The sequence below is a fragment of the Rhinolophus sinicus genome, linkage group LG07, assembly GCF_036562045.2.
Source record: "Rhinolophus sinicus isolate RSC01 linkage group LG07, ASM3656204v1, whole genome shotgun sequence".
NCBI lineage: Eukaryota > Metazoa > Chordata > Mammalia > Chiroptera > Rhinolophidae > Rhinolophus > Rhinolophus sinicus.
In genome coordinates this window covers 38,577,118-38,699,013 of record NC_133757.1, presented here as the reverse complement: position 1 = coordinate 38,699,013, position 121,896 = coordinate 38,577,118, and the positions used below count along the sequence as shown (strand labels likewise).

The window sequence follows — 121,896 nt, the reverse complement described above, 5'->3', positions numbered from 1 at the left end:
TATACTAAAAGAAATGATAAGAATGCTTACCTGTTGCTTTTGTGAATTTTAAATTATGTTTGCCTATGTTACATATGTATTTTGTCATGGTTTTTCCTTTTAACCCATAAAATTCAAAAACATGTCTTTAAAAACAACTACTTGATTTGAAGCTGATGGGTCCTGGAAAAACACACTTAAATAAAAGTTTTAAAAAAAATGTTAACTACTCCTGTCTTAATTCTTTTATTGCCCGTACTTATTTACAGTTTTCACATTTCTTTTCTGAATCAGTAATGAATGGAATGTTTCTGATCTGAGTCTTTGAAGAATATGACATAAACAAACATGTGTCTTCAAATTTCTGCTTTGAAGAAAAAGATCATACAAATTTAAAAGAGGATGTAACTCTTATTTTTCTCTCCAAAAGAGTTTTACTAGAATAACTCATGTTCCTAATTATCAAGAGTGGGAAATAAAAATGTTCTCATACCTTTGATCTCGTCTTGTGACTACTATTTGTGTCACGGATGTGTGTGGCTTTGCGTTCGAGAGACTCGACACTGTGTTCCCATTCCTTCAGTGTCCCCAGTTTGAGTGCCTGCCACTCCTTGGGCTAGAATTCTGGAACACTGTATTTTAAGACATCCTTTATGACTACTTTAAATCTATTATCACTGTGATCTAAATTTCCACTATTGGTTACTTTAATGGATCAATTAAATATCTACGAAGATAGAATGCAAAGACGTTACCGCCCCTTTATTATTGCCCTGGCCCACTTAAAAATAGGCAGAATAACATTCAAAATTCATAGATTGAAAACTGAGAAAACACAGAAGCCATATTTTCTCATTGTCATTACCACTGTCAAGAAGAAAATCAAGGTCATAAGATTTTCCTAGATTGTATTAAGAGATTAATGTAGCTTAATCACACCCATTTCTCTTTCTAGGTCAACTAAGCAATAAAAGTTGATAATTTTTCTTGAAAGTTACAAGTACAATCTGCATATACGTGATTTTAAGAATAATTTAATACGTTAACTTCAACATACAACTATATTCATAAAGTAATTATATTGAATGTAAAGAAATGGATCCTTACAAGACCAAAATAACCCACAGGCCATGAAGTTGGTTTCATGTTTTCCTTTTTTTTTTTGTTTAAACAAATGGTTCAACTTTGGCAAATGCCATAAATACGAAAACTGCAGTTTGCAATATATCACATCTAGAACCCAGAGAAGGTGAATTAGATAGAAGTGGTAGTCATTCTAATTAAACAACCAGGTAACATCATGACAAGTTGGTTTGCAGCATTAAAACTGTCCATTTAAGTTTCTTTTCTCTTAATGATCAGAGGTCCCACGTTGTCTCCAGTTTCTTCGTTGTGTTTTGTGTGAGCTCCATCACAGAACGGGAACTAGGAAGAGAAAAAGAGAATGTGAAATGTCCAATCGCAAAATCAGTATTACGTTTAGCAGAGTGCAGGTGAAGTTCAATTCACATATGTAATTCTTAATATAAAATTGCATTTCCATTTGTCACATTTGATTATGGATGTTGAAAACCTTTACCGTGTTTATGCACTAGTTACATTTCCTTTCTATTGAAACAGTCCACTGTCTATTTATTTGTAAGCTAATATGTTTAAAATAAATTTGTACATTATCCCGCTGTTGATCATCTTTGTAGCAATTTTTCCCCCAAACCTTTTTATTTTGCTTATTTTTTCATACCCTTAATTTTTCCACTTTCATACAAATAGGCCAACATTTCCCTTCTTAACATCTTTCATGGAGACCTATTCCTAGAAATGTGGTAGATTTCCATTCCTCTTCATGATTTCACATTTTAGATATAATTGACATTGTGGTGTCCAGTGGGGGTAAAGGGACAAAACTAAAATTTTAGCAGTGATTCCCAGAGTGTTCTCCAAAGAAGTGCAGCAATATATTCTGATATGGTTTCATTCTGTGTTTAAAAAACATACATAGCTGTTTTGAGTCACAACATACATTATTATTTTAAAAAGGTCCTACTATAAAAAACATTATTTTAACCTTAAACCTTCCAAGCTGACTGGACTATGGACACCTTTAACATTAATATCCATTATCACGGTGTTCTATAGAGCACACTTTGCAAAATGCTATTCTAGATCTTGTTACTTCAATATTATCAAAGGCTGTTGCTTTTTAAATTGTTACACCTTTCTTCATAATTTTATCAAAATAAATTCTACATATAAAAATACCTCTTTGTAAGTTCTACAAGTATGTTATCATATTCATCAGCCTACGCCACCGAGATAATAACTGTTTAAAATATGCCTAAAATTGGGCTAGTTTTCCTCCATATTCTTCTTCTTTATTAAATCTTTACTATTTATTCTTTATCTAACTTTATTAAACTTTACCTATTTATTCTTTCAGATAAACATGAGAATTTTTTTGCCAAGTCCCATTTTATTTCTCTTATAGTTTTCAACCTCAGGTCTCAAAAATATTCTGACAGGATTATTTCTGTGTTGTATGTTATACGGTTGTTATAATTAGGTATATTTTCATACCCAACCCCCTCCCTCCATCTACATCATTGGTTTTTGCAAGTATATCCTTCCTACTGTTAAATGATAAAAATAAGAATTCAATAATGTTTTAGGTGTCTCCTCAGGATTTTACACTTCGAAGTTCCAATTATCAGTACATTATTTTGTTTCCTTCTATATTTACAGCTTTTATTTCTATTTCATGTCAAACGATGATAGCTAGCATCTTTGTTATATTTTTTATATCTGGAATGTACCCACACTCTAGAATTTAGTTTCATGTTTAGTATAAGGGACAATGTTGCATTTGAGGAGCCTATTTAGAAGAGTAAAGTAACAAGAGTCTTGGCCTTAACAGTAAAATCGCTTTATTACTTTACAGTGAAGTATATAATTCAGATACTTGGAACTAGTCGATAATAGTATATAAGACTAAATAAAATAATATTAGGTTAATGTTTGAGAAATTCAATTTTAATTTTACTATCTGTATATATTCTAAGAGGCAGTAAATTAGTTAAAAATTACAGAAAAACTGAAGGTATCAGCTTATCTTATATTTCTGAGTATAAATTCTATCTTGGGATAGATGGCAGTACAAATGCAATGTATATAAAACTTACGTATTTCTTCTTTTTTAGGTCAGTAAGATGTGATGTTCAGTTTATTCATATTAAAAATAAATCCTTGCAGCAAAAATATGAACCGAAGCTTTCAGGGATTTTTTTTTTTTTTGGCAAAAAATAATTAAACTAAAACATATCCTACAGCAAAGTACAGCATTTCAAAGTGACATATGTTTAATAAACAAACAGATGATTTTACAGTGAGAATAAAAGTTTACATTGTAAAAGGCTCCATTTTTATAAATAGCTCACACAAAACATGTCACTGTAAAGTTTTATGCACACAGGTTATAAACAATATTTCTGGAAAATGAAATCTCTGTAAATTACAAAACCTCAAATATAACTTACTGATGTAGCATGTTTAACTTTTATTTCTTTTTAAATCTCATGTTAAAAATACTAGAAAGCTACCACTTTCTTCTTTTCCTCTATATATAGAATGAATAACAGAGAGAAATCTATACAGAAATAAAGAAAATCATAAAAGATTAAGAAAGCCATACATCAAAAATGAGCATATACTTTTTAAAATCTGGTTCTGCCTAAAAATTGAAATTTACATGTTTCATCATGTTTTTAAAAGTAAACAAGTAAAAAACAAACATTTCTTTAAAAAGTGGTGAGCAGTAGATCCTGGCTATTTGCTAACAGACTTTCATGCTTTCAAAGTATATAAACTTTTATGCCTTTAAAATGTAAACTAGATATTAAAAATCATTTGTTCAGAGACACAGATATCTTTTAAAAGTACTTTCTATTATCACTTAACCATAGGAATTATTGACTTAAATCGGAATCATACCCCAAACTTCATGTGAAGATTAAGTATTCTCATTATATTTATGAATTAGGAATTTCTCACTTTAAGTTATGAAACGACTAAATATTTTATTTTCGACTAAAAGCCAGAATGAGTTATTTCAAGATAAGATTAAAAATTTCTTAGAAATACTTTGTACATGTCAATGAAATATATTTATTGAAATTACTTCATGATTCTTAACACAGTATAAATGAATGAATGGTAATTACTTGGCACTAAAATTCAAATAGTAAATTACATAACGTTTTTCAGAAAGTGTCTTATTTATTTTTAATCTTTATATGCAGGAGAAAGAAAATAAGTGAAAGATACATGCTTTCTAACATAATCTACAGAGGATGCCAAAAAATGTATACACAGTTTAAGAAAGGAAAAAAATTAAAATTACGCTGATGGTAACCCCTTTGAGCACCTCTTGTAATTGCAGAGGTCAAATGTAACTTGTATTCATCTTTTGTTATCGGTATACATTATTACAACTTTAATACAGTTTTTGCCTTTCATAAAATGTGTATACATTTTTTTGGCACCCTTTGTAGTTAGTATAGTTTTTGTATTAAATAATGTAATGAAAACATAAAAATGTTATTAACCCTCTTTCACTTAAAAAAATTGAAATTTGTTAAATTTGTCAAGCCACGAGCTGAAATTAGAAAACAAGGGGCATATTTAATTCAGGTCATGTAGTACTGATACTTAAAACTAAAAACTAAAACAAGGGGCAGGTGGCTCAGGCGGTTGGAGCTACGTGCTCCTAACTCCGAAGGCTGCCGGTTCGATTCCCACATGGACCAGTGGGCTCTCAATCACAAGGTTGCCAGTTCAACTCCTTGAGTCCCCGCAAGGGATGGTGGGCTGCACCCCCTGCAACTAGCAACAGCAACTGGACCTGGAGCTGAGCTGCGCCCTCCACAACTAAGACTGAAAGGACAACAACTTGACTTGGAAAAAAGGCCTGGAAGTACACACTGTTCCCCAATAAAGTCCTGTTACCCTTCCCAAATAAAATTAAAAAAAAAAAAAAAAAAGTAATTGAGTTTAAAAAAAAGAAAAAAAACTAAAACAATGAAATAATTGATGAAAAAAAGTTTAGCTTAGAGTTGAGTATAAAATTTGTTCTAAGATGCCAATCTTTGTTTATTAACACATCCTGGAGAAAAGTTTGTGAATTGAATTGGCTGAATTTACTGTATGTATAAAAAATATCCTATTACGTTTGTTAACCCAATTAAAAAACTATGAATCTCAAATATTTTTAAAACTAGGGAAGAAAGGATTATGGAGAAAAGATCGGAATAAATGTTTAGGAGGGAAAAAAATCACCAGGATCCTTGTTCCACTTGGAAAACTAGCAACATTGTCAGGGTCTTCATAAAAAACACAAGGTCTGTTTCTTTTTAATGGCCCCATATCTCAAGTTATGATGTTTCTGTATTCAAGGGAGAAATAAATACAAGCTCCTTATTGACTTAATATCTTCTATCTACAACAACTGAAAAACATTTTTTATCTTTCTTCTCCAAACTTTGTATTTTTAATGAGAGTTTGGATTGTATTTCCCAAGGAAGTTGCTTGGGGCCATTCTGGCTCATTACCATAAACAGCTCTGAGACACATGATTGCTTTGGTTGAGAAAGAAAAAAGCCATGAGATCTCTGAGACTTCCTGAGGGGATATGGCATTTTATACCATTCTTACGTACTTAACTTTAGCAACATGTAAGAAGATAGCAGATACAATAGGAAAACATACAAGCAGAAATTAAGATTTTACAACTGTCCTTATGTGGATGGATTGATCAACATGCAGAGTATTGTTTCTCTGAAAAAATGGACTTGGTGCAACCCACTCCCAAACCATTAATAGGATGGAGACTTTCTATAACACACACACACACACACACACACACACACACACACACCATTAACAAAAAAAACGGACTCCATTTCTGAAGTTGTAAATGAAAGAAAATAATTCTATATAGTATGTCCAGTTGCATTTCATTGCAATTTTAGCTGAGCTCCTGATGTTAGCTGGCATGCCTTTCCTCTATTTCTTGTTTATTTCTTAGTCTGCATTCTTCTGGAGTCCTTGTTCAAATTCTCTCCTGCCTCCTAGATAGCTACCACACAACTCAGCAAATGATGTAACACCTCACTTAAGTGGGAGTCGGGTGGGGTGGGAATCTAGGAAGACTATGTTGCATACTCTTCCCTCTTAAAGCAGCAATGTTCCCTCATCTTTTTGTTTCCAAAGTAAGACTCTCTTTCTTCCTTTTATGGCTGTTTCACATCTGTGCTCTTAGCCTCATTTCCTTCCACCCTCTTTCAAGATACCCGTCTCAAATAGTACCTTTCCCTGTAGTCACTTTAATCATTTCCTCTCTATTGGCTCTTTTCCTTCTCACTTCACATGTGGATACTTTGAAATACAGAGGATGCCAAAAAATGTATACATATTTTAAGAAAGGAAAACTGTATTAAAATTGTAATAATATCTACTGATAACAAAAGATGAAGACAAGTCCATTTGACTTCTGCAATTACAAGAGGTGCTCAAAGTGGTTACCATCAGTGTCCAGACACTTCTGATTACCGCGAACTACTGCTTGAGCAACGTGGACCAAAGTGTCCACTTGTGTACAATTGTTTGGCACCTTTGGTATTATGAAACAGGCAAGTTTCTGAAACAGCAGAGGACTTACCAATGCTGGGAGGAAGGCAGAAGGAATGAGATGTGTTAAAAATGTAATTTCTGCACCTTACTAAGAGATCTGGTTCATTAGGTCTGAGAAAATTGCTCTTTAAATGCACACAACAAACTAGTGACTGTACTGAGATGAGAAAGTCAGAGGGAGTCAGGGACGGGACCGCGGTGGAGGACATCAAGGCCAAAGAAACAGTTTCAAAGTAGCTGACAGGAAAATGTGGAGAAGGGAACTGGGCGGGAGGGGCTACCACATCAAACTGCAGAGTCAGCCAAGGCACCAGCCCAGGTACCGGGCAGCCGATGAGCTTCTGGTAAACAACTTAAAGATTGCAGACTCAAGGACACATAGTCCCCGGTGCTGCTTAGCCTATGGGGCATTCCATTTTCGGATCCCCCCTCTCTCTGGAGAGCTTTTCTCTTGCGTTTTACAACAAAATTGTGTGCTGCTTAAATTTGCCTCAGATCCGCGTTTCCATTGCTCGGCGACTGCGAGATCACGATCCAGGAAACACCCCAGGTTACCTATATCACTGGGGGGCTTACCCAGGAGATAAGCAGAGGTAAGTATTATCCTTGCCTTTCTACTTGCCCACGTACGGGCCGTCATCATTTTTGTCCTTTTCTCCTATCACACAAAAATTGGGCCTCCGTCGGCGATTTAAAGGCAATAGTAGCACGGCTGCCAATCGCTAAGACTCGGAGAACAGGCCTTCCGCGATCCAAGGCAGCTGATCCCCCGTTTGCATCGGGAATGCTGGCCGCCTGCCGCTAGGCTTCTCTTTCTCTGCACCGAGGGGAATGTCCTCGGCGTGCGACCGGCGAACGGACCTAGGATGACAACTGCATGACCCTGGCCCTAGCGCCACTACGGTGGATCCTAAAGGTCTCCGCGGTCCCACGCCAGTCCGACCGCCCGAATGGGTGCCTGGGACCGCCCCCTCCCATACTGTCGCTCTCTTTGCAGCCTCTCCTATTATTGACGTTTTGTAAGACGTTGGCCCTTTCCCGTTAGACCTCCTCACCCATCTGACACATTATTCCCCGTGACATCTAAGTTAAGAAAATGGACCTTTGCCTCTACCACACTTTCTTAGTCACCGGGACGTTTTTTCTTCAAACACCTCGTGGAATTCCTCCTCGAGTCCCACTGGGATCTCCTCTGGGCCCTCAGCCTGGTGTTGCCCTGAGGTTCCCACCCAGCATCTCTGTTGTTTCTGCTCCCTGGCCCACTCTTGCTGCTTCAGTAGCTCTTGCCTGGCAGCCGATATTCACTTGGGCCTCCCTCCATGGGGGCCCGAATATCTCGCCACCTTTCTCTTACCTGTTTTTGCCACCCCTCTGGCAGAGTCACCAAAGTTACCTCCCATATACTCGATTCCCTCTATGTTAAGGAATCCTCTTTCTTTGAGGCCTTTTGGGGCTTTCACAACATTTTTCTTAGCTCCTATCAGGACTGGGATTCCTTAGAGCTCCTTTCCCTTAGAGACGTCCCCTCCCTCCAGGTCTGAGCCATTTATACCCTCATCTCTGTTCTCTTCAAATGGAGTGGCTTTTACATCGCCTGGCCATCAATTTCTAGGATGCCCAGAGCCGGGGCCTCCATCCATCCACCCTAAGACAGCCCATCGTCAGCCATGCATTTTATAGGTCTCCTATCATAGGGGTAAGCAAGCATTCGTGTGGGGTCTGGGTCAGGCAGCCCAGGTGAGCATGACTAATCCTGGCAACCTGCGACCTCTCACAGACTGTCCCCAGAGACTGGGGGCAACAAGGAGACCACCCCGACCATGCCTCCTCTGTGGAGGAGACCACTAGAAATCGGAATGTCCTCGGAGGCCTCAACCCTGGGGGCCAGCCGCGTCCAGCCAGGCCCCACACGAGACTGAGGGGGTCCCGGGCTCTTAATAATGGCTCCCATGTTCCAGTTCCCCATAGGGACCCCTGAGCCCTAGATACCTAGGGTACTCCTAGAAATAGAGGGCAAGCCTGTTAACTTCCTCCCTGAAGATACAGGAGCTACTCTCTATATCCTCCTCTCTAACCCTCTCTTTCAAATTGCCGTGTTACCATCTGTGGGGTAACAGGAAAGCCAGTCACCAAATATTTCTCACAACCCCTACGGTGTTTGTAGGGTGTTTTCTCATTCCTTCTTGGGCATGCTGGAAAGTCCTACTCCACTGCTGGGAAGAGATCTCATGACAAAACTAGGGACCACAGTCCTCCAGACCCCTGGACAAATCCCCAGCTGTCTCCCAGGAATAGAAGCAGACATTGACCCTGAAGTTTGGGATGCGCCTGGAATAGTTGGCCACGCCCTAACTGCTACGCCAATCCGTATCCATCTCAAGGATCCCTATATATTCCCTTGTCGAAGGCAGTATGCTTTAAAACCCGAGACACAACAAGGATTAATCCCAATTATCAACAACCTTAAGAAAACAGGGCTACTCAGGACGTGTAACAGACTTTACAACACCCCCATACTGGGGATCCGAAAACCCAGTGGAGACTGACGATTGATGCAGGACCTCCGGGCCATATACCCTATAGTTCCAAACCCTTACACACTTTTAGCCCAAATACCTAAAGAAACCAAATGGTTTACTGCCTTAGACTTGAAAGATGCCTTCTTCTACATATCCTTAGACCCTGATTCACAATACCTTTTTGCCTTTGAGGACCCCAAAAACCAGACCTCGCAGCTCACTGGGATGGTCTTTCCCCAGGGGTTTAGAGACAACCCACATTTATTTGAACAGACCCTCTCGAAGGACCTGTCCGAATTGTCCTCTGACCAGTGCACCCTGTTACAATATGTAGAATAGATGGTCTCTTGTTGTGCGCTCCCTCTGAGAACCTTATAAGTCAAGGAACAACTGCCCTCCTAAATTTCCTGGCTATAAGGCGTTACAAAATTTCTAAAGCCAAAGTCCAGATGTGCCAGACCACAGTCAAATATTTCGGCTTAACACTTTGGGAGGGACAGAGAGCCCTAGAGCCAGAAAGGGTCCAACCCATTTTCACGTATTCCCCTCCCCAGGACTCTCAGGCAACCTACGGGTTTTCCGGGCATTAGGATATTGCCGTCTATGGATTCCTAGCTATGGAGAGATAGCCAGACCTCTGTACCAAATAATGAAAGACACACAAGAAGCCAAGTCGCACCTGGTGCTCGGGAATCCTGAGGGAAAGCAGGCCTTTAACCTCTTGCAACAGGCTTTACTAACTGCCCCAGCTTTGAGCCTTCCGACCAGGTGGCCCTACGACTCACATATCACAGAGAGGAAAGGAATGGCACTGGTGGTCTTGACCCAACAAAAAGGGCCGGCCCAACAACCGATAGGGTATTTAAGCAAGGAGCTGGACTTAGTAGCTCGTGGGTGGCCGGCCTGCCTGCCTCCGGATGTTTGCAGCAACTGCCCTCCAATACCAGAGGCCCTGAAACTCACCCTGGGGCAAGACCTCACAGTACACACCCCACACCACATTCAGGGATTACTAAACACTGAAAATAGCCACTGGCTCACAGATGTTCATCTCCTAAAATACCAGGCCCTGCTGCTAGAAGGCCTGAGAACACAGATCAGGACATGCTCTACCTTAAACCCTGCCACCTTCCTCCCTGAGGATGACACGGGACTGACACATGACTCTCAACAGGTGTTAGCACAGACCTATGCGGCCAGGTGGGACTTACAAGATATGCCCCTAGACAACCCAGAGTGGATGCTCTTCACTGATGGGAGCTCTTTTATAGAAAACGGGACCGCCAAGCTGACTATGCCGTAGTCACTTTGCATGCGACCGTAGAAGGAAAGGCCCTGCCCCCTGGGACTAGCACTCAGCTAGCTGAACTTACTGCCCTCATCCAAGCCTTGGAACTGAGCAAAGACAAAAGGGCTAATATATTTACTGACTCAAAATATGCCTTCTTAGTTTTACATCCGCATAAAACCATATGGAAAGAAAGAAATTTCTTAACAGTCACTGGGTCTCCCATCAAATATCATCAGGAGATCAATCAGTTACTCCAATCAGTACACCTCTCCCTCCAAAAATAGCAGTCATACATTGCAAGAGACACCAAAAGGGAAACGAGGTTTCTGAAGGTAACCATCTAGCAGATCAGGCAGCCAACAACGCCGCTAAACTAGCTCCCACAATAGCTCCCCTAGTCTGGGATGGGTTGGCAACACATAGCAGGCCCCCGTACACACAGGAAGAACAACAGTGGACAAAGGAGATGGGCTACACTTATATGCCTATAAGATGGCTACAAAGTGAAGATGGCCGACTGCACCTCCCAGAAGCGAATCAGTGGAAGGTCCTCAAAACCCTACACCAGGCTTCCATTTTGGGGGGGACATAAACCCTACAGATGGCTCAACGGATATTCACAGGCAAAGACATTTGCAAAACTATAGAAAACATCCTTACCTCCTGTGAGGTCTGCCATAGAAACAACCCCTTAACGCATCCTCAGACACCTATGGGAGGGTAAATATCCAGGGAGGACTGGCAATTAGATTTTACCCACATGCCCAAAGCAAAAGGATACAAATATCTCCTAGTATGGGTAGACACCTTCACACATTGGGTTGAGGCCTTACCCTGCAGGACTGAAAAAGTTATAGAGGTAGTTAAAGCTCTAATCACAGACAACGTACCCAGGTTTGATCTCCCCAGGTCCTTCCAAAGCAACAATAGACCCTCTTTCAAATCCTCAGTCACTGAAGGAGTCTCTAAAGCCTTGGGAATAAACTACCATCTCCACTGTGCGTGGCGACCCAGTCCTCTGACCAGGTAAGAAAGACCAATGATATTATTAAAAGACATCTTTGAAAGCTATCTCAAGAAGCCAAAGCTGGACCACCTTGCTCTCTACAGGTCTCTTTGGTATTCAAAACACCCCTAACAAACAGGGTCTAAGCCCTTTTAAGATGCTCTATGGCAGGCCCTTCCTAACAAATGACCTATTAGTAGACCGTGAAACCACAGAATTGACCCAGCATGTTACCTCTCTAGCCCAATTCCAACAGGCCATCCAACAGATATCGGGATCACAACCCAGAGAAAAAGGCAGCCCTCTGCTTTCTCCAGGGAATGAAGTTCTTATTAAAACCCTCCCTCTTTGTCTCCAAGTCTAGACCTGGTCTGGAAAGGGCCCTACACGGTAATCCTCTCTACTCCCACAGCAATTAAGGTGCCAGAATTCGATTCCTGGATCCACCGCTCTTGGGTCAAGCCCTGGACACCCGAAGATCCCAGCCCTGAATACTCCAGCCATCCCCAGGGAGATCTGAAATTAATCCTGCGCTGTTCAGATAAGTGCCCGGATGGTGGGACTTAACCCCCAGAGAGACAATAGTGGGGGGTTACATTCTTCTAATACTTGCCTTTTTCCTTTCTCACTGTCACCCTCATCCGTGGTGCCCTAGACCTAACACCCCTTCCCTGCCACGGTCTCTCATGAGCAGGCTTGAGTTTAGGACTAATTTGTATTGTATTCTTAGGACTCACTCTATTGGCCCTACGAAACCTTCCTGTCCGTCCGGGATGACCGTGGGACTCATCTCCCGTGTTCTCCTTCTGGCTGCCACCTACGCCCTCAGGCAGAATGAATCTTAGAATGGGTCCAGCTGATGGTAACCACCTTTAATCTAACCGATTGCTGGATCTGTGGAAGGGAATCCCTGGGGACCGTCATTCTTGCCCCTATTTTCACCTGGCTATGAGCTAAGTATACTGTCACCCCCCTCCATTTTTTACAATAGTCCTTTCCCCAACAAGGCCATTGAGGGACTGTTTCTGATCACCTAGAGGGAGGGCATGGAGAGCAAGCGACAACAGAGTCCCTGGTCCAGTGTAGCCCAGATTCTCGCCTGGCTAGACAGGCTAAGCCTTAATACTTCTACCACCTTTCCACCTTGCTTTGAAAATGCTACCCAAGCTGTATGCCCAGAATTATTCCTTGGGGAACTTCTCTCCTCCCCAATGTAAATTCACTTTTAAGGTCACCACCGGTTCTGGGGAAGAACATTGGAATTCCTCAAAATATAACACCCTGCAGGCATATAAAAATCCCACCAAATATCACGTTCTTTAGGACCCCACTACCCCCCTAACCCCCAAGAAGGGCATTCTTTACAGGCACCACAAACCTATCTTGTTCCGCAGGATGGTCTCATGTAGTCTGCAACACATCTCAGCTCACCTTGGCCTCAGGACTGCTCCTCTCCACTCACTGGTTCTCCCTAAAAGCTTACCCCTCAAGTGCTTCAGCATCCACAGTCTCTGATAGACTCAACACAGATTTAACTTTAATCTGGCAAAAACTGAGTGGAACGTCCTCTGGTCCGCCAAACCCCAAACCCTTTATACATGTGGGTTTAATCTTAATTTAATACCTGAGGAAGGTCTCTTTTTCTTCTGGGGCACCAGAGCCTACATCACCCTACCCCCTGGTTGGATGGGTTGCTGTAGCCTTGCTTTCCTAGCTCCCATGGCAGACTATGCTCCTGGCACCAGCTATATGCCACATGTTTTGAAATAACTGTAGCCCAGAGTACAGATGGTCGCAGTAATACTGGTTCTAGTAATCCCGCTTCTAACCAGGATTTTAGGAGTATCCGTTACCTCCTTAGGAGGAAGCTCCATCCATCTATCAGTCCCACTAGCAAAAGCTCTAAAAGAAATCACTACTGGAATACAGAAGCTCACCCAACAGGTAGATTCACTAGCAGGGGTCGCTCTTCAGAAAAGATGGGACCTAGACTTATTAACTTCCTATGCGGGGGGAATATGTGTGTACCTAAAAGAGGAATGCTGTTTCTACATACATCATACTGGGTCCATGGTCACCCATTCAGACATTGCAAATGAACTCATAACTTCCATTGAAAATTCTCAGACTGGTGAGCATCCATGAGAGCTCAACTCTTATGATGGCTATGGCCCCTCCTGGCCCCTCTACTAGTCCTCCTCTTTCTGCTCTCATTTGGACCCTGCATCCTCAATCTGCTCATTTGGCTTATCTCTTCTCACCTAGAAACCGTAAAGCTACAAATGGTACTCAACATGAAGGTGCACATAGACCTCCAACACCCACCCATCTACCGCGGACCACCAGACCGCCCTCTGACTGACTAGCCCACTGCTGGCCCATACTTCGCCCCTTCTCAGCAGGAAGCAGCCGAAGTGGTCTTTGTCCCTCCCCCTAACAGCAGATAGGGTTATGTCATCAGAGGGCATTGAGATAAGAAAGTCATAGGCAGTCAGGGACGGGACCGCAGTGGAGGACATCAAGGCCAAAGAAAACAGTTTCAAAGTAACTGACAGAAAAATGTGGAGAAGGGAACTGGGCAGGAGGGGCTCCCACATCAAACTGCAGAGTCAGCCAAGGCACTAGTCCAGGTACGGGGGGCCAATCAGCTTCTGCTAAACAACTTAAAGATTGCAGACTCAAGGACACATAGTTCCCGGTGCAGCTTAGCGTATGGGGCATTCCATTTTCGTATCCCCCCTCTCTCTGGAGAGCTTTTCTCTTGCGTTTTACAATAAAACTGTGTGCTGCTTATATTTGCATCATATCCGTGTTTCCATTCCTCGGCGATTGTGATATCACGAACCAGGAAATACACCAGAATACCTATATCAGTACCTTAAGAATGAATTAGGATGAAACTAAAGTTTATGTTGCATATAGCTTTTTTTTTTTGAAATAGGTAAAAGAGGCATTTAAGTTTTATTATAAACACAACTGGTTTGTGTAAGGAAAAAAATTACTGAATGTAAACTCAATACGGGTATCTAATCAAAGGTATTAATTACGAGTCTTCTGTGCACTGATACGTAAGTGTGTCACCTGGCACCTATGTGATAACCTTAGGAACCCCAGAATGTGGGGAGCTTCCAACATGCCTGAAGAATCAGAACATCCATTAACTTGAATATTCATAGTAAACTCTTAACTTGATTCATGAGGGAATAAGAAGTACCCAAGATTCAGTGAAAATTCAGAACTGACAAATCCTATATGCAAAGAGGATCACTAATGGCAGCAAAGATAAACCAATAAAAAGACATTGAGAAAATTGAAAATAAAATGAATGGTTGGACCTTCCTTTCCTTATGGGAAATGGCAATCCCTAGTTCAACCATCTGGAAACTCTAAATTGTATGATGCAAGAATCCTGGAATGTTTTGTTGAACTATAAAATCTAATAAACATTTAAATTACTAGCTTCTGTCCATTTGTGATTCTTTCTGAAATACTTGAGATCTTAGACCATGAAAGTACGTATTTACTTTACTGACCTTTACCCTATGGGAAAACTCAAAGTAAACACCCTTTTCTTGACCTCAAAGCTAAGCTTTAGAGTTCACTAAAGCTGTTACCTTCTTTCTTTTTCTTTCCATTTACTGTCACATTTACCAAAATTTTGCCATAAACTCAGAATTCCAGGCTTTATTAGTAATTCACACTTTAACCTATTTGGACACAGCTCCTATTCTAACTACTCTGTTGAAATAACACCAAAAGGTCAATTGTTTAATCCCTAAATCTTACTATAATAGTCTATTCACCTAAATGACTTTGCACAAACTGATGTTTACAACCAAATCTTTGAAACTTCCCCCCTTTCCACTGTGAAGCCATGATACTCTTAATTTTCTTCTAACTCAGACCCATTTCATCTCCTTTTTGGGCTCTTATTCCTCTTTCCAAAATGCAGAAAATTCTCTAAGAGTTCATACTTAGCCCTTGATTTTTATCTGTACCAAGGATCTGCTGTTTGCATTCCTGTGCTTGACTCATCCTTTTTGCTGATCTCTATCTCTAACCCTGTCCTCTCACCACATTTCAGATTGTCTGCTGTACATTTCCATTTAAATGTCACCTTTAATTCACTTTGAAATTGAACTCCTTATCACTGTCCTAGGAAATCAGCTTTTCACCCTGAATTCCTTATTTCTGTTCATGGTAATCCTACAGGTTTAGCTATTTCAGTGAGCTTTAGTTTTTCTCCCCCAGTCTTCCACACAAATAGATCCTTGCATTTGACTAATCCTTCCCTCAACTTGTTTCATGTATCTGTTTATTGTTCTCCATTCCCACAGCTAGCACCCTGGTGTCAACATCAGAACTTTATGCCTGAGATCCCTGACAAGGAGCTCCCCCATGTCTGGAGGAACAAATGCCTCACACTGGTATACTCAAGACTCGCCTCATTTTGGATTTATTCCTGGGGGGAGGGGGATGCAACAACCAGACTAGAGTCTTCATTGAGCCCATCTCTGCTCACATGAATCCTTTCCAACAGATTTTAAGAAAGAGTCCCCAGTGTTTGCTGGTTCTTTCAAACGCCACCAATCTTTCCAGCAAAATTTAACTCCCATGTATATCACTATGTCTTCCCAGGAAATTCTAGCCCACAGTGTAAGCTTTCTTTTATTTAAAGCACTTGTACGGCATCTGCTATAGACATCTATGATACCTGCTGTTTTACTATTTAACTTTTCTCATGCATGTATATATAGTAGACACTCAATGAACCATTTAAAATCACTGACTAAAGAACTATTACAACTCTGACTTAGAAATTCCTCATTTCTAAAGCTATTACTTTCTATATTTTGGTGAGCAACAAGAGAATGAAACCTATTATACGCATAATTTTTAAAAACAAACCAGGCTTAGTCTATAGAATATTAATGAGAATTACTTTCCAGCAACCCCTCTAGTACTTATGAACAATCCCACATTCCAAATGAACAGTATTCTTAAGGTACAACTTGTAATGGCACTATTAATTTTTGGCTCATATTCCATATGTTCTTCAAGCATTTTTCAGATACAATGACGTTATGTAAGCATGATATTGCTGGGTTATACATCATCAATGCACTGGGAGAAGCGCGTTAGTACAATATGCTTTCCAGTATCTACTATGTGACTTCTTCCTTATTTTCGATATATAATTTGGGAGGACTGTCTGCCACAGGAAGAGGTCCCTGACATAAGGTGCTTTTAGAAACAGATACATCATTTTTATTGTCTGTTTTCTTAGGTCTTATAGTGTCATCTTTAGCGAAATCCATTTTATTTAAATGCTACTAGTGGCAGTACATACAGTATTTTCACCATATTTCTTACAATACACCAAAATTCTGAAGTCATTCAATGCACGAAGCTTTTTGAGATGACCTTAGGAGAGCACTTCACCATCTTTAGATCACTAGCTGTCATCACTAAAAAACAGCTGCAGGTATCACAGTTGGCATTTCCAAATGGAACCTGATGAAATACAATTCTCATCAAAGAAAATTAAAAATGAAAAAATCCTATGTTAGATACTTAACCATAGGAACAGCAGCTTAAAACATAGGAAACAGAGTCGATATGCTTGCCAGATAAGAAATTTTCAAGGCTAATTATCCAAAAAACTTTCTCTTGAAGTTTCTAAAACTTGTCCCAAATCCAGGAGCTTGAAAGCTCAAGAAAAGAATTTACTTCTTCTGTTTCTCTATGTGTTTAGGCTGCATACTCCCTTTCCTGGGCTAGTGGAGGCTAAGATCCACTTGGGGAGGAAATCCTAAGAGCAAATACAGGGATTTTTCTCTCTTGTTTGGTGAAGAATATGGTTACAGTCTCATGAACTCAATGAGAGTATGATTTCATTTTACTGCAGTGCTTATACATTTTTGTAAATACCTTCCCGAAGAGCACATGGAAAACAGAAAACAGGATACATTAAAAAAAAAAAAAAAAAAGAAAGAAAGAAAGAAAGAAAAAGGGATATCTTAAAAACTATCTAGTGACAACAAGTTCAATAGAATAGGTTAAGCAGCAATGTTACTTTAAAGATGGTATTTCAATAAATGGCTTGTTTTCCTCACCTTTTTGGACCTCCAGCAACGGCAGTACACAGCTTTATCTCCCAAATCCTCCATGTCAAAAGCATGTACAACCTTGGGGTTGTCTTTCTGGATGTGAGGGTTCACCATAGATTTGTTGCGGTGATCTTTCGCATAAAATCTTTTGTAAGCTAGATAACCAATTGCGGCTGTCCCAGCGGCAACGGTAACTGCTGCAATCCATTCAACTACAGCAGGGAAGGAAAACAGGAATAATGATCAAAACCAAAATATACGCTAATAATCTAACATGACTGTTCAGGAGATCAAGTGTGTAGAGTATTAAGCATCCCAACAGGCAAAGACATTTAATGTTAACAGAATGATTAGAATACACTGGTGCAATAGTCCTTTAATTAAGATTTTCCCCAGCCCTTACTTAGGCAATTGTGTATTTTCTATTGACTAATGATAGCTACATTGAGATACAAGACTGGAAACTTAAGAATTATTTTATAGATGGAGAAGAAAAAAAGGCTTTGTAATTTTTTAAAGTGTTCATAAAAAGATTTATAATAAGGTGAGCCTGCAGGTATCTATTTCTTTAAAAAAATGATACATTAAAAAATTCAGCTTACAGGCCAGCCCAGTGGCTCAGGCAGTTGGAGCTCTGTGCTCCTAACTCCGAAGGCTGCCGGTTCGATTCCCACATGGGCCAGTGGGCTCTCAACCACAAGGTTGCCAGTTTGATTTCCCGCATGGGATGGTGGGCAGTGCCCCCTGCAACTAATGATTGAACACGGCACCTTGAGCTGAGCTGCCACTGAGCTCCTGGATGGCTCAGTTGGTTGAACTGTGTCCTCTCAACCACAAGGTTGATGGTTGGACTCCCGCAAGGGATGGTGGGCTGTGCCCCCTGCAACTAGCAATGGCAACTGGACCTGGAGTTGAGCTGTGCCCTCCACAAATAAGACTGAAAGGACAACAACTTGAATCTGACACCCTCCACAATAAGATGGAAAGGACAACAACTTGGAGAAAATCCTGGAAAAATACACACTGTTCCCCAATAAAGTCCTGTTCCCCTTCCCCCCCCCCAAAAAAAAATTCAGATTACAAACAAGACCCCACCCTGCCAAAATCAGGAGGTGATTAGGTTAACAAAATGACTCATCAGAGTTCATTTACAGTGGTTTGAAAATGCATAACCAGAAACAGAATTTGTATCCAAAGAAAAAACAAAAAAAGGACAAATAAAACAAAACCACCTGTAATATTAAACATTCAAAGGAATATATCCATCAGGATTCTGGGCTTCAAAGTCGCACAAAAGTTTTTTTTAATTTCAAAGTGCTTTCTCATTAAAATGAAAATCAGAATGTACTAATTTCATATTTCATAGAAGACATGATGAATATAATTATAGTGATATTCTCATGTAATAAATTCTAAATTTCCATTATCCATCAGTGGATGATTATTTGAATTCCCTACAAACTTCATTTTAAATGTAATGACATTTTTCTACTCATTATTTACTTGATTAACAAGCCATCTATTCTTTTCAAGGAGCCCTTAGAAACTCAAGCACTTAACAACTACCCCAGTTCCAGAGAATGTTGGAGAGAAGATAGTTCTGCATAGTCTGGTTAGCCTCAGCCTCAGAGGAGAGTTGTCTATTCCCAGCATGGAGTGGACTGCAGGAAGAAGGTGAACAGGGGTCAGGATAAACACACTGGACTGCTTCCCAGTACTTCCTGAGTCAGATCTTCACAGTGTTTGAAATAAGTTCCCAGACTATCAAATAAAGCCCTAGAGAGATAAGTACAAAAAACACATTCCAACGCCAAATAAAAACATATAATGAATAATTACCTGTCAGGCTTATTTGCACCAGTGAGTCAAATTTCTGATCGCACTAATATGATTAATCACCTACCTAATAGCACATAAAATTGGAGCTCACTCTTACAAACCTCTAAGGGAAAGGAACAACCATGCTCCTTTTATCTTGTCCTTCTAGCTTATTTAATAATTTAGTTTTTATCAAATGTTTCTAATTAGCTTGTTCCTTGGATTCTATTTTCAACCACAGGATTTTTCTCTACAAAGTAATTTAGTTTGTTTTCCTTCCCACAATATTTCCATTCCTTCTTGCTAGAATCCCCTAAAATAAACATTAACATTATGCCCTTCCCAGGTACTGCTCCACTGAGAAAAGATAGCAAGTCATTTGACAGCTTCAAACGTTTGGCCTCTTTAAGGATGCTTTTGAACTGCACATTTTGTGTAGATTCATCTTGACTTTTAGTGCTGCTTCATGATTATTACCCTGTGGCAATTCCAAGCCGGGCTGAAACTTTGCTCTGATTTCTAGCTTGATTCATGATCTTTCTTGATGCATTATTTACCATGGAACTCCCTTGAAAAAACATTCTCTGTTAGGAGCTACAGCAATCTACTTCATCGCTAATGGAAAACCACTCTGAATAGTTAATGCACCTATCACAAAAACGGGCTAAAATATTGCTTTGCATAGTGTATGTTCAAATATGTTTGCTGAATGTTATCTTTAGAATAAACTAAAAAGGGGGAATATCCCAAACTACTAAAAGAATACAATTCCCTAAATACTGTTGATCTTAGTTACACCTTAATTTTTAGATGAATTATGAGCCCATTTCTAACAGATTTGTTTTAATATGCCTACATATTACAAAAAAGCCTGCGATCCAAAGAAAACAAAGAAAAACTCCAATTGCCAAGTATTAATTTGACTAAAGAGAATCCAGTTGTAATTTCTACCTGAAACTCATAATAGGCCAAAAGAATCTCTCTTAGCCATTAAAACATTCTTCTATTCTCTGTTCTCATAGGAATCCATATGTGGACTTTTTTTTGGTAAACATTTACCTCCCCTGGATTTTTTGACAGTGCAAGAAATGATAGAATAACTGACAAAGAAAAGAGGCAACTGCAAATGAAAGAAATGGGAACTGACTCTAGATATCACCCAAGAGTGGCTTCCTCACAGGGAATCAAAATATGCACTCTGTGACTCTGCCGCCTAACAAAGGTCACTTATGACCCTACATAAAGGTCACATACACACACGTGGGCTTAGAAAATGGCTTTGTATTTGCTCTAGTGAGTTTTTTAGAATCCCAGACTTAGAGAAGATCTTAAGAATTTCCATTTCTTGTTTTTACACCTTCCTAATTTTGAATTCTCTAATCTCATTCTCTAATGTAAAAGTTTTACAAATGTAAAAGTTCCCAGACTAAGAAAAATGTTGCTGTTACCATTTCATTAACAGCAGATTGGCCAAAAAGCTGTGGATAGTACTGACAACTCTAGGGAAAAGAAAGAAAAGGAAACTATATGAAGATAGACAAGAATGATGATGGATTAAAAAGTCAACAAATAGAAAAAAAAAAAAGAATTGAAAGCCTGAGATAGTAAACAAAAACAATAAAATCCAGATAACATTTAGCCCTTGGTAGTGTATATGTCTATTAAGAATACACAATGTCCGAGGCAACAAGGGACTTTACCAAGACCCAGTTTTAAAAACTATTTCAGTTGATACCTTTTAGACACTCTAAACTGGGGTCCAGAAAAATCCTGATCATTATTTCTGCCTTTTCTGGTTTATGCTCACTCCCCTTTTCTATAGCCATCTCTTGAGGTACAGTATTCCTACAGCTAGAGCAAACCCCACCTTATCCAACCTTGTTTAACAATGCTTTATATCTACACAAATACCAAGAATAAGCCAATATAAAGAACAAAATACAGAAAATACATTCCTCAATAATCCTTCCCTTTCTTACTCTTCCCTTGGCCTACTACTGTATAATCTTTGGTTTTTAAACCTTAGTATTATTCAGATACAGCGAAACTGAACTTGTTCCCAAATCCTACACCCTTGTTTATATTCCATTCCTCTGCTTTTCTCTAGTGTGGGGATTAGTTTGCTTTATTTTACACAGAAATCTTACCCTGCTTCTTTTCCTTTAGCCCCTTTTCTGCCCCAAACTGTCCTTTCCTGCCCAGTGTCAACTGCCACAGAATCAGAATGTTCCTTTCATCTCAGGAGAGGTAGAGGGGAGCTGTGTTTAAATCTGTCCCTCCCTTAGGTCTCCCCCAGATTGGCAGGCTGTGCCTGCTAATGCTTTTTCTCAAGGCCTGGCATACAGGTGACGTTCAATATAAAATTGAGTAAAAAGAAGTAACGGATTTACTAGCTTGAATTTGCAGATCCATCTGTCCATCCTACCATCACGTTGCTCTTACACCAAATGCCTTATCTTTGGCCTCAAAGTGTGGAATTTAAATAGTGTCTGAGATTAAAAATAAAACTTTATTATGAAACATTTCAGACATACACAGAAAATACTATAATGAACTCCCATTTTCCCAGCAACAAGAAGTACCAACTCACCACCAATCTTGTTTCATCTATATCCCCCAATTCCCCTCCATTATTTATTTTTGTTTATAACACATTGGAGCTATCTCCTTTATTCTGTTCAATCTGCACATTCCTTCTCAAGAAAACCAAACCCTTAAACAGTTACTTTAAATGACTCAGTGCACTTACTGAACCCAAACAGTAGTTTCATATGTTGAGGTTAAATGAATTGGAAAATTATAACTTAGCTTCAATAAAACAGACAAGGATATAAAAGTCAGAAAATAAGAACTCATGAAATTTTGTTTTGGTTATTGCAGTGTTCAGAGTTGGCAACGGACAATAAAGTGCAAGGTATAAATGAAAACCTATTTTGTAACCTAAGGGTAAAGCCAACTATGAAAAAAAAGTGATTTGAGGAGATAGCACGTTAAGAGGCTGTTTTAAATATGTGGTTAAGTTGGCTTTTTTAAAAATATGAGGGTGAATTATGAGTGACTTTGGGTATCTAAAAAGAAAACCCCGGTGAGGGAGAGGACTGAGGAAGCAGGAGAAAAAGACATCTGCAGGCTGTGGAGAATGGTCTCAATTAATCTCTTCTTTGCAAACAGAAGGAAAGGGATTAAGGATGAGAGCAGATTCAATGAGTTTTGGGGGTGTCAAGGAGCAAAATGTTTAGTAAACTTCCTGAAGGTCTTCTATTGGGTATGAGGAGTCATTAGAGACTGCAAACTCCATAGTAGTAAAAGACACTTAATGTTCGAAACTATAATGAATTATAGTAAAATATTTGGTAGCAAATAAATAAATTTGGTATACGTATGTCAATTATATCTCAATAAGGAAGAAAGAGATATATCATAGACCAAATGGGTATCAAGAGCCATGTCACTGACCGGGATCTTTGGATTTCAATTCCAATCACTCGTCCTCACTGCTTCTCCAGATTGAGGTCCTGACCTGATCCACATTAACTTTATTTGCTATATTTTATATATGTTTTATATCTATTTAATATATAAAATATATATTTTATATAATAACCCATCTATTATTTTTCTTCTGAATATAAACAAGAATTCTGCATGCATACATACACCTTTTATTTTTTTAATCGAACATATACTTACATAGTGCTCACCGTTGACAAATATCATTCCAAGCCCTTTATAATTATTAACTATTTAACTAAGAAGAGACATAGCCATCTTCCCCCCAAATCAAACTGATTTTCAATCTCTAGAAACTAATAGGTTTGGTTCAAAAATTGAGAGTAGAACAATTTGAGATCTAAACATTACAAATCACATGAATTCCCAAGACATTCTCTGTCCCTACCGTGCCATACCACTATATTTGAGAAAGATGGTGCTGGGAGAAAAGATTTACAAAGGCTTTGGTCCTCACAACAAACTTTATGCTTTTAGATGAAATAAAAAGTTGCTACTTCTCATACCAAAGTTGAGTTCTTCAAGTTTAGGTTAATGATAATCTTCACCAAGCAATCTCTTACCCCTCAGAAAATGGCAAACTAATAGGAAAGTCACCTTTGGATTCCCCTATGGTTAGATTGAAAAAACAAAACAAAACAAATCTGTCTTGATTGCAAGAAAGATTAGCCTGCAGGCAGCATTAAGAAGTCCTAGGGTTCACCTATTTCACATTTCAATAGTATGCTACCTAGAGTTTCGTGCCCATTTACACAAGACTCCACAGTTTAAAGACACATTGTGGAAGTTTTCCACCCATATCACACTAGTGCAAACTGCCTTCCTATAAAATTACCAGTGGCTCAAGTCACATGAATATTTTATTTACACAACAGTCTTATTCCTGAGAAAATATAGGTTTGGTTTTTCTGAAAACAAAAACACAAAAATCACTCCCTATTTTAAGTGCACCGAGGAGCCTCTATTTAAAGGAGCTTCAAGAAGGGTATCCTATCCTTTGCAATCATTTTTGCAAATAATCACCTCCTATATATCTCATTAGTAACTTTAAAATGTCCTGGGTTATCACCCTCACTCTGTCAGGTAACTTTTGGCAACAGAAGTGGAATTCTCCAATTTATAGAATCTATTACAAAATTAGGGCTCAAGTTAGTAGGGACCTTCTACAGAATATGGCACTCTAGATGCTTAGTATTTACTAAATGAATCAATGGGGCTATTTTTAATTAATTTCTGGACAATTTCTTTACCTTTACTTAACTACTGTTACAGGTAACCAAACCTTAAGGTGTGGTGTTTTATACTGGGCAGAGATCACATGTATTACATAGCTGGTGCACAGTATTTTATTAATAATTATATCACCACTAACAATTGTTATTATGTGAAGCTCCACATTAACTGACTTCTAGAAAGTCTCTTAATTTTAATTGGATCTTCTGTGAAGTAACGTTTCCAAAAGCTATGGTACTAGCACCGGAAGCAAGGCTGAAAAAACTGAAAGCTCAAAGAGCTCGGTTTTCAATCTTCTCTCCTGGACTACAGCCACCCAGCGCCAGATGCCAGACGCATAATAAAAACCTGGAAAAAATGAAGATCTCGGATTGAGTTTCTTCCTTTTAAAAAAAATGTGCAAGACTAAGATGTGATTAGTCATGCATCTCTTCAGGGTCGCAGGAAATCCACTTTCTCACTCCACGGTGATTTAAACGGAAGAAGGTGGAACAGGTTTTTTTGTTATTTTTCCTTTCCACTTTTCCAAGCCCTGTGACTTAAGAACACAGAAGCGTCTCAAGGGAGAACAAGAAAAGCTAGCAGCGGGATCATTAGGTTTTAGGGTTTGGCTAGTAGGGGGAAACGTGATCCAGACCTGGGTAGATGCCAGCATGGCCCCCACGCCAATTATGTCCGGGATACCACCAATCCACACCACTTTCCCTGTCCGGCCCAGACAGCCCGCAGGCCGGCCAAGAGCTTGCCCTTCTGCATCTCAAGGTTACAAGACCCACAGGCGCGCAGAGCAGCGGTAACAGCCCAGAGAGGAGCTGACGAAGCTGCTGCGCAGGCCGAGTCTCACCCGCTCCCCGGCCCCACTTCACCTCGTACGTTGGAAGTCAGACTCATGGCGCCGTCGCTTGCAGGGCGTGTGCACAGGACACTGAACACAAACGGGCTAGCGCGGACAGACGGAATCAAAGTGCGAAAAACGACCTAAGTGCACCGACTCCAGGCTTTTACGGCGCAGGCGCCGCGGCAGTCCGCAAGCACGTGTGTATTATCCGCCCTGATGCGGAGCATGCGCAGAGCGGCGTCCTGGGACTTAGGGAAGTCTACTGTCCGGATTTTGACAGCTGCAGGAGGTGGGAGGAGGAAGAGACCCAGAGAGGTAGCAACTGAGTTTGCGCAATCTTGAGGGGCGGGGTCCTGGCGTTCAGGGGCGGGGCCTTGGGAATAGGGAATCCAGGCCTGATTTTACGTCTCTCCCAGGTGTGTGGTTCTCTTAAGGCGGTGGACAGGTGTTGTTAGGACACTTGCCATAATCAGGTATCTAAAATCTTAAAAAATATCTTGTTCAGTCCGGCACCTGCAAGGCTAGGTTCAGCTTTCATATAAAATGCCAGTGGCAGACAAAATAATGAACTGTCGAGTCCCGTTCCAGAACCTCTCCTTGCTCCCGGTGTACACCCGTTTCTTCTGCCTTTGACCCAGTTAGTCATCTGTCGAGGATCTTAAAGCCTGCACTAAGGGTCGAGTGGGAGAAAAAAACTGGCTCTTTTCTTCAAAAAAGGTGCTCACTTAAAAACAACGATTATCTCCTACATTCTCAAATCAGTGTGAGTTCCAAAAAATTTTATAAGCCACTTAGGGGCACCAATTTGGGGAGAGAGGTTAAGATTAATTTGAAAGGTGTTTTGAAGATGCGTCTTCTAAGAAGCTGCCTGTTTTTATTCCTACCTTTTCTGTGTGGGATGGGAGTTGGAGGGAGCTGACTGCAGTTAAAGGGTAGCCTCCCAATCCACCCTTGGCATTGCTGCTGCCTCCTAACTCTCCTAACACAGGACTGACCGCTCGTCACAACTGGAAGCCCCTGGCGCCTTTGAGCCGACGCCAGGAAGTGCCGAAACGCGCACTGAATGAATGAAGGTACCACAGCACTGGTGGTCTCGTAACGCTGGCCCGGGGATGGGGGTGTAAAGGACCACGAGTGTGCTCGCCCTATCCAGGTCGCGGTCGGCTTTCCCTGGCCTCTTCTCGCCCCCGCTTCGGAGGCGGGGAGGGGGGGAGGTGGTCCCGTCGGGCGGCCTCTGGGCATGCTCAGTAGCGGCCGCGGCCGCGGGTCGCGCAGTCGGAAGCTCGCGGCAGCGGCGGCAGTGCAGGCGGCGCTGACGCGCGCGCGGCAGCTGAAGGGACTGGAGGAGGGCGGAAGGGGGCGGGGGCGCGGGAGGTGGGGCTGCCGTCGCCGTCAAGGCCCCAGGGAGCGCGGGGCGCCGCCGCCGCCACTCCTCGGCTGGGTTTAGTCTCTAGGACTGCGCCGGGGCCGGCAGCCGCGGCTGCAGAGCAGCAGAAGCCCGGAGCCACGCTCCGCTACGAGTTGGGCAGGGCAGCGCCCGCGCCTCTGCGGCGTCATGGGCCCCCTCCCCGGGCCTCAGCGGACAACAGCCGCGGGAACCCCCGGGCCTCCTCGCGGCCGAGCCTGAGCTACCCCCAGTTTCTCCGGCGCCCTCTCCCTTCGCCCTCTTTTTTTCCTGCCCTCGCCGCCGCTACCGCTTCAGCTCTCCGTTATGGCAACGGAGCCACCATCCCCCCTCCGGCTTGAGGCGTCCGGCCCCCCAGAAATGAGGACCCCACCGGAGAGCGAGGCCGTCTCTGAGAGCACCCCGAAGCTGGCGAGCGGCAGGCTCCGCTTCCTCAACGGCTGCGTGCCCCTCTCGCATCAGGTGGCCGGGCACATGTACGGAAAGGACAAAGTGGGTAAGTGGGGGTGGCGCGGGGCTTGCGGCTTTCTTTACGTCTCTGGGAGCCCCCGGCCGGCCGAGGCAGCCCAGAGGCTGGGCTGGACGCCCCTCTGTATCTGCACGCCGCGTCCCCGGCCTCTTCCGCTCTCCCCTGGAGCCTCGCGACCCGGACAGCAGGGTCTCGAAAAGTGGGGCGATTTCTAGGGTGTAGGGCGTCAAGCTTGCAGCAGGAGGTGGCGGAGAGAGGAGTGTCTGGTCTCCTCCCCAGGGAGGGTAGGTGTTGATTGGAGACGGCGTTGTTAATGAAAATAAGGAACTTCATTTTTACTGGACGGGGAAGTAAATTCTCCCTTGAGCACAAGGTTTGTTTATTATAAGCGGGTAGCTATTGCAAAAGAAAAGGAATGAAATGCAGATGATGCTAATCTAGTGCTTTTCAGTGCATAGCTTGAGGGGAGGAAAAAACAGGTCCCTTTTTTTTTTTTTTTTTTTTTTTTGAGAGCTTGTCTAAGCTTATCCAGGATCTCTCCCCCCTTGAGAGATTTTTCTGATGTCTCGTGGATTTCTCCTGGAGACGTGGTTCCAGTAGTGCAGACACTGGGATTCTTGGTCGGAGGTAACACCCTCCTGTTATACTACAATGGTACACAGATCGGGCATTTAGTTATTGATCATCTTTATAAGACTGTATTATGGCCTGTGTAATACATTTGTTGAGCTGACAACGTTTAAAGTACAATACAGGGCCTATCTCAAGTTTATTATCTTGGTGATGTGAAAGTTCATATTAGGAACTAACTCACCTAGCTTACTCACTGGTTCCCTGGGCCATGACTACTTGGGGAATCTGATGGATGAATATGTGCGTAATTCGACTCTTCGACCTGGAAGTCACTAGAGACGGTTTGGGTTTATGCTGGTAAGATAATATTGACATTTTTAGACGAAGTAGCTGGGGCCAAGTCTGGTTAAGTGACAAGCCTAAAGTCACACAGTTAGAATCTGGAAACCAGGGGTCCTGCGTCAGAGCACTGTTTTTCCACCGTGTATTGTGCTTGCAGATACACAAGGATTTTTGAAAATGGATGAGTGCTCGTTTGAATGTGTGTTATTTCTTGAAGAGCAACATTTCCCACTACTTTTATCTTTACCTACGTTTTTCTTGTTGAAAAATAGGCGTTAATGATGTTGTCATGTAGATTGTGTGCCTTTCTCCCCACTAAACTGAGTTCCTTGAAGTTAAGAGGCCAAATCTGTTTATCCCCAATAGCCTTGTACACTGGGCTCAGTTAAACTCCAGAAATAGTGAAGGAGTGAAAATTGATTGTTCCTTTTAGTACACCACGTAAAGAAACAAATATCATTCTCAAGGTGCTTAGCAGATCTGTAAGGAAACAACCTTCTCAAGATATTTAGCATAGACTTATTCACTAGTGTGTCATCACTTCTGGTAATGAGAGTTTGAGAGTACTTACAGAATTACTGTCAATAGATTTCTATACATACCTATTGCTTTTTATTAATGAATTGTAATGATAATATTTATAGTAATATTAATTCAAAAGTAATTGTCCCTAGAGATCGACTTACTTATGTACAAAGGAGAATAAACAAACAAAAAAAATCTCAACATAAACACAGTCTCGATGATTGTCACGAGTGTAACCACTGCTTATTGAAGTATGTAATAGCCTATTCAGAGGTGTCTCAGAGTCATTACAAATGTACTCTGAATGTGACTTAAACTACATTGCTATTCTAATAACTGTAACTACGTACAGTGTCAGATGGGTAATAGACTGATTGGGGTTATTTGTGAGATATGTAAATGTCTAATGACTATGTTGTTTTGTACACTTGAAATTAAAAACAAAAACAAACTGCATTGCAAGCAGTGACTGAAAGAATTTGTCACCCAAATTACCTAATTAAGGGAGTAGTTTAGATTTTAGAAGGAGGAGTCCTTAATTTTGTTATTGCATGCAAGTTCACGTAAACTTTTTTTTTTTCAATTTTGTAAGGTTCTCTTGACTAAGGGACTGACTGTCTTTGTATCGCCAGTGCCCAATGCCTCAAACATATTGTGCTAGCACCCTAATAAATATTTGATGAATTTAATTCTGTTATTTACCCTGTCTTGCTTATATTGTTAGTGAAAAGACACCTGAATGCTGATAATATTACCTGTTCATAAAATGGATAACAAGATGGTCAGTAATTCAGAGTTCAAGAATTTATATGTCTTTCCACTAGCATAAATTGTTTATTGTTGTAAAGTACATCATGTAGATCAGACTTGGGTTTGGCTGTCAACTGAAATTCTCAGAAAAATCTTTCTTAAAGACACTGTGTGGGTGTTTGTTTATGTTTTGTTTTTTAAATGTTTATTACTGTCATTAAGTAACCAGGGTTTTTCCATTTAGGATTGATATCTTACCTATTTCCAAAAAGAAGTTGTTAGTGTGGATGAGAAAGGGTTTCTATGGAAAATAACCTCACAGGGTGATCCGATCATAAATTCCTAACTGGGCAGATCGTGGTAGGTCGTCATACCCTAGGCATATAATTTCTTTAGTAAAAGATTTATTTTTGCCTTAACTAAGCCCTGTCCATGTTTTTGTGCATCTAGGATTAACACACCTTTGAAATAATCACCTTCAAGAAAGCACGTAATCTTGTTAACTTTCTTGTAATCTAATCCCCCCCCCCCCATGTCATCTTCCTTAATTTCCAAAGCATAAAAGAAACTGCAAACTGCCATTCTGCAGAGCATTTGAGCTCTTGCTTCCTGGTGATTGTTGTCAGTTTTGGCTCAAGTTCTTATAAAAATTCTCTACAGGTTTGGACATTTCTTACATTGACATTGACTTTGTTAAATTAAAAATTAAAAACATGGAACCAATAGCTTAAAGGTACTTGAACAGAAAAATAGATTTTGTTATAGTTAAGTGACAGGAATGTTCTGATATTAGTTATATTTTATGTTCTTCACTGAAATCATATTTCATCACACTATATTGAAATCTTTTTCTTTAATTGTAAAAGTAGTACATGATCTTTTATGTAAAAAATTGCATAATTTTTAAACAGTAAAACGGTATAGTAATGCTCTTCCCCCTACTCTCCCTTTCCCAGGGGCAATAGCTGGTAACTAACTATTTTGGGTGTATCCTTTCGGACCTTTGTTTCTGGGCACATACATAAACACAACACAATTCTAATTTTTCATATAAACAGGTATATCAGCAACTTTTTGTTTCATTATATATGTAATATGTATTTTTGTACTTATGCTATACTTCATTTTTTTTAAAAATTGTATTCTGTAGTGTGGATGTATCAAAATTTATTCCTCTAGTGGTGGATTTTTAGATTTTCACCACTTTTTTGCTATTATAAGTTATGTATTAAACATGCGTGTACATTGTACCTTGCACATTGTGTAACTTTTTCTATAGGAAAGTTTCACAAAAGTGTAATTGCTATCAATTTAAATTCCCAAAGCTTGCCAAAGTTAGCATAAAATCCTTTTTCTGTTTTAATACTAAACAAATACCATTAATTTTTTTCAAAAGACCTTGATGTTTTAAAGAAATCGTTGAAATCCAGTATTTGTATCCTGATCTGATTTAGGATACAGAATGAGGTAGTCTGTAGAGAAAAGAGGGATTTAAACTCATATTGTTTTGGGGGAAAAGGTCACAACTATTTTGGTTTTCTGGTCTATTTTATTAGATAGCTTCTGAAACTAATTGACTTAAAATAATTTCAAAATTACAGAAAAGTTGCAAGAACAATACAGAGAACTTAACATTTTGCTGATTTTTTTTCTCTATGCATTTATTTTTTTTCCAGAACTATTTGAGAACACGTTGCAAACTTCATGCCTCTTTATACATTAATACTCAGGGTGTATTTCTGTAACCACAGTACATTTGTCAAATATGGGAAATTTAACAGTGATACAATGCTTTTATCTAATCTGTAGTCCATATTCTAATTTCGTCAGCTATTCTAATATCTTTTATCATATTTGTTTTTCTCAGTATAGGATCTAGTCCTGGATCGTTTATTGCATTTAGTTTTCACATCTCTTAGAATCCTCTAATTTGTATCAGTTCTTCAGGCTTTCTTTGTCTTTTATGACAATGTTGTTTTTGAAGAATACAGGCTAGTGATTTTATGAAATATTCTTTAATTTGGATTTCTGATGGGTTCTTATGATGAGATTCAGGTGATGCCTTTCTGACTGGGGCATTATACAGGTGTGTCCATGAGGTATCACATCTGGAGGCTCACAATGTCCATCTGGCCATTATTAATTCTGATCATCTGGCCCAAGTGTGGTCTTGCTTCTCCAGTATATAGTTAATATTTTCCCCCCTGCAACTAATAAGCATCTGTTAGGAGACATTTTAAGATCATGCAGATTTCCTCATCATACTTCATCACTAGATTTGGCATCTGTTCTTGATTCTTGCCTGAAGCAGTCTTTACTCTGATAGTGGGAAAATTGTGATTCACCCCCCCCCCCCCCCCGCAATTCTACCACTACCTTCTATTTTAACAGCATTTTGTTATAAGAAATAACTCTCCCTTTATTTACTCCTATGTATGTATGTCCTTATTTGTGATCGGTTTGGACTCCTGGATTCTTTATAAAGTATTTTAACCTATTATAAAATTTACGTATTTTACTGTTCAAATTGTTCCAGATGTTGTCAGTGGCACTGCCTTCCGTTCTGTCACCAGTTATTTTAGACTCATACGTTCCCTTGCCAGCTCTAGATCCAGCCAATTCTCCAAGGATGCCTGGTTCATTTTTCGTGGGAAATGGTATTTAGAAATCAAGATTTGGATGCTAGGTGTGCTTATTGCTATTGGAGTGTCATTGCTTCTAGGCCTTTTCAATGGCCATAACTAAAAAGTATGTATAAATATTTTAGATGTAATTTCATCCTGATACTTTCAATTTCATTCCAACTCAACAGCATTCTTTCCTGATTTTAAATTTGTATTTTCCATCTATCTCAATGAGAATCCTGGCTCCCAAATATATATATGCATACGTAGATGACTATGGTATATTTGCTCAATTCTGTAATTTTTTAGAATGTCCACACCCATACTACTGCAGAAAACAAACAAGAATAAGGAATTCAAGATGAGAGTCCCTTATACTGAGGGTATGTGGTTGGAAACTTAAAAAGCTATTTGGATTTGGTTTTTTGGGTGGGTTATTTTTACCCCCTCTTCTATGGTAATATTCTTTTGAAGTACAGTGGATTCATTTGTTTCTGTTTAAAATGAGCTCCCTTTCTTCATTTTTGTTTATTTAGCTAGATATTTTTGAATGCCTATAAAATTAACATGCTTCCAAAAGTCAAAACTTTGCAGAAAATGATATCAGAAATGTCATACCATTCTCTATCACTGTACCCCATTCCTCAGCATCCCTTGTAGGTAGTAATCAAGTTTATTGCTTTTGATTTTTCATTTCTGTGTTTCTTGGTGCAAAAATAAGCAGATCTACGAATATATGTTTTCTCATTTCCCTTTCTGACACAAAAAGTAGTGTGCTATATATACTGTTTTGTAATTTGCTTTTTAAACTTAAGAATAGGCCCTAGAAGTCAGTAGTGTCAGTTCATAGAGTACTTCATCTTTTTGTTCAGCTTAATTGTACCCCATTGTGCATATACACCCTATTTTTCAGTCAGTTCTCTGGATTTGTTTTTGGGCTTTTATTTTCACTGATTTATTTGTTCTTCCTAGTGAGAATACCTCACTGACTTAATTCAAGTTACTTTATAATATGTCTCGATGTTAGGAAGAGTAAGCAGCCCGCTTTGTTTTTCAAGGTTGTCTTGACTTTTTCTGGCCCTTTGCATTTCCATGTAGATTTTCAATCAACATGTAATTTTCCCCAAGAAAATGTTAAGATTTTATATCTACTTTGAATCTATAGATTGCTTTGGTGAGAATTGATTTCTTCATAATATTCAGTCTTTGAATCCTTGAACATGGTATATCTCCATTTATTTAGGTTTAATTTTTCTTAGTGAATCATAGTTTTCAGTGTAGAGGTCTAATACAGAATTCACTGGATTTTCCCTAAGGATTTGATGCTACTGAAAATTGTACTTCCTTTTTAAAGACTTTTTTTTGGAAAAATTTCAAACTTATAGAAAAGTTGCAAGAATAGTACAATGAACTGATATATACTATTCATCTGGATTTACATATTATTAATATTTTGCCACATTTGCTTTATCATTCTCTGTAGTATATGATGATTTTATAGAGCCATTTAAGACTAAATTGTAGGCATCATGATTCCTTTTCTCCAAATAATTAAGTGTGTATCTTCTAACAATGAGAATGTTTTTTAATCACAGTAAAATGATCAAATTCAGAGTATTTAACATTTGGCTTTAGCCATTATTCCTATAATGTGCTTTATGTCCATTATTCCTATAATGTCCTCCTCCCTCCCTCCCTCTTTCCCTTCTTTCCTTCCCTCCCTCTCTCCTACCCTCCCTCCATCCTATCCTCCCTCTCTCCCTCCTTAATGGATTTTTCAAACTTCAGTGGATGGACCTTAGCCATCATTGTTGCTGATTATTTTGATGCTCATATTGTCCCAGATTTGTGCAATGAGAGCTATTTCAAGTTGGCTTCTGTGTCTTTTAAACATTTCCCATTTTTTCTTTTAAAGCATTTTTCACTTTCTGCCATAAAAAGATGTTTGATGTTCATGTTGTACTTTCCCTGCTCCATCCCTGAAATGATCCATTTTTTTCTTCAAGAACCTGGTCCTTTTAGGGGTAAATGGTGTTTAAAAACCAAGTTCAGGGCACTAGGTATACTCATTGCTCCTTGGGTGTGGTTGCTATTTGTCCTTCAAGCATATTGGACTAAAAAATACATAATTTTATGTTCTTAAAAATTTGAGTTTATACTTATACCTACAATTTAAATTTGAGTTTATACTTATACCTACAATTTAATACGACAGAGTTCTTTGCTTTTCCTAGTCTATATTTGTATCTCCTTTCTCATTGAGAATCCTGTCTCCCAAAACATCAATGTTTACGCATTTTGAAATATTTAAATGAATCTTGCATTCCTAGAATAAAGTTGACATGGTTGTGATAAATTATCCACTATATATTATTGGATTAGGTTTACTAATGTTTCACTAAAGATTTTTGTGACTGTTAATTTGAGATAATTATCTGTAATTTTCTTTTAAAACTTTGTTGGGGTTTTTGAAAATCAAGAATATCCTGGGTTTCAATAAATGTGTGGGGAAATGTTTCCTACTTTTCTGGTCATATTTGGTAAGACTGGTATTATTTTTTCCTGTAAATTTTTGATGGAATTTACTAATGAAGCTATTTCAGCCTATAGTTGTCTCAGGATATTTAAAATTATGAATTCAATATTTTTCATAGACATAGGACAACCCAGATTTTGTTTCTTCTTGTGTCGGCTTTAATAATTAGTGTCTAAAGGAATTTATTTATTTCATGAAAGTTGTTCAGTTGGTTGATATGAAGTTCATAATTTTCTTATGCTTTTAATGTTTGTAGGATTTGTAGTGATATCTCATCTTTCATTTATTCCTAATAATGGTAATTTTTCCTTCTTTCCTTTTTTCCTTCCTTCCTTGTTTGGTTAGTCTCGATGTGTCTTGTTCTTTATATCCTTAGTTAATAATAGGGTTTCTGTTCAGCTAGTCTTCAGAAGATTCTTGAGGTTGATTGTTTTACAATTTATTTGTAATTTTGGTGTGATCTTCAGATACAGTAGGCATAGCATTTATCTAATCCGCCATCTTGGACCTCTTTTTCTTTTCTTGATCTGTCTAGCTAGAGGTTTATCAGAGAACTATTTCGTTTTATTCATATTTCTCCATTGTCCATTCTTCGATTTTTTTTTCTTTTGCTGCTATCTTTCCACATATTTGGGGCTAGATTGTTCTTTTTCTAGAACCTTCCTTTTTTCTAATACAAGCATTTAAAACTACACGTTTTCCTTTAAGCACTAGTGTTCTTTAGCTACATTCCACAAATTTTGATGTGTTGAGTTTTCATTATCATTTAGCTAAAAATATTTTCTAATTTCACTTGTGAATTTTGACCCATGGGTTAATTAAAAGTGTTTACTTTCCATTTATTTGGTATTTTCCCAAATATCTTCTTCTTATTTCCATTATGGTCAGAGAATGTCCTCTGTGTGATTTTAATCTTTTTAGATTTTAGACTTGTTTTTTGTAGTCCAGCACATGGTCAGTCTTGGTAAATGTTCCACTTGTACAGGAAAAAACATAATCTGTTAGATATAGCATTCTGTAAGTGTCAGTGTGGTAAAGTGTTTGATACTGTTGTTTAAGTTTTATATATCATTACTGATGTTCTATATAGTTTTATCAATTATTGAGAGAATAATTGTAGGCTTGCCTATCTTCTCAGTTCTTACAGTTTTTGTTTCATGTATTTTGAATCTGTTATTTAGGTACACACATTTAAGATTGTTTTGTCTTAATGAATTGACCTTATCATTATGAAATGTTCCTCTTTATGATAATTCTAACATCAATGTATGCTTATTACAGAATTTTCTGGGGAAAAGTTGCAACAAAGAAGTAAAAGTTACCTAGACTATTCCATCCACAGATAGGAATTTTAACATGCATTAATTTTTTTATAGTTGTAATCTTACTGAATACACAATTTTTTTTATTGTGGCAAAAAAACAACATAAAATTTACCGTCTTAAGTATTTTTAAGTGTGCAGTACAGTAGTGTTAACTATATGCACATTTTTGTGCAACATATCTCTAGAACTTTTTCATCTTATAAAACTGAAACTCTAATCATTGAATAGCAAAACCCCCTTTCCCCATTCCCCCAGTCCCTGGAAACCAGCATTGTAATTGCTGTTTCTATGAGTTTGACTAACTTAGATACCTCATGTAAATAGACTCATGCAGTATTTGTACTTCTGTGACTGGCTTATTTCATTTAGGTGTGCCCTCAAGTTTCATCCATGTAACATATAAAGTAATTTCCTTTCTTTAATGCTGAATCATATACCATTATATGTATATACCACATTTTAAAAAAAATTTATTCATCTGTTGATGGACATTTAGGTGCTTCTACCTCTTGGTGATTGTGAATAATGGCTGCAAAGAACATGAGTGTACCATTTTTTTTTTTTTCTGGGGTTCTAATGATAGTTACCTCAGACTGTTTGATATTCCATAGATCTTGGATGCTTTGTTTTGTTTTTTTCCACTCTTTTTTTCTTTCTCTTTGTGTTTGGATTTGGGTAATTTCTGTTGACCTGTCATCAGATTCACTGCTTCCTTCCTCTGCTATTTTATGTCTACTGATGAGCCCACAGAAAACATTTTTTTTTGTCTCTGTTACCACATTTTTTATTTCTAACTTTCCATTTGACTTTCAATATTTCTCTCTGCTGAAATTTCCTATCTTTTCATGCATGTTGTTTACCTTTTCTGTTGTACCTTTTAACATAGTATGGTTATTTTAAGCTCCTTTGATAATTCTAACATCAGTGTGATTTTAAACTGTTCTGTCTGTTGCATTATCTCTCTCTCTCTCTCTCTCTTTTTTTTTTAAATTGGGGAATATTGGTGAACAGTGTGTTTTTCCAGGACCCATCAGCTCCATGTCAAGTCATTGTTTTCAGTCTAGTTGTGGAGGGTGCAGCTCACTGGCCCATGTGGGAATCGAATTGGCGACCTTGGTGTTGTGAGCATTGTGCTCTAACCACTGAGCCAACTGGCCACCCTTGCATTATCTCTTGATAGTGCTTTTCCCTTGCTTTTTCATATGTCTTGTAATTTTTTATTAAATTGTGGACATCACGTGTAGGACTGCAGCAACTTAGGCAAACAGTATTTATGCCTTAAATTAATACGCCTCTTCAGCTATACTATTTAATGTTGGTGATTCAGCCAGTCTAATCAGTAGAAGCAAGTTTGGGTTTTGTTGTTATGGTTACTTTCTGTTATGGACTGAATATTGTGTCCCCCCCAAATTAATATGTTGAGAAACCAACCCCCAATAGTATGATTATACTTGGAGATAGGGCCTTTGTGGAGGTAATTAAGGTTAATGAGGCCACAGGGGTGGGGGCATGATCCAATAGGATTAGTGTTCTTATAAAAAGAGACATGAGTATTCTCTCTCTCTCTCTCCCCCTCTCTCTCCCCCCTCCCCCCTTTCCTTTCTCCCCTACCGCCTTTCACTCCAACCCACACACATAATGTAAGGACAAAGTGAGAAGGCTACAATACAAGCTAGGAAGACAACTCTCTGGCATCTTGATCTGGGACTTCTAGAACTGTTAGAAAATAAATGTTTGCTGTTTAAGCCACACAGTCTGTGCTATTTTGTTATGGAAGCCTGAGCTAATAACTGAAGATGAGTAACCTTCAGTATACCATGGCCTTGAAATTCCTCTGTTGTAATTTTATGTTTAGAATGGGGTTGATTTGCCAAGGAGTTTTTTTTTTTTTTTTCAATATTCCTATTTAATCCTCTGCTTTAGGTCTTTTTTAGAATTTGTTTTTCTCCTAAAATACCTCTTCTGTTCAACATTTAAATCCATTTTTTCCTACAATTTCTTTAACGTATTTATAATTGTTGTTTTAACATTTTTGTTTGCTAATGACAATTATTTGGCATCTATTTGCCAGCTTGTATAGACTATGTTTTCTCTTGATTATGCATCACATTTTGTTGATTTTTTTATATGTATTATAATTTTCTTATTGGATTTTGCACATATTATTTAAAAAACTGGGAAATGAAGTGTACTGTTTTTTGTTTTGTTTTACTCCACATAGAGTATAAGCCCTTTCCTGTGTTAGAGTAAGAGTCTGATAAGTCATATTCCTCATAGAATTTAATTGAGCTGGTGCTAGCTACAGTCGTAGATTCAGTGTATCTGTCATTGGCTCAGTCTGCCAACATGCTTCTTTTTTTATCCTGATACAGCTTTTCAGCGGGGAGGAATTTGGCTGCAGTTTAAGATACCGTTGGTTTACTTTTGGATCCTGGAATTCATTCGCAGGGAGAATGCTGGGGATTATTATCTTCTTTTTCATGGCTACTTTTTCTGAAAACCCAGAGGGGAGTGAGTAGTAGTTTGGGAGAGTTGCTGGACAAAGCAGTCTCTTTTTATGTTAAAACTGTTGTCTCTAATCCCTCCAGCTACCCCACACTGTTGTCTACAATCAAACTGATTTTTGCTTGCCTGCTAAAATGTGTTTGTCTAATGGCAGGTTCACCTGTATCTAGACTAGGTGCCTGCCCCAAGCTAGAAAAGCTGCCATGGTTCTCTACTCAATTGTGTTCCCCGCCTTCTGGAATTCAGTTCATCAAGGCTTTGTTGTATCTACCACTCTTCATTAGCCCATAGAAAATTTCTCTAACCATGGGAGTGAAGGCCTTTGTCATTCTACATTCCAACCTTCAGGAATACAATTTCTCTTCACTAATTTTTAGTTATATTAGACAACTTCTTAAATTCTCAACATCTTTTGACTGCTTACCAACCAATCTTATCCATATGGATTACTATTTACCTATTTTATACCTAGGTCTTTAATAACTTGATTACTGTACTTCTTAAATTGAGACTTTCTGCTTCTGTTGATTAAATTCTGCATTTTTATCATATTAAAAATCCTAACAATTGCCAAAGGAAATAAAAAATTAAGTGGCATATTTTATCAAGGTTGTAAATAGATTTATTTGAATCCTATTGTGTTCTAACTAGCATGATCTTGTGAAAACTCAATAAATGAAATTTTAAGATTTTTAACATAAATTTGGGAATGAGTCTTCATGGTCTAGTGATAGGGCCAGTGCTAGTACATACATAATACTTTAGAAGAAGGCTCCTTCTTTGAGAGGGCAGATTAAAAAGGTTCCCCTTCCTGCTCCAGGATTGCTGCCTCCACTTTTCCCACTGGCTACGTGCCCTCATTCTATATCTACAGCTGTACACAATGCATCTGAATCAGGAAAAAAAAATTTAGTTGCTTTCTTAAAACAGATGAAAGAAACTTTTAAAAAATTACAAAGAAATTAATACAGGACCACAGTTAACATGTTTTTCTCTCTTTATAAAAAAGGGATCAATTTTTGCTGCTTTTAACCTGCTTCTTGTTTCAATTAACATCTCCTGGAAAGTCTGTTACTGAAGAATTTCTATAAAAATTGACACATGTGTTCTATTTATTAGAAAGCCTAGGCTGTAACGGAAATAGAAGTTGGAGACAGTAAAACCAAACTATTTAGAATTTGTATTCTGGTGCTTTGCATATAACAAGCACCGAAACATGTTGGTTGAATGCTAAAATTTCTGAACTAAGTAAAAGAAAACCCTTAAATTTATGAAATAGTTTATCTGTAACTTCAGGAACAAATCTAAATCTATCCTAGGATACAAGATACACTATTATTAAAGCATTACAAAAATATGGGATTTTTGTTCTATAGGTATATTGCAACATCCAGATGGCACAGTTTTGAAACAGTTACAGCCACCCCCAAGGGGTCCAAGAGAGCTAGAATTCTATAATATGGTAAGTGAGGTAAGATTTGTTTTCTTACATTTACAGTGTTTTTCAGTTTTCTAGTGGTAACTCAGAAATACATTTGATGTATAATGAATGTATGTGACTGAAACAAAAGCTTTATGAAATACAGTGCTTATTTTTACTGATGTAACCTAGTATTTTATTTTCTGTTCTGATCCACTAAATTCATTTTAATTAATGGGCTGTGACCTACATTTTGAAAAACACCTAACTGAAACACTATTTGTATTTTGCAGAAATGCTGAGTTTAAATAAGTGTTTTTACTACAGGATTTCTTCGAGCGTAGTGCTGAGGTGCATTGTGACTCTCCAAAGCAGGGGGGAAAGGGTCAGACTTAACATCTAATTAACCATATGACTAGGAACATTTTTCATTATGTTCACAGTGTTTTGTAACCAACACCTCTATCTAGTTACAATCATTTTTATCTCCCCAAAAGAAAACCCTGCAACCCTATGGCATGATCCCTGGCAGCCACCAACCTGCTCATTTTAATGCTTTTGGTTTCCTTTTGATTTTAGGTCCCTGTGAATTTCTTTTTTTTTCCTTGGGAGCTCAGCTATGCACTTAAAAAAATATATATTTGTTGTGTTTTATCCTGCATTTCTAGGTAGAAAGGTTTTTAAGTTATCTTTTCTGGCATGTTTAGTAAATGCCAGTTCTACTTTTAAAAAATACTTAAAAAGAAGAGAAAGTTTACCTCTCTGCTCTTCTAGTTCTTTTATCTTTTTCACTTAAAAGTGTATCATGAACTATTTTAGGTCAGTACGTAGAGATATATCCTTGGTTCCTCCATCTTGTTACATGAACTATGCCTATCATCTTGTCACTATGAACACTGCCCTCACTGTCACTGTGCCAGGTACACCCTGCTCTTAATTCCCGTGGCCTGGAAGTGACTATCACTTCTGCTCACATTTCAACAGGGAAGGCTGCGAAATACAATGTATCTCATGTATATTTGGTGAGTGTCTGCCACACTTGAGTGTATTCTGTAGAATTGCGTTGTACTTAATATGGCTTCACATATATAATAAGAATTCTAATACTAAGATTTCATAAGCAGTTTATACCAGTGAACTTTAATGGTTTCGGATAACTAGGTAGACCATATTTGAAAAAGTTAATTAAATGAAATGTCTTACAAGTTGTTTTTAAAATATTTTCTTTCTCTCTTCTTTGAGGAAAATAAGTAAGAATCTTAGTTCCAGGATATCTGAACATTTCTAGTATTTTCTAGAATTATTACTGGTTATAAATGAAGGAATTAAATGGGCAATAATTAGACTGAAAATGAACTAAAGGATAATTTTTTTTAAAAAAAGGTAAATCACAACTCCCTTACAGATTTAAAATAAGCATGTGTTAAAGATTTTGTTAAACTCATTTAATGAGGGAACCAGGCAGATGTTAAATCTGGTTCAAAAGAGAAGTGGCAGAAGCACAAATTTAAATGGAATGAAATGAAACAAATAAATGAAACACATGGACACTAAACTCCCCCCTTCCATGGGGGTGGAGGGAAATCAGTTGAATCTTCTCTGGCCAGAACCTATTGGCATGTATATGGACAAGATTTCTTTTGTATTTGCTAAAAGTTATCTATTGCTCACTTAGTTGTAAAATAGTTCAAGGACAGTGAAAGACTAGACTAGATAATCAAGAAGAACATGCTGTAAACAGCACATAGTTTTTCATTGGAGGCACACAGTACCCTTTTTTTTTACTTATTCCAAATTTACTTCCAGTTAAAGCTCTTACCAGATAAATTATGATTCAACGGTATTGTTTTATTTGAGAAATATGTAGGGCAATTATAAAGCATTATAAGAAACTAACATGCAAGTGTTATATTTCTCTGTTTTAGGTTTATGCTGCTGATTGTACTGATGGTGTTCTTACAGAGCTACGAAAGTATTTGCCAAAATATTATGGCATCTGGTCACCTCCCACTGCACCAAATGGTAATCTTTTCCCCAAAATCCATCTTTTATTCTTAGTTCAGGAGAGTGACTTTTTAAAAGGCTTTATATAAAAGTGAGCCTAGTATTACAAAAACAGCATATATGTGTATTTCTTTCCTAATCTTTCTCTACTTCATTAAAGAAAACTTATTAATACACTTGTTTTTCATTACCAGTTTCTTAAATGGTATATACAAATGAATGACCAATCTGTTACAATTGAATGAAAATATTTATACTGGTACTTAATACTGTATTGATGTACAGGTGTTCTCTTTTCATAATTTACTGGGCTATTTATTTATTTGAATTTTGCGTAGGAAAAAACATCAGGAAGTATATTTTCTTTGCATAACTTTCTCCCTGTCTCCTATTCCACTCCTTCTTCCCCCATCTTTGGGCTTTAAATTGAAGTGTTTTTAAAAACACCAGTAAGTTTACAGGAGAAACTGATCTGTGTTAAGGGCATAGCATTTCTCCTTCATAATATTAGTTAATACTTGAAGCAGTATTTACCACTTCCAGGGACTTTGACTGAGTAGACAGAATTTAATTGAACAAACAGCTTGTGTAACGATTGAAGAAGGTTCATGAATAGGGTAGGAGTTTGAAGCTTGACTGGGTTTAAGAATAACCCATAGGGTTGTTAAAATGCACATTAATAGGCTCAACTCCCAGACATTTTGATTATACAGATTTAAGTTGGAGTTCAGTGGTATGCTTCTTAAATAAAACTACAAACTTTTGGTGTAGATAGTGCTTGAATCACATTTTGAGAACAGGAAAGCAGGAGGCTTGATTTTCAGCTTGTTCTTTTCCTTAGTTCTTGATCTTCCTTTGACTCATTGACTGTGAGTCAAGTTTCATTAATAGGGGCTCATGTTATCTCCCTGTGAGTATCCTCAGGTAATACTAAATCAGTGGTTCCCTTGGGTGTTTAGGTTTCTCCTATACTTCAATTGCATGGAAAAAAAATAATGAGTGGAGACTCTTTTCTCTCCCTCTCCCTTTCCTTGTCTCCTCTCTCCTCTCCTCTTCCTTTTCTTCCCCCCTTCATCTCTGCTGCTTCCTTCCTTTCTTGTTTTTTAGTTCCGTGTGTGTGTGCTTGATTCACATCAACATGTTGCTTAAATTATTTCACAAATCATTACGATCACTTTTGATTTGTACATATTTCCATTGTGTAATTTAAGATAGCTAGGTTCCAATTAACTGCTACTGATTGCTGTTTAATTTAGAGCAGATCATTATGTCTCAATAAAATGACATTGAAAGATTAACAAAAGTTGCTGAGGATGGTGTTAGATATTAGATATCTAGATAATTAAATGCTCAGTTTTAAAAGACTTTAGAAAGGGTAGACTAACTGAACAAACACCATCATTATTTTGAAAAGTAGAGTATATACAAAAATTTGGATAAGAGAAGAAATAATTAAAAGTAACATTTTATAGTTTGGATTACTAGCACATGATTTAAGAATCAAGGATTTGCTAGCAATGAAGAACCTTTTTGGTCTTCTATACTAAATAACATTAAGGGACATCTATGCTAATATAGAAAGCAATAACTTTGAAATCAAAAGTGTTAGCTTCTACCTTTGTTATTTTCAAATTTTGTGAACATGCCTAACTCATTAACCTTTTGAGTTCTACTTTTTCTTCTATAAATTGAAAATAATACCGCCACAGAGTTGTGAAGACGCAGGTTATGTGAGAATGCTTTGCAAATTCTAATACTCTTATTTGAATATAACTGTAAATATTGGTGCTACCGAGATGAGAAGACAAGGTGAGGAAAATAAGAGGAGAAAATGGAAATAGAAGGGGGAAAAAAAGACTGGGAATAAAAAACATATACGTGTGTAGAGTGGTTCAGTAATACCTAGAGTTGCCTCAGAGGATTTCCTATTCTTTTCCTGTTTTGTTAGCTCTGGAAGAAGTTGGACAAAAGTGTTGCACCATGCAGATTGTTTAGCTTTGATTTTGCTAGAGAGTTCATGCAGTCATCTTTCTGTTTTTATCCTTTTGATTATAAGTGATACAAATATAGGATGGGAAACTTTTATTCATGTTTATTCCACAAGATCATAAAAACAAATACAGTTGACCCTTGAACAACTGGGGATTAAGGGTGCTGACCATCCCCCCTGCTCCCACACAGTCAAAATTCTGTGTATAGCATTTGACTGTCCAAGAACTTTACTAATAGTCTTCAATTAACCAGAACCTGACTGATAACATGAACAGTAGATTAACACATATTTTGTATGTTATATGTATTATATACTGTATTCTTACAATAAAGTAAACTAGAGAAAAGAAAATGTTATTAAGAAAATCATAAGGAACAGGAAATATATTTATAGTGTTTATTGAAAAAAATCCACATATAGGTGGACTGACCCAGACAGTTCAAACCCCTGTTGTTCAAAGCTCAACTATACTCAAATTTTAGAATACTGTGGTATGTATTACTGTCTTTTACATAGTATTAAATTAATGATTATTTACTGTTTTTTTTTCCCTTTTTATTTGGGCATTTTATGTGCTCATGGTAGTTTCATAAAACTTGATAGAGTTCTTATTATCAAAAGTAGTAAAATGTAAAAGGTCTACCTACCAATTTGCTGAGCAAATTATTGTAACTTGAGAGACAAAAGAATGTACTGATTAACACTTTTTTTAAAATTTTTATCACAGTTTTACTGAAATATAATTCATACACCACAAAGCTCACTCATTTAAATTGTATAATTCAGTAGTTTTTAGTATATTTATAGTTGTACAATTATCACTACTGCTAATTTTAGAACATGACCAATGGAATTTTTTTTTTTAAGACAAATCAATTGTTGGCAATTATCTTTGAAGATTTTGGCCTAGTTATATATATTAAATCTCATTTGTACCTGTGTATAAACTCAGATTCCTAGCACATGTACCATCAAAAGACTTTTGTTGATAGTTATTTGGAGGAATAGAAAAGTATATGTTCACAAAAGAACAAGACAAACAAATGAGAAACAGAAACTCATAGACACAGACAATAGTTTAGTGGTTACCAGAGGGTAAGGGGGGTCGGGGGTGGGAGATGAGGGTAAGGGGGATCAAATATATGGTGATGGAAGGAGAACTGACTCTGGGTGGTGAACACACAATGGGATTTATAGATGATGTAATACAGAATTGTACACCTGAAATCTATGTAATGTTGCTAACAATTGTCACCCCAATAAATTAAAAAAAAATTAGTTACTGTATGATTATTATTCCCTTAAAAAAAGAAAAAAGAAAAGTATATGTTCAATTAGGTTTGAGCAAATTGAGAGTTCTCAAATATAATCTCCAGCCTAATTGATCAATAGGTTTCTGGGTCTAGTTACTAGTCACGTTTCAGGAAGCATGAACTGAAATAAACTGGCATACATGTTTAATCCCTCCCTCCCCTTTTACCCCAAGTTTGGAGGCTAAAAGCTCTCTACTTAAATTCTTTCTACTTTTGGTGTCTGTTGATCCCAGAAATGGCTGATGATTGATGTGGAAAGCAGCAGAGAGAAGCAAGGCCTTATGTTTTTCCATCTGGCTTCATAGCTCGGCAGGGGTTCCCCACCTGGCCTTTTCTTCTTTTTGGGAGGTTCAGAAATGAAGATAATAGCTAATGACAAGTAGACTTTCTAGATATGGTAGTGTTTCCCCCAAAATAAGACCTAGCCGGACAATCAGCTCATGGTAAGAAGAGCTTGATGAATTTGGAACACATGTTCTCATAATTTATACAAGCAATAATACTGATTAAGGAGATCTAAATAAGTCTTTCTTCTACTCCCTAAATACCCTCTCCCTTGTCTTTTCTTTAAAGAAACTAGTTATATTTACTGTTTACCATGTTTCCCCGAAAATAAGACCTAACTGGAAAATAAGCCCTAGCATGATTTTTCAGGATGACATGCCCTAAACGTAAGCCCTAATGAGTCTTTTGGAGCAAACCTTAGTATAAGACCCGGTCTTATTTCCAGGGAAATATGGCAGTTATTTGTAGGTCTTTATTTTTCCACAGTATTCAAATGTTTACATTTTTTTCTCCCAGCCTGGGAACTTTTCTGCCTCTCAGAGTGTCAGGACTATATTCCAGCAGTAGAAAATTTGCTGTAGGAGTTTTTTATGCTTAATATTATCATACAATATAAGTACTGTATTTAATTTATATTTAAGATAATTATATTTAATTATACATATTTAAATAGGAAATATGTTTAAAATAGATAAGCTTCCTTCATTTTTTTTATTACGTTTATTGGGATGACATTGGTTACTAGCAGTATGTAAGTTCCCAGTTTACAGCTCTGTAACACATCTTCTACATACTGTATTGTGTGCTTACCACTCAAAGTCTAGTCTCCCTCTATCACCATAAATTTGCCCTTTACCCTCTTCATCCTCCCCTCACCCCCTTCCCCTCTGGTAACCATCTTACTGTTGTCAGTGTTGATGAGTTTGTTTTGTTTGTTCGTTTGTTGCTTTCTGTTTTATATCCCACATATGAGTGAAATCATTTGGTTCTTGACTTATTTTGCTTAGCATGATACTCTAAACATCTGCCCATGTTGTCGCAAATGGCAGTATTTCATATTTTCTTATGGCTGAGTAGTATTCCATTGTATATATGTCATCCATCAAAGGACACTTAGGTTGTTTCTGTGTCTTGGCTATTGTGAATAATGCTGCAATGAACATAGGAACAAATGTTTTCAAATTTTTCGGGTAGATAGCCATAAGAGGGATTGCAGAGTCGTATGGTAGTTCTTTTCTTAATTTTTTGAGAAATCTCCATACTGTTTTCCAAAGAGGCTGTACCAATTTACATTCCCAGCAGCAGTGTATGAGAGGTTTCCTTTTTCTCTACAGCCTCTCCAACAGTTGTTATTTCTTGTCTTATTGGTAATAGCCATTTAAAGAGGTATGAGGTGGTATCTCATTGTGGTTTTGATTTGCATTTCCCTATTAGCTAGTGAAGTTGAACATTTTTTCATATATCTGTTTGCCATTTGTGTGTATTCTTGGGAAAAGTGTCTGTTCAAGTCCTCTGCCCATTTTTTAATTGTTTTTTGTTGTTGTTGTTGGATTGTATGAGTTCTTTATATATTTTGAATATTAGCCCTTTATCAGAGGTATTATTTGCAATATCTTCTCCTATTCAGTTGGCTGCTGTTTTGTTTTATTAATGGTTTCTTTTGCTATACAGAAGCTTTTTAGTTTGATATAGTTCCATTCATTTAATTTTGCTTTTACTTCCCTTGCCTTTGGGATCAAATTCTTAAAATCCTCTCTATGACCAAGGTCTGTAAGTTTAGTACCTATCTATGTTTTCTTCTATGTATTTTATTGTTTCACACCTTATATTTAGGGTGTTTTTTTAATCCATATCGAGTTGAAGAGTTGAATTTTATGTATGGGGCAAACAGCAGTCTAGTTTCATTCTTTTGCATGTGGCTTTCCAGTTTTCACAACAGAGGCTTTTGAAGAAACTTTCTTTTCTCCATTGTATGTTTTTGGCTCCTTTGTCAAAACTAGTTCCCCATATACATGTGGGTTTATTTCTGAGCTCTTAATTCTGTTCCATTGGTCTGTTTTTCTGCCAGTGCCATGCTGTTTTGATTATTGTAGATTTGTAGTATAATTTGAAGTCAGGGAGTGTGATACCTCTGGCTTTGTTCTTTTTTCTCAGGATTGTTTTGGCTATTCAGGGTCTTTTATGGTTCCATACAAATTTGATGATTTTTTTGTTCTATTTCTTTGAAAAATGACATTGGGATTTTGATGGGGATTGCATTAAATCTGTATATTGCTTTAGGTAATATGGCCATTTTAACTATGTTGATTCTTCTAATCCATCAACACTGAATATCTTTCCATTTCCTTGTGTCTTCAGTTTCTTTCAGTTCTCTTGTAGATTTCAGTGTGTAGATCCTTCATATCCTTTGTTTATTCCTAGGTCTTTTATTCTTTTTGTTGCAATTGCAAATGGAATTCTTTTTTATTTGTCTGATATTTCATTGTTAGTATATAGGAACACAATGTATTTTTGTATATTGGTTTTGTATCCTGCAACTTTACTGTATTTGTTTACTGTTTCTAATAGTTTTTTGGTAGTTTCTTTAGGATTTTCTATATAAAGAATCATGTTGTCTGCAAAAAGTGACAATTTTACTTCTTCATTCCCAGTTTGGAAGCCTTTTATTTCTTTCTCTTTCCTGATTGCTCTGGCTAGGACTTCTAGTACTATTTTGAATAACGGTGAGAGGAGATATCCTTGCCTTGTTCCTGATCTTAGAGGAAAAGCTTTCAGTTTTTTCACCATTGAGTATGTTAGCTGGGGGTTCGTTATATATGGCTTTTGTTATGTTGAGGTACTTCTATACCTATTTTATAAAGGTTTTTAATCATAAGTGCATGTTGTAGCTTGTGAAATGCTTTTTTTTTACATCTATTAATATGATCATGATTTTTATCCTCTACTTTGTTAGTGTGGCATATACTTTGTTACTGTGGTTATCACATGGATCAGTTTGCATATGTTGAACCATGCTTGCACTCCTGGAATGAACCCTACTTGATTGTGATCTTTTAATGTATTACCATGTTTGATTTGCTAGTATTTTGTTGGGATTTTTACCTCTATATTTGTCGCAGATATTGTCTCTAATTTTTTTTTTAAGTGCTTCCTTCATTCTTAATAATGCGTAATCTTACACTTGTGTAATCTTATACTATCATCAACAGTATAAAGTATGTAAATACTTTGAGCATGGTAACCATGGCATTGGTAAAGCCACTGCAAAATCTTACTTAATAGTCTGCTTATAACAGCATGAAGTGGTTTATTTTGCAATAACTGGTAGTTATTTTTACCTTAAAAAATTAAGGAATTATGGAAATTCTATATATACTTTCCATAAATTAACAGATAAGTAATAGATTTATCTCAGCCATACACTATTAAACTTAACTATATTTCTAGTCAGTGTAACCTTGTAATGAACTGCGTTTATGAAAAGTAGATGTCCTTTTATTTATTATACAAATAACCAAGACTAAACCTTGCAGAATATTAGATCTGAGGTTCACAAATGCTAGTCCTTGGCTCGCTGACAGACTGGTTTCATCAGAATCTGTTGTCCTAGAGCTTTCCAGAATTTAGAAGAGTAAATCTAGTTATTATGCTAGCTATCTTTATGATTTATGTACATACAAATACACATGCGTATATATGTAAAAATCAGCTCTCTTCATTTTTTTAATATTCAAAATTCTATCTTATAAGTTACATGATAGCAAATAATCATAATTAATTTCCAAGATATTTTCCATATATCATATTAATGCAGTTTAATTTATTTCTGTGACCTTGGTCAGAATGAACTTAATAACAGGGAAGCCGCGCTTACAAAGCAATACCACACACTGGGTAACAAGGGACGATTTTTCAGCTAGGCCTCTCTGGGTATATGTTGAAGAAGCATTTTTAAATTTGTAGGTAAAAAGGAAATAAGTTCTAAAACTCATCCAAAAAGCCTGACAGACTAAGATAGATCTTCTATCTGGAGTAGTTTAAATGCCTTTGATCATTTAAGTTGCTGAATCTCAAGACTGTCCTGCTTTAAGCTCTGTTCTAGTGAAATAATTTGTTAAAAGCATTTTTCCGAGAGTTAATATTCAGATTTATTTCTAGTGATGTTGACCTGTAGAAAAATCAGTAAAGCTCTCGAGGCTCAGATCATGTCCCATTTTTCTATTTACCTGTTTTATTTAAAGTACTTGTGGCAAGCTGCTAGATATATAACATCGTACTCATTCTTAAAACCTTTGCAACTCTAAAGCAGGTTTTGGTGTTTATAACTTAGAGGCAATGATAGAAATGAAAATCTCAGATTTTTACTTTTCACTTAAAAAAAAATTGAGGCCAGAGAGCTAAAAGAAAACACTAAACCAACTCTCAGAAAGCCTTCACCTAAAAACTGTTAACTTAAGGCTAATAATAATTTAGCAGTTATTTGGTAATTCCAATTATATAAAAAATGAAAGTAAGGTAAAGAAAAACACATTTGGCTAGTCAGAATAGTCAAATGAAACTCGTAATACTCAGGCTTATCTACTGAAGGAATGACAGTTTATCATGGTATGAGGAAAGCCAAGCCCAAAGTCCACTGGTCAATAGGAATGAGAAGGGCAGGTATCATCCATTCAGCAAACATTTATTATATCCCTACTATTTATAGAGTTTGCATTTGCATTTTCCTCCTTCCCAAGAGGAAAAGGAAGAAATAGGGATTTTATATTCAGATTTGCTCTTCTCTACTGTAGCGTCTGTCATTTATATCTTATTATAGAAACGTTTATTGTTTGTTTTTAATCACTACCAAATTGGCAAGTAGAAAACAATAACCCTGCAGTGGGATATAGATGCTGTGATAGTCAGCTAGGTTCACTCACTGTCTTTATACTCCCACGCACAGCCTCACCTCGGTAATACTTTTAGGGTCTCTTGATTTATGGAAATTAATGATGATAAATTTGTGAATGCCAGTGATGTAGTGTATTAGGATGTAATTAGTCTTTCCTGATATTTGAAATGAAGGCCGTGTTACTGAAATTTTTACACAGCTATAGAGAAAGGATGAATGGTTTTCCTTCCCTTTTGCTCAAGTTAATTGGAGATGGGAGGAGAGAGTCTGAAGGGAAATGTCCTGTGCTGCAGTTTTTCCCATCTTCTCATCCCATCTGTGATTATCTTTTCAAGTGCAGAAGCTGGATGGGGGTGGGAGGGGCTCCATTTTCTTGATCAGGATATTTCCATTTGTCCCATTACCTTTCACTGTTAGCGGTTTCATGTCTGTATCCAGACTTTTTGTTTTCTCTTATCCTGTTCAAGATGTCTGAGATCCTTTTTAAAAAAATGTGAAGGGGTCCTTCTTGTATGCCAGTGTTGTTCTCTTAGGCTGCAGTTCTTTTTTGTCATACTTGGGCTTGACTTCCCCAAGTTCTGTACAGTCATAACCCTCTCCCCACCATATTCCTTTGACTATAGAATACAATCTATCTCTTTATTTCGTATCCTTAAATCTATTTCTTAAATCTAAGGGGCTTAAAGCTTTCTCAAGCCTTACCAGGGTTGTTCTCACTTTTGGTTTGGCACTGACTTCTTTCTTGCAATTTAATAACTGTACTAGTCTTGGTGTGACAAGGAAAAAGAAAAGACATTAGAGGATCAGTCTTTTTTCCCCTGGTAGTTTTTTAGTTAATTCATAGAAAACATACACCTTCTCTAACTTTATTACTTTGATATAAGCAGACATAATCTTAACTGTGTTTGAGGAAAAACGCTTCTTAGTATATTCATAACTTAAAATTATAGTACAGTCCAGCACTCTGGGAAAATTCTTTCACCGAGGAAAGGGGGGAAGAATTTCTTGCCTTACTTCCTTCCCTCAGTTCAGTTGGACCCTTACTTTCAAGCTAAAACTGTAAATAGTTCAGCTAGTGTGATAACTGGGGCTTTTATAAGTTTTTACTTGAATCTCCATTTATAATAGTTTTCTTTAGGAGATGTATGCAGGTTGCCAGAGTGATTTATAAATGAACTTAAGAGGAATGCTTGTGTTCTAAAAGGCAAGGTGTTTGTTTTTCCTTTGAGACTAGTAAGACTAGAATGTATATTTGGCAGTGACCATCATTTGAATTGATTTGCCTTTCTTAACCTTTACTTCTGTTATGTACTCTGGGAAGGATTTATTTATTACTAATTTTAAATGAAGAATAAGTTTTTTAAAAATTAAAATACTAAGAGATCTGCTGAGGCATAGATGACATAAACTGTATTAAAAGGGGAATGCATTCTGGAACAGTTTCTGAAGTAATCTCATTGCCTTTTTAATGTATGTCCTTGAAAACCTTTATCTACTTCATACCTTCTGCTTATGGTTGAATATTATTTAATCCACCTCCTACAAGAGATTCTTTGTGATATGTATATTTGTTATAATTCTTTTTCAGGTAGATTTATTATAATTGTTGATTCTGGATTTATTTTAACTTTTTTCTCAGTTTTAAGTTTTCCTCATTTTGTTTCCCCTGGAAGTTACTTGAGAGGTTATGTTTACCAATTACTAATTAGAGTATTTCTTTAATAACAGATTTGTACCTGAAACTGGAAGATGTGACCCATAAATTTAATAAGCCCTGTATAATGGATGTAAAGATAGGGCGAAAAAGCTATGATCCTTTTGCTTCAGCTGAGAAGATTCAGCAACAGGTCAGCAAGTACCCATTAATGGAAGAGATTGGGTTCTTGGTGCTTGGCATGAGGGTAAGAGTGATTATTAATTAGTATAATATGCACATTTCTCATTAGATGTTCTTCCCTTGAAAATTATAGATGTCATTATAATACTAATATATCAGAAAGTAATATTTTTTGGAATTAGGTTGTCTATAACTCCCCAACGTGGGCAGAGATTTTTATCTCTTTTGTTCACTGATATTTGGTCAGTGTCAAATGATTCTGACACATAGTATGTGATTAATAAATGAATGAATGGCTGAACCTCAAGATTCTTACTATGGTAATTTTGTTTTAAAGAAGCTTTAAGTGTAGGTGTAAAATAAATGTGATAAGTAAATATTTTATTATTTATGATTTTCCCATGAGTAAAGTGCTACGTTTATATATTCAGTAATTTTTTCTATATTTTTAAAATAGAAAGAGAAGCTAAAATTAGGCCAATGTTGCAGACTGTAATTTAAAACAGTTTTTTCATTTCCTTATGGTTCTGTGGGTTGGCAATTTGAGCTGGGCTTAGGTAGATAATACTGCGGATCTCTCCTAGGGTCCCTTATGTGGCTGCACTCATCTGATGGCTCGACTGGGGCTAGATGGTCTAAAATTACCTCACTGTTATGTCTGGGAGTTTGTACTAACTTTTGGATGGGCCTTTTTCCATGTGGTCTTTCATCCTCCAGGAGGCTAGCTGGAGCTTCGTCATGTACCACATTCCAAGAAGGCAAGAATGGGAGCCACAAGGGCTCTTGAAATCTAGGTTAGGAAGTGTTGTTACTTCTCTGGAATTCTATAGGTCAGAGTATACACACAGGGTCAGCCCATATTATGGATAGGGAGGAGAAATAGATTCCACTTCTCATGGTGGAAATTGGGAAATCACAATACAAAGGGCAGTGTGTTCATGGATGAGAAGGATCGTTGAGGCCATCTTTGTAAACAATGGGTCACAGTCAAGTAATATGGAGTAAAATTCTCTAAACAAATGGTATGTCTTCTAGACGTGAAGGTAAAATTTATAGATGTGATAAATGATTGTGTACCTATATAAGCATAATGGATAGTTTTAAAATTCATCATATAAGATATATGGATCTTCCTTTTGAGTTTTAAACAAGGGAATTAATAGTAAGTATTATAGTTGAATTGTTAATGTGATGGTTATAACAGCACAGTTGAATTTGATACTCTGATTTTAATAAGACCAAAGAAATTGTTGATACAATTATTTCATTTAGAAAACTATAATTAAATGTGAGTATACAGTAAAACGAAAAAGGGTAATGGAATAATGTTAAAACAAATAAGAAATAAACATCCCACAGGAATCTAACTGAGCAACTGTTTAAACCTTCACTGTTTTCAAATTTCACCCTCCCCCTTTCCTTCTCACTTATAGCAGGGACATTGCCTTCTTTCAGAAAAAATGAAGCTATCAGACAGGATTTCTTTTAATTTCCTGCTAATGGATGTACACACCTAACCTGCAGGTGCTTTCATTCCTTCTTTATTCCTTCCTGTGACATTGAAGAATTTTCCATCCTCTGTGTAAGGAAATGCCCTTTGGATCTCATTCCTTCCCACCTCTTCAGGAACCTAATACTATTGATGCTCTCTTGTCTTATATCTTCAACTTATCTCTCTTCTCTTTACTGACTCTTTCCCTTTTGTTTTATATATGTTCAAATCACTCTCAATTTAAAAAAAAACCGAAACATCAAAACCCACCTTTACCTTGCTCTGCTCTCCAGCGGTGGGTTTAACTTGCCTCCCCTTCGCAACCACACTAGTTATTCCCATTGTCGTCCTTCCCACTCAGTAGTTTTCAACCTTCAGTCTGGCTTTTGCTCCATCATGCTACAAATTGGCTCCTCACCAAAGTCCCAAATGACATCTCCATGTCACTAAATCCAGATGGCATTTTTCATTACTCACCTCACTTCACTTTAAAAAGCAGCCTTCAAGGCTGACTGGGTCTTCTTTGAAACATTCCTCTTTGTGTCCATGACACTACACCCTCTTCTGTTTTTCCCCAAAGTCCACTTTGGAGTTTTCTTTGCCGGCTCTTTTCTTTTTTCTGTTTATTCTTTAAATGTTGAGACATTCTGTTCTGTTCCATGTTACTGCCTCCCTCTCTTTTCTGTTTTTGTTTTTTTTCTATGCAATGTCCTTTTTTGTTATTGGTTCATTTTCACTCACACTGATAACTCCCAAATGCATATCTTCAGCCTCTTCTTTTTCTTTGATCTCTTAATCTGTGAAGCCAACAGCCTACTAGACATTTTACTTGGATAACTTAAAAACATCTAGAACTAATACATAAAAAAATGATATACTCATCTCTCTCGCAGACAAACAACCACAACCATAGCAATAAATCTTTGTTATTTCTTATCTTAATAAATGGCACCACCATGCATTCAGTTTTACAAACTAGAAACTGTGTAGTCACCATTACCTCTCAGAGTTATGCATCAATCCTGGTGATCTCAATAGCTAAACATCTCTTGAGTCCCATTATCACCATTATCCTACTCCAGTCTGTTCTTTTAACTGATCTCTCAAGTTCAGTTTTGCTCTCTTCCAGTCTATTCTCCAAACATTGCAGAATGTATGTATTTAATCATAATATTCCCTTAAAACTCTTCAGTGGCTTTCCATTGCTTTAGGGTGCATTCACAGGATAAGTAAATAAGGCATTGCAATTAGCTCTCCTGGGATGTGTCATATCCCCAGATAGATAGAGGTTCCTCTGTTTGATGTATTTTTAAAATAACTTTATTGAAATATAATTTACATACCTTTCAATTTATTCGTTTAAAGTATACAGTTTGTTGGTTTTAGTATATTCATAGAGTTGAGCAACAATTAGTACATTCAACTTTAGAACATTTTTATCCCTCCCCAAAGACATGCCATACCTAGTAGGATTTTTGAAACCCTGCCATTTGAGACAACACGGACAGACCTTTAGGGCATTATGCTAAGTGTAATAAACCAAAGAAAGAAAGACAAATACTGTATGGTATCACTTATATGTGGAATTTAAAAAAAAGCTGATTTCATTGAAAGAAAATAGAATGGTGGTTTACAGGGGTTTGGGGAAGGAAAAACAGGGAGATGTAGGTCAGAGTACAAACTTTCAGTTATAAGATGAATAAGTTCTGAGGATCTAATGTACAACAGCATAGTGACTATAGTTAATAATATGGTATTGCATACTTGAAAATGGCTGAGAGTAGATCTTAAGCTTTCTCACCACACACACACAAAACTAGTCAACTGTGTGAGGTGATGGATGTGTTAATTATCTTGATCTTGGTAAGCTTTCCACAGTGTATATGTATACCAAATAATCACATTGTACACTTTAAATACCAGGGCTGCCAAAAAAATCTGTACACATGACTTGTATTCATGTTTTGTTATCGGTATATATTGAGTATTACAATTTTAATAGTTTTTTTTTTTTTTCTTAAAATGTGTATGCAGTTTTTTTTTGCACCCTCTCTATGTACAATTATATTTGTCATTTATTCCTCAGTTAATTTTGAAAAAATATAAATGAAATATGTTTCAGTATCTGGTAGGACGGCAAGGTTAGTAGACTCTCCTGAATTTAGTTGTTAGTAGTTAGTAGTCTCTCCTTCGATTTTCCTAGCTATTTTTGCTTTTCTATATGAACTTTAGAATTCGCATATAAGGTTACAACAATTGTTGATGTTTTATTATAATCTCATTTTAGTTGTGGTCAACTTAAATAGAGTTGGTATCTTTTATGTTGAATTTTCCTCTCTGAGAACATGAATATGTGTGTGTATGTCTTAGGAATGTGTTAAAGATGTCTTTATATAGATCTTAACCTTTATTTAGTTTATTTTGGTGTTTTATTTCCTTTTTGTTGCATTTGTAAATGGGGTCTTCTATTACTGGTTTCTAACCAGTTATTTGTATATATCAAAGCTTATTTTCTGTTTACTAATTTGTATTCAGTCACCATTTCAAGTTTTTGTTTGTATTAGTTTTTCAGTTGATTTTCCAGTCTACAAAGAGTAATTATCTACAAAGAGTATTATTTTTATCTCCTTCTTTCCAAATTATTATACCTCCGATTTTTTTTCCTTTTGTACATTTGCATTTGCTAGAAACTACAAAATATTAGATAGCGATGATAAAGGACATTGTGGTAGAATACTTTTTGTGGAAGCTTCTTGTATTTTATGACAGATGCTTTCTTATTTCTACTTTAAACTTGAGGCTACCTTTTAGTAGCTTTACATCAATTTTTCGTATTGGAAATACTCATCTATCCTTTTAAAGAGCTTTCGCCAATGGTAGATATAATTTTATTAAATGCCTTTTAACATCCATTGATAAGACAGTATGATTTTTTTCTTCTTAAATCCATTAGAATGAATCATATGAATAGACTTTCCCATCTTTAACCATCTTTTCATTGCTTGGATAAATCCTTACATGGTCAAGGAGTATTCATTTTTAACATTTAGTGCTTTTCCTGACAGGTTTATCATGTTCATTCTGATAGCTATGAGACACAAAATCAGCACTATGGAAGAAGCTTAACAAAAGAAACTCTAAAGGATGGTAAGGATAATAAAACCTTTTATTACTGCACAGTTATCAAAGTAATTCTAAAGTGATTTCAATTTTAATTCACTTTTGGTATAATTCAATTCACAATAATAAACAAAAAAAAAACATAAACCTTAGAGTCACAGAATTGGATTACTCATAATCCCCGGTTCATGATATACCAAAACCATGGGTCCATGAACAGTCTTATATTTTTACTCATTTATTATTTATTAATATACTTTTAAAAAATGAACATTTCTGAACCAACCATCTAGTCCAAGTACTGGAACTACAGATTATCTTTAAGATCATAGTATATTAAAACTGCTTGTAAAAGTAAAAGACTTTTACTTTAAGTAAAAGACTTTAAAATGTGTCTTGTACCATGTAATTTATTTTTATTGAAATTGTCCATGTATAGTTGAGCTGTATATTGTAAGTTTCTAGAACTATATTATGAATGAACAAATGGCATTAAAAATAGTTTAAATAAAATATGTTAACATACATGCTTCTAAAATATTTATGGACAAGATAGTGCAAAAGCAATGATATCCTAGATTTCTGGAAATAATATTCTATTGGAAGCTTAGTCTTAGCTCTACCGAAGATGGGGAACAGCTTATGTGTAGTATAAAGAGTTTGAAGAAAAAATTTTATGTGTAGAAAACAAGTATCCACAGTGTGGTCTTAACAAATAATATTTGCCTTGGCCAATAGCAAGGTAATAGGCAGATTGGCTCTTTATTGAAATATTTCTCAGCCTAAGCTGAATATATTTAGCAGTTTCTGTCCCAAAGTAGGGTAACAAACTGCTTAAAAGCAGAAATCAAATGGAATTTGCCCATAAATTTCCAAATATGATAAAATAGGCATAATTTTAAAGGTGTGTAATCTGATAGGTTACAACATTTAAAAGTCTCAATTTTGGATAACATACTCAAACTGGACTAGTGCTAATCCCCAAGGTGAGCTTAACTTTTGTGAAAAGACTGATTTAATCAGTATTATTGAGAACAAAAAATTTAGTACAGTTATGATTTGATATTTTGGTGATGGGCTATTCATACCATTAAAAATGGTTATGATTTGACTCAAGGTTTTTTATTAATTCTTGAATGTGATTCTGACAAGTAATCTTACTATAAAAGCTCACAATAATGAATGAAGCAAATCTTGGAATCACATTCATTAAGAGAATATATACAGAGAGAACTAAATTACCAGTCTCTCTGTAATAAATAGTTTTGTCTAAATAGGATATTTCATTTTACATAAGTGCCATTTAAATATTTTCTAGTAAGAGCATCTTCACCAGAAATCAGCTTGAGGTCCAAGTTTCTGTGTTTGACTACAATTCTTACCTGTTCAGTTAATTGCAAGGGATGACGGGAAAAAATTGGAGAATTGTATCTAAGATGAGTTTACTTCCCAAGTAATAGCTGTTTCATAATTTTAGTATAATCATAATAATATGTTACAATACTATATTTTCCTTTTTATAGGGATTTCCAGGTTTTTTCATAATGGGTTCTGCTTAAGAAAAGATGCTGTTGCTGCCAGTATTCATAAGATTGAGAATATTCTGCAGTGGTTTGAAACCCAGAAGCAGCTTAACTTTTATGCAAGTTCATTACTGTTTGTTTATGAAGGTTCATCTCAGCCAACTACTACAAAATCAAATGACAGAACTTTGGCAGAAAAATTTTTGTTCAAAGGACAACTCTCAGACACAGATGTATTGGAGTACAATAATAACTTTCGAGTGTTAAGTTCCACAGCGAATGGAAAAATAGAGGCTTCAGTAGGCAAAAGCTTGTCCAAGATGTATGCTCGTCACAGAAAAATGTATTCAAAAAAGCATCACAGTCAGACTTCATTGAAAGTTGAAAATATAGAGCAAGACAATGGGTGGAAAAGCTTGTCACAGGAACATTTAAACGGAAATGTACTTTCCCAACTGGAAAAAGTTTTCTACCATTTTCCCACTGATTGCCAAGAGATTGCAGAAGTAGAAGTGCGAATGATAGATTTTGCTCATGTTTTCCCTAGCAACACAATAGATGAGGGATATGTTTATGGGCTGAAGCATTTAATTACTGTACTGCAGAGTATTTTAGACAATTGAAACCTTTGCTGCAGCCTTTTTAAGGGATGGGGCAATCATAGTGAAGAGCAGCAATCAATATCTCTGTACTTGTAAGGCTATGTAAAAAATTTGTATTGTGAGTCTACATTTTATTTGTCTTTATACTTTTGGTAGAAGGGTTAACTTTTTTATAATCTTACTCAGGAAAACTAATTATTTGTTCATTTGAAAACTATGAAGAATAAAGAAACTTCGGAATGTTAAGCAGGGAATGTGGTGGTACCTGGTTTAAACATTTATTTGGCTCAAGCAACACGCAAACATTCAGTCATTAAGAGTTTAGTTTTTTGTAGCCAGTTTATCATGAAATCTCTGTCCACCCATAACCTTGACAATGAGCCATATCTTAACTCATTACATTATGAGAACACTCACAAATCTAGAAAGCACAGGTTAATGTCCTTAGTAGTGCTATATGAAGTTATTAAAACTGGAGAAAATTCTACTTCAGAAATAAGTACTGTTTAGGTTTTATATTAAAAGTTCAGACCAGCATATCAAAAGGTGCTTCTTAGTGAAATTATTTCAAATTATTGCATTCCAAAAGCAGATTTTCCCTTTAATTTTAATTTATATTCATATTTCAAAATACTGTGTACTTCATGAAAAAGATTATTGAAATGGACAACAACAACAACAAAAATCTTGAAATTAAGGGCATTAATAATTATTCTTGCCAGGACAAGAAGAGAGAAGTTACTTGGAAGGAACGAAAAAAATTTTTTTTAAAAATCTTATTTATGGGCAAATTGGAATATATATTTACTACATCATGAAAAGTGTTATAAATCATATAATACCTTCTCCTCCAACTGCAGCTTCAAAAAGGTGGATGTTTGAAGCTTTTTCTTTTTTAAATAACTTGAGATTTTTTTTTTTTAATCTTTGTATGTCTCCGTTCAGTTAAGCAGTAGTATAAATATGTTGCTAAAGATAGTGTTTCTCAGAATTCTAATAAGCAGTGAAGGACAACATCCAACATTGTGTTATCAAAAGTACTATGTAAATTAGTAAATCATAGAGAGTTTCGTGCATATCTAAATCCATGCTTCTATTTTACTCTTACTCAGAATAGTTTTATAATATATTCAAGAGAGAAATTATACTTTAATTTCATGGAGGGGGGCAATGCTATTTTTCCTGGATAAATTAGCTTCTGTATTATGTGTATTTCACATCTACCACCTTTTTAAAAACAACCAGTTGTTATTGAAAATGTTTAAAACTTTGAAATTAAATTTGCAAATATGGTAGATGTTTATGCTCTCATTACTTGCATTTTGATTCACTAATAACCCATCTAAGTAGTTAGCGGTTTTGCCATATTCCTGGAAAATGTTTTAGAGTTGTGCATTGCTAGATTCTCTCCCCCATGCATACACCTTTTCCCCCCTCTAGAATTACAAACTAAACTTAAATCCAACCACCTTTTTTGGGTGTAGAGGAATGTACCACAATTTTACATAAATCTCACCTTTCCAACCCTCTCTGAGGACACTTTGCAAATATATCAGCACAAACCGAAGTACCAAATTCTCTATGAATTCTGTGCTTAGTATATCTATTAAATATGAGTAACTTTAAACTTCATATGCGTTTTGTTATAGCAAAATTTGATTGTTTTTAATTTTTTATTTAGAGTCATTGTAAGTATTTTCCATAGGGACTTCATATTTTTCTCTACTGCCTAAATGGGTATTGACTTTTGCTTTTTTTGTGGGGATGAATTTCAAGTCATAATTAATAGTCAGAAATTTTTTAGTTTTATTTCTCCTACAATATAGACTTCTGTTGTTGTTGTTGTTATTTGGATATGGTTCAATAAATCTTAAGTTCAGATAATTAGACACTATTTTGAATCAACAAAATAAGGCTTCTTTTGTATGGGAAGGTATCAGCCTATATACAATGAATTTAATACATTTAAGTATTATCAGGTTTTTTGCACATTTTAACTCAATTAAGTGAATGAACTGTTCCAGATTTTCTTTATTCATATTTGGAAATACAGTTTTGTAAAATCAGTGTCTTAACCTTTTTGATAATAGATCATGTTTTGTTTTATTTTAATAAAACAATCTCTTTTGTTTTTCAGGGAAGGGATTAACATTTAATTCTGTTTGTTTACATTTTTTATCACTGTTATCCAATGCTCATTTTATGTTACTTTATAAGTAAGCTTACATATAACAGAATAAGTGTCTGTTTATGTAATCTACCTGTGACTATTTTACTATCTAGTCCAGTCATTTAGCATTATGCTGATATTTACCACTGTGGGAATGAATGATCACTATTCACCAAGCATATTTAAACATGTAAATGTTTAAGAAGTAAACATGATAAAGATATAGTTTGGGTTAGCAAGATTATAAAAAAAATTTTTTCCACTAGGGAACACAAATAATGATTTTAGTGTATTTCTTAAGGAATGCACTCAAAAAGAACTTTAAGAAATTATGGAGAGTGAATAATACATTTCTCTAATAAAAATTTAAATTGTATAATAGTTTTATAATAAAGTATTTACATCAATTGATATTTTAATATGGATTGAAGTTGCATAGATGCAAATATTAATAAAAATTGATAAATGATAAATATTTTATCTAAATAGTTTTTCAAGAAACAGTTGTGAAAATGTATATTAAATGGCTCTAACATGGAGCTTGGTATTTTCAACTCAGTATTCATTATTCTAACATGGAGCGTGGTATTTTCAACTCAGTATTCATCATTCTTTATTTTATGTGTCTGGAAAGATGTGCTTACTATGCCTCTTACACTACAATTTGCTGTTGTGGGGCTTTAGATTGTGTTCAACTGAATAAGAACTTGTTTTCTGATTTTGATTGAGTATAATTTACTATGTTCTGATTTTCAAGATGTTCTTCATATCATCTATCAAATTTTTAACATAAGAGAAAGAAATTTTTGGAGATATTTTAGTTGCAATTTTCTTGTTCCATGCAACTGAAAATATTTGTTTCTAGGATTTGGAATATTGTAGAAGACAAAAGATGAAAGAAAATCATAAAACAATGAAAGAATTTTATTTGTGAAATTACAGAAATTTTGTCCACTATTTTAAAGCATTGTCATCATTTTAGTACTGTTTTCTCATGGAAGTTCGGCATTTGATACTTTAAAACTTGATTTGCTTTAAAAAATTGTTTACAATGCTTTGTAATAATCTTTCTTATCCAGTGCCTTTAACCTTGATTTGATGTATGTGTAGCCTCAGTTATCCTTGCGTTGCATCCTATAATGTTATTATAGTGTAGACATCAATTTCTTTTTAAAAATTATTGTCAATTTGATTGTGTAAAGAGATAAATTGTCTTTTAATGCTTTGGGAAAACAAGTGGAGTTGCCTATGGAGACCAGGATTCTTAGTTCATTTAAAAATATTTACTGGATATCTACCATGTGCCAAGTATTGATAACCCCTAAATAATAGTTGTGAACTAAATACACAGTTGTGAACCAATCAGACAAAGCCCTAACTATTTCCAGTGTTCTGTCCAGATGGGGTGGGGTTGGAGGCTGAATTAAAATAGAGATATAGAGAAATATTCATTTAAAGATAATAAAGTTAACTAGCATTTGAATTTGTGTAAAAATAAGGTAATTATTGAGTTGAGATGAAGCGACTAATAATGTTAGAGAGAGAGGTTAAAAATAATACTTTGCAGCATTGCACCCTCTATTTGACTTTGTGTTCAGGTAGTAATTATAGATAGCATAAAAAGACCTTAATTTTTCATTTTTCTTGCTAGTAAAGGTACGTTTACTTAGACTGTCCATTTAGATTAGTGTTTTAACATAATATTACTGTGAAAAGCATTCCATTCTATATTCACAAGCGAATTACTGCACATTTTTTACATTGTATTTTACAATTTAGCACAAATGTTTTAGGCCTCAATCTTACCTGCAAATCACTGATATTTTAAATTTGGCAATGAATATGAAATTAATTTTTGACCCACACAGTGATTTTATTGTTACTTAAAATGCTTGTTAATATTTAGGGAGGTTCGAGTTTCCATTTTGGGGGAGTTAGTGTTCAAATTCTTATTACTTATTTTGATAGCATCTAGTAAGAGGAAACAGTATTCATGCAACTAAACAAATTAGAATATACTTCCAAGAATTTTCTTTAATTGTTGAACTTTGTCATCATTGGGGTTAAATTTTGGCCTGGTAGTCACTTACAAGATAAACAAGTTGAATAATGAAGTGAAATAGTCTTAAGTATGATGTATGCTGCCCCTGCATCTACGTGATAACGGTGTGCACAGAGACACTTTACTGTGGGAGCTGTACTGGAAGATTTATGGAAGCATGTGAACTTGCACCTAAACTGTTATTAGTGACTATGCTAAATTTATTGTACTTGATGAATGAATGTATTTAGTCAGTTACTTTGGTTTAAATGTCTAAACCATGTCTCTTTTTTTAATGTGTTTGTAATTTGTATTATTGATGGGGGGTATTCTTGGACTGCAGGGGTTATTGTCAATGTGTGATTTTATTTTATAGAATCATCTAATGTGATATACCGATTTTTATAAGTGATATTTAGATAATTCTAATAAGTGTATATTTGACAACCTATTAAAATGTTTTGCATTGGAGCTTTTTTTTTTCCATTAATTGTAACATGCCAGCAAACCCATGGTAGGTTTAATACTAACTTATTCATTCAACAAATATTTGAGTGCATATTATGTACCGGAAACTATAAGAATCATTAAGACCGGGATGTTAATAGAAGCCTATGCATTAGAAATGAAAAAGTATGGGTGGCCGATTAGCCAGTTGGTTGGTGCGTGGTGCTGATAACACCAAGGTTGCCTGTTCGATGCCCTCATGAGCCACTGTGAGCTGTGCCCTCCATAAAAAAAAAGAAATGAAAAAGTATGTAAACTTTTTTATTAATATTGTTTCTTTTTCTATCATACGGACGGAAATGTTTGAAATCAACCTAATGGAGGTGGACTGTAGAAGCAAATTGACTTGGCTGTGAAAATACATACTACAATTTTAAAACTTCAGAAGTAGGTGAAATGTTTTTTGCATTATTTGAAATTTTCATGAATTAATCAGTGACCAACTTAATTCTTTTCATTCATTCATTTAAAAGAGAGGGCACTGTCGAAATCCTATCCTTGACCAGGCACTGTATTTGAAGATATAAAAAAGTTGCATAAGAGATTCAGTACCAGTCCTGGAGATAGGTACTGTTTGGTAGAAATAAACAAAACTTGAGGCTGTGATTGATAGTTAACATACAGCAGGGCTGTGAAAGAGGGTGGTCAGTCTGATGGCATGCAGGAGGCAGCGGGTGTGTGATTCCCAGCCTCCTAGCAATTGTGACTCGGCTCCAGAAAGGTGTGTGGCTTGCGTCTTGTGCCTCCTGCTGTGCGCTGTGGGGAGGAGCAATACTGTGTGAAGAAGTTCATTTGCTTTTTACGACTGGCTGCCTAACTGCTGAAAAGAATAGGGACTCCCACTGCCATTGTCCCCAAGTTACAGCGAAGTGTAAGAACTAGACAAAAACTGAAATGAAATCATAAAAAGTGAAAATAGTCCCTTGGGGATTTTGTCAAAAATGAGCATTGGGATTGAGCAGGCCTGGGTGGCATTTGTCATGCTCCTTGTCCATGGACCATACTTTGAGTAGCAAGATTTTTAAAAAGTTCTTTGGTTGTGGGTGGAGTGTGCAGTAGATCTTGGGTCATTTTGATCCAAGCAACCATAGCTGTTTGAAAGCCAGGAGAGAGTGCTGAGAAGGAAATGGGTTTAGAATGTGAGAAAATACAGGCAGCAATGGCTCAAGATAATACTAGCCGTTCTCAGTGGGAAGACAAACTCATCGGCTATGTCATGCCGTTAAGCCTTCCTTCTACAGCGGTTCTTAAGAATCCTATAATAATAGACTTTTTTATTTTTAATTATTTGTGCATTGGCCTTTTTTGTGTGGGAATGATGACTACTTTGCCAACTGAAGAAAACATTGCACATGTGCTTGTTAATTATGTTGTACTTGCCATCTAACAACATTCTAAAGAGATGCTTTAGGCATAAATGACATGGTATAATTGGTTTGGATGCTCTGAAATGTTTTAAGTCAGATCTATAGAAGCATCATTGGTAGTCTGTGGAAGAATTAAACTATCACCTCATACATTTTGAAGATTGTAAACTTAAGGTAAATAGGATTAATTTGTAGCTTATAGGGCTTGGATCCAGTTCAGAGGATATCCTTGCTTTTGTAAATTTGTGAAGAAACCATGCCATACCTTAGTTGTCATCAGTCTTCCATTTTCCACTCCTTACTATGGTTCACCTTAACTCATCTCAGTTATGCAAGAGGCAGAGGGGACAATAAGTAATGGGCTAGCCTGACCACTCTCAGCAATTCTTGCTGCATAACACCCCAAAAATGTTAGTGGCTTAAACAGCCACCCTTTATGATTTGTATGGATCTGCAAATCAGTTGGGTAGTTCTACTGATCTTGGCTGGACTTAGGTTTCTACAGTCAGCTGGCAGAGCGACTGAGTGGGAGTCAGAGGGGCGAGTTGTGAGCTGGGCGAGGATGCCTGGGATGAGGTGTCTCATATCCTTTCAGCAGGCTAGCCCGGGCATTTTCTGCTAGTCGTAGAGTAGGGTTCCAAGAGGAGAAAACTTGCACATGCCAACAGGTTTCAACCTTGTTTGAGTCAAGTTTGCTACTATTGCCAAATCTGCAGTCAGTCAGGGCATGATGCAAGGTCAGGGCACAGTGCAATCAACATGTCCAGTCTCACACCAACTCACACAGGGCGCCAGAAAACTGAGTCTTGGCTTGTCAGGGTCATGGTTTAATCAGGCTGCAATGTCAGATCAAATGGGACAAAGGATATTTAATTACGCTGAGAAGGACAAGCAGCACATGCAAATTAAAGAATCTCTTACTCTTTTGTTAAAAGTTCATCCAGGTTTCTACCCCTTCCCCAGAGGTAGAACTCACTGGGTAGGCTGACAGTGCTGCCGTCTTCAGTTTATATTACTACATTGTTATAATCTGGGGGGTGGTTGGGCATCTTAAGCAGTCTTGTCTTATTCATGAGCTTCCTTGGTGAGACCTTGAATGCCAGTTGATTTTCTTCCCAGTGTGTACAAACTGTTAGGTTTCTATGACGAAAATTTCTATGCAAAAAACATGTACTTTCTGTTATATTGTATAGATACCAATTCACCAGTTGATGTTAAGATTTTTTTTTGCATTGAGCTAGTAGTTTTGGTTCAGTTTTTAGTGCGAGGGCTACTTAATTCTGAAATACTGTTTGAACTTGAATGTGCTGTTTTATTGTCAGTTTAGCTAGATTTTATTTTCCTAAATCAGAATTTCGCATTAACTCATTCATTGTCATTTTCTCCCTACTGTTTTTTTTTTCTATTATACTAGCGAGGGTGAAAATTATTTGGGAGAATGTCTGTTTACTTCATAATTTCCCTTTCCTATGCATTTCCCATCCATTTTCCCCAGAAGGGATTCTATTATGGTTTTCACCCCTTAAATTTGTTCTGAATATATTTCTTGGGGAAAATAAAATGAATAAGTCTTCTTTTAAGAATAAAAAGAGCTAACACACTGGACTTTACTTAGCCAAAGCAATCAGGAGGTTTATCCCTAATATCTAGTTCTTAGGTCTATGGTAATTCTGTGCAACCCTCAAATAGGATAATCAGACTTGTGCTCGGTAACTTTGCAGATAGATATATGCTATGTAGGCTTTTCTGGGTGTTTAATTTTTACTTTAGAGATGTGTGGAGACCTTGCTTTTACAAAAGAGCTCAAGTATTTGACTGAAATATCATATTTACATACTTTTGAGTTAAGCCATAAATAGCACATAAAGTATTAGCAGCTTCCACATAGTCTACAAATTACTTCAAGTATCAACATATTTTAAAACTGTGTTGATAGTTATCCTTCCAAATGGCATTGCACAATTCCTTCTATTTTCAGAAGAGGTATTGAAGGTAAGTGGTGCTTGTTTTTTCCCCATACCTAAATAATTTTAGGCCAGGAGGTGATAGGCGTTCCCTAACTATTTCCAGAATCAGTGTTACTCCTGCCTTCTTTCTTAAACAGAACAAAGCAAAAGCAAACACCTAGGAAGTACCTGCTCTCCTTCCTTATTGCAGTCGTCTATTCACGACCCCTCCAGGGATGTCCAACATGGCACCCAGCGTACAGTCAGTCTTCACTGGATTTTCTGACGTTATTCTCGGTGATTTCCATGCACACCCAGGTGATTTTCCCAACACCCTGTCCTCTCAGTCCCTGACCACTTCATTTCTTATGATTTTGCTTTCCAACCCCACTTCAGCCACCACTCATTCCCAGGAGCGTCCCCTGGACATTACTAATCACTATTCCACTCTGACTACCTCCTGTACTTTGAATTCTCTCTGCTATTTTCAGGTCAACTTTTTTTTCTCTCCACTAGGACCGCCAGTGCATTGATCCTAACTTTGCATTGCCCATCATCTTCATGTCCTCATTTTTATCCTTACACAACCTGGATTCCAGAGCCCTTCACTATAGCCACTCCCACACACAGCCACACGCTCCCACACACAGCCACACGCTCCCACACACAGCCACACGCTCCCACACACAGCCACACGCTCCCACACACAGCCACACGCTCCCACACACAGCCACACGCTCCCACACACAGCCACACGCTCCCACACACAGCCACACGCTCCCACACACAGCCACACGCTCCCACACAGCCACACGCTCCCACACACAGCCACACGCTCCCACACAGCCACACGCTCCCACACACAGCCACACGCTCCCACACACAGCCACACGCTCCCACACACAGCCACACGCTCCCACACAGCCACACGCTCCCACACAGCCACACGCTCCCACACACAGCCACACGCTCCCACACAGCCACACGCTCCCACACACAGCCACACGCTCCCACACACAGCCACACGCTCCCACACAGCCACACGCTCCCACACACAGCCACACGCTCCCACACACAGCCACACGCTCCCACACACAGCCACACGCTCCCACACAGCCACACGCTCCCACACACAGCCACACGCTCCCACACAGCCACACGCTCCCACACACAGCCACACGCTCCCACACACAGCCACACGCTCCCACACACAGCCACACGCTCCCACACACAGCCACACGCTCTCACACACAGCCACACGCTCACACACAGCCACGCGCTCCCACACACAGCCACGCGCTCCCACACACAGCCACACGCTCCCTAGCCCAATTCCCTCCATCATACTCAACCTGGCAAATTCCCAACACTGATTACCATCAGTGTTTCCACCAATTCAGTATCTGTACCTTAGAGCGAAAAAAGGTTAGAGAAAAATACAGCCATTTAACTGGTACCATTTGAAATTTGTGACTTCCAATTCCAATACTGGTCTCAATACTGTCAGGGCAATCCTTGTACACTTCCCAAGCCAGTTCACCCCACCATTCTTCCAGACAGCTGATCACCATGTTTCCTCCCCCATCGCTCAGTTCATGATTTTACTTTTTCATTAAGAAAATGGCAGCAATTAAAAGAATTTCACATCACTTTCTCCTCCAATCTACCCATCTACTTCCCTTTTCTTCTTCCCTGCTGTCAGAATGGATGGATGTTGCCAGTTTCTCCGTGAGGTCAACTCCTGCATTGTAGCCCTTAGCTATACCCTTACATATTAAAGAAACATCACTGGTGCAACTGTGCCTCCTCCTGAAACTTGCATTTGTCCCTCTCTACTGTATTATTTACATTAGTATACAAGTGAGCTCTTCCCTACCTGCAATACCCCTACTTAAACATCTTTTACTAACTTCTGCCTTGCCCCTTCATCTGCTGCCCCATTCCCTTTGTCCCTTTTCAGTAAAAATCCCTCAAATTTTCTCCAATTCTTCTCCTATTCTCTGTTAACTCATTTCAAGTAGTCTCTCTCTCTCTCTCTCTCTCTCTCTCTCTCTCTCTCTCTCTCTCTCGCACACACACACACACCTAGGCCTCACGCTACATGTCTCTTCTTTATAATAATACTGTAATCATACATTAGTGCTTTCCTGAGTTCTATGAATCATTCTAGTTAGTTTTTGAACCTGAGGGGGTCATTGGAACCCCCAAATTTGTAGCCAGTTGGTCAGAAATGTAGATAGCCTGGAGCCCCCAAACTTAATGGCTGGCGTATGAGGTAAGGGCCGTGTTGTTGGGGTCTATGCCCTTTAACCTGTGCAGTCTGCTACTTACCCTGGGTGGTCAGTGTCAGAATGGTAATGCAGTACCTTAATGTGTGTATTCACTAAGTCACCTCAGTTAATATACATTGTGGATTCATTAACCTTGAAATCATAGCCAACAGCTCTGTAACTCCTACCTGAACAAAGCTTATCTAACACAGGTATTTTCTGTCTGGGCCTTCTGTGCTTTCTTCACTTAGGTATACTAGACAACAGTTCGGCACTATGCTCGGGGGCCATTTTAAATAGTTACACACAATAAAAGCACAAAAATGCGAAAAACACATAGCACTAAATAAACTGCAAAAAGGACACATTTATTATCTTATGAGAGCTAAAACAAGCAGGCACAGCATAGCCATGGTCAGCCTCCGCTGGGACCGGTTTCATTGGGTGACTCAAGTTTTTTGCTGCTCTGCAAATGACTGCAAAAATGCCCTGAGTATTGTTTGAGGCTACAAGTAAATTTCAGCAAGTAGGTGTGACTATATACATATAGTGTGTGTGTGTTTTCAGCCACTGTACTAATAATTCACATATTATTCCATCTCTAATTTAGGTTTGTATTTTTTTAGCTTGGAGTCTAAACATAATTGACCAGACGTCTATGTCATATACCATGAGAAGTTCAGTGTGTTTCCCAAGAATTCTGTGAAATCCTAGAGTCTTGAGTTCAATAAGAACTAGCCCCAAGTTGTTTTCCTCTGAAGGCTTTGATCTTGTTTGTCTCTGCAGCTGCTCTTTCTGCTCCTTACAAAGCCGGGGTGAGGGTGGAGAAGGGATGGGGGAATCAGCTGATCAGCTTCTTTGCCTTGATTTTCTCTCAAACTACTCACACAGGGCTTTTATTTGTGTAGCACAGGGGTGTCCAAACTGCGGCCCGCGGGCCAACTGCGGCCTGCAATCCATTTTTTATTGGCCTGTAGCAAATTCCAAAAATATAATTAGTTTACTTAAATAAACCAGATGAGGCAATACGTACTTCACCTCGAGTGAGTGGCCCGGCTGTTTGTGTATTTTACCGCATATGGCCCTTGGTGAAAAACGTTGAAAAAAGTTTGGACACCCCTGCAGGCTTTAGGGGAGGCTTGGGAATGAAAAACTTAGTTACCTTGCAATAACACAAACAAATTAGAATATTAAACATCCTTGTCTTAAACTCTAGTGCTTTAGTCCTTCCACCCCAGCTCCTGGAATTTTTAATACTTGCTATATCTGAATCTTTATTAAAAATAACAGGCTATTTGCCTACTTCAGATTGTAACTTTAACATCACTGGCCAAGGCTTTCAGACTTAGTTTGTTTCCTCTTTCCCAGCTGTATTTGTAAATAGAGAACAGAGATTTAGTTTTATTGAGATGTATTACGATAGCTGCTCTTTGAGAAGCACAATTGGCTATGATAGTTTCAGTAACATTTTTTTCTTTCTGTGTTACTGATGCCAAATCCATTTTATCCTCACAAAACCTCTATGAGGAGTTTTATTCCAAGTTTACAAATTAGGGAAAGGCCCAGAGATGTTAAGTAATTTGTCCAAGTTCACAGAGCTTATTACAAGTTCATCCTAGATCTAAGAGGCCAGCATGCTTACCCACTACCCTAGACTGACTTACTTTTCCAATTCTCTACCTTCCCAAACCAGGGATGTCTCATTAGTGAAAATATGCTGTACCATGTACATCATTGTTGAAAAAATATCTATCATCATATTAAATTCTGGAAATAGCCAAATTGAAAATGTGGGTTTACTCTCACTCTTCACAGAGATTCTCTGCAGGTTAAAGAAGATGTTGAAAAGCCAGAATGAAAAATTGGATTGTTTCTATTTGTAAGTAACCCAATGTGGGGACAGAGCCAGGAGTGCAGTTTCCAGGCCCTCGGCCTGACGTGGAAAGGCGCAGGCTCAGGTACTAAATGGCCATCAGCTGTGGCTAGTTGGCCGTCAGCTGTAACCAGTGAGCTATTGGCCACTAATATAACTGCCGTGGCTACACTAGCAGAAAAAAAAGGGGACTAGCAAGAAGATGATGGCTGAGTTAGCAAGAGCGGATTGCAGTTAGCACAGCGGATTGCAGCTAGCAAGTGGGGTTGGTTGGCAGAGAGAAGTGGACGGCAGATTGAGGATCGTGTGGCTCCTGCTTCCTGTGTCTCCAACCCAGCCACCAGTGAGAATATAGTGGTATGACTCCCCTATCTATGGCTCCGTGGGTGTTCCTTTTTGGCCACACCATGTCCTGTGTTCTTATGTGGGGAGTGGGACCAGAGACCCCACGTGACACCCCGCATGACACCCAGGAAAAGAGATTTTAAATATGTACTTAATTATACTAATTAATTACTTGCCGTATTATGGTTTTCTGATGTGGTAAGGCAATTTTGAAAGGATGCAGATTAAAGGAACAAATACAGTGGTCAAAGCATGGTCAGATCATATAAATGAATTTAAAATTTTAACTTGTAGCTAAGGAGACAGCTTTCTTATGAATAAATAGACAGTATAAGAATGCTCTCAAGGTATACCACATATGGAAATTTTTATTTTAGCTTTTTTTCCTTTTTATAGTTTATTGAAGTATAATTGGAGACTTTTTATTTTTAGTAAAATTGTGATTTAAAATTGTGAGCCATCACCACAAACCACTTTTAGAATGTTTCCGTCCCCCCCAAATTTCCCTCAAGCCTATTTGCAGTTTTTTCAGTTCTTAACAGGCCTGAGGGAGTAAAACACACACACAGTCACACATACACAATTATTTTACTACTTGAAGAGAAAAGAAAAATCACCTAGTACCACCTAGTGTTGTTTTAGTAGATAGCAAGTTGATATTAAGAATTCCCGAAATCCTCAGATTTGAGATGCCTTCTACATGCTCACTAAATCAGCTACAAATACTTATGGTTTATAATTGAAGCTCAACTTGAAATTATCCACAAGCTTATCTAAAATCCTCACTACATAAAAATTTAAAACTTTAACTTAAAAAACTATATTTTCTTCAAATGAGAATTTACTTGGAGCCCCAATATGTTCATCTGATCAAAGTTCAACAACTTTGAAGCAGCGATGGGGTGGGTCAATATCATGGCCCACTTGCTCCCGCACTTTCTACGATTAACTTTATAAGGAAAAGACTGGGGAAAAATAAACAAAAATAGAAAGAGTGGTTATCTTCAGATATTGGAAAATGAGCAAATTTTTCCTTGGTTTTATTTTTCTCTTGAGTATGTATTTATAATGGAAAAAAAACTGTAATGAACTTTATTTCTAAAAGTGAATATCAAATTTCAAAATATTGCAAAAATGCCTACCCAAGTCCCTGAAAGATACAAATTTCCCCATGACTATTATTCATCCCCTGGATTCCTCCCTATTGGTGGCAGTAACTCACAGGGTAAGACTGAAGGCGATGGTTAACTGGGGGCTCTGGCATCAGCCTCACAGAATGACTCCTGGCTGGGGACTCCACCCATTATCTGACTTCATGGGAGCTCAACGTTCCAAGATTAATCAACAGTATTCATATGGTTAAGTGCACATAATTCTGATAGTGTTGTTAGAAAACAGCACTTTATTACAGAAAAATTATTCAGAAAAACAATAATTTTGGCACAGTTTTGTAATTAGAGATGTCAAATTGAATAAAAATAATAAATGCCTAATTGAGATTCCAATTCTGGCTCTGGTTCTTACTATCCATGTGATCTTGGGCAAGCCATTTGACCTCCTTCTGAATTCATTTCTCAACTGTAAGCTGGGGATCATAAAAATACCTACCTTACAGGGTTGTTATGGGAATTAAATGAAATAATACACGTATATTATATATTAAGTATGCAATAAATGTTAGATATTGCTTCTATTATTTTACTATTAGTTTTATTTACTTAGAGTGGTGTGTGAGAAATCTGGCTTAACGTGTGACTGTGGGGGGGAAATCCGATCACACCACTCCTATAGATATAGGTAGAAAACTAAATATGGGAGAGATGGGCACTGGTGCTGTCCTTGGTTCTGAAACCACCATCACTCAGCAGGGCAAGACTGTTTTAAAACCTCAGAATACTGGTGGTTCCTGGTCCAACCTCTTCCAAGAATTTTGAAACGCATGAGGGCAGAAGTGAAAGGAAATGCAGACACACACATGTGTACACACACACTCACACACACACACGGAAGGGGAGAGAGAGTGAGGAGGGAAAAGGAGAGCTATTTGGTGCCTCTTCTTATAAGAACTCTAATCCCATTATGGGGGCTCCACCCTCATGACATCGTCTAATCCTAATTACTTCCCAAAGGCCCTGTCTCCAAATACTATCACAGTGGGTATCAGGTCTTCAATATATGAATTTTGGGGAGACAAAATGTTCAGTCCACAACAGCCTGTAAAGTGGAAAGCACACAGAGAGTTTTCACACCCAAGTCGTTCAATGGTAGTTACATATAAAGGGAAAGCTGTAACCTGGGCCTCATACTTTCAGTTTCAGTCTCACTATATAGTTTTACTTCTTTTCCATGATGCAGACCATGTAAGATGCATCTGGTATCAGCATACCCAGCTTAGTCATTGTCTTTGTTTCCTTAGCCATGTGTTCCTGCTCAGCATAGAATAGTGTGCTCTGTGTTGGGGTTGGCAGGGATCCAAAGGTGTGAAACACATCAGGGTGGAGGCTGCACCGGAAAAGGCCCGAGCCTAACTACACTAAAGGATGATTGTAAGTTGGAGCACACATGGACTGTATCTTAAAGGTAGTTAAAGATGCAGTAATTGCTAAGCCTAACAAGAGCACTTATTGTGTTCCGGCTCTTCTAAGCATGTTACATACGTTGACTCAATTATTACAAAAGCCCTGAGAGGTAAAACTATTATTACAATTTTACAGATGAGGAAACTAAGGCAAAAATATGTAAAGAATCTTGACTAAGGTCATACAGTGCGCATCACAGGGGAGGATTGAACCCAGAGCAGTCTTGCATTAGTACTTGTGCTCTTAACCCCCATGATATAGGATCTTTCCTGAAATTGAAGTCGCATACTACAATTATACCTTTTCCTCTTGGGTTTAGTCACCTAGCATAGACTATATCTTCTTCCTCTAGTTACTATCCAAACACTATGAGGAGTGCTGAGAGGGAAAGATTAGAATGGGTGTTGAGAAGTGACTTCCTTTGGCAAAGGGATTCACTTATGTAAGGGCGTTACAGTGTCTTTGAGAAGGTTGGGGGAGCAGCCTTATCAGGAAGGGGCAGAGAGGCTGATTCATTTGTCTGAGGAGTTTCATGGGGGGATATGTTGGAGGCTTGGGGTAGTCCAAATCTTCTAAATACTGCCACATATTTTCAAATTCTTGGTATCCCACTCTTTGGGGACCAATACTGAAATTGCCATGTAAGAAGGCATGAGACAGTCAACTCAACAACCTCAGTTCTCTCAGCCTTGATGCTAAATAATAATAGTCTTTATCATTCTAGTCCAGAGAATTTGAATTTTTCTCTATTTAAACTTTCTGATTTTGCTAGAAGGATCCATCCCACAATTTTGAATTCCTTGTGCTATTCATACTATTCTATGGCCAGAGAGCAGCTCCGTTCCCCTAAATCTCCTTCCATGGTCAATTTATTGCAGACGATCCCAGGAATTAGTTTAATTAGGTGATTCACCACATCATTAATATGATACCTTTTCATGCATTAATATGGTTTTCACTGTCATTAGGCCAAATAACCAATGCCAGATTTTTCCCATTTCCCTGAGGGTCTACTACCTGCAACTAACTCCCAATAATGTAATATAAAAATCTGACCTAAAAATTTTCATCTGCATTAATTTCCTATGGATGCTGTAACAAATTATCATGAACTGGGTGGCGTGAAACAACTCTCACATAGTTTTTACTGTGTGATTTACTATCACACAGTTCTGAAGGTTAGAAGTCTGAAATCAAGGTGTTGACATGGCCATGCTTTCCCTAAAGGCTCATGGAATCCTGTTGTGCCTTTTTGCACTTCTGGTAGCTGCCCGCCATCCTTGGTGTTCATTGGCTTGTAGCTGTGTGACTCCAATCTCTGCCTGGAGGTCTCTTCACATGACCTTTTCACCCCTATTAATGTCTGTGTGTCTGTGTCTCCAAATCTCCCTCTCTTTAAAAATTTGGATTTAGGGCCAACTCTGATCCAATGTGACTTCATCTTAACTTGATTACCTCTGTAAAGATCCTGTTTCCAAATAAGATCACATTCACAGGTAGTGGTGGGGAGAGAGTGGGCTTGGGTTGGGGGCTATCTCTTTGACACACATTTGGGGGGATACTAGTCAAGCCATTACACAGCACAACATAATTACTGTAGGCATAAGTGCTAGCTCGAGCTCCTCTTCGTCATTTTCCATTTTTGTACAACTTATACCTGCACATTCCTGCCAAACCTCTTCCCAGACTTCTGAGCTAGGCGAGGGGACAACCGAGAGGAAATGCATGCACACAAACACACATTTCAGAGCTTAGGACACAGGAAAGTGAATCTGTCATCTAAAAGATGCTAATTTCCCCTGGCTATATTTAGATCCATCTCTAGGGCCTAGTAAATTCCTAACCTGTTACTGGCTCATGGCACCCCAGTAAAGACACAATGTTGCCATTTCCTATATTTTCCCTTTTATGCATTTTTTTCTAACAAATGTAAATTTTAGGTTGATTTTACTCATATATCTACATTTCTTTGAGTGGTTGGGGGAGTGCAGAGAAGAGGAATAATAGAAAGTGGTATTTCATCCCTGTTCAGTCAGTGGCGTGAGGATCTTGGGCTGACCGAACTTGGAAGTGATTACAATGATCTTGAACTCTAACACTGGCACCCAAAGAGTAAAGCTCTTTGTCTTCTATCACCACCTTCCCTCTCTTTCCTTTTACTTTTCTCCCCATTCTTTCTCATTTTCCTGCTTGCTTCTATTCATCATGGATCATAGGTGTTGACAGGTCTCTTGATTCTTTCAGTGTTTGACAGAATCCTAAGATTTAGCCTTGGAGGTTGGAGACTAAAATATTTCTGAATAAAGGAATTTGGCTTTTATGAATGTGTAACTTTGGGTCACCCTCTTTCTTGGAAAATAACTGACAGTTAAATCTGTGAAAAGAAATTATGGCATTTCAAATCAGTTGGTTGGAGTTAACTCTCCCAAAGAAAATATGCTACCCTGAATTCAATTAAACAATTAACTGATTTGTCAAATGCCCATATAGTTTCCAGAGATTGTGCACTTGATACAAAAGAGGTTATAAAAATCCTTGTCACTGCATTCAAGGAGGGTTATAGTCAACCTCCTTTATACTGTTTACAGTTCTTTTAGTATGTAAAAAACGGAAAAGATAAAACTGTTAGTAGATCATGGATTATCATAAAGAGAAACGCAAAGAGTCTGAGTTTTAACTATAAATACTTGGCTGCCTGCCATCAATCCCCAGGATTTGAACTATCAGTTCCACTTTATAAGGCCGCAGATAGCATTACTTCAAAAGCTCCATAAAATGTGCATGCTTAAGAAGCTACAAGTAATTAAATACTGGACTAAATAAAGTCAATAGGAGTTTCCTAAAGGAAGGTTTGTGTGTATACCTTTTTTCCTTTCCAAAGCTACTTTTGGCCTATTTTTGAAATTTCAAATCTTGAGCAGCAAAGGCTTTTTCACAATCAAATGAACTATCTGAGAACATACTAGGGGGCTGGATCGTCATAGAAGCATGAGAGTTAAAACCATTTTACTTAAACATATCATATGTGGCACAGAATGCTGGCTATCCATTCAGTATCCATTTTCTGTTCCTTGTAGGGTAATAGAAACCAAGTGCTCATCTTGGTATATGGAAGCCTTGCAATAAAGTACACATTTCCCAGACACTCTGAAAGCTCTCAGGTGTAGTCATGTGACCAATTTCTGGGATGTGAACTGTGGTTAGGTGTGTATATTTTAGGTCACGCCCTTTCTAATTAATTTTTTTTTTTTTTTAAGGAGGGCGCAGCTCCCAGTGGCCCATGAGGGCATCGAACAGGCAACATCGGTGGTACTACCAACACCATGCTCTAACCAACTGAGCTAACCGGCCACCACAGATCATGCCCTTTTTAAAGGAAGGGATTTCCCTTTCTTAATTTCCTTTTTTTTCTCATGGCTAGAATGGAAATACTATTGTAACAGTTACCTTGGACTATGCAGATGCATGTAACAAACCAGCTTTGTATCTCATTGTTTTCATTTGCTTATCTCTGAATATTAATGAAGCTGAGCATTTTTTCCGTGTACTTAGTCATTCAAGCACAGCATTTGACTCAATGAATTAAAAAAAGTAACAAAGCACATCCAAAGAGATAAGAAGGAAAGAAATAATAAACATGTCTATTTTGAACCTTTCTTAATTCCTAATGAGTCCATGTAAAACAAAAAATTTTTCTCTAAGCACTGCCTTAGCTACGTCAAACAAAAATCAACATCAAACAAAAATCAACTGTGTTTCATTTGTATTCAGTTCTAAGGAGATCTTAATTTCCTTTAGGATTTGTTTTTAACCCATGGGTTTCTTGGTCATATGTTATTTGGTTCCCTAAAATTTGAAATGTCTTAATAACTAAATTTGTGACACTAATTTCTAATTTTATTGCACTATGGTTGGAACAAAGAGTCTGAATTATATATTGATCTTTGGAACTTACTGAAATTATTTCAAAATCTCAAAATAGTCATTTTTATAAATGTTGTATATGTATCCAAAAAGTGTATTTTCTTCATTGGCTCTGTGTGTGTGTGTTTGTGTGTGTGTGTGTGTGTGTGTGTGTGTCTGTGCGCGTGCACCAATATATACTTAATACATTTAATATGTTTACTAAATCCAATTCAATATTGATTGTTTATATTTTTGATAGAATATGTCTTTTAAGAATAAGTGAAGACTTAGTCTTGTCTGCTTATGGCAATTTCTGAGATTACGTCATAAATCTATAACATTATTTTAGAATTGTAGTTTTTCTTTTTAGAATAGTACTTTTTGCATTTATTGTCATGAGCAGCTTAAACTCATTTTGATATTTCAAACAATTACAGAAATTGATTGCATTTATCTTTTGGCTTATTAGATTTTCTTTCAATTAGTTTGGCATTTGGAGTACATTCTTATTTTGAGAGCAGAGCTTTATTTTAGTTATTATTTCTCTCTCTCCTGCTGTGCTCATCTCTTGCTTCTGTAATGCTTTTGTAACTGTAAAAAGAAGGGCGGAGTTTCAACAAGAAGGAGAGTGTTCATGGAGCTTTACCCCAGAATGCCTAGCATCACGAAAAGATTCAGCTGAAAAAGTGGGACAGCGCAGAACCAATGTGTACTTATGCCGTAGCACCACTGGTGACGTTAGGAATCTTCTTGAGGGGAGTCTGGAAACGTAAACTGGATCCATGATGGTGAGAATCTTTGAAACAAGGCTCTTCACGTTATTCTATAGACTATGTAGAATTCTTAAATATTTTGTCGTCTTGGCATTGATTCCGATTCCTTAATACTAGAACAGGGAAAACAGGTACTTAATATTATTCTCGAAGTGCCCATGTAAACTACTCGTTATTATTTGTGACATGATATGAAGATCTGAAATCATACAATCCCAATGCCTAAAACATTATCTCATTATTTTTCTCAAAACCATGTCTTTGGTGAGTGACTAAAGCTATGTAAGTGGTGTGCTTGAGGTCTCTGGCTGCCTCAATTTTACTTTGATCATTATTTAGGATTCTTCTGGATCAATCATTCCCTAATTTGACAGAGTTATCGGGAGACCAATTTGAGTTTTATCTTGTTGCACGGCGGAAACATACGCCACAGGAAGGATCCTGCCTTGCCTACCACTTTACATATATGTGCAGAATGCTGTGGTCCGAATGTTTGTGTCCTTCCAAAAATCCATATGTTAAAAACCTAATGTCCAACGTGATAGTACAGTAAGTCAGTCCTCATTTAATGTAGTCAGTAGGTTCCTGGAAACTGCGACTTTAAGGGAAATGATGTCTCATGAAACCAATTTCATCACAGGCTAATTAGAATAAACCAGAGTTAAGATCATATGGCATATTTCTGGTCACAAAAGCATCACCAAGCTTCTAAATAAGGACCAAAATCCTTCTAACATAGTAAACATTGAAATAAATGTGAACTATACACCCATTCAAGAAATACCAATAAAAACAAGGTCATTATTCTCCAACCCTCTTATTCCAGTTCAGGGTCACCGGTGGCCCGAGCCTCTCCTGGCAGCTCAGGGTGCTGCAAAATGGGACCCACCCTGGACAGGACAGTTTTCCAGCAACAGGGCCACCCACCCATAATCTGATGGGGCAATGTAGACACCCAGTTCACCTCATGTGCACATCTTTGGGATACGGGAGGAAACCAGAGTCCCCAGAGAAAACCCACACAGACATGGGGAGAATGTGCAAACTCCACACACATGCTGACTCCGGCTAGGAAGCTATTTTTTTTCTCATCCACATTATAAGGAAATGACATTGAACGCAACGATGTGGTTTGAAGACTATATTTAGGAGGTTGGGGCTTTGGGAGGTGATTAGGTCACGAGGGCAGAGGCTCATGAATGGGATTAGTGTAAAAGAGGCCCCAGAGACCTAGCTCACCCCTTCTTCTATGTGAGGACACAGCGAGAAGAGGCAGCTTGCAACCTCAAGCGGACCCTCAGGTTACAACAGAACGCGACCATGCTGGCACCCAATCTCGGACTTCCAGCCTCCAGCCACCTGTTGTTGTTAAGCTCCCCAACGTGTGCTATTTTGTTATAGAAGTCTGCACGGACTCAGACTGTTCTTCTGGGTGCAAGAAGTGGCCTTGCTGGAAAAAGGGTGTCCAGAGCCCAGAGGTCAATAGTGCCGGGAGTTCACCTACAAGCTCCAGCATGAGCCAGTCACTTTGTCACTCTTCAGCAGAGCCCAGCTCAGTCCTGCTGGGCTAGCTCCTTGGTAAAATACGCAAAGGGTGGGCAGTGTGAGGAGGACAGGAGGGAGTCGGGGGAGGTGGAGCCCCAGGGCCATCCAGCAGGCATATGGTTTGTTTCTTTTCAGCAAGTGTGTATTTTCCTAACATGACTATTTTATTTGAATGGGTATGTTTGTATTTTTTTTCTTTGTCTCATTCATTTTCATCTTCTCTCCTCTCCGATTACTTTACTCCACACTGCATATTTCTAGGGTGTGCGTCTAAGTGGGAACAGATTCCATTCTCTTCTGAAAGTGAGCTACTGGAGAGTGCCTTGGGCAGCGACTATGCACGACTCTCAATTTTCTGTCTATTTGAGAGAAAGTCTCCCAGGAGCTTCAACAGAGAAAAGGAGTGAGTGTCTCATTGTTACCTTGAGCATCAATGGTGATAATCAGTAGCCAGAACATCCCATTGTAACAAAAAGACACAGGGTTCTCTGATAGCAGCATCACATTTTCTTTATTTACTTCTCTGTCTAATCCAGAGACTGGAATAGAGGCCATGAGTCAGGTGTCCTGAGGGATGCAGACGCTGTTCTCTGCAAATGGAGGTTGATGTTGTTGTTTAAAAGGACAGCTAACACTTTTGGCAGGAGGCTTTCATTTTACCTGATTCTTCTCTATCGCTCGATGAAATTGGTCTTCCAGTGGTGCACTCCCAGTGGTTGCACTCTGTCTATAGAGGGCACCCCTGTCACATCTGTAACTGTGTGTCTGCCTGTTCAGGAAGTGGCTAGAAATTTTAAGTGATTGCAGCATCATTATCTTGTAAAAGACAGTTCTGCTGTGGGGCTGTAGAGACGGGCCAAGCTGCTTCTGGATTTTAATGCGGACCCCGTAAGACAATACGAGGGGCACAGTGAGGGGAGGGGTCTAGGAGCAGATACTTGGGAAAGGGAGGTGAGGTGGGATGCACTAACAGGCCCACCTGCTTTGGGTTCCATCATTTCTTGGCTGTATGATCCTGTACAAATTACTGAACCTTTCTACTGAACCTACTGCAAACTGAGATGCAGGCAATGTTTAGAAGAGCTCAGCCTGCAGACCATGTGTGGAGCAGGAAGAAATTGTTTCAGGGAAAGCTTCAGGGCCAGGCAAGTCAAGAAGCATCACATGCCAGGCAGACACTTCTGCAGACAGGCCCGACCCTTCACCGATGAGAAAGCGAGTTCTTTAGACTCCACAGCCCCTCTTCAGAGTCACCAGGGAAGCATTCAGTAGCCTGCCCTGCAAGGGCTGGAGGAGTCATGGGGTCCGTCACCCTTGCGAGCTGACACAACAGGGGGGTTCTTATAAAGGCGATGACACTAGAATGACATGGGAGCCTCTGCACAAGCAGGGAGGATTGGCAGGCAGGTTTACTCTAGAGCTGAAGCATCTAGTAGGTAAAGGAGCAGGAAAATGTAATCAACAGCATTTTTCTCATAAGTCGACATACGTAATTGTCTCCTACTAGACTGTGGTAAGATGGAGGAAAACCTCAAAGGCCACATGAAGCAGTTTAGATTTTATCCTAGACCACAGGGAAAATATGAAATCTTGAATGTGTTTTGATGAAGGAGATATGTAGAAAGATTAGTTTAGAGCAGAATGGATTGGCAGAAAACCCTAATAGACTGAGAAATAAGTATCAGTTGGAAGACTATTGTTAAAATCCTGGCATGAGGTGAAAGGATGATGGGTGACTTGTTGTTCATATGGGTTTATGTCATGAAAGTGTTGGTACCAGACCATATCAACACGCTTGAGTAAGTAACATTTGAGGCATATTGGTTTGGAGTTCTCAGAAACGTTTCTCCCCTAGTGCCCAGAGCCCAAGGACAAACAGAACGCTGGAATTCTCTGGGTATTGGGAGAACCTTTAGATCCTTTCAGTCCGACTGGTGCAAGGTATTGGGAAGAGAATGGGCTTTGGTGTCAGACAGTAAACGCTCTCTCACTGGTGAGATGGGAGTGGTAATGGAGGTAAAATATGATGCCTGGTACATACGTAGTAAGTGCTTGATTGATGCCAGTTATTCGGCTCCCTTTGTGGCCAAGAATGGTAACTAGAGGGAGAGTCAGCTTTAGACTAGTTTCACAATGGTGGCTGGGTCAATTTCCTTGATTGCCCTCAAGTCCTTTATTTGTTCCTAGGGGGTCATAGCGTTTTTATTTTTAACCTGAGAAAGTGCAAAGAGGGTAGACTGCACTGTAGAAGTGGAACCACGAGGAAGGAAAGGCTGGTCATCCCCTTAGACTTCTCTCTCTGAATCCATTACCTGGTGATCAATCCCTAGTCGCATTAGCTGTAGCAAGGCTCTTACTGTGGCTGGGGAAAGGGCAGGACAGCACATAAGGTGTGTCTTTGCTTTTACAAGACGCTTGCATATATAATGGCTATTCCTCAGCACCTCCTTGTGAGTCAGGTCAGGCTTATTTTCCAGCTGAGGTTTGAGAGATTAAATGTCTTTATCATCACCTGGGGAGATTGGACAGGTTAATCCACTGATCTGTGAGCCCAGGCATTTTGTAGGGATACAACATTTTGATGTGAATTGTATTTTGTGAAATGTAAATTTCAGCGCCAAATAGGGCAGTCCTCTCTGTTACCTTCTTGTTGAAATTTAAACTACTTGTAATTGGATAGACTACCTTCAGCCACTGAGGAGCAACATTTCTCAAGGTTATAGATATGCATACAGAAACCACATATCTCTGACAACAGCAAGGGTCTGGCTCTGCAAACATGTAGGTTGCCAATATTGTGACATTTAATGAGAATGAGAGTCAGGCAAATGGATCATGGCGTTTTTTATTAATTTTTATAGTCTTCAGTGACTGAATGTGAGAATAATCAGTGCAAGTGTTTGTGTTTTTATAGGTTTTACCCAGAAAGTATACCTCTTCCTATTCCCCCCAACCCCAAACATCCCAGGATTGACCTTAGTTAAAGAAAGTAAGACTGAAGAAGGCCCAAGAGAAAGGAGCTGCTCCCGTCTGAATGCTGACAGAATTTAATGCTAGATTTGAACGCTGGGTGGCAGACGTGCTCTTGTTCAGATTTGACTGAATTTGGAGAGCGACTTTGTCCTGACAGGGATGATGTGCTCTCTTAATTAAATTGTCACCCCCTCACACACAAAGGCCACACAGGATGTTCCCATGGAAATAGACATCTATTTTGCAATCCACAGGGAACATGTTTTTACATTATTGATGGCTTGGTCAGGGATGATTTTTTAAGGCCTTTCAATTCATTTCAGTAATGGAGTGAAGTCAGTTGGACCTCAATCTCTCTTTCATTGACAGTAAGTATTAGGAGAAAAATGAAATCTGATTTAAAACCTGCACGTCATGTTTTGTACCAAAATTTTTTGCCTAAGAATCTTAAGTCCCAGAATAGGCTAACAGAACAAATGATGGGATGTAATTTTCTCTTAAGATTATGGAGAGAGAACTGTGTCGTTGCACATTACAGAACTTCAGAGTCAGGTTGGTCCACCATAATCATTTAATGACTAGAATTGCTTTGAGAGGGCGTCAGTCCTGGCTGTGGTTAAAACTCACCTGGGTGTTTTCAGACAGTACAGGTAATTGGACACTAAAAATGCTGCAGGTGGGAAACAAGCATGGGTGTTTTCCGTTTAAAAATCTGCACAGGTGATTCTGGGATGAAAGCTCCACCCTTGGAGTAACATTGGTTATTTCTTAAGCATAAAATAAGCACATTCTCAGAATCAGCCTTACAAGGGTAACAGCCCACAATGATGGTTTCAGGAGTACAGAAAGGACCCTGGGGCCCCAAATCCATTCTCCCCTTCAGCCTCATAGGAAGACCAAGAGTTTTCTCACTGGTTCCTCCTTTGTGTCTCCTAGGCAGAAGTGCAACAGTAACCTGGGGTGTCATTCATTAACGGCCTTTAGCTTTGCAGTTCTGACTTGTTACTATACAATCAACAAAGCACTGGACATAAAGCACTAGGTAGATCAGAATTGAGGAAGGTTTAGGATTTTGGCATCTTCTCGGGAAAGGCAGGCCTGATTATGGGGAGGCACAAAAATTCACTGGTCACCAGAGTGTAACAGGAAGGAGAAAGATTCTAATCAGCAGATTTTGAGGTTCCCCAAAGCAGACTTTGCTTGTTTTCCATTTTTGTGGTGTGCTGTCCTGGCTCACAGCTTAGTATAGAGGAGTCGTGTGCAATGATTTGATTCTTCCTTGGGAAGGATCAGAGAAACTGAATCCCATGGTGTGAAAGGCAAGTTCTAATCTCTGAGCAGTGATGGAAATGAGGTCAGGTTTCCTGGTCATGAACACAGGGCTATGTTTCTAAGACACTGCAGTGGTAGCTTAAAAAGTACAAATTTTGTCCACCAGCCAAATGCACGAGAACACAACCTACGTGATCTTTATTTTTTCTCTAGGTTGATCAGTCATTTCAGTGTTATACAAACACATCGTGAATAACTAGTCGATTTGAGTCAGTTGTGTCTAAAACTAGTCAGTTATATGAAAAGAAAATCAGTTGAACCTTTCATTTGGCATGCACATAGCAGAAAGGTAAAGTACTAAAAATTTTTGATTGATTATAGCTTTCCACTTAGCATTGAAAATGGCATGGTAGCCAGTCTAGGCTTTAAAATACCTACAAAGATAACTCTGTACTCTTCACTTTAAAATGGTTAATTTTATGTTACGTGAATTTTACCTCAATAAAAAACACACACACCACACAAAATAATTAGAAAGAGCAAAATTTCCCACTTGGAGGAAAACGTCCTATCTATCAAATCTAAATTAGCCACCTACTCCATTAGTTTTTATTATAAATCACTAGAGTCTTTCTCTGTTACGGTCTTCATTACACCCCAGGAAAACAAACATAGGCCGGGATATAGAATGAACTATGTGCTAGTGACATTTAGTATTCTCTGGCTGCCCATGTGGTTAATTAATCTCAGAAATGGATGCTTTGGAAATTGATTAGCTTAGCCTTCCAATATGGACAGCAGTCTTGTTCCACTTCCTAATCCGTGGGCTGGTTTTAGCCACAATAAAAAGAAGCAGATCTGCTAGGAAAGCCCTCAGCCCAGGCAGCTAAACAAGCTCTCAGAGCAGCCCAGGCCTCTAAGTTTTGCATGTGGCACCCAGGCCGCGGTCAGGGATGGAGAGGTGAGCTCTAGGATCTCTTGTGCCACAGGTTCCAAAGTTCTGTGAAACCAGAAACATTTCCCAAACTCGATTTTATTTTACAACAGACATTTTTGGAGATTGGAATTCTTTCTCAGGGGGAAAAAAAAAATCTCAGAAATGTTCCTTTAGAATTGAGTCAAGTATTTATAATTTTAGCTCTGAGATGGAATTGTTGGCAATTGTAAATAGTTCTTACTTTATGCCTTAATGCTTCTCTTCTTGGCAGTCGTAGGCAGCGGGGCCCAGCGCTCACCGTTCCATGGGACAGAGCAGGGCATGAGGCTCGTCGGATAGTACAGGACTATAGTGGGATGGTTTGCAAAGCTGGCTTCTGACTCTATCAGGCTGAACTTTAAACTAAAGCTAAAAGTTTAAAATCAGCAGAAGGTCAATAGTCATAGAAAAGATGAACCAGAGGCCTGAAAGTTCCTCATCCTCAAAAAAAAAAAAAAAAAAAAAAAAGTGATTTCCTTTATTCATGGAGAAAACAAATTTCTCTCCTGTTTTTAATTTTCAGTGACTAATCAGTTATAAATAGATTCGACAATGTGGGCATTTTCTGTTTTCTCATGATTGACTGGATAAAAAGAGTTTTGCTTGGCTTTCGGCCTTCAAAGCCAGGCTCCTTTGCTTAATGAAAGGTGCTTTCAATGATTAACTGACTGAAATACCACATGTGACAGAAAAGGTTGAGGTATTTGCATAGTGCCTCTGTGTCTTTGCCTGATAAATGTGAACTGCTTTTTCTGGTTTTCCAATAAATAATTTGCCCACATTGTAATGAAAATGATAATGGAGTGTCCTGAATGCTATGCAAATGACCTGCTCATCATGAATTATCCAGGTAATTGCAACAGTTCTTTGTACTTTATGAGCTGCAGCGATCAAGCCAACAAGTGCTTTGCAAAATGGAAATTTGCTAATATCAGTTGACTAGGAAGTAGGGAAAGCTGATGATAAATAGTGAAAAATCTCTCTTCCTCAAATACCCATAAATCATAAAGTGCATTACGGCCTGAGAATTAATTTGAGTTTAGTTTTAAGGTGAGCCAGAAAGAAAGTTTCCTATTTTTGCATTCTTTTGTTAATTTTATCTAGTTGCAAGTTGATGTTATAGATACCAAAATTGTCCCATAGATGTGTTCTGTTTAGCCTCCATGTTATTGTCCCACAAAGTTTCCATTTAGTATCATCTTTCTTTTCTTATAGCAGAATAAAAGGGAAAATGCAATTATGTCTTATGAATATTTTTTTATCAAAAGTGGAAGAATAAAACCCAAACCCAGGATGTCACAGCTATTCTAGAAAAATCAAAGAACATTGTGTGTGTGTGTGTTTGTGTGTGTGTATGTGTGTGTGTGTGTGTGAGTGTGTCTGTGTGTGTGTGTGTACCTGAAGAGTAGACTATATGCAAAGTGTATCTTTGTCAAAAGGATAAACTTATAACACCATCATGTGACAAACTTTGGTTGTTTCTTAAGATTGTCTATCTGGCCCCTATAATTCACTTTGGTTTGAGAATACTATTTTAAACAGGAATGGGGTTTTCTCTTGATATTTGTCCCTTTACTGCTTTCTTCCACTTTTTTTTTAGTGAAAAGTAATTATTCAGAAACAATATCTCAGTTTATTATCGTTTTTTTTCCTGTGTCTAGGCTGTATACAGCTGTCCAAGGTCCTGAAGCACTGCTTAGTGTATTGGGTCTCAATCTTGGCTGAATATTGGTGTCCTTTGGGAAGCCTGAAGAAAAAAACAACAGCAAAACGCCTCATATATGGGCCACATCTCTAATCTTTAATTCTGGTTTAATTAATCTTTGAAAAGTGCACCAGGAGATTGTAATGTGTGAACAAACTTGAGAGCCACAGTCTATGGCTGTGGTTGTTTCGTTCTGATAATGCTGTTTAACTTCTTTCTCTGCAATAATTTATTGTTACTTAAACAAGTTCCTCCTTGGTGAAGTTAATTTGTGATTTTTTTTCATAGTTACAGGACAAAGAGAACCATTGATTTTGTTTCATGATACACATAAATAGAAGTTTTGGCTGTCCTATTATGTTCCTGTCAGATGCAAACATTTCCTCCTCTTGGAAGTGTTTCTTTGATACTTTAAAAAGTCATTTCCAGTTTCATGGAATCATATGATAATTAGAACCACATTTCCAGCTCAAGTGTTGCTGGAGGCTTGAGGGAATTTAGAAGGGGAAAGAGCTCTGTTCTAATTAGAGAGAAATGTGGCCTCTGTAATTTGTGAAAAACATTATGGGGTAAGAGGGTGAGACTTCGGTTTGACCCAAATTATGGGATAAGAGGGTGAGACTTTGGTTTGACCCAAACCCTGGAATACTGTTTCAGTTTAATCATTCATAGTCCCCAAAGGGAATGCATATTAACAGAATAAAATGATGGCGCCAAGGAGGATTCTTTCTTATGCTCTGGCCCTAAAACCTATTGCAGAACTTGAATGGTCTGTATTGAGCCATAGGGAAGGCTTAATTTTTTTTCCATCTTAAGGGCAGTTCTGAAGTCTAGAACCAAAACAGGTTCTGTGGGCTACTTTACTAGTTGCCCATTGGAAGGATCTGGGATTTTTAAAAAAAAAGAAAAGTTTTTTGCTTGGGTTCTCTCCCCTACCATCAGAGATACTGACTAAATTGGTACAATATGTGGCTTGGCCAACAGAATTTTAAAAGCCTAACAAGGTGGATTCTAATGTGTAGTCAAGGATAACAACAGCCAGTGTATTCTGTTTCTTTCCCATTAAGTGCACGCCTGAGTCTCAGCTCTTTGTGCTTCAATGGTAAGGACCAGAACACCAGCGATGAATAAAAGATGGAGAAGTTCTAGAAGCCCACAGGAAGGAATCATCTCCAGACTCACTTTTCCTCACCAGTTGGTATGAGGTAGGTCTATAAAAAGGAGAAGGGGGCCAAGAAGAAACAGAAATGGACAGATTTTTTTTGCCCCGCAGGACAGAGCAGGCCCTGTTCCCATCTTCCTTTTGTAGCTTCAAGGAATCCAGGGAACACAAAGAAAGCGCATGCATGTATGCACCTGATCTTTAACTCTCTTGAAAATGCACATTCAAGGACAGAGGTCAATCCAGAGACAAACTTTTCATCCTTAAGAGTAGAATGAGATGGGAAGGTCAGGAAAATATCAGTCTGAATCCCACTTTCCCAATCCCTGTGAAATGGGTGGCTTCCTGTCTCAAGGCTTTTATGCTGCTGACGTCGCACTGGAAGCCTTCTTGAGGTTAGCTCCAACACCACTCTGTACCTAACCTGAAAAGTCATCTGCTCTTTAATTTTGACTTGAATTTTGTTGAACTAGGTCTTATTTGATCCTTGTCAAGATTATAAACTATGGCATCATATTGTCTGGGCTTGGTCCTATGGTCACTAATTACTACCTATGTTGACCTTAGAAAAATGCTTCATTTTTCGGAACCTCGGTTTCCTCATGTTTAAATTAATGGTACCTACCCCATAAGGTTGTGATGAATAATAAATACAAATATAAACACATAATAATTGAATAATAAATACATTTAAAAAATGAAACAATCCGTGTCCTAGCGCTTAGCACAGTGTCTAGCATATGTCTGGAGCTCTGTCAGTGCTAGATGTTTCCCCTCCTCCTCCTTCTCTACCCTGCCAACCCCGCTCACCACATGGGGTTTTGCTATTTGCTCCAGAGCGAAGTGCAGAGAAAGATAATAATAATAGTAATAATAGTATCTAACAATTATTGTGCAATTATGATGTGCTAGGCACTTTTCAGGCATTATTTAACTACATTCTCACATTACCATTCTGCAAGGGTTAGAATCATTGTATATCTCATTTTATAGGTATGAAACCTGTGGCTCAGAGAGGTCAAGTAATCTGCCCAAACAATATGCTAATAAATGATGGATAGAGGATTTTAACTCTGGCTCATCTACTTCCTAATGCTACAACATAATAAACCTAAAGTTGAGCAATAAGAATTTCCTTAATAAGTCAATTCTTTGTTGCATCAGAGAAATCAGATCTCCTTTCTTCTTGTTGCCTTAGAAAGATTACAGTCCCTAAATTTTCCCCATTTTTTTCTTGGTTGACTCATTCTCTGTCAGTGGTGGCTTGTTTGGAATCTGCCTTTCTTCTGCAGCAGCTGCTTTCCTCTGGAACAGCTCCTTCAGTTCTACCAAACGTTGGAAAATTGGGAGTGATTTAATTCCAGCTTCCACATGTGTCTTATGGGTCCAAAGTTCCAGGAACACAGAAGACGTAAAACTGCAGCAACAACACGTCCTGCTTTAGCAACTCTCAATTGGAGCAGCAGTTTCCTTATATAGTAACGTGTCTTTTGACAAAGTATTAGTTGGAACTTAACATACATTGTATTCTAGATCTACATTGTTGATAAGGACCATAGACGAATACAGAGTTGTTTGGGAGAAATTGATTGATAGAGTGAACACAAGAGGGCAAAAGAGAAAGATTTCTTGGTTTCAGCTTTGCCAGGTGGTAATCAATCTACGCCAGTTTTCCAGAGTGAAGGACCTGTGAACTTACAACTCAGTTGGGAGGAATCTCCCATCAGGAAGTTAATTGTGACACAATAACACTTGTACTCTGGAGGGAAATTACAAATTGTCTTTGCTCCACAGGTGGCATCAAAAGCTCCTGTCTTTTTGCTCCTGCTTATAGCTCCTGCTGTGGTGGTGTTACCCATCCTCAGGTTTTTCCTTTTTCCTTTTGGTATTTATTTTGTCTGTTTAAAACTCCTAAATTTTCTTTCCATCTCTCTTTTGAGCTCCTACTTCCATGGGTTCCATTGCTGAATTAGTGAGTGTATTAAGTCAGCTCAGGCCGCCATAGTAAGGTACCAACAGACTGGGTGTCCTTAACAAGAGAAATTTATTTTCCCACTGTTCTGGAGGCTAGAAGTCCCAGATCAATGTGTTGGCAGATTTGGTTTCTGGTGAGCGCTCTCTTCATGGCTTGCAGACAGCTGCCTTCTTGCTGTGTCCTCACATGCCCTTTCCTCTGTGTGCACGTGGAGAGAGGGCAAGCTCTTTGGTATTTCTTCTTATCAGGACGCCAGTTATATTAGATCAGGGCCCACTCTATGATCTCACCTAACCTTAATTACCTCCTTAAAGGCTCACATTAGGGTTTAGGGCTTCAACAGATGAATGGGGTGGTGGTAGGGGGCGGGGAGTGGGCACAATTCAGTCCCTACCAGTGTAGGTTCTCTCTAGGGATACAGTGCTCATTTTCTCTTGTAGCAGGTAGTCTACATTTATAACAGGCACTCCCCTAAGAATAGTTCATGATCTCTGGTTTTTCATTTTTTTCTGTTTGGTATGTATCTCCAGCTTCCTGGGCCTTGCACTGTTATTATGCCACAGTACCTCTTCATCTGGAATTGCTTAGATCTGTGAGAATTACACCCTGAAGGAGGAAATGCCTTAACATATTGCTAATTCACTTTCTTCGATTGTCTCCAGTTTAAGCACTGTTTTTGTTTATGCCTTGGGTTTTCTTTTATGTATAACCCTTTCCATTGTTCAAAACCAGATGCCTGAGGTCACCCTTGTTTTCCTTTCAGTGCCTAATAAAATGGAAGATTTAGTCAGACCTTTTTGAGCCAACCCCGGCACTTCTCTCTTTAGCCTCTAGGAATAAGGTACATATAAAGAGACACCATAATTCTGTGCACTTGGGCTTCAATCCCTTTGCAAGCACTGCTTCGAGGAACTGTAACCCAGGAACTTGGCCAATCCATGACAATATTCCTTAGTCTTTGAGATGAAGTAAGAGGGAGCAAAGGGCATATAAAGGAACCACGAACTTTGTCCAGTGAAGCCTCAGACTGCAACACACATCTTGAGCCCGTCCATCACTGGACCTTAGGGGTTCATGGGACAGCTCAGTCGGGCTCCTGCACTTGGGACCCTTTCAGACCTCGCCCTACGTATCTCTTTATTTGGTGGCTTATCTGTGGCCTTTATCATAGCCTTTACTATACAATGAACGGGTGAATGTCAATGTTTCACTGAGTTTTACGAGCCATTCTAGCAAATAAGTCCAAGGGGGAGGCGGTAATGGAAACCCGAGTTGTAGCCAAACTGGACAGACGTTGTGAATAACCTGAGGACCTACTACTAGTTGTGATCGGCCTCTGAAGTAGGTGGTGGTCTTGTGGGACTGCGCCCCAACCTGTGGGAGCTGATGCTGTCTCTGGGGAAAATGGGACCAGAATTGAGTTAAATCGTAGGACACCCAGCTGGCATTACAGAGTGTGGGAATCCCGTCTCCTAATCTCGAGTCAGAAGTCCAGAGGTAGAGTGAGTAAAGGAGAAGCACAGGAGGGAGGGCTGAGTTTTTCATTACACAACTCCTCCCCTGGATCAGCCCTCTTTATTCCAACAACCCAAGCTCCAGAGTTTAAAACCATATTATCTCGTCAGGGTCTTGTTTAGAGGTTCACATTGTTCATGCCTCCTCCAACGTTCCCTGTACAGAATATGACCTTTACATGGCTCCTCTTATACCCACTCTAGAGGTTCGTACTCTGCTGATTCCCTCTCTATCCTTCCCTTCCTGGTGAAATGGGTCCCCTTCTGTTAGGCCTCTGTTCTTTAAAGGGACACACGAATTTATCCCGAAGCCTTAACGCAGTGGTTCCTAACCCTGGCTGCAACATTAGAAACATCTGAGTAACTTTTTTCAAAATTGTCCACACTGAGCTCCATCCCAACCAATGAAACCAAAATCTGTGAGTGTGGACCCTGGACACCAAAAATTCTAGAAGCCTCTCAGGTGATTCTCATATGCAGTCAAGACTGAGAACCACTGTGGTAACAGCTCAGGTGGGCACACGTAACACATCTGAATCTGAACTGAGGCTCTCAGCGTCTCACCTCAGAGAAGGGCTTTGGGCGGGACTTTCGTTCTTCAGGAGAAGCACTTATAGGCTGAGGGAATGGGCGGGGGCAGAGCATGGAGGCTCCCTCAATCCACACCAATCAGGGCTGATCAGGGAAGAGTGTTGGTGTGGAAGTTGGTGCTGGCTGTTGGCTCCTCTTTCTCCCCCATAATGAGATGAAGAAGAGCACAGGGAGGCAGCAACTGGCCAAGTAAGGAGTAAAAGTTACTGTGTTATGGACACATTTTCTAGAACCATGTCTTGCAGCATACATAGCAGGGTTATGTTGCATATATTGCACTTCTTGTCTTCTCTGGATGTGTCTGCATACATGTGTTCTTGTAGAAATAGATTCTGTTTGGTTCTGACCCATAGGCATAATTAGGGAGGCTTCCAGAGAAGTTCGACTCCCTAAGTAACCAGCATCATCAATGAAATACTTGGTGGGGGGGGAGCAGGGTCTGGCTGACTATTGTGAAAAACCACCATCCATCAAGGGAAGACATATACATAGTAATTAGTGACAAGAGAGTTTCCTGGGGGGTATTTTTTGTGTTTCTGCTAACTATGATGTAATTGTTTCATGTGCTTCTGCCCAACTTAGTTTGTGGGCCTGAATTTTAAAAAGTATCTATTTATTTATCATCTCTTCCACCAACATGCAAGCGTCATGAAGGTAGAATCATGTTTGTCTTGTTCCCCGTTGTGTCCCCAGCACCTAGCATAGTGCCAGCGTACAGCAGGCACTCACGATGTAGTCCACGAATGAATGATGACGGCATTGGCTCTAGAGCTGGTTTTCTTGGACTTTCTACAAATCAAGAAAATCAGTTGCAGAAGTAAAATTGTCCACCCATCCATAGTCTCTTATACATATTTAGATAGGATACTTGCAGCTGAGACAGTTTCATTTACTCCTCCACAAAGCTGCTTCGTCTCTAAGAAGAATTTTCTATCTTGTCTTATTTTAATTGTACATCTAAGAAACTTCATTAACCTCCCTTTGTGTCATTCAGAGTTTTGTGCTCATTTCATGCTTAGTTCATGCTGATGTTTTGTAGGCTGCTCTTAGCCAAGAGCTGAAACGTGAAGTACTGGAATAAGACATCCCTTAAAAAATATTATGACAGACCAGTAGTGACCATGATGCTCATATAGCCGTGAAAGTAATTTCATACCTTATTCCTTATGCAGGTTTTCCAATGTTATATTCATATTGGATGAGATATAAACATAGGATTATTTCTTCCTCTTTCCTCTGCAATCTTATGATTGTTTTTCCAATCAGAAATGAATCTCATTTTAACAGAGAGCCATGTGTCAGAGTACTTACTGGCCTGCCCATCTCTGACTGGTTCGCTCACATTTTGTAAGAGTTGTGATGCCATAAACCAAATCTCATGTGGAATATTCCATGCAATGTTCAGGATGTCTGCTTTCTTATCCTCTTGATTTCCTTGCATAAATGCTTAGTTAAAAAAAATACAGGTATCACATTTTATTTCAGTGTCTTGCCAGTAGAACTAGAAGGGCAAAGTGTATCATTGAGGTTCTCTTCAATGTACAAATGTTTTAATCAAGTTACACATTTGCTAATTGCTTTAGTCCCAGTACATTTTCAAAGAAGAGTGCCCCAACTGTTTGCTGGTTATTCTCCTAAGAATTTTTTGTATCCCTTCTAATTAATAATAAGGAAAGTGGCTCGGATGGGTTGCAAACATATCAAAGAGTAAACCCGTGCTTATAAACGAGATGCTATTTATTAGTGAGTTGGTCATTATAAGCAGCTTTATAATTTTATGAGCCTTGGGATGCAATCAGCAATTTCATTTACTATATGATGCTGTTTGATGGGGTGTTGAATAGAAAAGATCAATACCTAATAGGATTCTACCTCAGGGTGGGACCCTGACAGTTTATTTGGATGAGGATTTAATGTAGCTGTACACCCTTCTTGTAAATGACATTTATTAAATGGCAGTTAAAGCTACCTAACTGTGATCTAGGTCAGAGTGCTTAAAATTGGCATGAAATTAGAAACTTTTAATGAGTTTGCAAATATCTCCTATGAAGTTTGCATTCAACCTGTTTTCAGGATAGAATTTGTCTTGAAGAGCTAACGTCACTCTCTTGGGTTTCCTTGTAAAATTGCTTATTTCTAAGTTTGGAAATGATTAGAGATAATTGTTGCCCAACATTGTGATGTACTTAATGCCATGGAATTGTGCACTTAAAAATAGTTAAAGTGGTCGATTTTACCACAATAATTAAAAAAAGGACTATAGCCACAGAAGATAATAGAGATTAACAAAACCAAAACTGGTAGACCTTTGGCAAGATCAAGAAAAAGGAGAAAAGATACAAAAAAAAAAAAAAAAAAGAAAAGAAAAGAAAAATAAAGGAAAAATAAAATAACTGTAGAAACTATAGAGAATTTAAAAATAAAAATAATAATAACCTTGTTTGGATTCTGGCTTGAACAAACCACTTGCTAAAAGGTATGTTTGAAACAAGTGGAAGTAACTGACTGAAGACCAACTAGTATTGAAAACTATAAATGAATCATTTTTAATTGTACTGAATGTGTCATTGATGTAGTGGTTATATATATTTTTAAAAGGCCTAATTTTTGGTGATAAAAGTTAATTTTTAAGGAGAAATTTTTATGATGTCCAGAGGTACATGTTTGAAAATAATCCAGAAAAATAAAGTGATGGGAGGTATATGGAATGATAGTATCAGAATGTTGATAGCTGTGAAAGCTGGTGATTGGTACATGGCATTATATCATTCTGTTTGCTTTTGCATTTATTTGAAACGTTCTAGAGTAAAATATAAACATAATAAAAGACATCAGGAACAACTAAAACAAATTGCATATTCTTGTGCTTTTAGAGTACCTATCCCCACCTTCCTGAAGACCAAGACCAAGGGAGACAGAGAGTTTTTTCATATTTAGAATTTTAACATTCAATTTCATGCTTAAAATAATTGTTTTTTGGGCAAAACTCCTTGGGAAAAACTTTCACAGTGCATTTGAGGGAAACTATATTTACTGTTTACCAAAAATTTTCATTTCTATGATAATTCTGTGGCTCTGTGCATCTATAGGAGATGGAAAAGCTACATGCTTCACGTGAAAGGCACTGTTGAAAATTAGTTGGTAAATTTCAACAAACGATTTTTTTTTGTGGAAAATGGAATGAGCAGAACAATACTCGACTCTCTAAAATGTTTTGAAATGCCTTAGCTGGTGGCATTATCTTAACTGTGATTGGAAAAATAAATCAACTTTATTCTAACTTTTCCTGCACAAATCCTAAGCAGGAATGTGCTTAGTGCTTGCCTCTGTAGGAGGTAAGTTTCTTTGGCCCCTGTGGTAGGCTGAAAAATGGCCCCCAAATATATCCAAGTTCTAATCCCTGGAACATGTGAATGTTACTTTATATAGCAAAAGGGATTTTATAGATGTGTTAAAGGATTTTTGAGATGGGAGTTTATCCTGAATCATCCAGGTGGGCTCTAAAATTCCACAAGTGTCTTTAGAAGAGTAAGGCAGCAGGAGATTTTATGATAGAAGAGAAAGTGATGTGAAAATGGAGCATAGGGGGATTTGACACAGAGGCAGAAGATGATGGGATGATGGGAGCAGAGAGAGATTTGAAGATACTCTTCTGCTGCCTTTGAAGATGGAGGAAGGAGTCATGAACTAAGGAATGCAGCTCTAGAAGCTGGGAAAGGAAACAGATTGTCCCACAGAGCCTCTGGAGGGAGTGAGACCCTGCCAACACCTTGAAACTGATTTTGGACTTATGGCCTCCAGAACTGTAAGAATAAGTTGTGTGGTTGTAAGCCATCAAATTTGTGGTGATTTGTTATGGCAGTCATGGGAATCTAATACATTACCCTAACTCTTCCTCTTGTGAGAATGACTGGGGAAGTGGATCGGAGGGCCTGGCACTTGGGGTGTGTATCAGAAGCCCATGAACAAGAATATTGTGGTTTGGTTGATTTTTTTGTAGGCACAGATAGTACAAATGAATGAGAAGTCAGTTATGGTGGTTCCCACCTTAACTGCAGAGGCTGTTTACAGGTTCCATTTTGTTATTCTGCCCGATTATCTGTCTTCCAAATCTCCTGGTTCTGAAGGCAGGATTTAGAGAGTAGAGGTATGAATGAGGACTCCATTGTAAGGTCCTAGAAGCAACACTAGAACAGGGATCTAACACCCTGGACTGTACCTACCTACTAATAAGTAGCTTTGGAGAAGATTTTTAACTTTTCCTAACTTATAAAATGGGTTAAAATTACAGACCCTACCCACATCATAGTGTCTTTGAAAGCTCAAATGAAATGAAAGGGTATTTTCAAATGTAAAAGAAAAGCCTTTTCCCTAAAGTCTTAAGATGGTGCCTAGCAAGGTAGGCATCTGTTGGCGAGCCATGTTGGCCCAGAGCAGGGTGTTGGAGACAAAGTGGGATGAGCAGGCTGTCCATCTGGGTGGACAGTGGTGATGGGTCACCATGGGTAGTAGATGAGTAGGTGAGTGTGACAGCACTGACGTGGGAGTAGTGAAAGTAGTATTGAGAAATTGGCTACAGTTCAAGGAATTGATATGTATGTGGTAGGACAATTAAGTTCACAAACTCATGCTAGAAAAAGTGCTACATACCTTATTGCTGAATATCACTATGGTCACCTTCGAAGTATTCCCCTTGGGAAGCTATGCACTGATGCCAGCGCCTACTCCACCCTTCAAAGCAATTTTGGAACTCTTTTTCTGGAATGGCCATCAGAACTGTTGTTGTATTACCCTTGATGTCCTGAATGTCATCAAAATGTCTTCCTTTCAATACTTCCTTTATCACCGGGTAAAGAAAGAAGTCCCTGGGGGCCAAATCAGGTGAGTAGGGAGGTGTTCCAACACCGTTATTTGTTTACTGGCTAAAATCTCCCTCACAGACAATGCCATCTGAGTTGGTGCATTGTGATGCAAGAGCCATGAATTGTTGACAAAAAGTTCAGGTCTTCTAATTTTTTCACGCAGCCTTTTCAGCACTTCCAAATAGTAAACTTGGTTAACTGTTTGTCCAGTTGGTACAAATTCATAATGAATAATCCCTCTGACATCAAAAAAGGTTAGCAACATCATTGCAACAAGGTCACAAACTTAATTGTGTGACCTCGTCTTCAGTCTGATCATGGTATGGGCCATGGGGTGCTCTGACTGGGCCTGCCTTACTTGATCAGTCAGATTCAATGTCATGAACACTGTTGTCCTTTTGACATGGGTGAACTGTCCTGGACTCCTGCCATCTTTGGCCAAAGATCAAGTTAAGGGTGTTTGTAAGAGTTTTCTAGTCCCCTTTGAGGGTATCTTTCAACCTATCTGAACAGAGGCAAATGACTGAGCTGTGTATAAGAACTACAAAAACTCGCAAAATAGGTAGTTTTTCTTCCCCCAACAAATTTTTATTTTCTGTCTAGAATAATAATAAAGAATAATATTAAGGAATAATTGAATCTGACTCCCACTGGCTTTTGAACCATCAGCTGGTCAAGTCCCTTTCCTTGAATAATTTACCCAGCAGAGCAATGGGGACCATATCCGTGGCTCACTCATGGTTAGCTCCGTGGGCATGACCTCAAGATTATTCCCTTGGTGGCCAATTGACTGAGTTCACCCCTATGCCCCTTCTTTTAAAACCAAAATAATGTAAAATGATGACATTACATGAAAACATTTACTTTTTTTTTTTTTTTTTTAACATTTACTTTCTTATTTGGATAGAGAGACAGGCTTTATTTTTTCCATGAATAGAATAATGATAGGGTGGCAAACATGTAAAAATTCACGTGTTATTAGACAGAGTAAGATGTAAGGCTAAAGAATTGCTCATGTTTTTGTTTCCTCCTTTTCCTGTAACTTGTGGAATAGACCAGCCTAAACTACGTGGCATCACTCTTCCCAACTGAATGTTTTTTAATGTCTATGTGTTCCCAGATGAAGGAAGCTTCACAATACAGCAATGGCCATCGTCTCAGGAGGCTGAAACAGATTGTTCAAAGGCTCCCTGAAACACCACTGTTTCATGCTCTCTTTATAATTTAATTTATTTTAACAACCATTTCTTATCCACTGTTTGAGTCTAATACTTGGCTAGTGTAGGATGAGTAATAGTAGCCATGACATAATTTAATATTCAAGAGTAAAGTTTCATGGTGTTACAGTAGGACGTATCATGTTGTTCTAGGGAATTTTAGTTGGACTCCCAGTAGGTTGTGACTGCCCACTAAAATACTGGCATGCCAAAGAATAGAGAGAGTGGTGCTGAGTTTAAACAATGGCAACTTCAGACAGACGAACACATGCCATTCCTATACTGACAAATAAAGTAGGCAGGTCACATGTACAGGGAATAAAGGGGAGAAAAATTATTTGCAGGGACTCGAAATAGGTCTTTGTAGGTTCAAAGACTAAGAATTATATACAGAGAATTACAGGGAATCTGAAACAAGAAAGTGGCCTCCTCACACCAAACATCATTGGAAAAGACTTGGGGAACACAGAGGGTGATGACGATCAGGACATCAACTTGAAATTGTCGTCATCACACATCGTCATCATCTTCATCACCGCATTGACTTATTTAGCACTTACTGTGACTCAGGCTCTGTTCTAAGTGATTTGTGGGTGGTAGTTTACCTAATTTTCCAAAGCACTCTATGACATTGGTCCTCTTATGTTGGTTTTCTAGGTGAGAAAACTGGAGAGGTTAACTGCTTTGCCCAAGATAACACAGGAGGTAGTGGAGCCATTAACTAGATTGTTCTGCCTTGAGATCTGAATCATCACTCTACACGGGCTTATCATTAAATACTATATACTATACAGTTTCCATTCCACCATTTGAGCTCATCCTTCTCAACAAATCTGTTTGTCATCTTCTGTTTCATATTTAAATATGTCATCCAGGTCTATTTATGTATAGATATCCATAATGATGGATACTTTCTACCCACTGCACTCAAAAGTCTGGTAACTATAGTTGATGCAAGCAGCCTCTTTTACAGAACGGTTTGTTTACAAGACTTAATTCTTTCTGGACATGCTATTATAGTCTTTACTATAATAATTTGAAACCCTTTTCCATTTATAAAGGAAACTTCTAAGGGAAGCATGTAAAATCACCCACAAAAGCATCTCGTCTGTTGAAGCACTAGAAATGTCTTTTAAGGTGAGAGTACTTTGAACATCTTCAAAATTTTCTCTTTACTGTTTCTTTTTTAGCTGGTTTGAATCACCATTACGGTGTCTGGGTTCTCTGGAGAGAACTGCCTTGTATGAAGCCACCTTGGTAGCCGGCTCTTGCTGCTTCAGCAATGACAGCCTGCCAGACCATTCTGTGCTGTGTACAATGCTGTTGCTAGCTTTTTCATCATCATTTTCTTCTAGAGATTTTTCCTCCTCTACTTGAGTAAAAAATGGGAATCCTTGTTTCGTTGGCATTATTGGATTTTGAGTATAGTTTTGAATATATCATTTAAATATGACTTTATTAGAACGATTATATTTGGGTCTTCATGTCAGAACTAGTGATGGCTGTCTGATAATCTAGGTCTTCTGGTTATACTCCCCCTTCTCTCCCTTTTTTTGTAATCCTGCATGTTATGGCCAAAAAGCATCAAAAAATGTTCTTTTCACAGCATATTTTACCTTTTGCATTTTGCCTTCCACTGAAGGTTCAGGGACAAAATGATCCACTTTTTTCTCTGTATTTTGTAAAAATGATGAAATTTCTTTTTTTTTTTTTTACACTTTGCCTGTTCAACATTTCTCATCTATAATTCATCTTATTGAAACAGATAGGTATCACTGCTTTCCCTGTAGGTACATTCAGAATATTCTTCATTATTTTGAAGGATAAGGAAGAGAAATAAAACGGATATGTATACCAGTGGAATTTGCGATCATTTTGAACAATTGTTATCTGTGGGTGAAACTAACTGTAGGCTTTTCAAAGGCAAGAGTTAAGTTTGTCCCATTTAATACCAATGAATCAATAATATACCGTTTTATATGCAGATGTGTATAGGTACATGTATTTTATTTTAGAGTACAATTTTGATAATTTGTTCTTTGTCCGCTTGTTTCCTAGTGTTGTCTTTCTCTAGAAGACAGTTTTGCCCATCCAGGGGCCATCTGATTACAGTAGGAACATATTTGGGTAGTAATGAATGATGCTACTCTAGCCAAAGTCCTTTGACTTTGAGAATTTGACAAAACTCAAGAGACATTTGACAAAAGGACTCATTGAAACAAAGTGCCTATAGATATTTCGTACAAATTGTGACTGAAGACTGCTATGCCATCAGTAACCAAAGCACCTAGTCTCCCCTCTCACTCTTACACTACAGGCTGTCAAGTGTCTGCCTCTTTCTGTTGCTCCAGTCTCTTTTTCTGCAGATTACTATCATCTGTTTACACGTTTGTCTCCACCAAAATGGTGAGCTCAGTCAGAGTCACATGTTTCTTTAGTTCAATTACATTCTACCCACTGAGTACAGTGAGATACCGCATAAATTCTTGAAAAAGCATTTTGATTGGGTGATGGCTAGATAATGGATTGCCCGGTGTTGGCTCTAGTGTCTGCCATTGATTTAATTGATCATAGCAATCCTGCAATGGATAATTTCGTACTTTAGACTGCTTTAGGCTTGAGGGTAGGGCAGGTGCATTGACAAACTAGAAGAGGTAATAGGAACTGTGGCTAAGGAGGTAAATGATGTTGAAGAACCGCCCCCCCCCCCATTTTTTTTAAATGGGCCAAATCCGCTTTTTGTTTAATTTATAAATAAAGACAGCTGTGTTATAGAAGGAAAATACATCATATCTTTAATCTACCTTCAATGACATTTTAGGCCCTTTCAATTTCATTAAAAGCAATTGTCTAGGATCCTCCTCGCTTTCTCCCAATTTTGTTACTGGCTTTCTTTCTGCCTGGCTCCTGGCCCTCACCTTTTTTTCCTCTCATATAGATACCACTGCAACCCCTTGGGCTAGAAGGCAGATCTGTTGGCTTTTCTGAACCCTTGCTATTTCCCAGCACTTCCCCCTTACTCTTTCCTCTTGTAGTGCCTCAAGGGGGTTATCCCACTTTAAGATTTTTAAATCTAAACTTCAGTACGAGATTATAGGTGAGTATTTGGACCCCCTTGGAGGTGTTGTTTGAATGTTTAGCTTACTCACGTGATTCTCTAATTTCTTTCTAAGAAGAGTGGATGGCAACTTTTTATTGGCAGAGCAGTTAGTTTCTTATAACTTTTTTGGTTATGTCTCAAAAATGGGAGATACATTGTTTTCTGAAACATGAAAACTAAATTAGCATTTAGGCAGGAAGCAAATAGGACTATCACAGTGAGAAATCTAGGTCAGCAAAGTCATCTTGTTGGAAGGGCATCCTAAGTGGGAAGACATCTTTTTAGGCTAAACATATTAGTTAGTTATAATTATAAATCCCTCGTGTTCAGATTTTTTTGACATTTTATCTTGGCTACCTTTGAGGCCAATATTAAGAATTTTATTTGAGGTGCAGAGAAATCACTCCCTTCACCATTATATTTCAGGCTTCTTGATAAATTCACCACTGGTCTTTCCATCCAAGGAGAGCTTAATAATAAATCTGCATCTTTTAACGGCAATATCAAAGCGCTAATGCTCTTCCTCACCTGCCCAAGATCTATGCCCTGACCCAGGATATTGTGTCACATCCTAGTCTCAGCACACTGAGCAATTATTCAGTTTGTACAGCAGGCTGAATGAAGCACATTATCAGCTTTCAGAGTTAGAGTTATGAGCAGAATTACTTATGGAAGTTTCAGCATTCAGCCATCCTGCACAAAATGATTTAAACTGGTGTCAGAGGGCAAAATCTGGGGACCGATGTGAGCAATAATGAGGTGTCCTCTTCATTCCTCAGGTTTTTTTCTACTTGTGCTCAAGGAACTTCTAGAACACAGTGGGCCAGGTATGAGGAGGAACGCATAATGAAGTTGCTACATCACCCTTGGCGAGCGGTTTGGCATTTGTGGAGCTCCATTGCCTCAGTAAAATTAAAATGTTGGGTGGGACGAGCAGTTTTTAGCTCAGGCAGTGGGTTCCCTGAGTGTGTTATGATTGATTGCAAAGTGTGTAATAGGTAATTTGTTACAGATTACATTTAAACTGGTGAGGTTTGGGAAATAATTTTGTTTTTAAAGAGTGAATTGAAAGCTGTTCCTATAATATTGTTCCTGTCATTTACTTGCCTTAAGGTAGACTTTCCTGAGTAAAAGACTAGCGAGTTATATTTGGTTCCTCGGGTTGCCATGACAAAGTATCACAAACTGGGTGGCTTAAGACAACAAATATTTATTCTCTCTCAGTTCTGGAGGTCAGCAGTCCAAAATCAAGGTGTTGGTGGGGTCATGCTCTCTCCAAAACCTGTAGGCTACAGTCTGGTGAATTGTGAATCAGTGACATCAACAGCCAGTGGGCACTGTCTAGGTACTTGAGAACAATTAGCCAGTCCCAGTATTTGCTTCCACGGAGACACAGCTGTCTCTTGAAAAATCAGTGAAACATGCTAGGTAATTGAGGACATTGACTCCTCTGACTTCTGGATTGCTTTTGGGGAATCCTTTACTTAGCTTTGGGGGGCCCAACTGTCATAACTGTTTAGATGGACCTTACTGAAATGATCCCAGGCCACTGGGATTTATTCCACTTTAAAATTTTCCAGAGAGGGTATTTTCTTTAAGATCCGTTTCAAAGCTAAACACTCCCAGTCTCAATAGTTTTCGTTCAGAATTTAATACCAAATATGGTAGCCTAAGTGGGTTTTCTTCTGTTTGTGCTCAGAAGAAAGAGTGAACTGCAGTTCAAGCTCCCTAAGTAATTTGGAGGAATTATCTGATTTTACTTAAAATGCACAACAAAATTCAACACAGACTTTTTGAGGAGGGCCCTGGGTGATTGCAGGCAGGTGAGCCAGGTTTGGGGTGGTGCGGGCCCCAGGAGCAGAGGCCAGGGGTTGCTCCGAAGACTAGGCACTGCCGGTTTGTGTCTGCACGGAAACTATGGCTCCGAAGACCCTTTTCAGACACTTTGTGATACCCCTGGTCCTTGAACAAGCCTACTTGCTGACACCGACGCTGACACCGTCGTTGAGAGTTTTCTGTAGGCTCAGCCTAGCAGAAAGATGCTGCATTCGCTCCTCGTTGGCTGTTGAAGCCTTGGTGACCGCACCGGAGGGCTCTCCGGGTCGTTTTCTGGCAGCCTTCGGCCAATGGCCTCTTAGAGACCACCAACAGCCTGTATATCAGTAACGGCGTGGTTGCCAACAACAAGCTCATGATGTCCAACAACCAGATTACCTCTGTCATCAATGTCTCGGCAGAGGTGGAGAACACCTTATACGAAGACATCCAGTACGGGCAGGTGCCTGTGGCTGACACACGCATTTTGCTTCTCTGCGACTTCCTAGGCCCCACGGCTGAGCATACCCACAGGGCGGAGATGAGGCAGGGTCGCCCCCTGCAGCTCTGCGTGGCTGTCTCTGCTCTGCAGCCTCAAGAGGCACCAGGCACCGCCCTGACTGGGCGCCTCCAGCGGGGCGCAACGGCCATCGTCTGCTCAGCAACGGCTGGGGCTTGAGAGCTGCTCCTTCACGAAGTGTCCAAGCTGTTTGGCAAGAACACTGTGCACGTGCTTAACTCCCGGATGGGCGTGATCCTGACGTCTGTGAGGAGGAGGTCCATTGGACAGCCGCCCAACAGCCGTCCTGGCCAACCGTTACTCCCGGCGTCGGAGGTGCGAATTTGCCTTTGATCCTACACCAAGATTGAGCTTGAACATTCTGCTTTGTTCAATACAGAACATCAGATGATGGCTTTTATAACGGCCAGAAAAAAGGGAGGGTGACTGCAGTTTTTAACCTTATAATCTATGTCTTTGAAGACTAACACTCATTAAATGTCAAGTTGGTAAAAATAAGTTTCCTACCATATGAGTGCCACACCGAGATTAACAGCTGGGGCCAGGCCAGAGAGGAGGTGAGGTAGGCGGTGCCCACTCAGTGCTCAATACATGTGGCAGGTATGGAGTCCTACAGCCCTCCCCCAGGTTGACTACCCAGGAGCAAGTCAGTCAGAATCCCCTCTCATTCTTTGGAACCCAAAACCAGAGCCTTAGGCATCAGGGCATTTTGGAGCTGCTGTACCTCTCACAATAAGTGCCAACCTACTGGATAAGGAACCTTCAAGTGGTGCTCTTGGGAGCCCTGGCGTCCTCAGGCCACCCGTGGCCCTACCTTCAACCATAGCGGCCCAATTCTGAGTTATAGATTGGACTTAAGCATAAGAGAGCTTTGAAGAAAGTATTTCATTATATCAAATTTTTAAAAGTTTGATGGCTGTTACAGATGGCAACGTCTCCAAGTGACCTCCCACCAATCTTTGATGATAGGTGGCATTAGTCCCTTTCTCTGGGGTCATGTACTGAGAGAGCAGGCCCGATTTCAGACCTCAAACTTTCCCTCTTACAGGCTTTGGCTTGGAAGTTTGGAGCTGCGGGCTTGGGCTCAGCTCTGTCACCTCTGTCTCTTCCTCTTCATATAACCTGGGGCATGTTGGTAGTTCATGTTCCTCACCAGTCAAAGCAGTGACAGCCCTTCTCTACAGGGTTCTTGTGAGGATTAAATAATCACTACCAGTGTGCCTGGCACATGGCACGGGCTTAAAGGGCAGCTCTTGTTATTAGTGATACTTTTAGTTCCTGCCGGTCCATGGTCAGCACACTCGTCTTCGTAACAGCATTTCCCCTATCTGTGCAAAATTTTATATTTACAAAGTACTCTTCCAAAAAATCATCCTGTGTGTGCGGTGGGGGAGGTAGGGTCCTTTTAGAACCTAGGTCAGGGGAGGTCTAGACTTAGCAGCCTTTTCCGAGTTCCCATTGTGTTTAATCCACGTGTTTCCAAGGATTGGGAAATAAGAAGGATTATTCCAGCTCCCCCTCAAACATCTTGTTTAGAATCACAGACCATTGACACCAGTGCATCAGTTTGGCTAACCACTGAGATCCATGGGGTACTTGCTCAAGGGGCAAATGAGTTGGCCCCTCAACTAAACTCTGGAATCCTGCGTTGTTCAAACTCCCCAGGTGCCTAGGGATATGGCTTGGGATCAGCTATTCTAATCAAGAAGTCTGCAGAAAAACAATATATGAGACAAACAAAAGCACAACTGCTCCAGAGCTGAGGGCCCAGAGTCCAGCGGAGCTGAATGTTCTTTCTCTCCAAATGTTCCTCCACCCACCTTCCACAAAGGGAGTGCCTAGGTACACAGCTGGGGAGAAAAATGAGTGGAAGATGACTGCTCTGGATTGATCTCATTCCACAGAAGGAAAAACAGGCCCACAGAAAAGCAAGGCAGGTGTGGCAGCGCCCCTCACCCCCACCCCAAGCAGTGTTTCTGGTAGAAACCCAGATGGATAATTTCTTTTGAAGCACTTTTAAAGAGAAATGTATTCCTAAATTAACGTACCATAAAATTAACTTTTTTTAGATGTATGGTCCTAAGTGTTTAGATACATGCATGGTTCTATACAACCATCACAATCAGAATAGAGCAGTTCCAGCACTCGGAAATATTCTGTCATGCTTCTCCCTTTGTAGTAAAGCCTATTCCCCACCCCAACCTCTGGAAAACAGTGGTCTGTTCACCATTCCTGTGGATTTGCCTTTTCCAAGGTGTCATACAAGTGTAATCATGCATCGTGTGACCTCTGGAAGCTGGCTTCTTTCACTGGGCATAATATCTTCGAGATTCATCCATGTTGTTGCTTTTTGGTATCATTCCATTTTATGGCTATGCCTGTTCATTTTACATTCACCTCATGAAAGACACTTGCGTTGTTTCCATTTTTTGGTGAGTGTGAATAAAGCTTCTATAAACATTTATGTAAAAAATAATTAAATGCATATCAGTGTTTATTTACAAAAAATACATGGCAGGTCATTTCTAAATGGAAATAAGAACTCCGAAAAATTTTTTGAGACTAGTTTACTAAGTGCAAGAATCAAAATTTCTAATCTGTAGTAAGTGGCTATGTTAGATATTCCATTAATAGGGCTGGGTTCCTGGGTATGTGACCTATGCAGTTGTACAAGGTCCTTTGCTTAGAAGGGCCCCTGCTTGGTTTAATGCTCTTCTGTAACTGTCTTGAAGTTTCACACTGGGCCTCACAAATTATGTGGTTAGACTAATAATCATAATCATTAGAAAAATTTTAAATCTGCTATTTTTTCTTCAGTCTTTTGGATGTTCATGTACCATAATTTTTGTTTTTGTTTTCCTTTTATTCTTTTCTTTCCTAGTTAACAGAACTAGAATACTCTGTTCAACAGGAACAGACCCTCTGGAGATAAAATGTAGGCGATAGCTGAGAAATGTAAGATCTGAGATAACTTTTTCAGATAAGATTGATACCAGCAATAAACTGTCCTTCCCTTTAAATTTCACCTGCCTTCTTCAAATGATTGTCCCTGGTTACAGTATTGCATAATTTTCCAAGTTATTATTTTATAGCTTTTAAAATCTTGAAAGCCTCTTTTCAAGTCCAATTTGACCAGGACTAATTGTCATGAGGTAGTGTGTTCATTTCCTAAGGCTGTCATAATGTGTCCCTACCACAAACGTGGTGGTTTAACATGACAGAAATATATTCTCTCATAGCTCTGGAGGCCAGATGTCTAAAATCAGGATGTCAGCAGGGTTGGTTCCTTTCAGAGGCTCGGAGGGAGAACTGTTCTATGCCTCTCTACTGGCTTCTGGTGGCTGCTGGCAATGCTTGTCATTTCTTGACTTGAAGATGGATTACTCCAATCTCTGCCTCTGTCTTTACATGGCTTCCTTCCCTGTGTATCTGTGTATTCTCTTCTTCTGTCTCCTAAGGACACTGGAGGTTGGATTTAGGGCCCACTCATATAATCCAGGATGATAGCATCTCGAAATCCTCAACTTAATCCCTTCAGCAAAGACGTTTTTCCAAAAGACCACATTCATTGGTTCCAGTTAGACATATCTCTTGGGGGATGGGGGGTGCGGTGGGCACCATTCAACCCACCACAGATAAGATATGCCTTTTGTAAAATCCCTTATATTTCTGTGAGGCAAATAATTTCTGTCTTAAATAATGTTACCAAGCCCTCTAGGGATTGTGACCATAGTGAGGGATGGATCTTAGACTCACGGTTGTCCACTGGTACCAGCTCATGCCAGCGTACAAAAACTGACTGCTGAATTTCCAGGAATTTTGCATGCCAGTTGTTTCACGCAGCCATTCTTAAACATTAAATTATAAAAACAAGTTATATTAAAACCCAAGTGACACATATGCATTGCTTCCTAATTATTTTCCTAACATGTGCTCTTGCAGTTATTTATATTGTATCTGTGTGGTGTGTTAGTGAGCACCTCTTCCTCAACTTCAAGGATAGTCATGCCGATAGCTTAAAATTAGCCATGGTGGGAGTATTTACACCATGCAAATTGGCAAGTGCTACACATCAGGGCCTACCCTTTTCCAGAGAGCTGGTTGTTAAACATTTCTTATCACACTACTGATTCTGGTAACCATGACAGTGTGTACCAGAAACTTATGAGTGAGAAACCAGTCAAAGCACCTTGTGACTATGACTAGTACCCTGGATGTTTCAAGTTAGCTATGGCTTCCATTAGCAGTTCATTAAATATATGCAATTAAATGTGATTTACAATTTTTGAAAACTTACATATGACTTTATTATTAAATTCACAAGTCAAAAAAATCCTCTGCCAGTCTACATATCCTCACTTTTGTTTTTGCAAATGTCTTTGAACTTTAGATGATAACAAATGCTTTCAAGCATGCAAAGTTGATAGTTTGTAAATACTTGCAAACCTTTCATTTGAGCCAGTTCAAGGATAAGATGACAAAAATGCTCCGTGAATCTTGGATTTGGCCAGGCTTTTAACTTGATGTGATCTAATGAAATGTTTTAGTTTGATGACTTTTTCTTTTTCCTTTGTTATGCACTGACACCCCAGGCATTAGCTGGAAGTGAATTAAATGGCCCCAGAGGCTGTGATTCTGCAGCCAGCACGACATTAGAATAGAATTGATTATCTGGAGGTGTTTGCATATGGAAGCAGCCCTCCTACCTATTCATTTCCATTTTAACCTAAGAAGTGTGTGGGAAGCTTGTTAATACCCTTAGAGGCTTTGAACTCTCTCCCCGTGTGGCTTCTGAATCAGGGATGAATACTTAAAATCCATAAAAGGTAAATCATAGCTAAAAGCAAATATGACAGAGGAGAAATGTACTTCTAAAAATATTAGAAACTATAAACTTAAGCAGTGTCAAGTAAAAAAACAAATCCAGACTTAGATAAGGAGAGACTATATTTGAAAAGACTTGCAGTTGGGGGAGGGGGATTATTACAATAGGAGGAAAGGAACTATTGCAATAGGAGAACACTATGACCATTATATCTACAAGTGTCTCAAAGACCAAGGAGAAAGGGTCTTTCTTTTATAGGGAGGAGTAAACAAGGCTAGAAAGAACTGGGTATCGAGAGTGGGGTGAGCAGGTCGGTGTGATTGAACAGTCGAGCAGAAAAAAAATCTTTTTTTGTGGTTAGCTGATTCTCAGGAAAAGCTGTTAAAGGCTTTTATTCCTGCTTTCTAGTGCTTCCTTAAACTCAAGGGTCGGCCAAAGTTCAGGGATCTAGGGGAGGAGAGAAGCCTGAGGAAAGTTTGGCAAGTCAAGTTAATGGGCATTTTTCAGATTATTCAGCGGGGACAAACAGTTCAACTAATCATTTATAAGACAAAGAATGGGAATTTGGAGGGCCTGTGTCTGGCCTTGTCATAAATAAACAAGGTGATTATCCATGGGTCTTTCATAAGTCGTATGTGGAAGGATGGTTCTTTACAGTGTTAAAAAATAAACTGAGGCATATTAATAATGTTGAGTTTTTTGAGCAAAAATCTATTTGAATTGGGCAGTGTCACGCCAGAGGTAGTTAGAAGTGCTCTACCAACAGGAGCTGGGGAGAATTTTTTATAGAGAAAAGGCACACAACAAAGTAAGGAAGTTATTGATTGGCTAGCACTTAAAGCCTAGTTGGTTGTCTGTGACTGGTTGTCCTTGGGTTTCAATTTCATAACCCTTAGGCATTTATAGGCTCTGATTTGGGTTTGCTTGGACAGGCCGCCTCAGACTAATGGCCTTCTTATTTAACTCATTGAATAGCATTAAACTGTTTTCTGAAGTGCAAAAGGGTAATAACGATGGCAGCCATTGTATTTCTGGATCTTCCTTGTTTTCCAAGAGTATGAGTGTTTGGTAAAGTTCAGTATTTTCAGCAGTTAATGCAGTTTACTCTACATTAGATTTTGATGTAAGTGATGTTGAATCTGCCGGAAGTTTGTGGGTGTGGGCTGGGATGGTGTCTCGTGAAGCCAAAGAATGGAAACAAGGACCAGGGAGAGGCAAAAAGTTTTAAGAACAGGATAGTTTATTAGAGGCAGGAGAAGAGGTTGCAGCTCCCGAGCGTGAGGGGAGTACCGAAAGGGGGTGCCCCATGACTGAGGCAAAAGCTCTTACTTTTATACCTTTCCTTACCTGCTTGGGGAAGGGGAGCTGTTTGAAGAAGGGAACTTGTTTGAAGAAGGGAACTGGCGCCTTATAATGAAATTCGTCTACCAGGTTTGTTCTGCTTGCCCATCCTAAAGGAATTAGCAAAGTAACCCACTCTTTATTTATCAAATCTGCTCCATTTGTCAGGCCAAAATGAATTTTATGATTAACCTCAAGATCTTGTTACATTATGTCCTGAAGCAAAGGAGTGATTTCAAAACCTGAAGTTTTAGGATATGGCTGTCTGTGTTTATTCCACCAGGGACCTCCCTGTCTACCTAGGGACATGCTAGCTAACCTGTATCAATTTCAGCTCTGATGCTGTGCTTATTTGAGAAACTGTATCACACACACACACACACACACACACACACACACACACACACACTTATTTATTTATGTATATTACCCTTTTATTTAAAAAAAAAAAAGCCTCTGGAATTGCTTGGTGGGTGGAAATAAAAATTTTGCATGGGGCAGGGCTTGTAACTTCTATTGCTGTCACAAAGTATTTGTGTTGTCCTCCAACACAGAGTCCCTAACGTTACCTACAAGATGGGAGGTCTCATCAAGATATTTTTGTAATTAGAAACTGCTGTAAATCAGACTCTGCAATAACCTCACAGTGTTCTGAATCCTGGGTGAGTTTTCTTCCTGAAGTCAGCATAAAATGAACCTTCCTTTCTTTCCTCCTCTTAGTTTTTCCCTTTCTCTTTTCTTTCCTACTAATATTATCATTTTTAGCATTGTAGACAAAAGCATTATAGACAAAATTATCTCCATACAGAGTTGCTGTACCTGGCCTACCCATTTTCAATGAACACTACAACAAAATGGAGCATAACTTAGTAGTGCTTGATCCAGAAAGCACTTTTAAGAAACTTTTTGTCATTAGAACTATAATCATGAGGCTCTCCTTTCAATGTGTGCTGGTTAGTACAGATTTACTTTTCTTACTTCAGACATTTAAAATATACGTACACACATACACATTTTGCATACATTTGAAATGACATTAAATGAATAAATATTTAGGAGGCTGGTTGGTCCTGTTGAAAGAGCACGGATGTAAAACAAAAACCTTAACTTCCAGGGCTTGAAAGCCTTTTTAAAAGAAAGTGTTTATTGGGCTATTGCTAGCAAGAAAAAGACCAAATCCTGGGGCATGAAGACTAAACCATCAGCAAAGGTAGGTGGAATAGACAAGCATGTCTGCGGTCCTGGAATTAGTGGGCTTCTTTATATATTGAGTACAGAGAAGAAAGATGAAAGTTGTTTTGAAAGAATTTACATTGGCTACAGATAAGCTGGGAGGAATAAGGGGAAGTGGAGGCAATTCTAGGACAGAGGCACAGTCTGGAGGGAAGAAGTGTTTGCTCCTTTGGATTGGTTTTGGAAAATTCATGTGTAAGCAAGAAGTGGAGGCTCCTGCGGTGTGGTGGCGCCTGGCTATTCTCTTTTAGATAATCGAGGAAATAGCCGAGTTCTAACACAACCCTCAGAAATGTAAGCAGTCTTTCATTGCTTTTCCCCTGCAGTTGTTAACGGATTAACCCCCTCTTGTCTCTTCCTTCTACCCTCTGGTCTTCTGTTATTGAATTTAGGACATCTCAGATTTTTCTCCTGGTTTTAGAGTGAGGCACACAGACCTGTATTTAAATGTCACTTCTCCCACTTACTGCCTCTAAGTCCTTGATCATGTCACTAAAACTCTTGAGCACCTTTCTACTTTTACAAAATGCAGATAATAAGATGTGCCAATGAGTTCCTTGTGAGGATTAAACTGAATGAATTTGAGTATGCAAAAGAACACAGACTAGGTACTGAGCAAATGTTAGTTTCCTTCTCTAATTTAGCGAATGCTGGTACATGTAGCAAAATAGACTAGATGCTCTAGGGGTCCTATTGTCTAGGAATTTACAATTTAATTGGGGAAAATATAGACATACACATATATATAAGATATGTATATGCATATCAACTTACACTTTCAAAAAACTCACCTAGGACTTTGCAAAATTTTATTACCATTTGAAAGGCATCTTGCAACTTCATCCTGGTGCTTACTTATAATTTAATCTTCGTGGCTCCTTTTATCACCATTCCTCTGCCTTGGGCACTGAGCACCCTCCGCATCATGGTTTTACTAATGGAAAAGCTATGTTCCTCCCCCTGCCAGCACAGTATGAGTAGTCATTACTGCAGTTGCATTGTACGCAAGGAATAGATCTAGGCAGGAATCTTTGTCTTCCAGGCTGTCGTTCTCTCCCTGCACCTGCTGGTTTGCAAGTCTCAGTCGTCTAGCACAAGCCAGTCTCATTCCTTAGTGGCTGCCAAACACCAAGTCAGTCAAAGGAAATCCCCTGCCTCCCTTCCAATGTGAGTAGGAAGTCAGGGGGAAAAAAAGAAAAGCATCTAGGGGACCCTGGGTGGGTCCACCCCTATGTGGGGCTGGGGCACGTTATCCCACAAGGGAAGCAGCCTCAGCAGTGTCACCACAGAAATGCAGGTGCAAGTGGACCCGGGGCTCTACTTAGGCGGTGCAATGACAGTGAGATTGTAAAGGGGGCCTGATTCCTTCTCTGCCATGCTCCAATGTCTTTTTTGTCCTGAGGGTGGGTGGGGAGGCTTGGAGCTCTGGAGCTGAATGAGGCATTAACACAGCAGCAGAGACTCTGCAGATGATTTTGTTTTGTACTGGGTAAAAGTCACCCTGTCGATCATGGCCGCGAGGGGTGCTTGTGAATTTCTTTCTAGGCTCTAACTGGCTCTGAAAGAATTTCACTTTGTAGGCATGGAAAATGGGGTGAGAGCCTCCAAGAGGCAACACAAAGATTTTGTAGACATATTTTAAGTAGTGAGAGAGAGGGATTCAATCACCATGTTATGACTGCAAAATGACACCAATAAGGGCCATTCTTAGCCCAGCAGGGGAAGACCTTTTCATTTTTAGAGTCCAGTATAACAATTAGTAAAGGGTTAACATTAGGTGAGTTTAGGCATGGGATAGGCATGGGGAACAGAGATTTATGGTTAGGAGCTTCTTTTGGTGTCCGCAAATAAGGCTGACCATGATTAGTCTTTTAAAAGTTTTAGGGAAACATTCAGAGGCCCATGCATTCTTAAAATGGAGCACAAAATTGCAAATAGAAAGTCTGTATAATATAGTTGATGTACAGTGAACAAGTCACAGATACTGGTTAAACATAGATAACTTATTAGGTTAGTGTCAGTGTAAGAAACGTCCAGACCAGTAGAGACTTTTAATGAGTTTATTGGAGCCAAACTGACAATTGCCAGGAAGCAAAATCTCAACAGATAAAGAAAATGCTCCAGAGAATGGCAGTTTTGCAGCATATTTTATACATTAGAATCAAAGGACGAGACATAAGGAGGGTTATATGAAATCCACTTGTTATAGATTAAAGGGGTGGGAAAAAGAAAAGTGGGGAAATCTCTGGGATTGGATAAAAAGTAAAATGGAGAGACACATCTTTTACTTTGGTGGGTACAAGATAGTTAATAATTAACATGTACAGCACATAGAAATGGTTTTTGGGGAACAAGATAACAATGAGAGGTTCTGTGGTTTCGTGCTCTGGTGAGGTGGGCTGTGCCCTGAGGGGTCTGGAAAAAAAGGGATTACTCTGACATTCCAAGGATATGTTATCTTAGATGCAAAAAGACAATAAAATAGATAGGCTTACTTAAAGATTGACCTATGTCAAGAAAGCTGCAGGTCCAGGATGTAACACTAATCCCCTCTCCTCATTCTTAACTCCTGCTAACCACAAATCTATTCTCCACTTGTATAATTTTGTTATTTTAAGAATTACCTATATGTGGACTCATATAGTATCTTTAGAGGTTAGAAAAAAACAAAAATACCTCAGCATAATGCCTTTGAGATTCACCCACATTGTTGCATGCATCACTAGTTTGTTCCCTTTTATTACTGAGTGCATTCTGTGGTATGGATGTACAAGTTTGCTTAGCATATTTGGGTTGTTTTCAGTTTTTGGCTATCAAAAAAAGCTGCTGTTAATTTTTTTATATGCTAATTGGTTAGACTATGGTACCCAGTTATTTGATCAAACACCAGTCTTGATGTTGCTGTGAAGGTATTTTTTTAGATGGGATTAATATTTCCATCAGTAGACTTTGAGTAAAGCAGGTTACTCTTCATAATATGGGTGGGCTTCATCCAATCAGCTGAAGGTGTTAAGAGAAAACATTGAGGTCCCCAAGGAGGAAGGAGTTCTGTCTCTAACTGCATTTGGACTCAAGATTGCAAAATCAACCTCCCCTCATTCTTTAGGCGGCACAGCCTGCCCTGCAGATTTTGGATTTGCCAGCCCCCCACAATTTCATAAGCCAATTTCTTCAAATCAATTCTCTATCTATCTATCTATCTATCTATCTATCTATCTATCTATCTATCATCTATATTTGGTGCCAAAAAAATGTATACACATTTTAAGAAAGGAAAACTGTATTAAAATTATAATACTCAATATATACTGATGACAAAAGATGACTACAAGTCACATTTGACTTCTGCAATTACAAGAGGTGCTCAAAGTGGTTACCATCAGCGTCCAGACTCTTCTGATTATGGCGAACTACTGCTTGAGCAACGTTGACCAAAGTGTCCACTTGTACACATTTTCTGGCACGCCTGGTACACACACACACACACACACACACACACAAACACACGAGTTCTGACAATTAAGTTCGTGAACTTGTTGCAACGATGTTGCTAACCTTTTTTGCTATCAGAGGTATTATTCATTATGAATTTGTACTAACTGGATAAACAGTTAACCAAGTTTACTATTTGGAAGTGCTGAAAAGGCTGCGTGAGAAAGTTAGACGACCTGAACTTTTCGTCAACAATTCATGGCTCTTGCATCACGACAATGCACCAGCTCCCACGGCACTGTGTGTGAGGGAGTTTTTAGCCAGTAAACAAATCACTGTATTGGAACACCCTCTCTCCTCACCTGATCTGGCCCCAATGACTTCTTTCTTGACCTGAAGATAAAGGAAGTGTTGAAAGGAAGACATTTTGATGACATTCAGGACATCAAGGGTAAGATGACAACAACTCTGATGGCCATTCCAGTAAAAGAGTTCCAACATTGCTTTGAAGGGTGGACTGGGTGTTGGCGTTGGTGCATAGCTTCCCAAAGGGAGTACTTAGAAGGTGACCGTAGTGATATTCAGCAATGAGGTATGTAGCATTTTTTTCTGGGATGAGTTTGCGAAATTAATTGTCTGACTTTGTATGTATATATACGTATATGTGTATATATATGTATTAGGGGAATATATATATACATACACACATATATATATGTATATATATGTGTGTATATATATGTATTAGGAGATACATATATATAAAATATATATATATAAAATATATGTATATATACATATATGTGTATATATATGTGTGTATATATATATTTATATATATACATATATATGTATATATATGTGTGTGTGTGTATATATATGTGTGTGTGTATATATATATATATATATATATATATATATACACACACATATATAAAATCCTATTATTTCTGTTTCTCTGGAGAACCCTGACTAATAAAGCTTCTATGAACATTCATGTGCATATATTTTTTTTATGTGTATGCAAGTAAAGGCTTTTATTTTTCTGGGTTAAATGCCTAGTAGTATGATTATAGGGTTGTAAGGTGAGGGAATGTTCAGTTTTTTAAAAAAACCAAACTGCTTAACTAGACTTCAGAGTAACTATATTATTTTACATTCCCACCAGCAATGTATATGACTGATCCAGTTTCTCTTCATTTTACCAGCATTTGGTATTTCACTATTTTTTTTAGCCATCCTGACAGGTATATACTGATATCTCACTATGGTTTTAATTTGCATTTCCCTGATGGCTAATGATATTGAATATTTTCTGTGTGCTTATTTTCCATCTGTATGCATACTTGGTGAAATGTCTATTTATGCCTTTTGCCCATTTTCTAATTGGATTGGCTTTTCTTTTTTTTACTGTCGTAGGAGAGTTCTTTATATATTATAGATATAAGTCCTTTGTCAGATATGTGGTTTACAAATATTTTCTCCTAGTCTATAACTTGTCTTTTCATACTTTTAACAGAGTCCTTTTCAGAGCAAAAGTTTTAAATTTTGATGAGGTCCAATTAATGATTATTTTTCTTTTATGCATTGTGCTTCAGGTGTCACTCTAAAATCTCTTCACTAAACCGTAAGCGCTGAAGATTTTCTCCTGAAAGTTTTATAGTTTTATATTTGATTTTGTGATGTATTTTAATTTTGTATAAGGTGTGAAGTTTAGGTCAAGTTTTTTTTTGTCTTTCCTAAGTGTATTTAATTTCTCCAGTACCATTTGTTGAAAAGGCTATGATTCCTCCATTGAATTGCTTTTGCACCTTTGTTAAAAATCAGTTTGACATATTTGTGTGGGTTTATTTCTGGGTTCTCTGTTCCATTGATCTATGTGTTGAACCCTCTGCCAATACCATTTTTTTTTGGCAACTGTAGCTATGTAGTAAGTCAGTCTTGACATCAAATAGAGTGATTCTTCCAACTTTAATTCTTATTTTCCAAAATTATTTGACCAATTATAAGTCCTTTGCCTGTTTATATAAATTTTAGAATAAGCTTGTCTTTGTCTACTAAAAAAATCATGCATTATTAGAGAAGGTTTATTTCATTCTATGAAAGCCATATATGTTCATCATTGAAAATTTAGCAAATACAGATAAGTATTAAAAAGAAGGCTATATTAGATCTCCATAGAAAGGCCATTAAAGTGATCAAAAGGCCTGTGGAAGTGCCCTATGCTCCAAATTAAACTAATATTTCCTGATAGCAGCTCATGTGCTAGGTGCTATGCTAAGAAATTAACCAAACATTGTCGCATTAAATTCTCATTAGAACACTAGAAGAAAATATTATCTGTAATTTGACTCTTGAGGAAGCGAAGACTCACAAAGGTTAAGTAACTTGTCCAAAGTCACCTGTTTAACAAGTATTAGACCACAGTTTTAACGCTAATCATACAAGGTCCTTTGTAACTGAGCTGCTGCCTCATCTCCCATCACCCTCTCACACTTAACGTGCTCCCAATACTGACTTACCTCTTTCTTGTCTCTGTGATTTTAGATAGGAGGTTTCCTCTGCCAGGAATGTCCATTTCCCTCTTGATTGCCTAGGAATTTATTTTTCAAAATGTAGCTCATGTATCACGTCTTCTAAGGAGCCCTTTATAAGCAGCTTCCACCCCCACCACTGCCTCAGCTTTATTAAGTCTCTTCTAGCTATGGAAGTTACCTTGTATTTAGCTCTAATTACACTCACTAGTGTTCTAATTTATTTATATGTCTGTCTCTAAGAGAATTTGGGCTCTAACAAAGGCAGGGACTGTGTTTTATTTGTGTTGCTCCAGCAAATAGCAGTGTCTGGCCATTAGTGACTTTTTAGACTTTTGAATTAAAAAAAAAACAGGTTAATCATTGCCATAGACAAAAGTAATAACTCAAAGCCATATAGAGATAAGGCAGGTAATAAATATGTGAATTGGGTGAAAATAAGACTGTAGAGAATGGTGGGGCCTGTTATGAATGTGGGAGCTTTACAGCTTCACTTAGAGACATTGAAATTAAATGTGAAAACCTGTCATGACAGGTAAGCTAGGATTACCTGCAGGCAGAATAGGCATGTGGGTTGCAGCTTTCAAACACTGCCTTGAAAGTTTATAATCTCATTAGGGGGAAAAATTCTGAGAGAAACAAGAAGTGACTGCCTAAAACAAACAAACAAACAAAACAACAACAACAACAACAAAATGTTGGTCTATAGAGCTCCAGCATTTGGTAGCACTTGGAGCAGAGCAGACTATCTGACAAGCCACAGGTCACATCTTTTAAGTGGCTTCCCTGATCACAAGCATTTGTGCCTACTTTATTTAGTTAAATATTATATTTATTTATTTATTTATTTATTTATTTATTATTTTAAACTTTTTATTTATTTTAAGTGTGTTTTTCCAGGACCCATTAGCTCCAAGTCAAGTAGTTGTTTCCATCTAGTTGTGGAGGGTGCAGCTCACAGTGGTCCATGTGGGGATTGAACCGGCAACCTTGTTGTTAAGAGCACCGCGCTCTAACCAACTGAGCTAACTGGCCACCCTATATTTATTTTTATTAAAATATGTAATATATGTAATTTGTATATAGTGTATATAATTTATTATTATATTTATGAGAATGTAAATATCTATTTATATTCTTCATTCAGGTTGTGTTGTCTTATTGTTTCATAAATTTCTACATATACCAGATACTAATCTTTTCCAGTTATATGGGTTGCAAATATCTTCTCCATACTGTGGTTTGTTTACAGTGTCTTTTGTTGCAGAAAAGTTTTAAGATCTTAGTGTACTCAAATTTATCAGTCTTTTTTCTTATGGTTTGAGTTTCACTGCATTTTATTTAAGAAATCCTCTATGCCTTAAGGTCATGAGGGTATCCTTGCATATTTTCTTCTAAATATTTTTCAAGTTTTTCTTTTCATGTTTAAGTTTAAATTACATTAAAATCCACTGGTGGCCTGAGGTAGGGATCTAGTTTTATTTATTTCCTATAGGATAATTGCATTATCAGAATAAGCTAGTTACGCTGCAGTAACAAAGTAAGCTGTACATCTCCATGGCTTACCACAACAGAGATTTGTTTCTTGCTTATAAGTGTCCAACATTGGTGACCATATTCAGGGATGGGGTGAGCACAGTTGGTTCTCTGATCCACAAAAGTCTCTCAAAGACCCAGGCAGAAGCGATTCTGCCGTTTTCTTCCAGGATACACAGCTTCCTCTGTTAGCACTGCAGGAGAAGGGACTGCAGAGAGATCTCACTCCTGCTGTTCATATCACTTCTGTGCAAAGGTCATTGCCATAACCTGTCACATGGCCTGACTAGCTGCAAGGCGGTGTGGACTTTGTCTGAAAGTAGAGGAAAATTGAACATTGTTGAGCACTATTAATATCTACCAGGTTAACCGTTCCAGCATCATTTATTGAATAGCCCATCTACCCCCTTGATCTGTGATGTCATCTCTGTTATATTACATAATCTTGTGTCCAGTTAGGCAAGAATTTGTTTCTGGACTCTGTATTTTGTTCCATTGCTCTACTGGTCTATTCTTGGCAAATACTATAATTTTAAAATTACCATCCCTATATAATGTTTTTATATATAATACGATGAGTCACTTACATTGTTCTTTTTCTTCAAAATTGTCTTTTTGCTTATAATTGGCTACTCGCATCTATATAAATTTTAAAAGCTGCTTGTCAAGTTGCATGAAAAAGCCTGTTAGATTTTGACTGGAATTACATTTAATTTATAGATTAATTTGGTAATACGTGACATCTTTAAGATATTAAGTTTTGCTGTCCATAAATACTTAACTTTTAAGTCCTTCCATAGAGTTTTCTGTTTTTCTCAATAAAGTTATGGCATATCTTTTGGTAGACTTATTTCTAAATATAGATTAAATAATTTAAACAGTACCATTAAAAATTACATTTTCTAATTGTGATTTACATATAGGAATGTAATTAACTATTTTTGATATTAATTTTATGTTCAGCAAACATCTGAACTTTCTTTTTGTTTCTAATTTTTGGTCTACAGAATCTTCTGAATTTTCTGTGTAGATAATTACACTATTTGCAAAAAAATAATGCTGTTCTTTCACCTCAATCCTACACTCTTTCCTTCCTGCTCTCTTTCTTCCTTCCCTTGCCCACCCTTTCCCTCTTTTCCTTTCCTCTCTCCTCCCAGTCTTCTCTCCCTTTCCCCCTTCCTTTCTTCTTTCTGCAATACCTAGGACCTTCCATTTGACTTTGTTCAAGCATGACAGCAGGCCTCTTACCTTCTCACTGACCTCAAAAATGATGCCTATACTATATTACTCAGTTTGCTGGAGGCATTTAGTAAATACTTTTGCCGTGTAAAGGAATTCACTTGGACATCATACTTTGCTAAGGGCTTTTGTTTTCAAAAACTGGGCACTGTATTCATTGCGCCAGGATTTCATTTGAAAAAAAAAAAGAAAAAAAAAAAGAATCTGTAACTTTTATTTTTCTTCCCAAGCTTTTGCTATCTATCGTTAGCTTTTGTACCTGGTCTTTCCATTATCCTGGAGTTGATTTACAGAGAATGTTTCCAGCTGCATATGGTAGTTTTCATAACACGCAGATGTCTTAATGGTTTGATTACCACAGACCACTTTTTTTCTATAACTGATTCTTTTTTAAAAAAAATGTCTATATGTGTGGATAAAATCCATGCATCCCCATAAAGTTTTTGGCTAATGAGAATGCTGAAGACCAACCCAAAGGACAATAAATTTAGGCTGATCCTATTTATTTCATACTTATGACAATTCAATAATTGATTTTTTCATAATGTTATCAAAAAGTTTTAACTCATCCCCATGAGCTAAAGCCTCTCAATATTCAGAATGCCATTTTTGCTTGGATAGTAAAATTTTATGGAGTGAGCCAGCAGGGAATAAGGGGGCAGCCAATTATTTTCTGTTTCTTTTGCAATAGTTGAAAATACCTGTCAGCTCCTCACCCTTGAGGCTCACAGATTCATTGTAACTACTCAAAGGCAAGGGCACCCTTTCTAGAATTTCATTTGTCAGCAAAGATTATAGTGATTCAACTCTGTCAGTTCCTCCACGGCTACTCTCACATTGGTTGTTCCATAACTGTCAGTAAGATTTCTTAGTTAGCCAGATAGCTATTGAAGTTCTTTAGAGGAGAAAGATGGATTTTCTTTTACAAAAAGAATTAAGGTTAAATCAAACCAGAGCTCTAAATCTAAGGTGCTGTGTCCTCAGAGTTTACGTCCAGACATTTTGGTCCGAAGGGCAGACTCTAGTTCCTGGCTAGTTTACTGATCCGGTGGGATTATGTGGGTGATAAACTGCCACTGTCATTTTATGACTGAGAGCAGATTCTATCTGTGAATATAAATTGGTGACTAGAGGGCATTTAATCTTAAAGATTGCCTGGGTAATAGAAATTCTCTATCTGAAAATTTCGCCAAATCTCCATTTGTGCACTTCCGAGGTTTCATGTCAAATTGCTACAGCAATTTGAAAACTTCCAAACATGTCACAACAATATTAGCCCTTAATGATTTTCTTGAGAGAAATGGAAAATGACCATGCAGTCACCACTTTTCCTTTTATAGAAAGTTTAGAAATGAACTCCTAAGAGAAGTGGACCTAGCGTGGAACACTGAAAGTTAACGTACTTCCCCACCCAGTATAAGGAATGTTGCCCATATATATCGACAGTAGTTCCATAATTAGTTAACTCAGCAGAGATCTTCAGGTTGCCTTCCCAGCTCTATTCTTTTGTAAGTGAGCTATTATTAGAAGATATTGGGGAGTTCAGTGTAATCCTGATGTGATTACTGAAGTAGAGTTCTCACTCCTCAGCAGATACGAATATACTTATTTCAGGCCAGCAAGACTGTAAAGCACTAAGTTTGAGAACTGCTGGTGACACCGTTCATGACCAAGTCTTGCAAAAATCTGGAAACTTCAATTACTGCTACACCAATAATTGAACAAAGCATGTGGTTGGCACTCAACATTTTTTGAACTGTTTAAGATTGTTAGGCAATTCATATGCTTCAGTTTCAAGGAATGTCTATAACATTCCTGATCCTTGTATAGAACATCAGGGAGAAAGCAGTTAATGTTCATGTATCCATGAATAATATTTTTTCATCCAGTTTTCCATCTTCTGGAAAGTTCTTTTTCTCCAAAAGTACTTAATACATTGGAAAAATTATTGTTTGGTTCTGCAATTCTTTTTTTTTAAGTCTTTTTTTTAGAATTTTCTTCTTTATTTCCTTCCTTCCTTCCTTCCTTCCTTCCTTCCTTCCTTCCTTCCTTCCTTCCTTCCTTCCAAGGAGGGCGCAGCTCACATTGGCCCATGTGGGAATGGAACCAGCAACCTTGGTGCTACCAGCACCATGTTCTAACCAACTGAGCTAACCAGCCACCCCTGGTTCTACAATTCTTAATAGGCTCTGAACTTCCAGAGGGCAAGCACTTTCTCATATTCATCTACGTA

The 121,896-nt window shown here is 38.3% G+C and overlaps 2 protein-coding genes and 1 long non-coding RNA gene across 6 annotated transcripts; 2 read left to right on the top strand and 1 right to left on the bottom strand.

Annotated features, from left to right (window-relative positions):
* Positions 1–715: 715 nt before the first annotated feature.
* CISD1 (CDGSH iron sulfur domain 1) lies at positions 716–25,258 on the bottom strand. Its single transcript, XM_019731843.2, has 3 exons — positions 25,014–25,258; positions 17,593–17,798; positions 716–1,404 (listed from the first exon to the last, which is right to left on the bottom strand). The coding sequence occupies exons 1-3, from the start codon at positions 25,036–25,038 to the stop codon at positions 1,315–1,317; spliced, it is 321 nt and encodes a 106-aa protein (XP_019587402.1). The 5' UTR covers positions 25,039–25,258; the 3' UTR covers positions 716–1,314.
* On the top strand, positions 6,901–15,240 carry LOC141572932 (uncharacterized). Its single transcript, XR_012498502.1, has 4 exons — positions 6,901–7,253; positions 11,380–11,496; positions 11,889–12,338; positions 13,742–15,240. It is a non-coding gene; the product is annotated as an uncharacterized LOC141572932 (long non-coding RNA).
* A 556-nt stretch (positions 25,259–25,814) lies between the features above and the next one.
* On the top strand, positions 25,815–63,201 carry IPMK (inositol polyphosphate multikinase). Of its 4 annotated transcripts, none has more exons than XM_019731842.2 (6): positions 25,815–26,886; positions 39,416–39,510; positions 41,385–41,481; positions 51,674–51,792; positions 56,340–56,421; positions 57,918–63,201. In XM_019731842.2, the coding sequence occupies exons 1-6, from the start codon at positions 26,697–26,699 to the stop codon at positions 58,538–58,540; spliced, it is 1,206 nt and encodes a 401-aa protein (XP_019587401.2). In that variant the 5' UTR covers positions 25,815–26,696; the 3' UTR covers positions 58,541–63,201. The 4 variants fall into 4 exon arrangements, with proteins under 4 accessions (XP_019587401.2, XP_019587399.2, XP_074195541.1 ...); XM_019731840.2 differs by having other exon boundaries at positions 25,817–26,886; positions 51,674–51,846; XM_074339440.1 differs by having other exon boundaries at positions 25,818–26,886; positions 39,416–39,501.
* The last annotated feature ends 58,695 nt before the right edge of the window (positions 63,202–121,896 follow it).

Excerpts from the sequence above, each read along its gene's own strand:
- CISD1 (XM_019731843.2), bottom strand. The coding sequence starts at position 25,038 with ATGAGTCTGACTTCCAACGTACGAG. Across the intron at positions 17,799-25,013 it reads TCTGACTTCCAACGTACGAG|TTGAATGGATTGCAGCAGTT; the intron begins GTGAAGTGGGGC and ends TCCCTGCTGTAG. Across the intron at positions 1,405-17,592 it reads GTTGCTGGAGGTCCAAAAAG|TTCCCGTTCTGTGATGGAGC; the intron begins GTGAGGAAAACA and ends TTCTCTTCCTAG.
- IPMK (XM_019731840.2), top strand. The coding sequence starts at position 26,697 with ATGGCAACGGAGCCACCATCCCCCCTCCGGCTTGAGGCGTCCGGCCCC. Across the intron at positions 26,887-39,415 it reads GTACGGAAAGGACAAAGTGG|GTATATTGCAACATCCAGAT; the intron begins GTAAGTGGGGGT and ends TTTGTTCTATAG. Across the intron at positions 39,511-41,384 it reads TCTATAATATGGTAAGTGAG|GTTTATGCTGCTGATTGTAC; the intron begins GTAAGATTTGTT and ends TCTCTGTTTTAG.